The sequence below is a fragment of the Ricinus communis genome, chromosome 7 (genome assembly GCF_019578655.1).
Source record: "Ricinus communis isolate WT05 ecotype wild-type chromosome 7, ASM1957865v1, whole genome shotgun sequence".
Lineage (NCBI taxonomy): Eukaryota > Viridiplantae > Streptophyta > Magnoliopsida > Malpighiales > Euphorbiaceae > Ricinus > Ricinus communis.
In genome coordinates this window covers 22,685,933-22,828,722 of record NC_063262.1, presented here as the reverse complement: position 1 = coordinate 22,828,722, position 142,790 = coordinate 22,685,933, and the positions used below count along the sequence as shown (strand labels likewise).

General features: G+C 29.1%; 13 protein-coding genes, 1 long non-coding RNA gene and 2 other non-coding genes across 25 annotated transcripts; 9 read left to right on the top strand and 7 right to left on the bottom strand.

The window, feature by feature from the left end:
- Positions 1-24,738: 24,738 nt before the first annotated feature.
- Positions 24,739-35,692, top strand: LOC8273557 (histidine kinase 2). Its single transcript, XM_048377413.1, has 14 exons — positions 24,739-26,367; positions 27,595-27,786; positions 28,540-29,034; positions 29,438-29,713; positions 30,518-30,687; positions 30,794-31,006; positions 31,102-31,288; positions 31,417-31,468; positions 31,553-31,782; positions 31,886-31,984; positions 32,267-32,934; positions 33,592-34,098; positions 34,227-34,635; positions 34,954-35,692. The coding sequence occupies exons 1-13, from the start codon at positions 25,978-25,980 to the stop codon at positions 34,474-34,476; spliced, it is 3,729 nt and encodes a 1,242-aa protein (XP_048233370.1). The 5' UTR covers positions 24,739-25,977; the 3' UTR covers positions 34,477-34,635; positions 34,954-35,692.
- Positions 35,693-35,838: 146 nt separating this feature from the next.
- Positions 35,839-37,819, top strand: LOC8273558 (glucan endo-1,3-beta-glucosidase 1). Its single transcript, XM_015726924.3, has 3 exons — positions 35,839-36,393; positions 36,611-36,862; positions 37,570-37,819. Exons 1-3 carry the CDS (start codon positions 36,327-36,329, stop codon positions 37,602-37,604), a joined length of 354 nt encoding a protein of 117 aa, XP_015582410.1. The 5' UTR covers positions 35,839-36,326; the 3' UTR covers positions 37,605-37,819.
- Positions 37,820-37,906: 87 nt separating this feature from the next.
- On the bottom strand, positions 37,907-42,227 carry LOC8273559 (transmembrane protein 256 homolog). The gene is made up of 5 exons (XM_015726925.3): positions 42,022-42,227; positions 41,829-41,899; positions 41,589-41,669; positions 41,409-41,452; positions 37,907-38,168 (listed from the first exon to the last, which is right to left on the bottom strand). Exons 1-5 carry the CDS (start codon positions 42,059-42,061, stop codon positions 38,069-38,071), a joined length of 336 nt encoding a protein of 111 aa, XP_015582411.1. The 5' UTR covers positions 42,062-42,227; the 3' UTR covers positions 37,907-38,068.
- Positions 42,228-60,430: 18,203 nt separating this feature from the next.
- On the top strand, positions 60,431-64,263 carry LOC8284784 (scarecrow-like transcription factor PAT1). 7 transcript variants are annotated; one of them, XM_015728176.3, is made up of 4 exons: positions 60,453-60,583; positions 61,448-61,512; positions 61,978-62,018; positions 62,159-64,263. In XM_015728176.3, exon 4 carries the CDS (start codon positions 62,249-62,251, stop codon positions 63,890-63,892), a length of 1,644 nt encoding a protein of 547 aa, XP_015583662.1. In that variant the 5' UTR covers positions 60,453-60,583; positions 61,448-61,512; positions 61,978-62,018; positions 62,159-62,248; the 3' UTR covers positions 63,893-64,263. The 7 variants fall into 7 exon arrangements, with proteins under 7 accessions (XP_015583660.1, XP_015583657.1, XP_015583661.1 ...); XM_015728174.3 differs by lacking the exon at positions 61,448-61,512 and having other exon boundaries at positions 60,431-60,583; positions 61,978-63,899; positions 64,026-64,263; XM_015728171.3 differs by lacking the exon at positions 61,448-61,512 and having other exon boundaries at positions 60,431-60,583; positions 61,978-63,941; positions 64,026-64,263.
- A 688-nt stretch (positions 64,264-64,951) lies between these two features.
- Positions 64,952-68,179, bottom strand: LOC8284783 (WRKY transcription factor 1). Of its 2 annotated transcripts, none has more exons than XM_048377151.1 (5): positions 67,780-68,179; positions 66,522-67,064; positions 66,279-66,426; positions 66,034-66,192; positions 64,952-65,813 (listed from the first exon to the last, which is right to left on the bottom strand). In XM_048377151.1, exons 1-5 carry the CDS (start codon positions 67,829-67,831, stop codon positions 65,222-65,224), a joined length of 1,494 nt encoding a protein of 497 aa, XP_048233108.1. In that variant the 5' UTR covers positions 67,832-68,179; the 3' UTR covers positions 64,952-65,221. The 2 variants fall into 2 exon arrangements, with proteins under 2 accessions (XP_048233108.1, XP_002533869.1); XM_002533823.4 differs by having other exon boundaries at positions 66,522-67,180; positions 67,780-68,167.
- A 1,866-nt stretch (positions 68,180-70,045) lies between these two features.
- Positions 70,046-72,039, top strand: LOC8284782 (splicing factor ESS-2 homolog). The gene has a single exon (XM_002533822.4). It carries the CDS (start codon positions 70,298-70,300, stop codon positions 71,855-71,857), a length of 1,560 nt encoding a protein of 519 aa, XP_002533868.2. The 5' UTR covers positions 70,046-70,297; the 3' UTR covers positions 71,858-72,039.
- A 5,249-nt stretch (positions 72,040-77,288) lies between these two features.
- On the top strand, positions 77,289-79,868 carry LOC8284781 (probable serine/threonine-protein kinase WNK11). Of its 2 annotated transcripts, none has more exons than XM_015728167.2 (3): positions 77,289-77,441; positions 78,027-78,553; positions 79,208-79,868. In XM_015728167.2, the coding sequence occupies exons 2-3, from the start codon at positions 78,050-78,052 to the stop codon at positions 79,592-79,594; spliced, it is 891 nt and encodes a 296-aa protein (XP_015583653.2). In that variant the 5' UTR covers positions 77,289-77,441; positions 78,027-78,049; the 3' UTR covers positions 79,595-79,868. The 2 variants fall into 2 exon arrangements, with proteins under 2 accessions (XP_015583653.2, XP_048233230.1); XM_048377273.1 differs by lacking the exon at positions 77,289-77,441 and adding an exon at positions 77,514-77,641.
- A 3,968-nt stretch (positions 79,869-83,836) lies between these two features.
- LOC8284780 (BTB/POZ domain-containing protein At5g48130) lies at positions 83,837-86,800 on the top strand. The gene is made up of 4 exons (XM_002533820.4): positions 83,837-84,526; positions 84,621-84,690; positions 84,769-85,920; positions 86,000-86,800. Exons 1-4 carry the CDS (start codon positions 84,432-84,434, stop codon positions 86,702-86,704), a joined length of 2,022 nt encoding a protein of 673 aa, XP_002533866.2. The 5' UTR covers positions 83,837-84,431; the 3' UTR covers positions 86,705-86,800.
- Positions 84,501-86,208, bottom strand: LOC125370610. Its single transcript, XR_007216650.1, has 3 exons — positions 86,115-86,208; positions 85,795-86,005; positions 84,501-85,310 (listed from the first exon to the last, which is right to left on the bottom strand). It is a non-coding gene; the product is annotated as an uncharacterized LOC125370610 (long non-coding RNA).
- Positions 86,801-87,259: 459 nt separating the features above from the next.
- On the bottom strand, positions 87,260-91,480 carry LOC8284779 (protein MAIN-LIKE 2). Of its 2 annotated transcripts, none has more exons than XM_002533819.4 (6): positions 91,331-91,480; positions 90,919-91,025; positions 90,174-90,818; positions 89,877-90,044; positions 89,387-89,776; positions 87,260-89,294 (listed from the first exon to the last, which is right to left on the bottom strand). In XM_002533819.4, exons 2-6 carry the CDS (start codon positions 91,000-91,002, stop codon positions 87,825-87,827), a joined length of 2,757 nt encoding a protein of 918 aa, XP_002533865.2. In that variant the 5' UTR covers positions 91,003-91,025; positions 91,331-91,480; the 3' UTR covers positions 87,260-87,824. The 2 variants fall into 2 exon arrangements, with proteins under 2 accessions (XP_002533865.2, XP_015583655.2); XM_015728169.3 differs by having other exon boundaries at positions 90,919-91,035; positions 91,331-91,478.
- A 4,363-nt stretch (positions 91,481-95,843) lies between these two features.
- On the top strand, positions 95,844-95,950 carry LOC112536952. The gene has a single exon (XR_003080873.1). It is a non-coding gene; the product is annotated as a small nucleolar RNA R71 (small nucleolar RNA).
- Positions 95,951-99,135: 3,185 nt separating this feature from the next.
- LOC8284785 (60S ribosomal protein L2, mitochondrial) lies at positions 99,136-100,482 on the bottom strand. The gene is made up of 2 exons (XM_002533818.4): positions 100,244-100,482; positions 99,136-100,027 (listed from the first exon to the last, which is right to left on the bottom strand). The coding sequence occupies exons 1-2, from the start codon at positions 100,374-100,376 to the stop codon at positions 99,444-99,446; spliced, it is 717 nt and encodes a 238-aa protein (XP_002533864.2). The 5' UTR covers positions 100,377-100,482; the 3' UTR covers positions 99,136-99,443.
- Positions 100,483-102,362: 1,880 nt separating this feature from the next.
- LOC8284786 (thymidine kinase a) lies at positions 102,363-103,794 on the bottom strand. Its single transcript, XM_002533817.4, has 4 exons — positions 103,473-103,794; positions 103,236-103,380; positions 103,036-103,157; positions 102,363-102,847 (listed from the first exon to the last, which is right to left on the bottom strand). Exons 1-4 carry the CDS (start codon positions 103,628-103,630, stop codon positions 102,568-102,570), a joined length of 705 nt encoding a protein of 234 aa, XP_002533863.1. The 5' UTR covers positions 103,631-103,794; the 3' UTR covers positions 102,363-102,567.
- Positions 103,795-127,594: 23,800 nt separating this feature from the next.
- Positions 127,595-133,436, top strand: LOC8275957 (heterogeneous nuclear ribonucleoprotein 1). Its single transcript, XM_002531964.4, has 6 exons — positions 127,595-127,924; positions 128,042-128,165; positions 128,293-128,351; positions 128,447-128,686; positions 129,025-130,225; positions 132,883-133,436. Exons 4-6 carry the CDS (start codon positions 128,465-128,467, stop codon positions 132,894-132,896), a joined length of 1,437 nt encoding a protein of 478 aa, XP_002532010.2. The 5' UTR covers positions 127,595-127,924; positions 128,042-128,165; positions 128,293-128,351; positions 128,447-128,464; the 3' UTR covers positions 132,897-133,436.
- Positions 133,437-135,806: 2,370 nt separating this feature from the next.
- TRNAL-CAG lies at positions 135,807-135,887 on the top strand. Its single transcript has one exon. It is a non-coding gene; the product is annotated as a tRNA-Leu (tRNA).
- Positions 135,888-136,130: 243 nt separating this feature from the next.
- On the bottom strand, positions 136,131-137,612 carry LOC8275955 (cytochrome b561 and DOMON domain-containing protein At2g04850). Its single transcript, XM_002531963.4, has one exon. The coding sequence runs from the start codon at positions 137,463-137,465 to the stop codon at positions 136,266-136,268; it is 1,200 nt and encodes a 399-aa protein (XP_002532009.1). The 5' UTR covers positions 137,466-137,612; the 3' UTR covers positions 136,131-136,265.
- Positions 137,613-142,790: the final 5,178 nt, after the last annotated feature.

Sequence of the window (142,790 nt, the reverse complement as noted above, 5' to 3'; positions counted from 1 at the left end):
TAATATTTCTAAATATTATATTCACTAATAAATTTATTTTAATTATATAATAATTTCTAATTTTAAAAAAAATAGTAATATCAATTATATTGATAGTATTGTATATTTTAAAAATAATTTTATATTATTACACTAATAAAATTTTAAAAAAATTAAAAATATTTAAAAAATAGTTAGTTTGCTATTATTTGTTAAAATATTATAAATCAATATTAAATATTGAATAGTTTACTAAATTATATTTATAGATTTAATTTTATAATCAAAATAATAATAACGGTCCCGCAATGTACGGATAAACGATTAGTTTTAATCTTTTTAAAATAGGATTAGGAGATCCAATATAGAAGGAAAAGAGAAATTCATTTACAATTTGAAGAATGAGGTAGGGAAAAATATTGCACAGAATACTAACAAAATATACAATCACAAGATAATGTTGAAGAAAGAAAAGGAAGTGCATGTTGTGGTGGTGGTGATACATTCTTCTTATATTATGTGGGTGGTGGATGAGGCTACTTGATTGCCCCAATGCCCATCAGCAGCTGCCATTGTATTTTCTGATATCCTGATAGATAATCCAAGAATGAGTTAAGGACCATTGAAAGTTGGAAAAACAAAGGGTTACAGCAGAGAGTCCTGACCTCAGTACCATATTTATTTTAGCTCTTTTTTCTTTCTTCTTTTTATGGATAGTTTCAACAGCATCCTGTTAAGGACAAAACAGAATATATATCAAATCCTTTGGATGTTTGAGACTTATTTTGCTTGACCTGAGAATTGTAGTTTAGTGCTTCTGAGACAGATTTTAAGATCATATTTCAATGCTTCTTCTTTTGTAATTTTTTTGGACTTGAAGCCCAATTCTGATGCTAAAAGCACTGTCTATAGTGTAAGTTTTCTTTTTTTTTTAAAAAAAAAAAAAAGAATTCAAATGAGTTAGATTTTAATTTTTTATTTTTCCATTAGATTTTTAAAATAAGCCACTAAATCTTTTTTTTTTAATATGAAATTAATGGTTAAAAGAACTGATAGTGTATTGGAATATAGATATAATAATTACAAGATTAAAATAATTATGAGATGGAAGCTTATCTCCAGAATTGCTAGTTGATAGTTGCTTTTGTAATTATCTATCAGAACTTTAGTTACCTACCAAGTTTCTTAAGTTATTTATACTTGGAAGAAAGAAGTCTTGAAACAGCCTGACCAAAGAAAAAACAAACAAACAAAACAAAATGAACAAGAGTTAAAAGAAAAAAAGGGTAGCAGAGTTGACACTTGACACTCAAAGAAGGAGGTGAACACAGGGAGTTGTTTGGCAGAAAATGGTTAGGTGCAGAGCTGTGACCCCCACCCCACTCCCTTATATGTTTACACCTTACATGTCACTCTCTCATCTTCCAGTTTCTACACTGGTTTGGTACCCACTCCTTTGCAGTCTGTTGCTCTATTTTCTACTATCTGTCAATTCATGGATTGCAATTTATTGATGGAAAAAAGCCTTTGAAAGGCTAATTACAAAGTAATAAAAAGAGTTAACACCACACTAACATTCAAAATTCATTTACATTAGGCCTCAGCATATAAGTTTTTCACCGCTACGGAATATTTATAGAATTATAATTAGTTTGAGACAGATTCAAGTCATTACTGCAGCACTAGTCTCAAAATTATGTATAAAAATTCAACCGAAATGTGATCCGAGTGCTCTTAAAACTAACTTTTTTCATAAAATTTGAACTCAAATTCTTGAATCACTTGACGAAAGTTGTCCAACCACTAAACTATTACGAGCTAATTAGCCTTTTAACCCATTTAAGACCATTTGTTGTAGGATAAGAAAAGATGAAAACCATCAATTGATTTAAATACAAATACATCCCAATCTTTACAAAAATAAGTAAAATTATCGAAATAGATTGGAGATACATTTACATATTCGTATAAAAATAAAAAGTTATATTTTTAAGAATCAATTTACTCTTGTAATATATCTATAATACATTTCATAAAAAAGAAAACTATCAGAAATCCGAAAATTAAATTGTAAAATTTAACTTATAAGAATTTGGCAACTTCAAAATTTTAAATCAATTTCAAATAATGAAAATGAATGTAAAAGAAAAAGAAGAAGATAACTAATTTAAACATTATATAATCAAGTAAGAAATATTATGCAATTAGAAACAAGAGAAGATTATTAGGTTACTGAAATGTAAAGGACATAGTTGCAGAGCTTTGGTAATGGGATATTAATTCTGTTCCTGAAGATGTAAAGATATAAATTATTAAATTGGAACAAAACAAATGGCATATCAAATTAAAGCACAGAAATTTGTTTTGAGCAAAATTACAACTAATTTTTTGTCCTCTTGCAAATTCTCTTCAACACTCCCATGATAGCAAGGTAAGAGAGCTAACTGATTTATTTCAATAACAGCACTAATTAAGGCCCACACAATTCCTTTCTTCTAGAAATAATTAAAGTCAAATAAAACTATTAAAAAATATTCCATTTGCTATTATTTTTTAAACTTTTATAAATTTATATTTAATATTTAAAACTTTATTAAATTATATCGATCAACTTGATTTTATAATCATAATAACGATGGACGGATAAACGATAAGTTATTAATTAAAATCAAATAAAACTACCCTTTTGAATTATTTATAGTCTCATATAGATCTGCATTATATAATGTAGCCATTCAATTTTTTTAATTTAATATTTAAAATTAATCTAACTAATTTAAAGTGTGTCAGATATGACATTTTATCTCTAGAAGTTATAATGGAGTTTTATATTCAAAACTTAAACTCGAGTCTAGTTAAGCAATATACACTCTTGAATTCTAATTATTTATATTTTAATTGCTAGCTTATGCAATTTTAAGAGTATTGAAAACCAGATTTTATATGTTACCATAAAATGTTAAGAAATGAGCCCAATAATTTTAATATGGCAGCAGTAGTTTTTGTTAATAGTAAAGTTATTATAAAGGAGATGAATTATGATATCTTTCTTTAGCATTATAAAAGGGTAGAGCATTAAACAATTAATTTCATTAAGAAAAGAACAGAATCTTTTCATCTCTTTCTCCTTCTCCACCATATGCTCACATGGCTCGCAATTCACTAATTAATATTTGTATGATAACATTACATTAGGACACCTTTTTATACCTTAATTGACACTTAAAAACAAATGTCCCTTTTTTTTTCTATTTCTATCACACTAAATTTTTTTAATATAAAAATTTACAAAATAAAAGATTTAGACCGTAAAATTGAGTCATAATTTTATTATTTGATCAAATAATCAGTTCAAATTTTAATTTTTCATTTTTATAAATCTCTATAAATTAATTATGATTTTTATAATTATCTACAAAAGCTAGCTTCCTTCATAACTATTTAATTACTTAATTACGAATTCAATAATAATAGTATTTCAAAATCATATATATATATATATTTCTTTTTTTTTCTTAATTAAGAGTATTTCCCCACTTTTAAAATGTAATACCAAGTTCTTTAAATATTATATTGTTTTGTCCAATATAAAAAGTACAACATGTGTTCCCTCTGTTTAGTGACAAAAATGGAGAAGTGGGAAGATTCTTGTTTTAAAGCTTCTTTATGTTGTGCAGACTTGTGGACTCTTCTAACCATTAATATATATATATAATGGTTTTGTAGGAGTTGCAATTGTTGGTTGTATTATTTTATACACCAATCACCAGCTCCAATAATTTGGCAAACAAAGGAAAAGAAAAATGCTATTCCACTATACCAAATTACAATGAAATAAAAGATAAATTAATGAAAAAGGATGAACCCTCAAGTCAAATGGGTCCCTTAGGACCATTGCTTCTGAATCTAAATTGGTCATATTGTCTTCTTTATTTATGAGTCTTGCTATGTTTATATACCCATATCAGCCTTTTCTTGTTTTGTACTTGAAACCATTAATAGAAAACAAAGTATCAAAAATACCCTCATTGATTATTTAGTTATTTACAACCATTTAAACTTCTACTTATTCTTCCATCTTTTTCATATTTGTTGAAGTTGTTATTATCAAATTGAATTGTGGGATGATGGTGAGAGTCAAACGAATGAGAAAAAATTAAAGCCTAATCAATAGATTTAATTTTAGATTCGACCAATACTAAAAGGACTAGAACTAGTCAATTACATGTTTGGATCTTTTATTTTTATAGATTGTTACTATATTTTCACTCGATGAGCCTTTCATAAGTGGGAAATCTCATCTTTTCTTATTAGGAAGATATTATTTGTTTAGCATTTGAAAATTAATAAATAATAAAACTCATAAATTGAGACAACCTCTAAATTATGTAAATAACAATTGACTTGAGATAACATTATTTGTTTTACCATAAGGTTATTTTTAAATTTTCATGATTAAATCATGTTAAACCTAAATTAGAAAAATATAAATATATAAGAAGATATGGTTAGTCCTATGTGAATACATGGATTTCAATCTATAAAAGGCGACAACAATGTAATTCTTTATAATTTATATGCGACACTGCCCCTCCAAACAACAGTAATAATAATAATATAATAATAATAATAACAACAATAACAAAAACAATGCCTCTCTATTGCAATACCATCGGAAGAGTTGACATCTCCTTTCCTTTTCCTTTTCCTTTTGAATAATTAGGATTGCAGGCCTGATTAAATAGGTGTTTTTATTATTTATTTTTTGAACTATTTTAATTCTAAATTTATTTATTTTAGTTTAATTTATCTTTTTTAGAAGAGTAAATTACATTTTCTATATTAAGATAATAAAATCTAATGTAAATAATAAAAAATTAATTTAAAATTAAATCTAATAAATAAATAATTAACTAACAATAATAACATTAAAAAATTTAAATCCTTAATAAATATTAATTATTTTTTTATTTTACTTATTCTTTTTTATTTCTAAAGAAAAATGATTATCACTTTTCATCTAGAAATTGAACTACAATATTAAAGTTATGTTAAAAAGCTCAAAATGATTAAAATGGCCTATTTGACTCTTTTGGTAAAATTTAAGGACTTATTTAAACTTTATTTTAAATAATTACCATTAACCTTTTAAGATTTAACATTTAAAACATTCAAATCTAATTAGTAATATTTATTGATAACTCAAATTTTAGGCCTTCAATAGATAGTAATTTATTTTTTAGTTCATAAAATCATAATTTTTATGTTTACATTTTAATCCTGAACTTATGTTATAAAACCTTGTGTTCTTTCAAATGTATTAAATCACAAACTTTTCAAATATAATTTTCTATGTTACAAGGACTAAGTCTATTAATTTGGAAACTACCAGGGACTCTAAGGGTAATTATCTCTAACTATGTTTATTTTATTTTTCATTTCCATTTTTATTTTTCCTTCGTATAATTCAGTTCTTTCCTAAAAGAAAAAAAAAATGCAAATAGGGTTAGGGGCAAAATGGTAAAAGGGAAGGAACATAAATACTAAACAGTAGTAAGGCGTAGAAGTAGAAGCAGTTGAGTTAAATATTTGTCGGGTAGTTGATGGGTTTGTCTGTCGCCTCCTCATTTGGCTGCTCTCTTTGGGTCCCACATCACGTAGATGACGTGTTGCTATCTCCTGCCTTCTCTTTCCTTTTCTTTTTTATTATTATTTCTTCCTTTATATAATCTTCGATGTGAAACGTGATTTGTCAGTTCCAGCTGTCATCGGGCCCCACTTTTTGCACGACTCTCGAAGAATCTCCCCCGCCGATTTAATAAAACAAAGAGTCGAAGCGGCGATCTAAATCTTTTGGCAAGCAGCTCCGCGCCAAAAACTAACCAGTTGGCTAGGAAATATTCTACTTTTATCATTAAAAAGAGTGCAATTACTATTTTACCCCTCGTGTTTTAACCTTTTATATTATTTGGTCTATCATATTTTAAATATGCTAAAATTCCCCACTAGTTTATCATATTATATTAAATAGCCTTTTCGTTAACTGAAAATTTTAAAATAAAAAGGCAAAAGTAGCCCTGTAAGTTTATAGAACACTCCACTAACCTTTTCTTTTTCCTTGTGTTTCTCTTCAACCGCCATCAATCTTTCGGCGAATTCATAACTTATTTTAATTAACAAATAATTTTCCATTAAACATCTATACTATCGTCTTGACGATTACCACCATCATCAAAAAAACCATCCTTAAAAAATGGATGACAATAACCAAATATTAAGAAGTAAATGAAATTACAAACACCTAAAATACTTATAATTAAAGATGAGCAACAATTGGTTCGGTTTCAATTAAAATCTATATAACTAAATTTTTCTAATTTAATAAACCGAACTGAATTGAAATAATTCAGTTCGGTTCTATAAATCGGTTTAATTTTTTTATTTTTTTGATATTTTTAAATAAATAAATATCAATATTTATAATAATATATTCATATATTATAGCTAAATATGTTAAATTTTCTATAAATAAGTATAATGTTTTAAAAATTTATATAAATTTTGATCGATTCAATTATTATTAAATTTATTAAATAAGTTAAATTGAATCAAGATAATATTTAATTTAGCTATTTTTAAATTAAACATAGACCAAATTTTAAAAATAATCGAGTCAAACTGAATTAAACTAGTCGATTCAATTTATTTTTCAATTATGGTTTGATTTTGCTCACTCCTACCCGTAGTTGCTTGAGCAAATGTAAATCATATGAGAAGTGTGCAAGGATATCATTTTAACTAAGGAGAAATGCAAAATGAGAAAAAAGAAAAAAAATCACCATCATCTCAGCCACAATGAACACCATTTTCTGTAACAACCACTAACACCAATTCCTTTTCTTTTTCCATAAAATACTATCCATTAAAGCGGAAAAAAATTTAAAATTTTGAAAGTCAAATTAAAAAAAATTACCAACTCACGCTTACTATACAATAAAAGTAAAAATCATCCTCTTTAGAAGGTTGTAATCGAACCAAGCCGAGCCGAATATCAATTTCTTTATTCTTGATTCGTTTAATTTTAGCAGAAGCTCGAGCTCGGCTCAAACTTTTATAATAGAACTCGAGCTCGACTCGTATGAAAATAATTAAGCTCACGAATAGCTCGAGTTCGGTTCACTGAAAGCTTGGTTCGATTAATAGTTCGAGCTCGATTCAAATTTGATTTGTTATAAAGGCTCGAGTTCGAGCTTGTTAAGTCAATATTGAGAACAAGCTCATTAAGTACAATTCGAGTTCGAGTTCGAATTCGTTAAGCACAATTTGAGTTCAAGCTTGAGCTCATTAAACATTTTTCAAAAATTATGTTAATCAACATCTAAAATTATAGCAAGAAATGATGACAGTATCAAATATAACAAAATAAAATAATAAAAAAACTAAGTTTGTAATAAAAAGACCATGAGTGCAAAAAAATAAAAATTAAACAAATCATAAATCTGTACGAAAATGCTAAGGATCCCATCCATATCTCATTAAATAGCAATTGGCGTGCAAAACATACACTGCACTCCAATTTAATCAATATTCAACATTGAAAAATATATTAGAAATATGAGAATACTCACTTTATGTATTAATAAAGTCTTTCAGTTAGTGAAAACTCTTGAATATCTGGTTTGACCTTTTAAATGCACATAGAAAATTAAAAAGTTAATAATAAATAATAACTGTATGAAAATTATATATTCAATTTTAAGTGTATAAAGTATTAATATATTCACTTTTACTTTCCTCATGATACCATAAAAAGCACGAAGTCAATTTTCCACACAAATTAATACTTAGACTATATTCACTCCTAAAGGGCACGATATGAATCAATAACCCTTCCAGCGACATTAAAAGTTGATTTAAAAGCCACTATAGTTATTGGAATTGATAGTACATGACAAGCCATCTTTGACAAAATCTTAAACTTCAAATTGTTTATCCTCCACTAAGCTAATGCATCAAATTCGTTATCATCTTCACAAATAACTACTCATTCATCCAGATACACTCCTAATTCAGATTTTACTTGCTCAACAGTATCAACATTCTAGATATAGCTAGTAAATTGTGCTCTCACTTTACTTTTTCTTTTCCACCTATAGTACTTGTAGTACTAGAACTTTATTTATGATTTTCATCTTGAATTCTTTTTCGATAATATTAGTTTTGTGAGCCTCCACATACTCATCGTAAAGCATGCGTAAAGTCTCACGAACAGTGATGATGTGCTCAATTGAATCAGTTGTAGAATATATATCTGAAAAACACCATTCAATCAACTTCATCTTATTCCTTGGATCTAAAACAGCAGCTATGGAGATCAATAAGTTACAATCACCCCAAAATTTATCAAATTTAGCTTTCTTCTTTTTTCATATCTGCCATGTAACAATCACCCATATTTACTTCATTCAATAACTTTTTTATGTTGTAAAGCTCGATAAGAAACAAGTTTGAAGTTGGATATTCCCTACCTTAAATGAGATGGGTGACTTCATTAAACTCTTCAAGAATTAAACAAACGTTAGAAACCTTTTTCTAATCCTCCTCACTAGGAAAAAAATGGTAGGTTAAATCTCTTTGTTGATATCTTGGAAATACATCTTTGAATTCTAAAGCAGCTCATAACATGAAATATGTTGCATTCCACCTTATGCAACAATCTAATACAAAGCTTCTTTGAAGATAATTTCAATTGTTTTATAATTTCACTAAACAGATTAAGACGATACTCGGAACCGACTATGTGCTTCACACTTTCACGTATATTTATTATTATATTTTGAATCTCGGATAATCCATCCTGCATCAAAAGATTCAAGATATGTGCACAACATCTTATGTGAAATAATTTACCACTAAGAGGAAGATTATTTTTATAAGAGAGGTTTTCCATTAACATCTGAACAATTGCATCATTATAACCAGCATTATCAATTAAAATTGTTCACATCTTATTTTCAATCCCCACTCAGTTAAACATTTATGTAGCACATTACAAATGACAACACTGATAAATGGAGTGATGTGACATTACAAAAACTCAAAGTGCGCTTTTATAAATTCCAGTTGGAGTCCACATAGTGACAAGTGACAAGCATATAAGAAAATTTTTGATCCAACTTCTATAAATCTATAGTTATACTAACTCTACTAACATCTTGCAGCTCTACCATTATTTTTTTCTTCTCCTTCTCATAACTAGTAAAATAATCTTTTCTTGTAGTGGCTTGACTAACCTTCTGATAATGTGGAGTGGTAGCCTTCATCAATAAATTGAATATCTCATATTCTGAGAAAAGAAATGGAAGCTCATGAACAATAATCATGTGGGAGAGGATCTCTCTAATCTTTTCATGATCATATTTAAAACTCTACACAGCATTAATGGTCTCTGATTTAGCTATTGTTGTAGAGATAGTAATATTTTCTTTTCCTTTCTCACTAAGTTGCTTCCTTACACAATCCTTACTATATCTAAGAAAATGTGATGTACAACCAGACTTATTAATTGTAAGTCGATGTTTACAATGAACAAATTCTGCATTCACTGTTCCATACGAAAGACTTATTTCTTTAAAATCAACTCATGCTTTGGACGTACCCTTTCTTTTCTTTGGAGCGTATGAATTATCCCCATTATCTTCAATAGTCTCAATGTCAACTTGATTAACATTCTTGCTTTGACCTGCTTCATTGGTATTATTTGTACTCGGTTGAACTCCTCCTAAAACAGGAGAGGTTGCTGAATCTTGTGTTGACATGTGAGGAGTTGACATCTTGATATTTTTCTTCTACCTCCTTTAGCAAAATATAAAATAAATTACAAAAGTTAATAACAATGTTAGGAGCTGAATTTCTAATTTACTCCTGAATAAACAACTTTGTAGATGTAGCAATTTAAACTTGATGATCATTTCCCCCAATTAACCATACAAGAAATATAAGATCACGTATCTCGTGCATACACAAAAATGGATCGTTGAGAAAGTGGAGATGTAAAAGATTGTATCAAGGCACAAGTGATGGCGGAGGTATAACTCAAATGGTTAACATACCTATTTTTTAGAGAAGAGGGATACAAGTTCAAGTGTGTACAGAGAACATGAATGTAATCTGCAATCCATTGCAAACGAATGAGTAGAGAAATATAATTTGTAAATCAGCTTGACCAAGCCACAAGGTGGATAGCTCGTGACAATAAAATTATTGAGTTCGAAATTGAGCTCAAGCTTGGCTCGTTTAAGTTAACAAATGAACTCGAACGAGCTTTTTATCGATCCGAGTCCCAAATAGCTCACGAGAAGTTTGGTGCATTTACATCCCTACTCTTTAGCTTTAAAGGTGTATTAGTTGCTCTATTCAATCAATAAACCATATGGTAGTTTATCTCCTTCATTGACTTCTTTGTAATCAATACATTCCTCAATATAAAGCTTTGATTTTCTTTTCATGCGTATATTAAGAGTATGCAAGAAAAATAGATCAAAAAAAGAGTGGTGATGGAGATGGCAGTAGAGATGGGTAGATGGTAGTGGTGGTTGGTGATGGTCATTAAGGTGGAAGTTGAAAAGAAAAACAAAGGAAAAATATAAAAAGACAAATTTATGTTGGTAGAGAAATAAAATTTTAGGGGCATATTTGGTATTTTAAATTAATTAACGGTAAGTTAAGAAATTATCTAATGGAAGGAGTATTTAATAGAATATGATAAATTATAGGAAAATTTTAATATATTTTTTAAAATGTGAAGGACCAATCAATATAATAAGTACATAGTAATTGCCCTTAAAAAAAATAAGTGAAGGTAAATTTAACTTAAGGATTTATTTAAATGAAAATACATATATGCTATTAAATTAAGATGACATTTAGTAAAATTAAAAAATCAAATACTAAAAAGTTGAATTGTGAATTTTAAATTTAGATATAATAAATATTGAAATTCTTAAGTATTTAACCTGACTATTTTATTTAATAATTATAATCTGTAATTACTAAAATTTATTAACTTGATTGGACATATATAATATTACAATATTAATTTATAGCAGTTAATAATTAAATATATATTTAAAATTATTATTAAAGAATAAGAAATTTAGAATAACAATCATAATAATGAAAATAATATTTTTATAGATATACAAAAGCATAAAAATCAATGAAGTTTTGAGGATATATTAGGGACAAAAACTCAAATTTCTAATGTTTAGTTTATTAGTAATAACTTAAAGATATATTAAGTGTACAAGAATTATTCCCCTGTTTTAAGTAGAAAATTTAAATCAACTAATTTGACATACCATTGTAAGTATTTTTAATTTAAATAAACATTTAAGTTAGATTTATATAATATAGTAAATCATTTTAAAAATAATAAGTGCTGAAATTTTTAATTTCAAGTAAGTTGAATTATTAAATATTTAAAATTATCAATACGTTTATTTTAGAAATTGTACTTGAGCAATAATAATTGCATATTAAATTGATTGTATTCTTTTAAATAAAAAATAGTTATTATTATTATTATTTTTGTTATTATTATAAATTCCTAAAAACATTCTTCTCCAATTCTAATAGTTATAAAGTGGGTAATTATCCTAAATTAGCCAGCATATATATGAAGGTTTTTTCTTTTCCTTTTTAACCATCACCCACACTAATCATTAAGATGAAGACCAAATGCCATCTTACAAGGCACTAAAACAAAAAAGAAAAGAAAATCCAAACAGAGGCCAAAACATGAATAATGTTGTCCTACATAATTTAAATAAAAACAAAAAAAGTTATTATTCTTTTTAGAAAAATTAATAAATTTATGCATAATATATTAAATAAATTGCACCTTAGCACCACTAGGGTTTGATTTCAGTTTTTTGTTTCAAGGAAAATTCTATCCCTACTAAGTGTTCACTTCACGGATTTGCCACGATTGTCCCCTAAAATAGAGTGATGGATTCTTGTAATTTTAGTAAAAACCCAAATTACAAAAAGATCAAACAATATTTTTATTTGCACTTTCTCAACAATTCTCACTCTCTTTTTTCCCTTCTTTTTTTATCTTCCATTTTTATTTTCCAATTATCTATACAATAAAGAATTAAATACTTAATTTGTAGTTCAGGGCTAAATAAATATGATTTTAACTATTTTAATAAATAGATTTATAATTTTTATTTAAGAGCTAAATAGATTTAATTTTTTTAAAAAAAAATTAAACATGTCTATCATACTCATTACTTAAATTAGTTAAATAAAATTAAATCTAAACAAATATTAATTTTTAATGTTCAAAATAAAATCTAAATTTAAATTTTTTAATTTTATATATTTTATCAAAAAAATTAAAATTAATAATTATTGTCTCTATTTCACTGTTACCATCGGCTTTGCCAAACCATCATTAATACATTTACCGTTAATTTTATTATTTTCAGTCAAAATTTAAATCTATTTATTAAAATAGTTAAAATTAGATTTATTTGATAATGAGTCGAGAGAATATTTGATATTTTGTCTATTATCTATCACGATCATGGGACATTCTTGTTTCATATGTGATTAGAATATTAATATAATAAATTCTCTTTTTTTTTTTTTTTTATAGACGATGGTATTACTATACAATGCATCCTAATGTTTAGGACAGCGCAAAGCATAATCACTTAATCAAGTCTTTTATTATTATCATTTATTAGCATTAATTTTTAAGATACTTTCAGAATTTCACTTTTCAATTCTCAAGCAATTTTTTACATTCTTGTAATCTTTTACTTTCATGCCATCAATTTTTCAACTTACTGCTTTCAGACATTCTTGGTTTAATGCAATTTTCAGTTCATTTTTAATTATTCTGATTCTGCCTAATTAACTTTTTGAGTTTAATATCCTTAACTAAAGTTAAAATTAGTACATTAACCCAATTTTTAGAAGCTATTTGCTTTAATTTTTATTAAATATAATTTCTTAATTTATTTATTACAGTGTCATTAGCATTTACTTTTAAATCTACATCCAACTTTTATTAATTCACGAATTGGTATATATTTTAAATTTAGCAAGATTTACATCAGCTTAATTAATAATCTAAAACAGTCTAAATTTCTTTATTATCCATACAGTTATCTATTTTTAAAGTTAGAGAGTTACATGTTGTTTTATATTTATTTCATATAAATAAATATTAATTAAAAATATTTTACCTCTTAACATGCTCGACAGATAGCAATCACACATAAAGAAAATTAAAAAAAAAAATGACAACCAAGATAAATATAGTAAATAATCTAATATGATGGACCTTAATTATCTCAAGAACATCAAAGCTGAGTAGATGCTCTTTATTTATGCATTTTACTGTAATAGGTATGTTCAAAGTTGAACATGATAATGTTTAAGCCATAAGGAGAAACATATAATAAATCTACTATCTTTTTATACTTCTGTAGCTTTCTTTATCTTACAAGGAAATATGATAACAAATAGTTTGAAATTTTCTTTAATTATCACGTTTCTAATCAAAATAAGTCAAATTACCTAATTTAAATAAAAATATAAAATAAGTCTAATTGAATATATACTGCTCATAAATTAGCTTAAAATATATAAAACTCTTAAATAAAAATGCTCTTATATCATAATAAATGGCATTTTAATGATACATCAATACTACTTCATTGCTAATAATTTCTTTTTAAAAAAAAATTCTGTTGTTTTGTTAGTAATCTTAATATAACAAGACTTGAAGTATTTATGATTAGTAAAATAGTATTATTGACATATGTATAATTAATTATTAAAATTATATTAATTAATTATCAATTAATACAATTAATTATTGAATTAGTTAAGTCTTTTCTGTAAATTTAGTCATTCTTCTTTGCACTTTATATATATATATATAATTCCTAATTGAATCTTGAATTTTAGATTTTTCAACAATTTATCCAATTATTTCAAAATATTAAAATAAATAACTATATTTTTAATTTATTTTTAAAAATAATTTTCAATAATAGTCTTTAAAATTTTATAATGAGAAAAATGATGTGACGAGTCAATTATATTTACTAACATAAGAATTAGCGAATTAATAAATTTTTTATTGCATTTAGATGTAAAATATATAAAATAATACGTATAAATGAGATTTTTAATACTTATTTTATTAAGTTTAGAATAAAATATTTTTGCTTATTCATAATTATTATTATTTTAATAAATACAATCAATTTCCTACGTCATCTTTTTTACTGTAAAATTTTAAAAATTATCATTAAAAAATATATTTAAAAATAAATTAAAAGAATGAGTATTTATTTTAGAATTTTAAAATAATCGAATAAAATTATTAAAAAGTGTAAAATTCATAATTTAATTTATAATTACATGTATTAGATATTAGATAAAAAAAAATAAAATATACAAAATCTAATTAATATAATTAAGGTGAAACCTACCAAAAATTTTATATTATCATTTTAACTAGGAAGAAAGTTTAGAAAAAGAAAAAAGAAATGGAAGAGGTTATAATTGTGATACCTAGTACAAAAGTCATGTTTCGGCACAAATTATAACATGGATTTCGGTCCATATAGTTTATGGACTCTGAAATTCATCCAGTGTTATTTAATTTGTAAAAATATTTATATTAATGTCTGACACGCTGACATGCATAATTTTTATAGTTTTGACACGTGTACTTATTATATACACATAAAATTCAAGTTTATCTATAATTTTACAATATTTTTATTAATTTATTTATAATTTTATATCTATATTAATAAAATTTTTAATCTATAAAATACTAATAAGGACTTTAAAAACATTTAATTTATTATTATTTTAAATATTTTAATTACTTATAAAATATTAAAAGATATACTTAATTTTATATATAAATTTAATTTATATATTATTATTTATAATCAAAATAATTACGACGGTCGTATAACAAGTAGATAAAAGACTAGATGAGTTACAATAATTACATGTGGGTATAAGTTCCGAGTAGATAAAGTATCGATAAAATCTCTAATTCGATAAAGTATCGACGTTTGGGAAAGTGGGTATAAGTTCCGAGTAGATGGGTTACAATAATTATTATTGTTGAGTCTTCTTATTGCTAAAATATATTTTGCCTAATATGGCCCATGCAAGGAAGCACTCATTACATGTACTTGCTAATTTCTCTTAAGTGAAAGATAAGGCCAAAAATGGAGAAATTAATGTAAAGCTTCCATTTCTATTGGCATTTATAATTAAAGTCTTTTGGACAGGGATGGTCCTACAGTCTTTGTCATCTAAAATTTCTATGTACATGACAACAAAAATTTATTGACCTTGGCTCATCTTCTAAATATTAACTTTAATTTGTATTATATTTTTGTTTATATTTAGTATTTAATTTTAAATTATATTAATTCTTTTTTATATGATGTAAAATAAAATATTTTTTATAAAATTATTTTATTAATTAGAAAAGCGACCTAAAAATATTAATAATAATTTTGTAGATCAAGATGAGTTATAGGGTATTACATGCTGTTTATCGTATAAAGTTTGTTATTTTATGGATCAGTTATGCATGTACACATGGCTTTTTATGATAGGACTGAGTGTAACTGATCAGCCTATAAATATATGTGCATGTACTCTCGTAATACTCTAAGTTCAATAATAATCAGTTTCTTCTTCTCAAAGCTTTCTTTAGTTTCTTGATTGTTCTTCAGTTTATTTCATATGGTATCAGAGCTTTTTTTTTTGCTCGTTCTTTCCGCATTTCAATCTTAAATTTTTTCTTTGAAACCAGTTCTTATCTGGGTTTTCTGATTCGTTTATAAGAATATAGTTTCTTTTCTTGTTCTTGCTATTCTTTCGATCAAGATTTGATCTTTGTGCAAGTTTTCTTTAATTCTAAAATGGCTACTGCTACTACAATCATTGATCCTTCTCACATTCTTTACTTACATCCCAACGAAAACCCATCTCTAATTCTAGTTTCTCCTGTGCCTGATGATGGTAACTATCACACTTGGGCGAGAGCCATGAGAATGGCTTTGTTATCAAAGAATAAGCTTGCGTTGGCTGATGGTTCTTATGAAATTCCTGATCAATCTGATTCAAAGTTTGCTGCCTGGCAGAGATGTAACACCATGGTGGTATCTTAGCTGTTCAATTTTGTCTCTCATTCAATTCATAAAACTATTATTTGGTTGGATAATGCTTTGGATATTTGGAATGATTTGAGAGAAAGATACTCTCATGGTGATGTGTTTAGACTCTTTGATCTTCAACAAGAATTGTACTCTATAGTTCAAGAAAATAAGTCTGTCAATAAATACTATGGAAGCTTAAAGGTGATCTGGGATGAACTATCCAATTTAAAACCCATACCCACTTGTACTTGTGAACCTCGATGTGGTTGTGGTGTTATGAAAACTGTCAAGAAATATCAAGAAGATGATTACGTTATAAAGTTTGTTAAAGGGCTCAATGAAAATTTCAATGCTTTGAAGACTCGACTTAAAACTATGGTTCCATTACCAGATATTAGTAGGGTTTTTAACCTTGCTCTACAACATGAAAGGGAGTTTAATGCTACTGGAAAAGGAAATCTGACTGATTCAAATGTGTTTCTTGCTAAAAGTTCTTATGTTAGAAATGCTACTGTTAATCAAAATCAGTCTCAAAATGCTTGAAATCAAGGACATAACTTCAATGATAATGCAAATGCTAGTCAGCAGAATCAAAATGGGTTCAAAAGAAGCTATCAATCCAATGTCAATATCAGAAAATATGGAAATCAACAGAATCTGAATCGACCTATCTATACTTTCTGTGGTCTTGATGGTCATACTATTGATTCTTGTTACAAGAAGCATGGTTTCCCACCTGGGTACAAGACTAAAAGATAAAGTTATGCGAATATGATTGAATCAGAATCAATGGAGGGACAAGCAAACGGTAATTATGGAATTCCAACAGTTAATGATGACTCAAATCTCAAATTTACAAGTGAACAATTGTCAAGATTAATGCAAATGCTTCAACAATCATCATCTTCTTTTGATCAGAATTCACAACCTCAAGTTAATGCTCTTACTACAAATTTTATGCCTGATACATCTGACAATTCAGGTATGCATTTCATTTCCTGTTCCTTTGTTTCTGATCCTCATGATGATTTATGGATAATAGATTCTGGTGCTACTGATCATATAGTATGCACTACAAAACATTTCTCTTCTTTCAAAATTGTTAATAGTGTGCATGTTAATCTACCAAATCATCAAAAAGTTCCTATTACACACATTGGTCGTGTTCAATTATCTCCTGTTTTCATTCTTGAAAATGTTTTATATGTTCCTAGTTTTCCATTTAATCTAATTTCTACTAGTCAATTGACTAAAGATGAACACATATGCTTATTTCTTCATTCTAAAAACTGCATTGTTCAGGATCTCAAAACTTTCAAGACGATTGGTTTAGCTAAAGAAAATCAAGGTCTCTATCAACTTGTGATGCCCATAAAGAAATCTGATGACAAAATTTCTGAGAGATGCAATTCTTATGTTCAAACTATTTCTAGTTCAAATTTATGGCATCTTAGAATGGGTCATTTGTCTAATGAAAGATTAAGAATGTTGAAGATTAATAATCCTAGTATTTCAATTCCTACTGAAGATCATTGTCAAATTTGTCATTTTGCTAAGCAAAAGAAATTACCCTTTCCTGTAAGCAACACTATTGTTAGTAATATTTTTGATTTATTGCATGTTGATATTTGGGATCCAATGAAACAAGAATCTCTTGCTGGTTATAGATATTTCTTGACGATTGTTGATGATAAATCAAGATATACATGGATATTTTGTATGAAGTTTAAATCTGAAGTTTCCAATTTAATACAAAATTTCATTACCTTTGTTGAAACTCAATTCAATACTAGGGTAAAATGTATTCGTTCTGATAATGGTAAAGAATTTAATTTAGTAAATTTTTATCAGTCAAAAGGTATCCTGCATCAGACTTCTTGCCCATATACTCCCCAACAAAATAGCACTGTTGAGAGAAAGCATCAACATGTTCTTAATGTAGCAAGAGCTTTAATGTTTCAAGCAAGTCTTCCTCTTAGTTTCTGGTCTGACTGTGTTTTACATGCTGCCTTTCTGATCAATAGAACTCCTTCTCCCGTTATCGATAATCTTACACCTTATAAGGTTTTATATAATCAAGAACCTAACTTAGCAGATATTAAAGTGTTTGGTTGTTTAGCTTATGCTTCAACTATTTCTGAATTAAGAGGAAAGTTTGATCCTAGAGCAATAGCTGCAGTTTTCATTGGTTTTTCTCCTACAACAAAAGGTTTCAGACTTTATAACATGCATACCAAATCTGTCTTTATATCAAGAAATATCTTTTTTCATGAAAACATCTTTCCCTTCTCAAAAGTTAATTTGAAACAAAAATATGTTACTCTTATTCCTATTGTTACTATGAAGAAACATGAGGATTATACTTCTGATAATACTTTAAGTATGCAGGAACAAAACACTGTCATGCCTACTGTAGACAGTAACCCTATCTCAAATTCACAAGAAAACACTTCTCAAACTACTGAACCAAATATCCTACCCAAACCAAACCAAAATTATCAAACCAAATCAGGAAGATCAGTAAAACCTCCTAGTCATCTTCAAAATTATATTTGTACCACTACAAAACAAACACATACATCACCTCATTCTATTGATCATGTCATTTCTTATAATCACTTAAATACCAAACACAAAGCTTTGACAACACCATCACCACAATTACTGAACCAAAGAATTACAATGAAGCAATTAAACATGACTGTTGGAAAGAAGCAATGAAGGCAGAATTAGATGCTTTACAAAGCAACAATACTTGGAGTCTATGTGATTTGCCAGAAGGGAAACAAGCTATTGGCTGCAAATGGGTTTTTAGAATCAAATACCACTCTGATGGAACCATTGAGAGACACAAAGCTCGATTAATTACTAAAGGATACACCCAGCAGCATAGAGTCAACTTTCTTGATACTTTCTCATCAATATCCAAAGTAACAACAATTTGAACCATTTTGGCAGTAGCTGCAGCCAAGAATTTAATACTGGCTCAATTGGATATAAACAATGCCTTTCTTCATGGAGATTTAAACGAAGAAGTGTATCTGACCCTTCCACAAGGCTTTGAATCATCAAGTTCTAATCAAGTCTGTAAGCTTCAGAAGTCTTTGTATGGCTTGAAACAAGCCAGCAGACAATGGAATGCAAAATTGACTGCCTCTTTAATCCATCAACAATACAAGCAAGCAAATTCTGATCCTTCTTTGTTTATAAAAAAGAAAGGTACTTCCTTCACAACACTTTTAATTTATGTAGATGATGTTATAATTGCCAGCAATGATCCTACTGAAGTAGATCAAATCAAAGCTTATCTTCATGATAAGTTCAAAATAAAAGACCTTGGAAATCTGAAATATTTCTTAGGATTTGAAATTGCAAGAAACTCAGAAGGAATAAATATTTCTCAAAGAAAATATTCTCTTGATATCCTACAAGATACTGGATTTACAGAATCAAGATCTGTTGCTACACCTATGCTTGCAAATTAGAAGTTTAATTCAGAAACAGTTATACCTTTGAAAGACAATACTTGGAAGGTTATTATACATATGCACCACAAGGCCAGATATTACTTATGTTGTACACTTTTTAAGCCAGTTTCTTGACAAAGCAACAGATGAGCATCTTCAAGCAGCTCATAGAGTTCTAAGGTATATCAAACAAGCACCAGGGCAAGGCTTATTCTTTTCAGCAAAGTCAGATTACAAAATAAAAACTTTTAGTGATTTCGATTGGGCATCCTGTCCATTCACAAGAAGAAGCACCACAGGATTTTGTGTTTTTTTTGGCAATTCTCTAATTTCATGTTAAAATTAAGATTCTATATTTTCAGTTTAGCATCTGAACTTTAAAAATGTTATGTTCGGATTTTATAATCCTTAATTTATTATTTTTCTATGAATTATCAATTATTTTAATTTGAAAAAATTCATTAACAAAAATAAATTACTTTTTAATTATTAGAAAAATATTCTGAAAATTTATCTTATATTCTTCTACTTAGTCTATTCAACACTTACAATTATAAGAAATATATATTTAGATAAAATATATAGTATATATATTTATAATTTATTGAATTTAAAATGGATGTAAAATATTTGGTGTTTTATCTAAACTCAATTTTTTTTAGTAATTTTGATAATATTTATTTCGTTGAGAGAAAAATATTGCTCGTCCTTATTTCATCACATTTCTTTCCAAAGAAAAAAGAAGTTTATGGCACATATGTATACATTCACTTGATTCCCTCAATTGATAAATCATATATAGTAGATAAATATTTAGTCAAATTGCAAGAATCTGAAATTGTCTTACTTGAAACTAAACCAACCAAATAATATTATTATTAATTTATTGATTTTGATTTTTTTAATTAATATTTCTAAAGCAATAGAACATCATTCTTAACTAGTTTGAGAAAATGAAATTAGATGAATGACTTGAAAACAAAGTGAATTTTGCCAATGTAATCCAAAGATAATATCTTATCATAAATTTGGCTATATTGTGATTAAGATATAAAAAAACAATAGAAAAAAGAAACTAATTGAATAGATCAATTTCCTTTCCCACTCATATTGTCATTTTCTTTACCTATAATAGTTTCACCAATCATAAAAAAATGGGTATTTATTATTTGATAAAATCTATTATTAAGTCAGTTTTATTATATTAAATTCCTAAGTGTTATTTACTTTTGCTAAATTAAGTATTTCTTACACATACATAATAATATATTTTTTTAATTGACCCTTTAATTTTAATTATTTTCATTAAAAACTATTGAACCCTTAACTAAAATAAATATAAAATCACAAAAAATTTGATGAAAAAAAATAATTTAATAAAATAAAATTAAAAAAATAACGACTTAAAAATCGGTCTTGCCTAGATAATTCACCATAATAGATAAAGGTTTCCCCTCACCAAGAACGCAATCACGACAAGTGCAATTATTGTTGAGGGCTCTTGTCATTTTATTTTATTCACGGATGTCCTCATAATTTGATAATGTATAATTATCTTTTTAAACTCATCATTAAAACTAAACTTCATTTAATTAATATAAAGTAAAAAAAGTTAAATCTACACTCTTCTTCTTCTTCTTCTTCTTAATAATAACGATAATAGTTTGTCATAATGGATTTTCTTTCTTCCTATTGGTACGTTCAACCTGCAATTAAATTTTATCGAATTATTATGATACTACGCAACATGACAAATATTACATCCTTCAAATAAAATAAAAAAATGAAAACGATTTTTCCACCTTTGCATAAGAAGAAGAGACAAGCACAATACTGATAAACTTAGACACTATTTTATTAATTTAACTATCTATCACAAACATAAAAAATAATTTTTTAAAAAATAATTTAAAATTATTTTTATTATAAAATATTATTTTTAAAATATGATGTGATTGTTTTTTAATTATTTTTTAATTTCAAAGAAAACAATCGAAATTCTAATTTAAAAAAATTAAAAAAATTATATCTTTAATATTTTCAAACATCAAGAATAAAAATAAACTTAACACCATAAAATTAATAAAAATAAAAAATATGAATATTTTTATTATTTTTTAATTTAAAACTCAAACTTTTTAAAATATAAATTTTTTAATATTAATAAAAGAAAATTAATAATAACAATTACTATATAATTTGTTTTATTACGATATATTCATAAAGTTATAATTATTATTTTTTAAATATTTTATACAATATCATTTTAATATTGAATGAATTGATTATAAAATTAATGATTTTTAAAGCTTTTCGTAAAAGTCAGACTGAGTAACAAATTACCCTGTATTTGTCTTTGTTTTTGTTTTGTGATGCCCTTTACAGCTTGTAATCGTAGTTATGCATGTGGAATTCTTTTTTGGTCAAGAAGGCTCACGTTTAAACTACAACAAAATCAAAATCATAGGTTTATAATAACACATTTATTATGTGATAATTGATAAAATAATTAGTTATGGAGATTTTATTCAATTTAATTGAATATTATTATAGACATACTATGCATAAAATTAACAGGTTCATGACAAAAATAAAGTTTTAGACTTTATACTAAAATTTAAATAAACTCATAATTGATTATCTTTTTTTCTTATTTGGGGTTACATATGATAATTTTTCTTTTCTTTCCTGGAAATTACAATTAGTTGTTGGAGAGGAGATGCTGACATGTCAAGCCAAAATAATACAAATTTTTATTATTTATTTATCATTTTTCCTAATGGAGGATCCAAAGTCCAACTCAGCACCCAATTTTACTTAACCATAATGTCATTTTCATACTTTTTGCATATTCAGCCTAATTATTATGATTTCACATTCAATCTCAGAAGCCCAAGGGTAAGGGGTATTCTGGTAATCTTTTTATCGAAATAAACTAATTATTTATTTTTTTTTAAAATTAATTATTTAATTGATTTCTTTAATCAAATTATTTGATGGATTTGAACCTTTATTTCAATTTCTTTTTTAAAAAATATGTTTCTTTACTTGCCAAGTCATTACGGCATCACTTATTAGAAGATCCATTAAATTTTGGGTTATATAAAGGGATTATTCTTAGACATTCGTAAATTAAATCCATTTATTTAAATATTTATAGTGCATTACATTAAAAAAATGGGTCTACACAAGAATCTTTCTATCTTCAAACTAACTTTATTAAGTCATCAGCTAAATAAAGAATTAATTCTCCCTACTCCTTTATTCCACCTAACTAACTTAATCAAAAGAAAAAGTAATGACTATTGTGTGATTTATAGAAGGACCATTAATAAAATTTAAATTTTAAGCTTTTTGAAGCCTTTAAATGCTTAATTAAACATATTTTTATTTGGTACGTTAAAATTGATAAACATTCAGTTATTATACTATTAAGTCTAATGTTGTAGCTTTTCTTTTTCTAATTTAAATCAATTACCAATTTATTTATATTGATTTTATGCACATTTTAATTAGTTTTTTTTTCTTCTTAAAGTGAGTTCACGAATACAAGCTTACATTTCATTTATACATTTAGAAATCAAATCCTATAAAGTAAAAAAGGAAAAAAAAAAAAAGGGAGCAAACCGTTACTATTTGATCTGATTTTTATAATTAGTGATGTAGTGCTTGTTTGAAATTATTATTGGATGTTAAAAGATATATTGCGTATTTCTAAATTTTATTGATTAATTTTTATGATAAGTACAAAAAAAGTAATATAGTTTTATAGTTTTATAATTTTTAGTATGTGATTTTTTAAATCGTAATAGAATAAGACATCAAACTGTTTAAAAATATTGATATGTAAGAATTCAACTGTCTTTATTCCAATCAATCAATATTATTATGTTATCTGTATTTAATAACATGAGTTTGAAGCTTAATAATTTCAAATTTTGTTATTTGACTATTAAATCACGGTTTCAGAATTTATTGATCTAATAAGATCTTTTTTAACAGTTAAAAAATAACGTTTTTAATTGATAAACTCTAGATCTATCAAATACGAAAGACATGATAATAATGGCTAATCAAAATAAAGATAGCTATTCGAAAGACATGATAATAATGGCTAATTAAAATGAAAATAACTATATCATTAGTAATTGATACTTTTTAACAATAAAATATATTTTTTATTACATTTTTTAGCCATATATCTCTTTTTATCTGAAAGATTATATACTGAAAATTATCAAATGGTAAAATTATATAGTACTAACCGACTTTTAAAATAATTAATTTTACTTATTTTATAAGTATTTGAAAACTTGGAAGAATATAAAATTTTAATTTTTTTTAATAAAACACTAGTTTGGGAAATGCAATCTCAAACGGAAAAGCAAAAATTTAACTATTGAAGCAAAATAATTAAATTAGCATATTATTTATTAAAAGAAAAATTAATAAAATGTTAGTTAAAAACGTAAAGCAAGCCAGAGAATCCTAATGAAAAGAAACCCTATAGAAAAAGAAATAAATAAATAAACAGATAAAGAAATCCCAATTAGGGTCAAACTAATCATGGCTTTGATTAAAGTAATTTAAGTTAATGCGCTTAGCTTTTGAAATAATCCTATGATTAGGCATATATTTTTTTTAAATTTCTTAAAAATGAATGGTGGGTAAGGTATTTAGCCGACATATACTTTCATTACACATCATATATTATTATCCCTAATCTAATCTTCCAAATTAAACTAAACTAAACTTAATCATGCAGAGTGTGCTCATTAAGATTCTCCAACCCCCATGCGCATGTTAGCCTCGCGACATCTTTTTTCTTTTTCTATCAAGATTAATCGCCGATCTTCTTCCGGGTAGGTAGAAATAGGAACCTCACAATAGATAAATATTTTTTCTTTTTTCTTTTTAATAATATAATCTGAAACACTATTGGCTTGCATGGAAGGTGGGAAGCTATGTGAAATACCATCTTTATCCTTCATCTCCTTTTCTTTTTATTAAAATTTAAAAGAAAACAAAAGAAGAAAAGAAAAGGAAATCTATGGCTGGGTGTGTGTTAAAGAATCCGTATAAGCTGCACAGCAGAAGCAGAAAACACATACAAGACAACAGTCTTTAATCACTGAATGGATGAGTCGCTTTCAATACTAATACAAGAGGGAAAAGCAGCAGCAAAAAAATTAATAAAATAGACAAGTACATATTTTTGTAAGAGAAAATAATTTGATAATAAGAGAAAACATAATTATGTGTATACATTATGGAAGCATTATTGTAAATGGTAGAGAAAACTTTTTCTAGCAATAAAGATTCGAGCTTTGCATTAGATAGTACATGGTCAAGAAAACTGTTTTTTTTTTTTTTAAGATTTTCTTTTTTGTAATATTGATTTGAGCTTTGCATAGTAAATGGTAAAAAGAAGTTGTTTTTTTTTTTGTTTTTTAAAAAGAAGGATTTGAGCTCTCCTGTACGTATATAACAAAAAAGCAAAGAAAAAGGTAAAGTTTTGATATAGCATTTGATAATAAAATATTTGTTTAAGGAGAGAATTATAATCTTGGGTTTTGCTTACTTCCCCCACTTAGATGATGAGATAATGATGTACCCAACCTCAAATTTCAAATGCTGCTGGACACCATACTGAACCCACACAGAGTGACTCAGAGAGAGAAAGAGAAAGAGGATAGCCCACCCTTTCGATCATTGATTCCAGTTGGGTTGAAACAGAAACCAACTGGGTATGATTTTTTTTTTTTTTTTTTTTTACTTGGTGATAGGTATTGTTTGTTTGAGAAAAAAGGTCACACCTTGATGCTACTTTTGGCTGCTCCAAAGCTGTAAGAGCTAGAAATAACTAGATATAGAAAACTTCCAATTTTTTCCTTACCTCATTAATGATTCCCTCGCAGCTTCCTAAAATAACAATGGGATTTCTTCAAGTTTCTGTTTTACATGATTAGTTGGTTGTCTTTGTGTTCTTCAAAGGAGGGTTTTCTTTTTTCCCCTTAATGGGATTATCATGCTTTTCGCGGAGGAAGGAGAGAAGGAAACTTAGTATTTAGCTTATAAAGTGGAATACTGAGAAGAGATCAGAGGCGGGTTGGACCACTTTGTTTTCTTGGTTTGGTGCATAATTAGAGCTGTTCTCATGCAATTTCTGCATTATTGTTCGTGGTTTGTTGGTGGGTTATGTTTATAAAGGATTGATTTTTGAGGAGTAATGTGAGGTAGGCTTTTACCAATTCTTTTGCTTCTAAATTTGAATATATTATCCTTGTGGGGTTCTTTTGGAGGTGTGATTTTTGATGAGTTGTGCTGCTGGAACTGGGGTTTTTCTTAATCTTTCAAGAATCTTTGTGAAGATACAAAGGTGGACTTTGGTTAAAATGTCTATGAATTCTAAGCTGTCTGGCTCAAATGGCACCTTACCAGCAAATCTCAAGCTGAAGAAGCAAAAGGATACTCTGCATGGGACGAATTCTGTTAGGAAATGGAGGAGAAAGCTACTATTTCTTTGCTTTTTATGTGTTCTCGCCATAGTCAGCATTTGGTTTCTATCCAATTTTGAAAATGGGGCAATGGAGGGGAAGAATTCGAATTCATGCGAAGAAAAAGCTCAGGTCTTGCTTCAGCATTTCAATGTCAGCAAAAGCCAGCTTCAAGCTTTAGTTTCTTTATTCTCCGAATCAGATCAGGTGTTGTACTGCTCACGTCTATTGTACTAGATATCTTCTATAAGGCACAGAGCTTTTCCTCTTCTAAGTTCTAATTTTTGGTTTCTAAGCTGAATTGATAAAACTGCTCATGATTACAAGTTAGTTAAAATTTTTCTTGAGAAGTTTGCTGAACATAGACAATGAGTACAAATTGCACAGTTTTCTGCAATTTGAACTCTTTTAGGAACTTGGTTTTGTGGCTGCAATATGACATTTTAAAAGGGAAAATGTTTAGAGGTCGGATGGATTACAAATGCAGTTAGAAACAAAGTTGCAAATGGGAAGACGTACTAATTGTTGGTTTTCCTTATTGTTGAACAATAATTTGAATGTCTTAACTCACAACTATCACAGCAACTTTAAAACAGAAATAGGTGTAAGTAAAATTAATGTTCTTCTACAACTCTCATTCTTGGTGTAATTCTGATGGGTTAATGGCTAATAATTTGCTATTGCGTGGCAGCATGCAATTCTTATATGCTTAATATTCCAATAAGGGAAATTATAAATCTTTCTGGACTTGTTTATTTAATTATTTTCTTTTAACATTTTCCTCAAAATCTTGTAGGCACAAAGCTTAAAGTTAGATTAAATTTTTCTTTTTGGCATTACAGTCAGGTGGTACTATGTGCACTGCTAATTTCACTGCCTTGATTCAATTATGGACATGACATCTATAGACTTGCAAACTAGGTTAATTCGTGGAGTTACCATATAGACATGGTAGAATAAAAGTAAACTAAGGGGTTGATCAACCCAAAGAATGAATGTGTTGAGAATGGACCTTTATATGTATTGGCATGTGCACTTAATTTGTTCTTTTATGAGTTAAACTTTATGTTCAGCTACATGGGCTTGGGTAGCATTTATGGTCTTAGTTGCACTGAATAATTAAATTTCAAGCTACAATTGGCTATTTCCAAGTATAGACCATGAATGCACATCATATTAAAGTTCAGTTAATTGGGCGATTAACCATAAATTTAGTAATAGGATATTTTGAGTCGTCACTTGGACATACCCTTCTGCTTAATATATTTTTTCACATTGCCCTTTCAGATGATTATATATACAATTCAAGGGATAGTTTATGGAAGACTTGGATGAGGCTGTCCTCGATACAAGAATAATAAAAACGGATGCTTATTTACAATGTCTTTTTTTCTTTTTGTTTATGTTATTCGCTCACTGACCTGTGTATCATAGATAACATCCCTGGAATGCACCAAAGAATTGGGATCTGGAATGGCAATGGACACTGGCATTGCCTGTGCTCTGAAGGTACTTTGTCAGCCACAAGGCAGATGGACTACTGAAGATGTAGTACCTAATGACCAATGCTCAGCTCAAGATGAGAACTTACCAAGGGAGCTTAAACAATCACTCAGAGTTGAATTGGTAATTTTTTGTTTTTCAACTATATTGCTGATAAAAAAATTGAACATGAATTTCTCTTCCTATGGAGTTTAGGGTTTCACGTTTTCAATTCAGTGCTCTGAATTATGTGCATTTTGTGTAAACTATGCTTATTCACGCAGTATTTCAAACACTGTATGCGCAAACGAAAATAGAAAAGTGTTTCTTCTTTTTCTCTTCTTCTTTAAAGTGGCTGCTTATTGGAGAGACGGTGGACATTTTTTGTACTTTTTACATATGTTAATATTCTGGGCTCCTTTAAGCTTCTAGCGACCTAGAGAATTTCAGGAAGAAATTAGGTGGCTATTACTATTGAGTGTTAATCTTGAGTAATTGAAGCTCAGATAATTCCATGTAGGTGGAACTGACCCACAGTCAAAATATCATGCATGGAGGGGAGTTTCATACTTTGGAAATACATAACAGTACAAAATATTGATGCTAATTGAATAAAATTACCAACCTTACATTCTGCTTAGGCACTCTTGAAAATATTATCAGTACTACTAACATGTTTTCAACTTTTCATTCATGTTATTAATTCTATTTTTAGGTGATGCAATTAAGGTTTCCACATCTCTGCAATACATATGAAGATCTAGATAATGGTGTTTTAGTCTAAAATTCACATGCAAATGGAAGTTTTTTGATTTCACAGGAAAGTAGCAAATTCACATGTTCTGAGTTATGCCATACAAATTCACTTGTCTTTTGGGTTGTTTTAACTTTTCCCAGAACATCTTGCGTACAAGGACAGCGAGGAACCATAAAGAAGATCATTGTAATTTTTTGTCTTTTGGTTTGGTAAAAGCATGCTGGTGGCTGCTTCTTGTAATGATTGTGAGCTACCCCTTGTGTGGTTTTTATTTGAAATTCTGGAAGAAGAAAAAGCTAAGGGTTGTTCATCTGGAGCCAATGCCTCAGCCGCGACAGCAACTGCTGCAGCTGAAACAGCAACAGCTATCCCAGAGTCCTCCTAAAGTTGCTGGGAAGTGGAGGAAGAAGCTTCTCATTGTTTTTGTCCTGCTTGGGATTCTTACATCTATTTGGTTATTTTGGCACTTGAATGTAAAAATCGTCTTGAGAAGGGAGGAGACTCTTACCAACATGTGTGATGAGCGAGCACGTATGTTGCAGGACCAGTTTAATGTGAGTTTGAACCATGTTCACGCCTTAGCTATTCTTGTATCCACTTTTCACCATGGAAAAGATCCTTCTGCCATTGATCAGGTGATATTCTCATCTCTATATTTCTGTTAATCTTGTTATTCTCAACTAAATTAAACCCAGCATTCTATATTAATGCATAGCCTTCTGACTTATTAGACACTGGCTCATTGAGTAAGCTTATAGGCTGATGATAATATTCCTGTTTGTTTTCACCTTGATAAACCCACTATTCGATGTTGATACTTGTGGAAATAATTTGAAAACTGAGTCCTTGCAAATGGCATTATCTATATTACATCTTTTATCACCGTAAAGTCATCCAAAACCATATGGAAACTTGAAATGTACACTAATGCCTGAGAAATGAAATAGCTTTCACTGAAAGAAATAAATAATTACCATTTTTTAGTATGCAGTGCTGGCTGATCTGATGATGTTAATAAAAGCTATCCTTATTTCATAGAAAACATTTGGCGAATATACTGAGAGAACAGCTTTTGAGAGGCCATTGACCAGTGGTGTTGCATATGCTTTGAAAGTTCTACATTCAGAGAGAGAGCAATTTGAGAAGAAGCATGGGTGGACAATAAGGAAAATGGAGACTGAGGATCAGACTCTTGTGCAAGACTGTATTCCAGAAAAGTTGGACCCTGCACCCATTCAAGATGAATATGCACCTGTGATATTTTCTCAAGAAACTGTTGCTCATATTGTCTCGATTGACATGATGTCTGGAAAGGTGCATTTCATGCAGTTCTGTTTTGCTTGTTCAGTTTTTTTTTCAGTCAACAACTTCTTCTCTCTTTGGACCAATAAATTGTATTTTTCTTTTGCTCATTGTGCAGCTCATGTATGTGCTTACTGTAATAATGGAAAAATATGTCATTAGTAGGGATGATTTTTGTTGCCTTAATAACTTGAAATTGTAACTATCGGCTGTTGGTGGTACCACTGTAGAAGAAAAAACTGTTTCCTTCACTGTTTGCCTCCTCATTTCGAGGGAAGAAAGTAAGAGAAACAGTATAATGCTATTTGTGGAATGCCTACTTCTTGCCTCCAATATGTTACAGGCAAAATAAATGATCTCACCAAGCCGAGTGTAGTAATCACTGAGACCATTTTGTGAAGTATTTCTTACCTGCTGAAAATTTGTTATTATGAATATTTGGCACTCTGTTGAAGATCTGGTATGGATATACGGTTCTACACCACTGGAAAAATGCCTTCTTTTGTTCTTTCATTTGCTTTGTAAGTTAAATCATTTTTCCCCTTTTAGCAGAAGGATATAGAAACCCTTTTACATTCAAAATCACGTTCACTTGTCATGCAACTCTAGTTACTTGTCAATGATTTTTATAGATGATAGATGTAATAGTTATGCTGATTGTAATATGTGTTCACTTAGAGATCATTCTGATTCTGTCAAGACAGATAAAAGTTTTGAGTTTGCTGAAAGTATTGATATTTGAAAACACTTCTTCTAAGTGCATGTTCTGATTTCTCTTAGGCTGATGATTCTAACATCTATTACTATCTTTTATAGGAAGACCGTGAGAATATCTTGCGAGCAAGGGCGTCTGGAAAGGGGGTATTAACCTCTCCTTTCAAGCTTTTGAAGTCCAATCACCTGGGAGTTGTACTCACTTTTGCTGTTTATAATGCTGATCTCCCTCTGAATGCCACACCAGAAGAACGAATTGAAGCTACCGTGGGGTAAATCTGCCACCTTGAAAAATTTTGAGTTCTTGTGTGTTTTTGCTTCACAATTTCTTATGGTGAGGAGAATTAACATTTGATCTGCTACACTCTTCTCGTGTAGGTATCTCGGTGCATCTTATGATGTCCCATCACTGGTTGAGAAGCTTCTGCATCAACTTGCTAGTAAGCAAACAATTGTTGTGAATGTTTATGACACCACTAATGCATCTGCTCCAATTCTCATGTATGGGACTGATTATGTTGATACTGGCCTCTTGCACATCAGCAACCTTGACTTTGGGGATCCAATGCGGAGGCATGAAATGCATTGCAGGTTAGTTATAAGAAAATATCAAGGTTTACTTATCAGCACTTAACCTAGTGATAACCTTAATCGTCATAAATTTAATTGTTCTCCTCCTGATACAGCTTCAAGCAAAAACCTACTTTGCCTTGGACAGCAATAAATGCATCGGTAGGGGTCCTAGTCATTACTCTTCTTGTTGGCCATATCTTTTATGCAGCCATAAGCAGAATTGCAAAAGTAGAGGAGGATTATCGTGAGATGATGATGCTCAAAGTTCGTGCTGAAGCCGCAGATGTGGCCAAATCTCAGGTGCTTCTCGTGCTGCTTATGGGGTTTCAACCTACAAATTTGGCAATCTTTGTTTTTCTTCTAATTTTTGCTTCTCCACTGAAAGTTTTAACATGTTCCTGAGACTGAATCTGTTCTTTATCTTGCAGTTTCTTGCTACTGTTTCCCATGAAATCAGGACCCCCATGAATGGTGTTTTAGGTATATAAGATATCTCAATAACAGTCAAATTCTGCTAATACGACAATATTTAGTAACAAAAATCTGTTTACCATCATATTTCAGGTATGCTGCAAATGCTGATGGACACAGATCTTGATGCAAACCAAATGGACTTTGCCCAGACTGCTCATGCTAGTGGGAAAGATTTAATCTCTCTGATAAATGAGGTCCTTGATCAGGCTAAGATAGAGTCGGGCAGGCTAGAACTAGAAGCTGTTTCTTTTGATCTGCGTTCAGTCCTTGATAACATTCTATCACTTTTTTCTGGCAAGTCCAATGAAAAAGGAATTGAGGTAAATATCAAGATGGCCTTTCGTTCTTCTTTGTTCTTTCTTGTTTTGTGTGAATATTGTTTCTCACAAACTCGGTTGATATTGTTGTTTTGGCTGAGGGCAGTTGGCCATTTATGTCTCCAGTCAAGTGCCTGAAGTTGTTATTGGCGACCCTGGGCGGTTCCGGCAGATAATTACAAATCTTGTTGGAAATTCAGTAAAGGTTGGTTTCAGCATGTAATTGTGCTTATATTTTTTTATTGAGAATCTATGCTTATAAGCTATATTGCAACATGTGAATAGTGTTAGGTTGACAGACTACATTATCATATATGAATAGTGTTAGGTTGACAGCTTCATCATTTCCCATTCCTCAAACCTATGCTGGAAACAAGGCCGTCTAAATGGTTGTACTAAAACTTGTGGTCTATGCAGTGTTGCATCTTATATGAAGATTCTGTGGCTGCATGTAGTTTGACTGATATTTTACATGTTTCAATTTCAGTTCACACGCGACAAAGGGCATATATTTGTCTCAGTTCATCTGGCAGATGAAGTAAGAAGCACACTTAATGTTAGGGATGCAGTGCTGAAACAAGGTTTGAACTTAGTTCAAGACATGCAAAACGAGATTGATAATACATTAAGTGGATGTCCTGTGGTTGACAGATGGAAAAGTTGGGCAAACTTTAAAAGGTTGAATAGCAAAGATACAATGGAAGAATCTGAAATGATTAGACTACTTGTTACAGTTGAAGATACAGGAGTGGGAATACCTCTAGATGCACATAGCCGCATTTTTTCACCATTTATGCAGGCAGACAGTTCCACCTCACGTACTTATGGTGGGACTGGAATAGGATTGAGCATCAGCAAATGTCTGGTGGATCTCATGGGTGGTGAGATAGGATTTGTTAGTGAACCTGGCACTGGCAGCACCTTCTCATTCACTGCCTCTTTCAGAAAAGGAGACTTGAGATCTCTGGATACAAAGTGGCAGCCTTATGATCCAACTGGTTTGGAGCTTCAAGGTTGGAGAGCATTGGTGATTGATAAAAGAAGCATTCGAGCTGAGGTCACTAGATATCATCTTCAGAGGTTGGGAATAACTGCGGATATGGCTTCCAGCCTGAAATCTGCATGTTCTTATCAATCTGGAGGACGTCACACCAGGTATACTTTTGAGATGTGAACTTGTACAAAAGGTAGAGATTCACTTGAATTTAAAATACTGAAATGATTCAACCCTCTTACATCTCTTGGTTATCAAAATACCAATTTTATGATCCAATGCCATTCATGTGATCATCACTAGGAAAATTATTATCTTTATCTCTACACTAAGAAAGGTTGGGAAATAGAATCCCAAATGGAAAAAGTTTAAGACTATAAAATGGCCTCAAGACCTGGAGCTTAGGCTAGCAAAGGAGTCTAGACCTATTTGTTTACCTAGGGCCTCAAGAGTAGACCTATATATATGTGAGGGGCCTGGGGCCTGAGCAGGTTGCCATCCATGCGTGGGAAAAGTATAAACCTATAAGGCTATAAAGTGGCCTCAACAATATAATGGATATATAAGTGGAATAGGCTGCCATCCATGCATGGGAGAAGTATAAGAATATGAAATAATATATGTGGAGTATACTGGGCCTTGCTATAATCAAATTGGAATTATGCAAGATAAGTTCCAGCCCATTTTTATATGGTTTCTGCATGCAACATTATTGACTTCTAAAAAAGTAGGATCGTAAAGATAATGTAACCTTGAAACTTTATTATACTACATTACCATTCTGTTTATTATTGCTAATTTGTTAATTGTTTTTACAGTGCTCCAGCAGATTTTGGTCTGGTTCTCATTGACAAAGATGCTTGGCATAATGAAACTGGATTTGCTTTCCGTCAGCTATTGAAAGAGTCCAAACAAAATGGTGGGACAGAAATGATAATAGACCTTCCAAAGATTTTTCTCTTGGCTACCACCATCAACCCTGAAGAACGCCGTGAACTCTTATCAGCTGGTTTAGTTGATAACATAATTATGAAGCCCCTTAGATTAAGTGTCTTATTTTCTTGCTTCCAAGAAGCGATTGGAAGTGGCAAGAAGAGTCAAGTAAATAGGAGGAAACCTTCGACTCTTCAGAATCTACTGAGAGAGAAGAGAATTTTGGTGGTTGATGACAATAAAGTAAACAGGAGAGTAGCAGAAGGAGCTCTAAAGAAATATGGAGCAATTGTTACCTGTGTAGAGAGTGGCAAAGAGGCCTTAGAACTCCTAAAACCACCACACACTTTTGATGCTTGTTTCATGGATCGCCATATGCCAGAATTGGATGGGTAATCTATTTTTCTTTATAGCATCTGAATGAGTTTCCTTATAAATATTTACCTTCTCTTTTACTCTGGGTATTCTTATCCCTACTGTAAGAATTATGAAGTTCATTATCTCTCTGCATTTTGTGCAGCTTTGAAGCTACCCGGCAAATTCGGGCTAGGGAAAGGCAATTTAATGAGCAAATTGCATCTGGGGAAGTATCGATGGAGATGTTTGGAAATGTGGCATATTGGCACACACCAATATTGGCAATGACAGCTGATGTGATTCAGGCAACAAACGAGGAATGCAGGAAGTGCGGGATGGATGATTTTGTATCAAAGCCATTTGAAGAAGAGCAGCTGTACAACGCGGTGGCTCCCTTTTTTGAGTCTGGTTGATATAGTCCATTTAGATGTCAGTTGTTGCCTATCTGTCTTCCAGCCAACTGGTTGATCTGTGCTGAATTTACTTCAACTGGTTGGCTGACTAACAACGTGCCCTATCTCTATGAGGTTGCGGATGGCTCATCACACATGTTTTTCATCATTCCAACTCTGGTAAATTCAGCATTACTCTGACTCATAGTTTTCAAATCAGCAGTTGCATATGAATTTTAATTTTTTCCTTCTTTATGCTTAATTTTCTCTTCTGTGCAACCCTTTACTGCTGTATTCATCGCCTTCCGTATTCATGGGAAAATTATTTTATTGATTATTTGCTTTGTTTTTTTTTTTTTTTTTTTTAAATGTTTCTTTATCAAGTTGACGAGTTTGTCATGAATGAAACTAGCCTGACTATTTCCCTAAACCTTACCCTAATTTATACTTTACAAGCATGTTAGTCTATTTCTAAAAAATGAATTATGCATGTGTCAGGAATGTTTAGCCCTGCAGACTAGTGGCTTCAAGTATGTGTTGACCCAGGAAGCACATTCAAATGCTTGTTGCCAGTTTGTTGTCATCAGTTCCTCACCCAGTGATCAGTTGAAGAAGATAATGACTAGCTCTGAGGCTTTCTGCACAGAGCCCTAAGTTTGTTCTCTCAATTCTTATCTTTTCAATTTATTGGCTTCATTCTTAACAGAGTAGGCAGATGATAAGTTGTTAGATATGATCTTTGTCTGAATGCGGGTGAGATGATGAATTCAATCTTTAATCTTCTGTTGACTTGTGGATCAAATATGTGCCCGAGTTACCTGGGGGTGAAAGAATGAAAGATTAAGCTAATTGGAATCGTATGTCAATTGTGACACTAACATTTATCTTCTTATGAAGAGAAGATTGAAATAAATAAACAAGACAATGTGTGGAAAGCGGGCAGCAGCGGTTCAGCATGTCAAAGGAGTTTCCCATTTGTACAAACTTGAAAATGGGAAGGTGTACCAGTAGTCCCTTCTTAGCTGAAAGGCGTTGTAAATTAAAATGCATTCTTATTGTTTGTATGATTTACAGAAGATAATGGCACAAATATATGCTATTGTTGTTCAGAATGTAATGAAGGTTCAGTTCGTTGTAACAAGAATTTTCTTCATTGTATATAAATTGTAACATACATTATTATTTTACACAAAATAAGTATCAAGTTGCTTAAATAGATTCAGTCCAATCCAAGTGATCTACACTCTTTCTGCCGTTTTAATCTGGAGTTTTGATTAGCAAGTAGTCCTATACACATCACTGGCACCATGAAGCCACTTTGGCTGGAAGTATTTTAGGGCACTCTATTGTTCAGTGCAGTGATAAAATTTTCCTTTGCTGTTTAGTATTGTATGTTAATGAATTTCAAAATCTTAGATATGATCTACAGTTTCTGACTGGAGAAAATGTTGATGGAATATGCCACATTACCTAGCAAAGGCAGGCGCCTATAGAACATGGGTATTTTTGAATGCATGATGGGAAGTGGCCACAAATTGAGACTTCAGGGCTAAGAATTTGCTGCTGTAGATTTAGAACATAATGTAAGTGGTGCCCATATCCTTTCCAATAAAGTTTTACAGGGCATTAGCTTTCCTTTATTAGGATATTAATTAACTTATGTGGAACGCATTAACCTGCTCATCCTGCATGTGCTACCTACTGTAACAATACACACAAGGAGATTCTTACACTACCATTTAGTTTAGTAAAATTTTCAAATCTCGATAGAATTCTTTTCATTATCTTTTTTGTTCTATATATTGCACTAGGCACCAAGCTCTGTTTGGATGCACCATTTCTGACCTCTTCTTCCTCTCTCTCTTTCTAAGATGTCAACCTTTTGGCTAAGGATAATGCTTGCTCTTCTTATCATGTCCATAACTCCTCCAAGATCAGGTAAGCATGCATCTATATTGACATCATATAGAGCACATTTGCTGCTTTCTTTTTTCTTTTCTTTTTTCCCCTGCTTTGGCTGTTGCCACTACATAAAAACCCATCTCTGGGCAACGAATCAAACAATTCGAAGTGCTTTTCTTGCAGATTTTTCATAAACCAGAGTTGTTTGCTGTTTTGACACGTGTTACTATATTTTGATACATTTTAATATTAGATGGGCAGTTGGAGCAATGGTGCATAGCAGATGAGCAGACCCCAGATGGAGAGTTGCAAATGGCATTGGATTGGGCATGTGGGAGAGGTGGTGCAGATTGCAGTATGATTCAAGTGAATAAGCCCTGCTACTTTCCAAATACTGTAAGGGACCATGCTTCTTATGCTTTCAATAGCTACTTTCAGAAATTCAAGCACAAAAGTGGATCTTGCTACTTCAAAGGAGCTGCCATGATTACTGAGCTTGATCCTAGTAAGCTAGCTCTACTAAAACAAAGCTTCCTAACCTCATTATTTCTATTATTTTCTTTATTTCTGTGCTTGTGGTATAAACATTCAGATACTGAGCTTAAAGCCCATTTTTAAGCTTAAGCTGTTTCTAGTGTTGCAGATAACATCATTTATACTGATTATAAATCGTCTCTCGTAGCCCAATCACTGATGCATGAAGTCTGGTAGAGGAGAAGATAATAATAATAATAATAATAGTCACTGATACATGTAAATGATTATCAAATTGAACAAGCAATGCAGAACAAATAAATAAAACGTAAAATCAGACAAGTCCATGTGCCTACAAAAGTATATGCCTAGGAGATTGGCCGAGTAGCAAAGGCCTGCTGACTCTGTTATACTACCAGCAGTGTCAAACTTGCCTCTAATCACGCAGAAAAGTTATTTTGTTTCTTTAGAAAACATATTCTGTTATCATCACATGTGGGCACTTGATCAGGGTACCTTTTAACTACTAACAGCTGTATATTGGTCTACCTTTCTTTGGGGAAAAAAGAAGTTATAGTGATTTCATGGTATGGGATTGCAGACCAATTATAACCCTACACACAGTCCGCAATGGTTATGTAGGCTCATAATTAGATTGTCATTCAATACATAATTTCTTTTGAGAATTTCCCTTTCTTTGTTCCGAGTTTTCTTTGGTTAATGAAATTTTACTTGCAGGTCATAACTCTTGCCACTATGAATTTTTTCCCTGATTCTCAAAGGCGAGCAGAAGAATTAACATCAAGTTTAGCATTTCCCACATGTTTTTGCATGAAATTTTGTTAGATTTCTAGAACTGTAGCAGATCTGGGTTTTCTCACGAGAAGAAGCCAAGAGATTTCACAAACGATTATGAAAGTGTAGCTAATTGCAGAAATTCTTACGTTGGCAAGTGCCTTGTTGATTTCTACTTTCAATTACTTACCTACAAATTTTTTTCAACAACCATCACAATATAATGAATGTTCCTCTGCTCGAGCAATTCTGTGATGAATGATGATAAACAATGCCAACATGAAAACTCACCAGGCCATGCCAGGATCTCTCATCAACTATCAAGAATCATTTCTTTAATTTACACGGCATCAAACAAATTGCAGCAATTGAATCATAAATGCCACAGGCACAACACAGAGAAAGATACAGGCTTCTCTCTCTATTTCAGGAAGTTCCTTCCTCAGAAAAGCAAGCTTGCCCAAGCAGCAATAAATGCAAAGCCACCAAATGGAGCCAAGGTAGCATACTTTCTGTCCTCAAGTAATGCAACAGTATAACACCTACGCAATTCCAGACAAATTTTCAACCTTCAATAAAATGAAAACGCAAGAGATAGATTCATCAAAGCAGAATGATGATTATTAAAAATAAACGAAATTTAGATGAAAGTGAAGCTCCTCCAATCAACGCTTTTAATTGTAAAAGAACAGTGATTAATATATATTACTGCAAACTCTACCCTGTTGGCACAATGCCAATTGCATCTAAGAAAAACCCATGTTAAAGTTCCTGCAATCTTTAGCATAAGGTCCTTTCAACCCGAATACTAGCTGAAAAGAATTTTCAACTGATGAAAGCAAGACCATTGATGCATAACAAAACTGGGCTGAAAAAAATTGCTATATCATCACAATTGGAATAAAGGGATGATTGGTCGCCAGCCTTTTTCAAGGACATCTTATGGAAAGTAATAATTCCAGAAAATCGAGTACAATTTCAACAATTTTTGCAGTATATTGTGTAAAAGAACAAAAAGTATGGAAATATCAGAACTCCAATCATTTCCTCATCAAACAAAGGGAAAGAGAAAGAGCATTTGTAATCTCTCAGATACCACTGTCCTACATGTTAAAAAATGAAACTAGCACATACAATTCAGAGAAACATGTATGGCTCTCATGTGCTTTGCATCGCTGATTACCACCAAATATTCATTTCAAAAGAAGCCTTGCCTTGAGGAAACTTGTTGGGATCCGATGCAGGACTGTTGTGCTAAATATGATACTGAGACAGATATTCGCATCACTTTGACATAAATATACTTGAGGGTGTTTTGCTACTTAAGTATCACATTCATATGTTTGAAAGAGTGAGATAACACACTGTAGCTAAGTAATGTCTTAGTAAGATGAATGGCCTGTATAAGCAATGCCTTGCAGGAATAACACACCTTAGATCATGAACAAGGAAAACAGAATCAGAGGATAGTTTCGGCATATCCAGGAGCAATATCCTAGGATCCCACAGTACATGTATGTCATTCAATTTGAGTATCTCATTTTTGTCAACAAATATATTAGTTATAAGTCATTACTATCTCATTTCTAAGCAAACATGAGAAAGCTGTAATTACGACTGTCATCATTGAAAGCAATTTGTCTTTGTCCCAAAGGAAGTCCTTATTTGACAAGTGAAATATGAATATTAGTAGTCTACAAAGATTCATAATTAGGATGACTCATGCTTGGAATAATTTTCCTAAAGAAGATGGACAGTCAGTGTGTTTACAGTTGTCCCATCAAATCCAAAATATAATGTCTCGGTACCGCCTGTAATTCATTCTTGCAGAAAGAGAGTTTCTGCTGTCTTTCAGTCCTTTTATTACCTTTCCTTTTGTATTGTGCTATGTGCATGAATTGTCTTTGACAAAATTTAAGTGTCATATCACATTTGGTCTCAACTTATATCATTTGTGCCTCACTTCTATCAGGTGTATGCCAATGCCTCGCGCCTAGAATTCAGGAGCCTTTTATGTCTTGATGAGCTTTGTGTTTTCAAAGACTACAATCAACTTATGACACATGAGCTATGACTATCATAAGTTTACCATGCAAATAGCAAGAGACCAAATTAGGAACTAAAGAAATGCCACTAGTTCAAAACTTTTAGCTTAAACAACATATATTCCATATTCTTGAACCACCCACTCAGAACAGATAAATTTGAAACATCACATATGCATTACAGTTGAGCAATGCAGGTTGCATGGGACATCCTTGCAAGGCCTGATACTATATAATCACACTCATTCACCAAGCAAGGAGATCACTTTAACCCTTAAACTGTTGCAGCAAATCCCACATCACTAAATAGTTTAGACACAACCCACAAAAAATAACAAAGAGACAAAATGAAAGCAAGCATAAGTCTATCATAGCATTTGAAATAATGATTCATCAAGATTTGTAAATTTCATTTGAATTCTACACCAGCATGTTTGGACTACAACTTTAACAAAGCATTCCCTTAAGCAACATTGTTAAGATCAATGTGAAAGAATTTATTTGGAACAGTAAATACGAAAAGATGAAGAAAATTATTGACACAAAATTATGTGGTTCCATGTAAGACAATGCTCAGGGGCAAAGGGGAATAAATCCACTAATCAAAGATTGAAGTGATACAAACAGACAAAGACATTAACACTCAAACCTGATCCCAAACCATGAGAAGTCCTCAAAACTTGAATACCTTTGGCTAGTTTGGCCAACTCAGTAACCAACTAAGAGAGCTTTTATTTTGTTGGCTAATTATGGCAACTTAAATTTGACCTGACTTAGCTTAATTGGTGAAACTAAGCATGTGACGGGCCAAAAGGGCCAATAAGAATTCAAGACATAATTATAAGTCTCCACCTTTACTTGAATTCTTCTTTTAGCACCTCATTGCACAAAATTAATAGATGCCAGGGAGTTGTTTGTAAAGTTATTTCTTAGAGTGATATTGTTGTTAAGAAAATTGGTCCTATGAAAAATGAGATTGATACAATTTCCAGTAAGGTCTTCGATTTGGTTGGTTTTGTCATTCTTGAGATGTCCTTACAGGTTTGTCGAAAAAGTGAAGTCTAGTAATTAGTTGTTATTGAGATTAAAGAAGAGAATTCAAGTCAAGATGAAAATTTATTATTCATCCCTTGAAGTTCGTGGCCCAATTATGTGTGAAAGCTAACAAAGAAAAACTTACTTAAGTTGGTTGTACGTTGCCAAAATAAACCGATCAAATTCAGGTCCTTCACAGGAAGGTCTGCAAGTTGGACAGACAGTCCAATTCTGACTTTGATTTGTATAATTGTCCAAACAAGCCAATGGCAGATAGTCCTTCACCGTGAAGAATTCTTTCAGTTTTGGACCAGCACAATATGTCACTTGTGTGCTTTATGTTGTGCAAGTATGCAACCATTTCATCAGCCTTGCTCTCTCATCAAATTTTGGTCATTGTTCATTTTCTTTTTATTTTGTTGTATATATTATTGAGTGAGTTGAGCTCATTGGGTATAATTGGGTTCAAGATTTGAGTATTTTGTATTTATACCTCTTCAATTAATTAAGGGACTTCGCTCATTTACCCATGATGTAGTTTTATGCCAAACCATGTAAATCCGTGTCTTTGTTGATTTCTTTATTTTATCATGTTATCTACGAAACAAGACTTAATTCAAATCTTCCACAAAAATTGCATTTCCATAAAACCTGTTAACAATATAGGCATATAAAGCCAGTAATCAGAAAACAACAACTTACGTCCCAGAGAAAGCAAGAATCCCAGCTGTCAAAAGGCCCCCAAACTGATACACAGAACAAATTACAAACAAACTAATTTTTCACTCGCATTGGAGGAATGTAATCCAGGGAGTTAATTTTCCAAAAAGAACTAAATAATAATAATAAAGCACGAAAAGGGAAGTAAGCAACTAAACTTACAATGTTGGGGCGTTTGGTGATAGGGGCAGCAACAAGAGCAGCAGTATGAACAAGATGATATAGAGATGCAGTTTGCCAAACCTTCACAATCACATAAAGTTCCATTTTGCAACAGATAGACAAATTAGTACCAATTATGTTCCTCTCTTTAATAAAAGCCAAAAGAATTACACGGGAAACAATACAAGAGATAAAGAATTAAGATTTACTATAAGAATTACAAAAGGGTTTAAAAGAAACCTCTTTGTAAGCAGGATTTTGAGGCTTGAAAACATGGGCACCATAAGTACCTAAACCAAGTGCTGCTACTCCTGTTTTATTTTATTTTTTTTCCGGGAAAATTTTTAAACATATTTGTTAAAATTATCCACACCCAGTTAAGATTAATAAATATATAAATTATAATGAAGATTAGGAGAGAAGTGGAAAGTACCAGAAAGAGCAGCTACTTTGTGCCAAGTATAAGCTTCCATGGTCTTCTTTCTTTCTCTTCCTGGATTCTCCAATGAAAACAATCAAAAGGTCAAGCGACTCGAGACCTGAACTTGATTCATCAGTACATATACGACGTGGAATCTGATGGGCCTAAGTTTTCTGTTTCTAAAACGGGCTCTCAAAATTTGTGCGTTAGTTTTGATGGATTATGGACCTTTCCGTTTTATTCAAAGGCCTCATCCAAAGAATAGTGCCACTTATCTCTTCTCTTCTCTCTTTCTTTTTTTCTTTAAATAACCAACGATGATCATGTCATTGCCATTATTATCATCATCACCATCATTATTATTATTATTATTTTTATTTTTATTATTAAAAATAAATAAATAAATATTTTGTTATTTACTACACAATTTTAAATATTTTATCTTTTCTTCAAACAAAAATAGATATGTGCTTATAAATCGTGATTAAAAAAATATCTCACCGTTAAAAAATTTTAATTTGCAATGATTCATTTACATTCTAATAAGTCATCATTATCATATTATTTGTATTTGATAACATAAATTTTGAGCTTAATAACTCCTAATTTCATTATTTGACCGTCAAATCGCGGTTTATAAATTTTTTTTATATATGATAAGATCAAGTTAATAATCAAATAATGAATTAGGAGTTGCTAATTAGCTTTAAAATCATGTTATCAACTATGAAAAACATGATAGTGATAGCTAATCGAAGTAAAAAATGGTTAAATTTTTATAAATTGAAACATTTTAATGGAGATATTTTTTTATCACAGTTCGTTACCATTTATCTCTATTTGTCTAAAAAAAACACATACTTAAAATAAAATATTCTTTTTACTCATCCCTTATTATTATTATGGCATTTTGTTCCCTATTGACTATTATTGGATCATGATTTTTTTGAAATATACAATAAGAGATTGGAGTTTTTTAACATTAGTGTACTCCTAAAATGATATAGATTTCTTTCAAAGGTTTTGATTTTCTTTTCTATCCATATATGGAAGAAATGTTGGTCCAGAGCTACATAATAAAGAACACATATCCATTTTTTATATATTTTCCACTATTAAAATAATAAACTTTTATTTATACTTTTAGTCTAAAATTAATATATAAGTAAATGGTTAATAGAAATAATAGATTTCTTATAACGTTCATTGATGATAAAAAAAAAAAATTAAATTTGAAAACTCTTAATTCTTATAAGTAATAGATTTTCAGTTAGTATAATTGTAAATAAATAGAACAGTTCGCGAACTATTTGAAATTCAGCTCGATAAAGATTCATTCAAATTCGTTTTATTTAACTAAATGAGCTAAGCTCAAGTTAGATTTACGTGCTCAATTAGTAAAGGAGTGAAATCCGAATTTATTAGTGCTTGATTCGTTTAAGCTCGCTAGCTCGTTTATAAGTTTGTAGAGCGAATTTAGGAACTAACTCTTTAAAAAACTCAATAAACTGGCTCATAAGTATACTTATCTATGAGGTCGAGAATCTACTTCCTAGAGTCGGACAATAAGCTCATTAATTTGGTAATATTTCTTATTTTTATTTAATATCTCTTTTAGAATTCTAATATGTTCTTATTTAAAAAACCTATCATTCTGATACATATATATAATTTAACAAATAGAACACAACAAAATAAAGGTAAAATGATCTAAACTATATTGAATTTTACTCCAATTTTCTATAATGCCCTATGCTTCAAAATTAGACAAATTACACCTAAAATGTCTAAAGTTATATCATATTTATTCAAACTGTACAAAATTGACATGGTAATCCTATATGGCAAATCGAGTTGGCCACATCACTTTAAAACTCAACCTAATTTAAAAAAAAAAACTAAATATACCCTAAATCTCTTAAAACAATCGTAAATTCATTGTATTCCAGATCTAATTTTATTTATTTTATTCATGTATAAAGTTTCAGATATTCGAAAGAAAGACAACCGATCACATTGCCATAAAAATTTAGAACTATAAGGTTTCATTTGTCCCATATCTTATATTCTCTTAAATTTGCAATTGTTTCTTTCCTCTTCTTTTTTTACTTCTTTCCATATTGTATTTGCTTCTCTTTTCAAGACTATATCAAGAAAATAAAGAAACTTTTAGTAAAAAAAGAAATGAACTTTCTATATTTAGATCCAAATCTTGCAATCTTTCAAGAATAGGGTTATGATATGCTTCTCCTTTTTGTTCTTACTCATATACTTAGATTTTAAAATTTTAGATCCAACATTCAATTAAATTTTTTTTCATCAGCTCGATTCAAATATGATTGAAACTTAATTTAAATTTCACGGATATGATGAGATTTAACACACACTTTATGTAATTTGTCTTCAATATTCAAAAAAATTATAAAGTTGGAACTCTATTGAATATTCAAAAGATATGCTCTCCTCGACTAGATTGCATCCCTACCGTTTAGTTAGTAAACGGGGATGTTCTTTTTTCAGAAGAAAATAAACGAGGATGTTAAGTTTCGAGTATTGGACATACTAAATAATTGGCATTAAACAATCCAATAGCCACGTACTGCGTTCGTCTTTCTTAGATAGTTGAATTTGGGCCAAGGAGGAACAAAGCCATAAAAACACAATTTTCATTAAAAGGTAAATATCATCTCATCCTACCAAACAAATGAATTTCTTTTTGGTAGATAACGAAATTAGTGGCAAATGAGTCTATGATAATTGTTTTGAGCTATAAGTTTAAATTATAGCTATTTACAAAAAATCAATGTCACTTGACACCGAGTGTAGGCACATTAGCATGTATAAGACATTATAATGCGACTCGAGAACATTTAATGAGATACTAAGAAATTTTTCTAGCTTAATTAATATTTTGAATTCAATCCTTGAATATATAATTACATCAAAATTCTTGAAATAATATTTTACTATCCGTAAAAATTATATGTCGTGCATTCTAAATTAACTATAAATATGTTTGTAATACAATATAAATGTTGACAATGCAGTATATATAATGTTGAAAGGAATAAAGTAATCCATAAACCCAATACAGAAAAAATAATTCTAGCACCAATTAAATCGCACTCGAATTGGTAAGATTCATTATATTAAATTATCAAGTAATCTAAGAATGGCTAAAAGCACAAATTCTTAAATGGACACTTCAAACAAAGTAGTTCTAGAAGTTCAAATTAATAATAATAAAGACACCCAACACCGCACATATGACTATCAATAAATAAATGGCAACACCACGCTTAAGTATCTGCCAATATCAATAAAGTCGAGGAATGAGATCCTTCATTTTTTATTTTTTTTTTAAAGTAGCAATATCATAATATATATATGCTATGGAGATTAGGCTTAAAAATGAAGACCCAAAAGGAGAGATTTTCATTTCTTGAAAATTCAAACTTACTTTATTGGGTGCATCTCATTTCGTTTCATATAAAGTGATTCTTCACACATATATATATATATGTATTTATTTTTATTGAACTAATATTCTTGTGAAACACAAAATTATAATGCAGAATGGATTAATGTAAAACAATTTGCTATGACTTCTCAAAAAGAAATCTAATAGAATAGTTAGATATTCATATACTGATAATTGATTTACCAATTTAAGCTCAAATAAAATCTGATTAATTGATATAATATAGAGACAATTACTAACTAATAATAAATGGAGAGTTTAGTACGTATTATCATGGAGCATTCATCAGCTTCTGAAAATTTAATTTTTTATCTTCTTTTTCATTTTGCTCTATCTACTTTTTAGACTATTTCTTTTTTTTTTTTTTTTTTTCAAAATAAACACCAAGAGTTCAAGAAAAGCATTTTTAAATTGACCCAGAGTCTACTCACTTACCAAATTTTCTCAAGACTAATGTTGTTTATTGTATGATCAATGGTTGAATGTGAAGTGTAAGCATGAACATTCTCGGAATAAATTTGGTTGAAATTAGTGATTAATATTATATAATATTTCTTATAGGAAAAAATCAAAATCAAAATCAAAATGGAATAGTTTACTTGGAGCGTTTACTTTAAGGGTCAAAAACAAAGAACATGAGAAAGAGATATATCGAATCCATACAAAGTATATAATATAAATATATTATATATATGCTTTGTATTTTACTTTATTTTTATATGCAACTTGCTATAAAAGCGTGCTATAGGGATTGATGGAATATAAGAAGAATGAAAGGCTTTGTTATTATTTTTTAAAAATTTAATTTTAATAAAATTCCCGACAATGACTTTTGTATAGTAAGTTGCAATAAAAGATGCTTAAATTTGCTTTGAAGTTGCTCTATTGACAATTGGGATGTTTGATAATGACAATTGCTTACAAGAATCATCCACGTAACATAAAATTATAATTATAATTGTACAACTACATGCTAATGCTATCTCTCTATATTTGATTGCACAACCAGAAGCAGTTGCTGCCATCATTAAGGCCATGGGGATGAATTCCTAACTGTTTCAGTTTCAGAGCTTTTCAGATTACATTTTCTTTCCATCCCTTTTCCTTCCCTAACAAATTAAAGAAAGAAAAAGAAGAGAGATAGAAGGTATGATAATTGAATTTTGATCCAACTGAAAGGCTCGAGCTATTAGGTAAAATTAACTGAGGAAGGATTCAGTTGAAGCCCATTTAATCTTTTATATTATATAGAATCAATGTTGACTTCTTCTATTCTCTAAAAACAAAGGACCAAGACAATATATGGCTTAAATGGAAGTATTCAAATAGTTTACAAGCCTGGTTAATAGCTTACAGAGATGTAAACATAAAATCGACCAAACCTTTTTATATGATCCACATTATATGATTGGCCAAAGAACAATTAAATATTCCAAACTTATATATATATATATAAATAATGAGAAATTCTTACATAAATTTTATCTAGAACGTCAGTTGTAGAGACACTCATTTAGGATAAATGGATCGAGAGTAATAATTAAGATTTTTGGCGCTATAAAAGATTATTACGAAATAGACCATAAACATTGGAAATGCTATCAACTCGAATTATGAACACTTATTATGATCATTAGAGCCCATTGATAAACTTACTGCCAACAAATTATGTTTATATGTTTTGTTGGGCAGACAGAAAAGAATGGTGCACTTGGATGACAATCATAACTAATTATTCTCTTATCTGATGATACAGTCAGTTACAGTGTGTTTCCACATTCCAACAACAGCCTGTGCATGAAGAAGCTAAAGTTTTTTGAACACACTAATAGCGGTTGCCACGCCGGTGATGAATGAAGAAGCTGATACAGGGCCCAAATTTTGAAGAGAAAAAAGCAAAAGATAATGAAAATAATATATACAGAAAGGGGTCGAAAGAGAGACAAGCAAGTGTAGTAAGGGACCCACATGAAACCCTAAATGGAAAACAAAAAGGACGTAGTAGTCTTGACAGCATTGCTTTTTTTTTTCCCAGGTTTTTCACTTTTTTACCATAGAAATAAATAAATAAGGGTAAGAATACAAGTGTAACCCAGGAAGAAGAAAGAAACGATGCAGCATATTCTATAAAAGGCAAGTAACAACATCGATGGAGTCAGTCAATCTCCCAAAAGCCAATACATTTGGTCGGCAAAACGACAGTGAGGTTGCCAGTTCTGTTTGCATGTAATTAAAAGTCAATGTTTCATTATGGCATTTCCTCTTTCCTTTTCTTTCTCTTCTTTTTGTCCATTTCTTTCATTGAATTTCGTAATATTAGTAGTAATTTAGAAAATTTGTTTGCGCCTTAATTCTCATTGCATCTGACATGCGCAGTTTCTTTGTATGGACCAACCCATTGTTGGTAAGTTGCTTCTTTTTCTTTTCTTTTCTTTTTTTTTGGGTTTTGGAGTTGGATGATACTTAAGCCTTGTCGTTTTGCTCTTAATTTTATGGTAAATCGGGAAGGATTTGAATTTTTGGCCGGCAGAGTCTGAAGAATCAATGAATCTGAACTATTTTCTTTTTATGAAGCAAACGTAGAAGGGCAAATTTCACTCAAACTTAGAAATTTTTGAATTTCCAAGAACCAGTTCTTCGGAAATAGATGATATAGAAGAAGCCAAGCTATTAGTATTTGGCCCTTTCAGTGTAAGCATTTTTGGTAGAAATAGGGGCAGGTAAGGTTTTTAAACTTTAAATAGCCATCAATACACTCGTACAATCTTTTATAACTAGGGATTTATTGAATTTATAATATTGAAAAATTTAAAATAATAACGTATTAATATATTCAAGATATATTGAGTTACATAAATTTAGAATCAATAAATTATTATATAAAAACGAATTTATATTCTAGTTAAATATATAATTTTCAGTTCAATAAGCGATTATAAAAGAAATGTATATTACTATAGAAGGTATTTTTATTATTATTCTATATAAAAATTAATTGAATTATTTTTACTTCCTCATATTGTAATTGTTCTTGAAATATCATCTCTAATAATTATTAATTATAAGAGATTGCTATTAAATTTTTATTCATTAAATAATAAGTTTATTGATTATGTTTGTTTCTTAAAAACTTATTAATTAATAAAAATATAAATATTAAATATAAGAGGATCCACTATTTATCCAAGTAAACACCTTTTCAAAAAAGGTGTGGAAAATTGTATATATTATATCCTTCGATAATACCAGAGTTTAAGTGGCAATTAAATTCTATTTTTTGTCCCGGGAGAAATTCACCAAATTATTATAACATTAAGCATTTACTTATGCTTTTATATATATATATGAAGAAAAAAGCATTTACTTATGCTTTAGCAATGGGTTCTTTATTGAGCAGTTTCCAATGATAATTAAGCTTTGCACGGGGCATACATAAAAGACTATGTTCACTAATTAGCATTTGGTAAAAAGGAGTTCATTATAAACATATGCCATGATGATTCTTTTGCAAGTGCCTACTTGATTTTGTTAAGGTAATTATAGGGGATGATCTTTTTTTGGCCTTTTCCCTTTTAACTATTTTATTAGTTTAAACTACCATCCTTAATTATCCTTAAACATATATATATTACTACAAATGATTATAGTGTCATTTTAGACATTAGATATTTTTCAAGGTCTAATTTGTTCATTAAAACTTAATTTTTTGGTAAGATAATTTTTATATTTTATATTAATAAAATTTTAAAAATAATAATTTTAAAAAGTAATTTATTTATTTATTAAAATATTATAATTAATATTAAATATTAAAAATTTCATTAAATTATATTTATTAATTTAATTTTATAATTAAATAATAATAATAACTGTAAAAAATTAATAAAAAATTACTAGTTTGGGCTTTGAGGAAGGTGAATAAAGACGAGGGAGAGTGGGTCATAAGATGCACTCACTCTTTGGAGGGGACAAGGAAACAGCATTATTATTTATTTAATTATTTATCTCATTCGATTATCTAAAAATGTCATATTCTAAGTGGTAACACCTGGGCAATTTGTGCCCGTGTGGATTATTATTTGCAACTTCTTTTATAAAATTATTTAAAAAGTTAAAAAATTTAAATATTTTTAGAATTAAAATAAATATTAAATGATAAATATTTAAATATATATCTTGCCAATATTTATATATATCATTTTATATTAATTCTAAAAATTTAAAAATCAAATTCAAATATTTATAAAATTAAATTAAAATTAAAATTTTATATTATTAAATAATAAATATCTAAATATTTAAATATATATCTTACTAATAATCATATATATCATTGTTATATTAGTTCTAATATATATGATGTAGATAAAATTTAGGAATAACTCATTTTTTTTATATTTTTATTATTTTTAGATTTGAGTTCTTACATCTTTATTTTGTGTTATTGAGTTCAGATTTTTATTTACAGATTTAATTTTTTTTAAGAAAAACAGTCAAGAGCATGTATTATATGCGTTATAATTACACGTAGAAAAAAATTTAAATCTTTTGTGCTAACCTTTTGTATTTCTACTTTTTTGAGATTGAATTTTTATATTTTTATTTTCATAACATGATATCTTTATATATTTTATTTTGGTGGCATTAACCCTGCAAATAATTATTTAAATTCTCAATTTATAAGAATAATAAGAAATTATTTTTAATTTAGATTTAAATTATATATTTTCTATGAATTAATAATAAGCTATTAGTTTAATTAGAATGATACCATTTAATATTAATCTATTTAAATTAAAACTGTAATTTGTTAGATTAAATTAGTTGTATTAATTAAAAAATTCATTAATAGAAAAAGAGATATAAGTTATTATAAAGAGATAATTATAAAAATAGATTCTATATATATATATCTATATATATATATTAATAAGCACTTATTTAATTATAAAAATATTCAATTAGAATTTAGTCAAATAAAATATCTACTAATTAAATATATACACAATAATGATCAAATAAAATATTTTTAATTCATATATATTATGATAGAATTTGATTCAATATAACACATAATTTATAAAAAAATTTATTGTTATATAACTCACAAAGGAACTTTTATTTTTATTTCTTAATAAAGGATATAACTTAGTCAAAATTTTAAATTATTAAACTAATATTTAAATTAATTGGAATAAATATTAAAAATAATATTGTGGTTTCACTATTTGATAGATTGGAGTATGTAGTTTTTTTAGATAAAAGAAAAGGTATATAGTTAAAATTATGATGAAAAGAAATATTTCACCATTAAAATATATCGATTGATAAAGATTTAGCTATTTTCATTCCGATCAGTCGTCATTATCATGTTTATTGTGTTTGATAATATAAATTTAGAATTTAATAATTCAAAATATCATTGTTGGACTATTAAATTAATCTCATTAAATTAATAACTTCTCAAATCGTGATTTAACAGTCAAATAATAGAATTATAAGTTGTTAAACTCTAAAACTCATGTTATCGAACACGAGCAACTTGATAATAATGATTTATCAGAATAAAAATAGTTGAATCTTCACATGTCGAGACTTTTTAATATTGAGATTCATTTATTTATCACGATTTGTAACCATATATCTTTCTTTGTTTAAAAGAAATCATATAATATTTCAAGTTGTCAAATGGTGAAATAATAAATAATTTTAGTGTTAAATAAAAAACTTAAAAAATAATTAAGAATTAATTGGTTAAAAATTAAAATTTAAGAATTTAAAAAATAAAATTAAAAATATAAGGATCAATATCATTTCTTGCACAATAAATTAATATAAATTTAATTTTATAAACTAAAAATATAAAAATACAATATAATGAAATAAAAGTACAAAGATTTAAACTCAATAATAACAAAAATAGATGGAGCTAGACATGAGTTATTCCTAAAATTTACTCAACTTCAAAAGGGCCAAAGTAACAAGGCAGTGGTTTCAAACTGAACTTTTATTTACCAAACAAAATTGATTTAAATAGCAAATTAGCTCCTGAACTATTAAGTGAGGTTCAAATCTACCCAAAGTTAATTCAATGGTGGAATTATCCTTTATTATTGCAAAAGTAGTCTATATGCCTCCTAATCAGCTCCCAGCTTTACGCGTGCATAAAACGCGCACGTCCAGTCGAGTTAAAAGATCTAATAAGTAATAAAAAATAAAATAATCTAGAAGAAAATGCATAGAATCGCGGGCAAGACTTGACATTTCCCTCTCCCTCTCCCTCTCCCTCTCTCCTATTTTCTTTTTCTTTTGAATAAAAAAGGAAAAGAAAATAAAAAATAGGAAAATATATTTACAGTGATTAACCAAACAACACAAATTATTAAAAAAATAAATAAATAAGGACATATTTACAGTGATTAACCAAACAACACAAATCAAAAGTGGTTCTCTTCTGTTTCTCCCTCTAAATTTGAGCTCTAGAGGGACTGAAAGTCAGTAAAAGAAAGAAGCAAAAGGGAGTGGTCTATTTAGATTTTTTTTTTAATATTGGAATGAAACCCGCAAAAGAAGAATCTTTGAAGATAATGAGTTTTAATGGACTATTTGGGCAATCCTCATTGCATATACAATTGTTGACACTGGTTTCTAAGGTATCGGAACCACAAAAGTTGTTGTCTCCTTACTTAGATATAGGTGTAAAAGCAGCTGCAGAAGCGAAGTAAGAGATGGAGGAGGTAGAAGGGATGGAAGCGCCTCCTGCAGCAATTTTGTTTATGGGATTGTTTGGTGTGCAGATGGAGTAGATTTAAAACTCATGGTAATTGGTTCAATTGCTGATTCTCATGGACTGCTCTTGTTGTTTTGTTGCATTATTTTGCTAAGATTATTGAGGTTTTGAAGATTGCTCAGGCGTGTTCTTTTTCCTTACTTTCACGATCGTTGTTTCTTTCTCCAGCAAAGAATCTACGACTACTTGGCGAAAATCCTATAAAAGAAGAGGTTTCAATTACAACTCTAGTTACTTCTTGTTCCTTAATTTCAACTTATATCTTGTCGTTCCTGCAACTACTCGATAAAAATAATTGTAATTTCAAGAAAGGAGGAAAGAAAAGTAACGTAGTTAGGTTTCAATTGGTAAATAAATTTAATTTCTATTTTTTGAATTTTTTATTATTTAATTAAATTAAAATTTTATTTCTTATTATTTTATTATTAAAAGTGTGCGTTCTATGCACGCGTGAAGCTGAGAGCTAATTAGGGGGCATATAAGCTAATTTCTTAATAATAAAGGGTAATTGGGCTAAAGAGTTAATTTTGGTAGATTCGAACCTTGCTTGATAGTTGAGGGGCCAATTTGCTGCATAAATCGAACAAAATCTAATAGTACAATATTTTTATATTTGGGGATAATTACAAAATTCTAGAATTTATGATTTCATGACTCTGCCCTTCAAAAGAAAAATGATTTCGTAACTCTGAAAAGGACAAAAAGAAAAGGCAATTGTTGTTAGCTGAAGTGGAAGGCACTACTCCCCACGTCATCCATTTCGCTTTCTGAGATTCTCCACTACGCATGCCACGTTGCCTCTCTTATCATTTGAGAGGCAACACGTTTACCTAACTCAGCCGGTTACTTTTTCTTCTTTAATTTTCTATAATATTTCTATTAAAATATTATTTTCTTGCATTTTATTTTATCGATTAAAGTCAGTTAAACCAAAAATACTAATTACAAAATTACTTAATTTATATATATATATACCAACCTCTGAAATTTAAATTATTTTTAATATATGTGTTTAATTTTTAATACATGAAATTTTTATTTTGACATGTAAAAATTAAAATTTATGTATAATTTTATAATTTTTTATATTAATTTATTGATTAATAAGTTAGATTCTCAATTAAATACTGAATCTAATTAAAAAAAATATCAATAATAAATTAGTTTTTAGTTGAATAATAATTAATTAGATAATAAATATTTTAAAAAATAATATATTAATTATATTTTAATTACATTGAGTATTAATTTATATATTATCAAAATTAATTAATATAATTTTTATATTAATGAATTTAAAAATATCTAAAAAATAGTGAGTTTATTATTATTTTTTAAAATATTATAAATTACTATTAAAAATAAAAATTCGTTAGATTTTTATAAATTTAATTTTTTATAATTAAAATAATAATAAAATACGTACAATACATAAATAAATAACTAATATATCATACTTTAAGAATATTAAAAAATTATCTCTAATTATAATTTATAATTACTATAACATTATTAGCAAGCAATAAGGTTTTCCTTAAAACTATTTGCAATTTCACAGAATACAATTTGAAGTTATGAGGATGTAAGTTTAATCAAATGATTAGACTTTTTTTATCCCAAAGAAGTTGTTCATCATAAAAAAATTTGATTATATATATTGAAACTGTAAGAATGTTACTAGCATAATATTATTTAGATTTCTTAGGAGCACTAAAAAAAATTATAGGTAGACTTGAAACTCATCTACTATTATTGAAATTCTAGTGAGTAGAAAATGAATATTATAACATATATAAAAGTGCAAAAAGAGAGAAAAATGAATAAATTTATTAAAAGAGTCTTATAATTAGTGTTGTAAAATTGATCAATTTAATTTTTTATTAATTTAATATAAAAAATAATAGATAATAATAATATAAGGATAAAATTTATATAGAAGTAGGACACTGCAAGATTATAAAAATTACTTTTACTAAATTAATAAAAAAGATAATATATAAGCAATATCATAATAAAATTCATATAGAAATAGGATATTACAATATTAAAAATAAAAAACAACTAGAATTCTATTAAGAAAAAAAAAGTAGCAGGAAAATTAAATATCAAATTTAATATGTTGAATACCAAATGTATTTAAATGTAAAAAAGCAAATGTGTATTTATACAAGTGTGTGTGCGCGCAAGAGGGAAAGAAATGAAAAAAAAAAAAAAACTAATATGTCATGTATTAACTAATAGCAAAAGAAATTGATTTCGAAATCAATAAAAAATTTAAGATTTTTGTTCTTAAAAGAAAAAAATTATAAATATTTAATTATTTAAATTTTATAATATAATAATTCTAGACATGTTCAATTAGTCATCGGAGTGGATTTAGATTCTATTATCTTATGAAATTATATTAAATTTCAATATTCATTAAGTTTGGATTTAATAAATATTTTATTATTTGCAAGTCTAATTACAGTTATATAAAAGAAAAGTGTTTCTATTTTAACTTAATGGATTAGAAGTATTTAAATAGAAATTAATTGTCTATTAAGTCTAGCTACTTAAAAAATATTAAATAATCAATTTCAACTATAATTTAATTTATAAATATAGAATTTAATTATCAAGAACAATTGCAGATATAAATATAGAATATAAATTATTTTATAAAAGTTATAATTAAGATAGGACCAGTAAAGTAAATATATATGATAAATCTATATTTTTCTATAAACTATTTAGACTTTTCATATCACTAAAAACTGAATCATTAATATTATTAAAAAAATTAATTAGTTAAGATTAATAAAATCAATATTAAATCTATCTAATAAAATACTATTAAAATTATATTTTAGCTAACATCAAAAACTTTAAGTTTTTAAAAATAAACAGATGTATAGATGTTGACTATTGAAGAAGATAAACATATGAAATGCTTGGAGAAATAAAATTTCAATTTTGGTTAATAATATATCAATTTATTAATGACAAATTATTAGTGTTAGTGTAAAATTAATTTAAATTATGAGAATATTGTGTTCAATTATTTTAAAATTTAAATTTTAACTCAACTAATGTAGTTATAGATATAAATGGCTTAATAATTTTTTAAAAGTAAAATCTAAATGAACCAGTTATAATTTAAGAAATTATGCAATTATATATTAACAGTATTTATTATATTAAATTTATTAACTATTTTATTTTTTATTATAAAAAAATTCAAGTGAATAAAAACCAAATTATATTAAACATATATCCAATAAAAAATTTAATTTTTATGATGCCTCGTAAACTTTAAAAATATTTCATAAGATGATTTAGTATTAAAGATTCGATTACTTAAATAATTTACTTTTAGTGTGTGAAAAAATTAATTAATTTAACTGATTTTATAAATATATAGTATGTAAAAAATCTATAACAACTAATACTGTTTTAAATTTTTTAACTTATTAATAAAATTAAATATTGAATTAGTAAAAGATATATTTCATATTTAGTTAATTTTACTTATTAAAAATTTCTATTATATCTCATATTTAATTAATGATATACTAATTATGACATTTACTTATATAATATTTATTTATACTGTTATATATTTACTATTTAATTAATTAGTAAAATAATCACTTGACGGTTAGTTCAAATAGTATGAACATTTACTTTTAAGAATAAAAAGTTTCATATTTAAATTTTTTTATATATTTCGTATAAATTTTTATCTTTATATCGAGTGTAAATAAATAAATATCTCTATTAGTAATTTATAACATATTGACTTTTTTTTACAGTATTTTTTTATATTCAGAAAAAATAAAAATTACTAAATCAATTAAGATAATACCAATGCAGGTCTATAATTTACAAATAAATTTGATTACGGTAGAATAATAATATACTCTTAACAAAATCGGTTATTTTATAAATAATCTTTAATTGTTTAATTTTCTTAATTATAACCGATACTTCAGGTAACAAGTCACCTAGATGACTGGCTGATATTTAATAAGCAAATCAAATGGTGGATGAGACATGGGTATGCGTCCTTCTCTTGAATGTAAGGTCTTAATTTCTCATCTCTTTATCTTATATAACCTTTTGTTTCGTCCAAAGTATCCTTTAATTTGAACCGAAATTACAACATTAACTTCCATAAGAATTATTGTCCTTAAATCTATATCAAATTGCAATATTTGATTTTTCTTTTCTCATTCGTTCTTTGATATTTAAACAAAAAAGTAATAGTTAATCAATTTTGGACTTTATTTTTATAATGTGTTTTGAAAAAGATATGTAAAGATATTAGCATATAAATAGAACAATTTACACTATTTTTACTTTATTTATCAGAATATTATTTCTATTTTTTTTTGAGAGAAAAACATAAACCTTCTATTGATAATATTTTAAAAATACATTTTAAAAATAAAAATAAAAGTAATAATTACATTCAAAAATATATAAAATGAATGTTTATTTAAAAATAAATAACTGTTTTTAATGTTCTTCAATCATGTTAATGGATAAATAATCATTTTGCTCGATATATATTTGGTCTTTGAATGAGTTTCATTATACAAATATCATCAATAATCTTTCTAATACTTCCGAAAAAGAATATTGAAAAGTTTCCATACACATGAGCAAAATTTCTATAGAAAGATTCCTACATTTTCACTCAAAATGATATAAAAAATAATAAAAATCTAAATATCACAAAAAATAGGTAAACTAAAACAGAAAAATTGAAAGAAAGAAATAATATATATATATATATTCACCATTAGTAGTCTACATAAAAATTAACAAAGAAATAGAATTAAATTTTTAAGATTTATAAAGAATTTAAAGAAGAAAAATAAGAATAAGAAAGAGTAATCGCTTTTATCTATGGGTCCTACTTATTTTATTAGACTTAATTGTAAAAAAAAAAAAAAAACTAAGAAAAGAAATTATAATGCATACTAAAATTTCCAGTAACATACTAAAATAAAGAAATCGTTTCGATGTCTCAATTATTAAAAATAAAGTCATTTTGAAGAAATCGATGCTTACTTGATAATCATTCTTTAATATTTTTAATTAGCCAGAATTTTTATCACTTTTAGCGATTTCAACATTTGTGATTAGCCGTATAAAATAAAATAAAATAAAATGAAAAGCATATTCTAGATTTTTATAATAAATTTAAAGTACAAGCCTATGATCCAAATTGCATGAATTTAATCTCCATTAACCTTTATATAATTATTATCTTTGCACATATTTTCAATTGTGCAAAGAAGTTGAGTTTTAATACAAATAGTAAAAGCTTAAAAATGAAAAATCTCAAGTTTCAATTTTTTTTTTTTATATTAAATGAGTTTTTTTTTCTTAATTTTTTTTCTTATGATGATTCTATTCTATTAGTATTATATAGTCCACACTTTGTTGCTTTTTGCATATTTTTTTAAATAAAAAATTAAATTACAAGTTTTTTTTCATAAACCAAAGATCGTCTGACACTTTTTTTTTTAATGTATTTAAACAAAGAACTTTTAGGTGATATTTAGTTTATGGAATAAAATAGTTGTGAAATAGAATAACTATTTTTTAAATGATTTTTACTTCATTTTTTGCTTTATGATTTTGGGTTAATTATTATTAAAAAACTACAAATAAGTATTACATGTACATATTAAATATGTATAAAATGTACTTTTAAGTTTTTGAGTTTTTTTATTAAACTCTTTAATTTTTATTTTATTTTATTGAGTTTTTTACTTTTATTTTTATGTTTATTGAGGATATAATAATCTTTAATTAAATTAAAAAAAATTAAATAGAATAATTTTTTTTATAAAATATTAATTTTTGTAATGAAACTAAAAATAAAAATTTGATAAAATAAAATAAAATTTTCAACAGCAATATAATAAAATAAAAAGATTAAGAGCTTAACAATGAATTTTACCTAAAATAATAATGTTTACAGAAATTAAATTTTGAAATGGCTATTCTATTATTTAGCCAGTTAAGGAAATAAACATATATTTATTATATTATTATAAAATGCTTTCAGCTCATTTAAAAGTTAGCATGAGAGTTTAGATTTCAATAAAATATATAATTTCTATGAGTCGCTCACTTTTACAGAATGATAGATTTGATTAATGTATTTTAGAATTGCTATTTAGTGTTTAAAAAGTAGGTTTGAAATTTTTTAATTTAATATAATATTATTTTATTTTTATAAATTATTATTATTCAAATTCATTTTTAAGAAATTCATTTGCATTACAAAAGTAATAATTAGAATTTAAAAAATATATAAAATAAAATATGAGATCGGAAATCCAATATTTAGTGCCAAAAAGTAGAAGATTACAAAATTGGCGTCAAGTAATAGATTTGAAGTGGATGCAGCATCAAATTAGAACATAAGACAAAATATTTCCTATTATTGGTTTGGAGATAAAAGAGAAACATAATTTCTTTGTCAAAACCAAAATAAGAAAGACAAATGTAATAAGAAAGAAGCAATGTTTGGAATTTGTATGGTTCCTACGTCAACCTTCAGAAATCCATATACATATATATATATTAATTTTGAAAAATTTAATTTCTTTTTAAAATGTGTGCTTAATTTTTAATATATATAATTATTGTCTTAACATATATACCTACTTTTAATATACGAGATTCAAACTTACGTGTAATTTTATAATTTTTTTATTAATTTATTATTAATAAATTACACTCCTAATTAAACATTATTTCTAATTGTAAGAAATAATATACTAATAAATTAATTTTTAGTCATATAATAATTTATTAATCCTAAAAAATAATAATATCAATTATATTTATTTATATAATACTAGAATTAGTAAATAAATATCTTAAATTTTTATTGCATCAATAAATTTTTTTAAAAATTAAAAATATTTAAAAGATAATTAGTTTCCTATTATTTTCTAAAATATTATAAATTAATATTAAAAATTAAAAAATTTATTACATTGGATTTATAAACTTGATTTTATAATTGAAATGATAATAATGGCCGTGCAATGCATAGGTAAACGAACTAGTATATATTAATTTATGAAACCTAATTTTTTTTTATATGTGTGCTTAATTTTTGACATATAAAATTTTTATTTTAACTCATGAGACTCAAGCTTATAGTAATTTTATAATTTTTTATTAATTTATTAATTAATAAGTTATATTTCTAATTAAATACTGATTCTAATTCTAAAGAGTAATATTATTAATAATAGATTAATTTTTAATTAGATAATAATTAATTTAAAAAATAACATATTAATTATATTTAATATTATATTAATTAAAAATTAGTTTTTAATTAAATAAAAATATTTTTAATATTATATTCAATAATAAATTAATTTTTAATTATATAATAATTTTTAATTTTAAAAAATAATAATATCAATAATATTAATAATATTAATTTATGTATATTAAATAATATTTATAAATTTATTTCTTATTATTAAAATAATAATAATAATGTACAACATATAAACTATTAATTTTATATTATTTCAAAATAATAATAACTCTTCGGACTCTGTAATTTTGTCTTTCTTTTTTCTAACTTAATACCTAATTGTATTTACTATTTGAAAAACTTAAGATTCTTCCCTAAGTCCTTTGTAAAAGAGTCATCTTTATAACAAAAACTAATGAATAAATAAATAGATAATTTTATATTTTAATTATATAAAAAAATAAAAAAATAAAGTTTAAGTTGTGAAATATCTAATTATTTTTCATTATTTCTCTGATTGATGGATAAGTGAAACTTCATTGCTCACAATTTAATTTAGAGTTAAAAGCGTATTAAAATTAAGATTTTAATACTTATTTTCTTAAATCAAAATTCTAATATTTTAGAGATTGTAAAATTCAAATCTCGCTAATTTTAAATTTTCGTATTTATAAAATTAATTAGTCACAAATGTAATTCTAAATCATAATTACCATGTAATAGTGTACTGTTTTAGGAATGGAGGGTATTCTGGTCAATTAAATGGGAACCAGATTCCATTCGACAGCTAACAGCTTGTTTAGTGGTGAAATTGTAGTTTTACCATAAAGGATTATTGCTTAATATTTAATCACTATTATTTTCTTAAAATCAATCTTTAATTTCTTATGCTATAATACTCTGGTCTGCTCTGCTCTTGCTCTGCTTCTTCTTCTCTTTCAAGTCTTGACATGTTTTCTCTCTCTCTCTCTCTCTGTTTCTTTCTCTCTCACGCTCTATTTTGCAGTGAATTACCAAAAAGGTGGGTATGTCAATATGTTATACCAGTGAAATTCTTCTAGCAACGGAGAAAAAAGATCCTATCTTTTTTTTTTTTCTCATTTGGTCTTGAAATTTCTCTGTTTTCAGTAAAATTTAGTCAGTGTTTAAGTTTGTTACTTCTTGAGAGAAAAAAAAAAATCAATTTCCATGGACTACGGAGAAATGAAAGAAATGGGTTGGTGGTGGATCTGTTTCCTAGTTTTGTTTTTCTTTTTTTGTTTTTTTTCCCTTTCTGGGCAAAGAATTGATATTATCGATTGTGTCAATTACAATTTATAATGTGAATTTGAAAGTTTTGTTTTGGTTTCATCCTAAAAATGTACTCTCATTTTGGAATTGGCAGTCTCTTGGTGTATATGCTTATTCATGATAGACTTTGGTGTTTATTTCTAGAAATGAAATTGGTGCACAATTTCTTTTTTACTCTTTATTGTACATGTCTTTTTGTGTATGTGTTTTTTAAACCTGGATTCTTATTGTCTGTGGATAGTAATTGGTTCTCTTGGGATGAGTTGGTGTTTTAAGGAACTAAAATTTTTTCAAGCTCTTATATGATCTGGTTTAGTATACTGAGAATTTATTTTTGTTTTTGGAGTTGGCTTTCATGGTTGCTTTTGATAATGAGGTTGCTTTCTAGCCTTGACTGCCATGATAGATACAGTTTTTTTTTGTGTAATATAAAATAATGTGAAATATGGTGTAGTTATTCTTTAATTCAAAAATTGCAAAAAGAAACAAGAACAAAAGAGAAAAAAATAAAATAAAGAAGCTATATGATGCGGAAAGGAATTTTAAGAGGAAAGAAGAGAATGATACAATGTTTATGTTTGTGTGTATGTTGTAGGAGGCTACGGGAAAGTGCCCATGAGTTTTTGTATGATCCCATTTGTATGAAATAGATTGGATAAGGTACAAACGTTGTTTATTATTATATTATCAAAGAATATTATACACTCAATGCCTTACTTTTGAGCATTTCTATTTACATAACCCAGGAATGGGAGTTGAAAGTTTTAGGTAACAAATTGTATATATGGCATGTGTTATTTATGCAATTTAGGGAGAAAAAGATAAAGAACCTTTGTCTTCTAGGATTCATATTTTGGAACTTTTGCCTAGTTAGGAACATTAGGGGTCTGATCCCTGGATTGTTAAAGTTTTCTATTCTTTTCTTGTACCGAGAAAGTGGATTACTGCGAAATGATTACCCTGATATAAGCTTATATTCTACCATTATTCATGTTCGAAGTTATAGATTTTAGTTTGGGAGAAGAGGAATTTGATTTTTATGTTTTATGACTGAATTTGCTGAAGTATGATTTTCTTTTCCTCTCTTGCTTTCTTAACTTACTATTGCTGATCTTGCTGTTGCAGAATGTGTTGGTAGATCGCAAGTGACTCATCTGGAAATCTTGGTAAATGATCTTGGAGCTGCCACTTTTATTTTGATCTAGTTCTGTTGTTTCTGTAAAGATCATTTAGCTGATTTTTCAGAGAGCATCCTAGAGCCGCCATGAAAACTGAAGCTCACTGATTGTTTGCTGCATTATTGCAGTTAGATTGTAAGTTAAGTTCTGAGAATATTCCTGCTAGAAAAAATTGCTCCTTGTTGCTAAAGCAGCACCGGGCAAACTGATCGTGTTCAATGCAATCATCACAACAATACAGAAGTAGATGCATGTCTAGCAAATTGTACAATCAGCCAATGCAGGAATTTGAGGCCTACTGCATGCCTCAGTTCCAAACTTTGGACCACCAGCTACGCTACAATGGCAGCAGCCAAAGAACACATTTATCCATTCCAAATGCTCGTGATCAGTACTGCACCTTGGAGTCATCTTCAGCAAATGGCAGTTATCCTATTTACAACTCTCCATCAACCGTCAGTCTCTCACCCAATGGAAGTCCTGTGTCACAGCAAGAGTCTCAGTCATACCCACCTGATCTACACCATTCTCCTGACAATAACTATGGCTCTCCAATAAGTGGTTCATGCATAACAGATGATGTCAATGACTTTCGGAGCAAGTTGAGAGAATTAGAAACTGATTTGTTGGGTCCTGATTATGGATTTATGGAGAGCATTGAGAGCAATTTTCAGAATGGGTCAAGCATCAAGTCGCCAGAGATGGATATTTGGAGACAAATGATGGAGGCAATTTCTAGAGGAGACCTAAAACATGTTCTTATTGCTTGTGCAAAAGCAGTGTCAGATAACGATCTGTTAATGGCACAATGGTTGATGGATGAATTGCGACAGATAGTGTCGGTTTCTGGTGAACCAATTCAAAGATTGGGTGCATACATGTTGGAAGGGCTAGTTGCCCGACTTGCCTCCTCAGGGAGCTCCATTTACAAATCTTTGAGATGCAAAGAACCAGCCAGTGCTGATCTGCTATCTTACATGCACATTCTTTATGAGGTCTGTCCCTATTTCAAATTTGGATACATGTCTGCAAATGGTGCCATTGCAGAAGCCATGAAGGATGAAAACAAGGTGCACATCATTGATTTCCAAATTGGTCAGGGGAGTCAATGGGTTACTTTAATCCAGGCATTCGCTGCCAGACCTGGTGGGCCACCCCGCATTCGTATTACAGGCATTGATGACTCTACATCTGCATATGCCCGTGGAGGAGGACCAAATATTGTGGGGAAGAGGCTAGCAAAGCTTGCTGAATCAGTTAAGGTGCCATTTGAGTTTCATGCTGCTGCCATGCCAAATTCTGAAGTTCATATAAAGAACCTCGGTGTTGAGCCTGGGGAGGCTCTAGCCGTGAATTTTGCATTTATGCTCCACCACTTGCCTGATGAAAGTGTCAGCACTCAGAACCATCGGGACAGGCTGCTGAGGCTGGTTAAGAGCCTGTCTCCAAAGGTGGTAACCCTTGTTGAGCAGGAATCAAACACGAATACAGCTGCATTCTTCCCTCGGTTCCTAGAGACACTAAATTATTATACAGCAATGTTTGAATCAATTGATGTAACTCTCTCAAGAGAGCATAAGGAGCGGATCAACGTCGAGCAGCATTGCCTGGCAAGGGATGTTGTTAACATAATAGCATGTGAGGGGACTGAGAGGGTGGAGAGACATGAACTTCTTGGGAAATGGAGGTCACGGTTCAGAATGGCAGGGTTCACACCATACCCTTTAAGTTCCTTGGTAAATTCCACTATCAAAATTCTGCTAGAGAACTATTGCTATAAGTATAGACTCGAAGAGAGAGATGGAGCTCTATATCTTGGTTGGATGAACAGAGATTTGGTGGCATCTTGTGCATGGAAATGAAACCTTGGTATCTATTCACCCTTGTTTTGGAATTGGTCAGGCAGTCGAGGTAGAACCTCGACTATTTTCGGGGTTTTATTCATTTTTTGTCTTATACCCTTTTCATTTGTTTGTTTGTTTTTTGTCTTATTAGGTGCAAGGTAGAGTCCTCTGTCGTGTGATTCTCTTAATATGTGGAAAGATGGCCATCTGCTTTGAGGCCACCATTGCAATGGCTTTGAACCTTCTGCTTTGTCTGGTTTATAGAGAGAACAGACTTTTGGTGCTTTTACATGGTCAGAATAATTCACATTCTTAGAGAATTAAGTGTTGTGTCATCCTCTTGCCGTTCAAATTTCCTAATGAAACGCAGGAATATATTTCTAGCTGAATTGGTCTGAAGATAACCAAGGAAATATAACACGTCAATCCATTTTGTATTCAGCCATGGAATGAAGTATTTGAATCATGAACCTGCGAATTTTGTCTCTCGAATAAGGTATTCATGATAGGATTAATTCGTCGTCATTGGTTTTACATCAGAAAGGCGAACAGGTGATGCTTTGAAAATCATCACTCTCAACAAGTCATATCTAAAAATGTCAGTTTAAAAATTCTATAAGCCTTCCTGTCATATCTACCAACCATAAATGAGAACAGTCAAATGTACATTTGGGCATACGAATTTTGTCCATTTACTCATTTTTAACATCTTAATTTTTTACATAATATAACCTAATGGACATTTTAATTTATTTTTTTACGATACTTAAACATATTTTAATATATAATCTCATTCAATATGTTCGCGTATATAATTTATAAATATTTAAATATTATTAGAAAATAAAATTCAGATATTTGTTATATTAAACCGAAAATTAAAAGTATTTATAAGACTATAAAAATAAAGTTCAAATGTTCATTAAATTAAAATAAAAATTAAAGTGACTAGAAGACCAAATTTCAAGTGTTTAGATATGCATTCTGCAAATAAAAAAGGTGTTTAAATATGCATTCTCCAGTAAAAGAGGTGCACATATGGAATGTGCAATAAATAGTGCACAAATAGAATTTGCATTGCACAAACATTCCCTTGTATATAAGAGGAAGAATATCATATTACAAGCTTGGAATCATCTTTCCAATTAGAAAAAGATATACAAGAATAAACTACCAGAGAACAGGACAAGCAATTGATGGTTAAAACGATCCTGTCAAAAATGAAATTGTTATATACTACTATTAGCTATCTTTAAGAACCTATACATCTGTTAAGCATTATTTGATCAATTGTAATAATTTACATAGCTTAATGTAGTTTCCCATCTACAAATCCATCTATTTAAATTAGCTTTGGACAGGCTCAGCATTTGGTATGTGTTTCTCATTTGGATTACTCTCAGCATTTGGAGTAATGGTACGAACACTACAAGCAGAATAGTTCACTTTTGGTTCAGTTCTTGATTCACCGTCGTGTTGCTCATTTGATCTGCCCTGAGGGACCGAACTGGTATTGACAACTGTATGTTTGTCCATGCCGGCAGTATCACTTCCTTCTGTGGCAATTGATTTGCCATTTTGCAACTGATTTAATTTGTTGTCTTGACCTGAACCTGAAAAGATGACGATTTCGGAGCCACTGACATGACTTCCTTTAAATTTATTTCTTGACTCACTAGGTTGCTCCTTTGAGTTCCTACTTGAACCCAAATTATGAACAACCCCATTGCTTCCCCCTGACTTAGCACCCAGCTCACCGCTATGGACAGCAGTTGTATAAATGTTAACACCAGTTGGATTATGAGTTACTGTCCTCGAAGGAGGCATCTCATGATCGTGTTCTCCTTCATAACTGGTTATAACCACTTTCGAGTCATGAGATGCCCTCTCTACATGTTTTTTAACAGGGCATCCAGGACTTGAGCACCTGTAGTAGCTCCTACATGACACAAGGGTGGAACTGAAGTAAGCGTAGTGCTCAAATATTATATAGCTTCAAATACGAGTTTGCAGTCTCTGCATAAAATCATGTAAGCAGACTTCTCTGGTCATATGGCCATCAACACACATGAGAAGAGGTGTAACACGGGTGTAAACCAAATTTCAAGTGCTTATCTTTGCATAAGTGATGCATTGACAGGTCACCAATTAACATTTACCTTGGATTTGGATTGCCTTTCACTAATTTCTGCCCATATTTCCGCCAACGGTAACCATCATTCACAATATCAACCTCGCTTAGTGTTTGTACTACAAGACGTGGTTCACCACTTGGCTTATCTACAGAAGTAGGTTCAACATTATGGCTGCCTTTCTTCCTGTTTGATAAATGGGAAAATGGAAAGAGGTTAGCTCATCAGTAACCAGCAAAGTTAAAATGCATTTAGTTACTTGACTAACTTACTGCCTTTTTGACTGCAGATCATCATCATTATCAACCTCATCTCTTATCCTAGTTGATTCTGATAGCACACCTTTCACATCCTCGCTTGATGCAACAGTTGAAATCTGAGAGTTACTCTTCGACTTAGGTAGCTGATTTACATGATCTTCTGCATTATGTTAATTCATATTTGATATGAGGTTTAAAAAATATTATCTATAAATAAAGATCCAAAATTGGAGATCAATGACCTTTTTCCCTTACCTTGCTTGCTAGTTGATAAAGGTTGACTAGCTCTGTCTTCAACAACAGATAAAACAAAGCCTACGGCTAGTGGAACATTGTTTGCAGGTTTAGGATGATTATGCGGACCAAAGTAAACTATATCTACAACCTGACCATTATGTGAACGTTCCAATTGCTTTTTAACTTGACAATTTGGATGCGTGCATTTGTAATAGCTCCTTATGAATTCATTTCCTTTAACAAGTTTCTGTCCGTATTTTCGCCAATGATATCCATCTTCTGTTACTTTTTCACGCAGAATACTTCTTTCTTCCGGACCAGATTGCGTGACACTGGAGCTAGTACCAGGGGTTTGTGAGACTTTACCCAGTATTATAGATGAGATGCTTCCTTCTTTATCTAACTGCGATATACGGACCCCAGCTGAAACATCAGGATCCTGCAAAGATTTCTCAAGGGTTACAGAAGTGACCTCCTCTTGATTTTGGGACACATGAATTTCATTATCTGGGCTCTGTCCTTTCTGCAATTTATTAGAAGCAACTTCATCTGTACGTTCCCCTGATGAAACCATTTGAAGTTTGGAAAATACAGCAGAAAAATAAACAGATCAACTTAAAGTGCTTGCAATTGACTTCAAACTTGAATGAATGCTACATTCTGCCGGTTGTTCATACCTGAGGAGACATCCAAGAAGTCAAGTTATGAACCCAAAAAAAGTTATAATTGGAGTTGCCTTGCCAGCTAACAAAAATTCAAACAACATATGGAAAATTAAGCGACCAAGCGATGACTGAAATATTTTAGTTACGAATATGATGCAATTATAAATCCCTAATCGGACAACACTCTAGTTAGATCTCCAGTCTATAAATTTCATCAACTTTGGACTTAAATAAGTGAAATGAAAGCAGCTTATGAGAAATCTAAACAGAAAAATGGAAATCAAAATCACTTCACATGTGCTGTCTCCACTTTCAGATGGTTAAAGAAGATCAGCCAAACAAAAAGGAACAGTTGAATTCCTTTCTTTCTTTTTTTATTTTTCGGTTCTTCACTTTCAGATGGTTAAAATAGTAACAGTTCAGGTAAGCTAGTATTTCTTCACATTTTCTCAGTAACCAAACACCAGCACATGATAACTAAGAACTTCAATTCCCGTATGAATAAACACTAAATTCAAATCAATCAACACATAAAATATCAATCAAGCCACACTTAATTCTCTTAAACAATAAAATTAATAATAAGAAAAAGGAATCAACAATCCATATACCTATTGAAATACCAAAAAGAACCATAAGATGATCAGGTGCTTTCATTTCCATGTGAAACCGGTGGAATTATTTTTATTTTTGACTCTGAATCAGTGCCGTAGATCGCGCCGGTCTCGGGATCCAAACCGGCGAATCGAAGCTTCTAGAAATTTAGACGAGCGTGTGCTGAGTTTTAGTTTTAATGTAAGTTGGCGATTTTAAGGTTAAACACAAAAACAAAAATAATAATTAAAAAATAAAATTTAAGTGAAAGTTTAAAGAAGAAGAGAAAAAAAAAAAGTCTAATCCATAATCAGAGACGAGAAGGAGAGAGAAAGAGAGTGAGGGAAGAGAAGAAGAGCCGCGAGGAAATGATTGGATGCGGCGAGGGAACAGTTTAAAGAATCTGTGCCTACTGTTTTGATCATCTTCCTGTCTTCATATCAGCCGTTCGATTGGGATTTTAACTTGATGAAGTTGTAATCGGTGGTTGAACTTTTCCTTGATTTATCCTTACATAAGCCCTTTTTCTTTTTTAAATTACCAAATTTTAGCATTAAAGCTACTCTGAATAACTTGCATGATTTGGAATTCATTGAATATAAAAACATTGAAAACACAATTTTCTTCTTCTTTCTCGAGAGATGTTAGAGGTTCATATTTTCATTTTATTTTGCTTTTCTTAAAAGCATAAAAAACGATTCAAATATAGTTAAATATTCGTATTCATCGCTACAAAATAAAAAATAAGATTAGCTACGCTTACATGATTAAATTTTATTATAACTAATCAAAATTTTACAAATAGTAATAATTATTTTATTAACATTGATAATTTTTTAGGATATGGATAATTAATATACAGTTTTCTAATATATATATAAATTTTTGAGATTTAAAATTCTTTTAACAAGTGTGCTTAATTATTGACATATAAAATTTAAATTTATATGTATAATTTTTTATTTAATTTATTATTAATAAATTATATTTATAATTAAACACTAATTTTAATATTAAAAATAATATATTAATAGTAAATTAATTTTTAATTAGATAATATTAATTTTATAATTAAATAATAATTAATTTAATTAGATAATAATTATTTTAGAAAAATATATTATTATATTTTAATATTAAATTAATTAATAAATCAATTTTTAATTAGATAATAATTTTAATTATATAAAATAATATTTTAAATATTATATTCATGAATTAATTAATTTTTAATTATATATAATAATTTTCAATTCTAGAAATGATAGTATTAATTTATATCATATTAAAATTAATAAATAAATATTTTAAATATATTTTAAATTATTATACTAATAATTTTTCTTAAAATAAAAATATTTAGTTTGCTATTATTTTTTAAAATATTATAAATCAAATATTAAATATTGAATAATTTATTGAATTGTATCTATAAATTTGATTTTATAATTGAAATAATAATAATGACAGCAATGTACGAGTAAACAAATAGTATATAAAAATTTAAATATTAATTTTTATTAAATAAATATTTTATACTTATTGTATATAATCACTATTTTATATATGAATTTACTTATATAAATCAAATTTATAAATGTATGAATTATTAGAAAGGAATAAAAAAAAATTAATTAAGAATATTTAAAGTAAAATGATTACCACAACTCTAGTTGGTGAATAATAATAACTCATTTAAATTTTAATGTATATTTTATTTTATTCTATTTATATATAAAAACCTTCTTTTCGAAAAAAATAATAATTGAGTAAAAATTTTAAATTATTTTATTATGGTACATATAATGTTCTTAATTTTTTATTGAAGTACTCCGTAATAACTTAATACATCCTTAAAATTTTAAAATATAATTATTATATTCTTAAAGCTATATTTATTTCACTAAGTAATAATTCAAAACTCATTTAATTTTAGGAGCTAAAAATAAAGGTTTTAATTTTTTTAACTCACATTTTTTATATGTCTCATTAATTCATATTTTCTATATATATTTAAATTTTACTATGCATAAATTATAAATTGATAATTTCTTCTTCACTTTAACCAAAAAAATTTAATACTATTATCATTAATTAAAAAATAAATTAACTCTTAAGGTATAATAGTCTTACTTTTTAAATTTTAAAAAATATAATTTGATTTACTTTTAAATTTAAAGGTTAATTGCACTTTGGAAAAACATCTAGATTTATCTGCACCTTTTGCTTTTATTGGAATTCCATAGAATTTACTTATGTCAACCGCCGTTGGATGCAAATCAAAATTTAGCGGTGGATGAGAATTTACCAACGCTAACCAGGACAGAGAAATTCCAATTCTAAATCTGCCACTCATTAATCATTGCCAATACGCCCATCTCTTTATAATCTTTAAAATCGCCACCGCCACTGCCACTGCCACTACCACCAGCAAGTGATCGGAATCCTTAGCAGAATTCAAACCCTAAAATTTATCTTGTTCTCAATACCAGAAATTCAAATTCCCAAAACCCCTAACCCTAATTCTTGTCCACCATGCTTCTATCTCCGGGTCATTCACCACGCCATCTCTCATCTCCCTCTCCAGGTCCATCTACAAATTCCGAAATTGCCCTCCAAACTTCTAACAAATCCACAATCACCACCACACCATCAAACCATAGAAAACGGGCCAGAGTGCTGGACGAGGATACCTACGTTGCCGCAATCGAGAAAATCATCGAACGTGACTTCTTCCCCGATATCTCGAAACTCCGTGACCGTCTCGATTGGCTTGAAGCCGTAAAAACCGGAGATCCAATTCAAATACGAGACGCACAATTGAAGATCATCGAACGCCGTGGCAAAAGAGTAAATAGTTCAAACTCTGATGGCTCTACTCAAACTAGAAATCGAAGTCAAACTCAAACCCCAGGTTCTACTTTTATGCGCAATCTTAATCCTTTTGATGAATTTGATATTATTAATAGTAATAAAACGCCGCGTATGGATATGTTTGGTGATAAAGAGAAGAGTGATAATAATGATGAGGCCGATGATGCTGTTGATGAGTTTTTGAGTTTAGATGAGTTTTTTAGAAGGTATACAAGTGAGGATAATGAGAGCTTTTCGAAGATATTAGAGAAAGTGAATAGGAAAAGAAAGGAGACTTATGGGCATCTATTAGAAGGTGAAAAAGAAGATGTTAAATTGATTGAGGATGTAAAGAGGGATAGAATTACAGATGGATACGGTACGTCTGATCAGCCAGTAAGTACATTAGAAGGGTGGAATTACACTGCCAAGAATTTGTTGATGTATCACCCGGCTGATAGAGGTGAGGTTGCGTTGACTGAAGAGGAGAGGGAGGTTAGATTGAAGGGTTTAACCAAGGAAATCAATAGGTCAAACACACGGTTTCATGGTAAAATGTTAGATTCTAGGCCGAAAGATGATGGTAGTGTTGAAGTGCTTTATACTCCAGTAGTTGGAGGTACGCCTCTTCCTGTATCGGGTAGACATGGGGATAAGGCGAAGAAATATGACTTGGAGGACCTGAGGAGGACTCCGAATAATTTTTATATGGAATCAGGGAAGAAGGCGGAAAATGGATATGCTTTTGTTAGGACACCTTCACCAGCTCCAGGGGTGGATGAATCTCCATTTATTACGTGGGGTGAGATTGAGGGAACGCCACTGAGGTTGGAGAGTGAAGACACGCCAATTGATATTGGTGGTAGTGGTGATGGACCTCATTTTAAAATTCTGAATCCACCTGCACGAGATGTAAAGGCACATACGTTGTCTAGGGAGGCTGCACGTAAATTGAGGGAGAGGTCTAAGATGTTTCAAAAGCCACCATTGCCTTCTCCAGGAAGAGGGGGGAGTGCTAGTCCAAATGTGCGCACACTTTCTCCTGCTGCACAGAAGTTTATGAGGAATGCAATTTCTAAGTCTTCCTCTTCTGTTGACGAATCTCTTCGTGCTAGTTACAGAGGATCAAGCCCTGGAATTGGTACTCCAAAGAGTGTTAGGAGTGTCTCGAGGTTTGGAAGAGATGGAAGCATGGGCTCCAGGTCACCATCTGTGAGAGAGGATTCTAATCCTCCTTGGTAAAAATTTATGTATTTTCATTCTGTATGGTGTTTCAAACTAGCAGGCAATAGTTTCTTTTGGTATATGTTAGCAATGTGCTGAACTTATTGTCATCAACAATGCTTGTACAATCTAATTGGGTTCCCTCTCCTCTATATACAGTTGGTGACTGTAGTTAATATACATCACAGGGATTGCTATTATTTCAAATGATCATTCAACTAATCCATGTATTTTAATCTTTCAGAAATGCCATGTTGGTATATTCTATTAGGTATCAGCCATATAAATTGTCATAGTTAAATTTTAGCTTTTGTTAGGCTGAGCATATTTTAGAACCATTTTTCTGAAACTTGAATTTCACCAGCATAATGATTAACAATGCACGGTTTCAGCCGGGTTCATGGCTGCTGTGTATCTTAAGGTTGTTATTTCAGAATAACCCAAGAGTCAATAATATGTCATATTTCTACCATCTTATGTGAAGTTGGGCTGGATTTTTGCCCTGATTAACCCCTCCTCTTGAGACCATCAGTTTTCTTCAAGTTGTAAGCTATACTATAAAGTAGTTCAAGAGGAAAAGAATTAAGTAGATGTTCTGCTACTTCATATCCATGTCTATTGGTATCAGAAAGGCTGTTTGTGTTTAGGCAGTGTATACACACAAAACGGCAATGGTATGGCCTGCCACCTAGACCTAGTTTAGGCACCTAGGAGGAGGACTGGGAACTTGGATGAGGTATATAATGGGACTGGATCATTTTGCACTGCCTTCTGAGTTCCTTGCAATTGTTACTAATTCTTTCTCTGTTCGTCAATGTTGAGGATCATAGGTTATCCTATTAAAGTTATTTCTTCTTTGACAATGCACAAACCTTTTTTCCAGATTTCTTAAAATTAAGGTAGCATTGCTTTGATATGGTTGCTAGCATTGTCAGTCAGTGATGTTGCAGTACTGCTGCTGCATATTTAGGGGAGACATTCTCATATAATATAGTACTTGATGTGTAGCTCTGAATACTTTTTGAGTTTGAGGCCATTCATCCACAGGCTAATCCCTTTCATGTTCTTCATGCGTTGAGTCAAGTCCTGATGATTATTTATGATCTGTGTTTCTTCGGATTAAGTCCATATTTTTTGTGTGGTTATTATCTAGTTGATCGACTGATACAGGTCACATTACGTGCTTATAATGGAATTCATTTTGGTCAAAGAGTTTGGTTGACAAAAATATAACTCTCAGTTGAGAAAGAAAATAATAAATGGTATTTCCCTTTTTCTTTTTCAAACAGCTGAATTATAGCTGCATTTTCTGAAAAAGTAATATTTCAAGAGGCCAAGCTCTTGTTAATGTTTCTATAATTTTGGCCAGAGGAAGACATTATACTATCTGGTTAGCCATTAACTATGGTAACTGGAAATTATGGAGCTAAAAATTGTTAATCAGTGAAAAATGGGGAATGGATGTATCAGATTTTAGGCTCCTTGTCATGTTCTGCTCATTCATTGGTCAAGATGCATATGTAAATGGATCGGAAACTATTGACTATAGTAAAATATATCAGCAATTTTCAGTTTCTATTGTTGAAGTTTCTTACAAGCCTCTCTTTGTGCTCTATTAGTTGCTTAGGATCGAGGGTCATCTTCTTCTTAACCTCAAGCTTTCTTTCCTGCATTATTATTTTTTGCCATCTTTGATTCTTTTCTTTTCTAATCTTAACTGCGGATGGTTACCATGTTATGCATTTATTGCTGTGAGCAAAGGTTTATATCCCGGCAATTTAAGCAACATGCCATATATATAATATTGCAGATGAAGGAGGGCATTTCACGATCTGCCAGCAGCAGCATCCCTTCAGCTAGACGATATTTACATAGTAGTAGCAGTAGTAGTGAGGTTCAATGTTTTCATCTTTTTTTGATTGGGGCACAAGTGGCATGTGAGCTTTTTCTAAAGAAAGATTGCTGTAATCTGGTTCCATGGCTTTGGACACTGTCACTTGTCGTGAAGTAACGTCGACCTGGGCACGGGCACCATGTGCAGTGCAGCTTCGATTTGCCTGCCATACCCGGAAGGTGCAAATCTTCATCAGGAGTTTAGGCCATTTTTTTAGTTGGATGCTTTGACATTGAAATTGTAGAACCGCAAAGGAAGGGCAGTTAGGTTAGTATGTGATGATGAATTCACAAAAGCTTTCACATTCACGGAAAAGCTAATCTGCTATTTATTAGACTGGCTGCTGTCTGGGGATTTTCTTGCAGAACGCATGTGGCAAGTAAATATGGACTTGACCAGAGTGAAAGTCCCTAATAAGGTGTCAAAAAGCTTAGTAGACCCGGAATCCCACGGAGACCTGCTGGCAAATACCAACTCAGTCATTCCTGACTCATGCATTCTTTACCCATTAACTTCGACTTGTCCTACCACGCATGCCCACTATTTTATTAACACGTTAATAAAATAATACTGCCGCTTAAAGAGTAATATATATATATAAATATTTTATTTTTTTATTTAATAAATAATTCGAATTATTTAAAATTAATAAATATATATTAATATATTATATAATTAAAAATATATACTGAATTTAAATAAAAAAAATTTAAAAAAATTTACGGAGCCTAGAGAAAAAAAAAAAGAAGAAGATAAGGTAAGAAGATAATCTTTTTTTTCTCACTTATTATCCTTTGCTCTCTTAATTGGATGAATAGAAAATAAATTTAGATTTTGCATTTTAGCTTTTCTCCTTTACTTTTATATTATTTACAGTTTTCTTTCAAAATTGGGAAAGTGTAAAATTAAAAATTAAAGTTTCTTTTAACTCTCCATATTTTCATCTCTTCTTTTTATATATATTTTGTAAAGCGCTAATTTTACAACTTTTCTTCACAAAAAATATCAAACTATATATTAAAAAGACATTATAGTCTTAACAGATTATATTATAGAAATAGAATTTGCCTACATTTAATATATTATTATGGATGATATGTTAAAAAATAAGTCTCACTTTCTTGATTCAAAAAATGAGTGCGCTAAAAATAGAATGAATTCATTTAAAAGATTGATTTTTTTAATAAATAGTGTCAAATCTGTTTTTTTTTTAAAATCAATTTAACTACTCTTTTTAAAAAGCACCTTTCAACTAATTTTTTTTTTCTTAAGAAAAGAAATAAAATTCCAAACGGGTTTTATAATCTATATATCTTATAACAAGTTTAATGTATCCCTAGTACTTAGTTAAGTTTTAAGGTAAATATTACTAATATAAACTATATACTTATTGGTAATTATTAAGAGAAGCCATTTTAGTATTTTGGTTCTGCAGCAATTAATATTAAAATGTCATGTTGTGGTGTTTGAATGCATAAAATAAGTAAATGAAGGAACTAAATAAATAAGTAAAGTCTTATATAAAATTCATCATGATGATGCATTTTGCCAAGTATATTCCTATGCAAATAATTTGTCCATGTCAAATTTACACATAGCAATCTATCCAAATAATAATGACATTTTATTATGCAATGTTTATCTAAATAATCATTAACATTCTAACCACATATCAAATCTGAAAATATCAATACATCATTATTTAAAATGAAATACCATTAATTCCTACCAAAAGAGAAAAAAAGAAAAGAAAGTTATGGCATTACTAATTTACTGTCCAAAAAACACTTCTAAAATAAATTAAAAGTAAGTATAAAAAATACTATGCGGGTTGACAAACTTTTAGTATACATTTTTTAGATAAAAAGAGATATATAGTTAAAAAGTATGATAAAAAAATTTACTATTAAAAGTATTAATTGATAAAAATTTATCTATTTTTACTCTGATCGACTATTATTATTATATTTTTCATATTTGACAGTATAAATTTAAAATTTAACAATTTAAAACGTAATTATTTAATTGATCTCGTCATATTAATGACTTTTTAGACTGTAATTTAACAGTTAAATAATGAAATTAAGAGTTGTTAAGCTTCAAATTCATATCATTAAACATATGTAATATGTTAATAATAATTGATCGGAGTGAAAATTAAATTTTTTTTAATAATATTTAAAAGTTATAAAATAATTAAATGACAAGGTGTTCTTTTATATTTATTTCAACAAATTAAGGCACTCCAAAAATCATTTGCCCTTCTAATGTAATTCATTTTCTTTCGCTATTTTCACGATGCCATAAGTAAATAAATAAATAAATAAGGGGAAGAAACGGGATAACGGAACATGCCCACGTTTGTCCACCTGAATAATGGGCACGTGGGCATTTTATCGTCGTAAGCAACCATACCATGATGCTATGCCCATAGTTTTCTCTTTTTAGAATGAGGTCCAAATTTGCCATTCCAACTTTTCAATATGGACCAATTCACTTCTTTTGACTTTTTTTTTTTTTAATTTAAATCAGCGCAGAATTTTACCAAGTTATATCATTTAAGTTTCTTTTTTTCTTATATACCTTAATACTTGGAATTTACTCTCAAGGAAAAGTGTATAAATAGTTTAAAACATTAATAAATGAATTAAAATTGACTGTCTTTCTACTATCATGTCCTCTCCTTTATTAACACCTTTATCACAACCAATCACCCAACATAAATTTATCTTCTCCTCCACCATTTTACATTTGGTTCTAAGCTTTCTTCTCAATATAGGCTTTATAGAGTGAATAGACATGTACATAAAAGTGGTAAAAAACAAAGCGAAATCAAAATCAAAGAGTAAAGCACTAAGAGATTTACCGAACAATAATAATAATAATACTCACGCAAACAATAAAAATAATTGTAAAAGATATCGAAATCTATTAAGATGACTAAAAAATACATCTTAGAAAAGAAAATCGAAAAACAACAAATTGTGTCTACTATGCAACAGTAGAAACAATGAGTAATGAGAAAATGAAAGAAGAAGAAAAAGAAATTGTCTTGATCTTCTCTTGCTTGTCAAATCTAATCTCTCCTCCTTCACTTGTTAAATAATTAATTTCAAAGACATTTGGATTTTAAAAGATTAATAAACAATTCTTGCTATAAGTGAGGATAAAAAGTTATTGATATGAAGGATGCTACTAGTGGTGGTGATGGTAATAATAATATTGGTGAACGCTATTACAACAATTGGTGAGAGTACTGACAGTGGTAGGGTAAGACAATTAAAGTTTATTTAAATATTTTTAAATTATAAAGTAGATTTCTTAAGAATTGTTTTTCTTTCTTAAAAGATTAACCCACTCTTTCAACTAAAGCAGAAATTAAGATAAAAAAACAAAATTCAAGGCTGATTGAACAAAAAAAATCAAAAGGGGTGAATTGATTTTTTCAAAAAGTTTTAAGGGGTGAATTGAACCTTATTCCTTTTTTTTTTATTCTAATATATCAGTTGAGAACAGAACGTTGTCGTATCCAGCAACAGAATACCCCGCGTGAACGGCAACAGAGGGTATAAATATGGATCTCCTCCAATTCCTTGACATGTATACACAGAGCATGGTGGTGTTTGGTTCCTCTACGAAACTCCTTCATTTTCTCCACACTTGTTTCTCTCTCTAGAGACTTTTCCATAAAACCCTCAACTTCTCAAGGTAATCTACCTATACATAAATCTCTCCCTCTCTCTCGCTATATACATTGTATCTGTTTTAGTTTCATGTTTTATACTTGATTAAGATGTTCATGGTTTGTTTTGGCATGATGATTTGAACTGACTTCCTTTGTAACCCTAATGATTGATTCAGTTGCCATATCCAGCTTCAGTTTCAAAATTATGAGCTTTGAAATAGCGGTTATTGTTTAGCTTTTGTATTTTTTTTTTCTTTATTGATTGATTTATATATTTCGTTGAAAAGGAAAAACAATTAGGTTTCTAATTAGTTTTGATTTCTTTTTTGTTTAAAAATAAAATCTGGTTGATCTGTTGTTATTATGACTTTCATAGATGATTGCTTTAATTTCATTTCATGCACTTTTAGCAAATTTAGATTGAAACTAAGTAATGTGTTTATTTTGCAACTTGATTGAACTTATGTCAGGGGAGATTGCAATTGAACATTTAAACCATGTTTTGGCTGATTTTATTTCTGCTGGCTTGAGTTTATTACTTTTTGTGATCATAATCAATAATCTTGAATCATATGGATTACTGATTTGATGTTGATATTCTTTTTAAGGTTCATAATTGTTGTAATTGAAGATGCCAGCTGCGAGACCCAATACATGTGATAGAGAGGGTGAACCATTTGTTGAAGTGGATCCTTCTGGGCGGTTTGGTCGGTATGATGATCTGCTGGGTGCTGGTGCTGTGAAGAAGGTCTATAGAGCATTTGATCAGGAGGAAGGTATAGAGGTGGCTTGGAATCAAGTGCGGTTGAGGAATTTTATTGAAGATCCTGTACTCATCAATAGGCTGCACTCAGAGGTTGATTTGTTGAGAGCCTTAAAGAACAAGTATATCATTGTTTGCTATAGTGTTTGGTTGGACCAAGAGAACATCAAACTCAACTTCATTACTGAAGTGTGTACTTCTGGAAATTTAAGAAATTATCGGAAGAAGCATCGCCATGTCTCCTTGAAAGCTTTGAAGAAGTGGGCAAAACAAGTACTTGAAGGTTTAGTGTATCTTCACACACATGACCCATGTATTATTCATCGAGATCTCAATTGCAGCAACATCTTTGTCAATGGAAACACTGGCCAGGTAGTTTTCTTTCTCTTCTCTTTTAGGCTGTATTTATTTATTCAACAGTTGAAGACAATTAATAGGGGCTATCTGATTCCAATATCTTGCGGAGTCCTACAAATTTAATGTGCCATTTTTAGTGGTTAAGGTGGCAGGGAATTAGGAAATATGGTGTTTCATTTAAAAATGAGCAGACTATGAACATTAAATCATCACATCAGCTTCCAAAATGGGAAATCAATTATATTTCATGCCATAATTGCTATTTCTACACTCTGCTATACCCGTTTTGGAGTTTTTAATTCAGTACATACTCTAGGATCCAGATTTCTTCAACTTTAACACAATTCATATTGCAATTGATATTTTGGAAATTCAACATCATATAGGAAAAGAAATATTTCTGAATCTACAAATTAAAAAGGAAAGAAGAGTAGAAGATATCCACCCTGGTAATTTCTTTTTGTATATAGTTAGAACTTACAACTTTTCACTCGGAATATTTTGGAAATTCAAAATCATGTAGAAAATAAAATTATTTTCAGGATCTACGGAAATTCGAAGGGAAATAAGAGAAGATTACTCGCCCTAGTGTAATTTCTATATATAGTTAATCTGGGACTTTTCAGTCAATTCAACAAATTTTTTTAGAAAATTTTGGTCACCATACAGGTAAAAATTGGTGATCTTGGCTTTGCAACAATAGTGGGGAAGAGTCATGCAGCACATTCAATAATAGGCACACCAGAGTTTATGGCACCAGAACTATACGAGGAAGACTACACTGAATTGGTGGACATATACTCATTTGGAATGTGCTTGCTAGAGATGGTTACAGCGGAGATACCATATAGCGAATGTGACAGTGTTGCCAAGATATATAAGAAGGTGACCAGTGGAATAAAGCCCCAAGCATTGAACCAGGTAGCTGATCCAGAGGTGAAGGCTTTTATTGAGAAGTGCATAGGTGAGCCAAAGGCAAGACCTTCAGCCTGTGATTTGCTGAAGGATCCTTTCTTTTCTCAAGTCAGTGTTGATGAGGCAGAATCAGATGCCTAAAGTTGACCATTTAACATTTCTACTGAAAATTCGATGCCTAAAACTACTACCAAAAATCCCCTTTCAATTACTTTTCTTCCCTAACATCTATCATGTAAATAAATAGCGGTAGTAGGCTGCCTTTTGAAAAGGTCGACTGTCATTCTGCTAAATGAATTTGAGTGCAAATCCATTTCAGCAAGAAATTTCTTTGGTTATTATGTTTCCCGTTGTTGTTCTAAAGGGCCACTTCTATACTATGATCAAATAATGTGGGAGTCTTTTTATGTGCAAATATTGCAAATTATCCAGGTGAATTCAAGTCTCAAAATTTGAAGCTGCTATTAATTTACAAGAAAGGAAGTCAATGATGATCCTTGGAACTTCCTTTTTAATTGAAAGAGAGCAATCAAGGCTTTTTAATTTTTAGGTCTAATTTTCTGTGACTTTTATCTTAGGTCTAATCTTTAGTTAGTCCTTTCCTTTTGATGCAATTTCACGATTTCTCCATTTTTTTTAAAATAATTACAAAAATAATCTTATTTTTTTTTATTTTTTTAAAATTATCCATTGCTGTTTTTAGAAGTATTCATGCTTCACTTCATTATCTTTTCCCTTTTAAAAAAAAATTAATTTATGATATTTTATAAATACCTAATGGATATCATATTTAAATAAATATATATTATTTACTGTTGAACATTTAAATTGAATTTTGTTTTATTTTAAAAAATTTCATTTACCCATAAAATAATATTACTCGACAACGTATACCTTTTGTAGTTAATTTTTTTTTGAGTTTACATTTTATTTTATTTGGAAAATATTGAGATACATAATGTATATTTAATAATATATTATTTTTGGTTAAATATATACCTTTTACTATTATTTACGTAAAAAATATACTAGACATTTTTTTTTTCAATATATACTGAAATATACTTTTTTTTTTCTTACTTTATAGTAATTTATCTAATTTTTCAGATATGATATTCTCAATACATCTCTAAATTCTTAAATTAGAAAAAAATGCCTATATATTTATTTATTCATCATTAATATCAAAAATTAAAATATAACAATGTATAAAAATTAATATGTTTTAAATTTATTATCAAGTATATTCAACTTATACACTTTTTCTTTAAAATATATTCAATATATATCTTTTATTCTAAAAAAAGATAAACTAGACATTTTATAAATAAAATTTTATTTCATGATATCTTTATAAATAAAATTCTATTTTTAGATAATTTTATTTCCTAATTTTTATAAGTATTTCATTTTATATTTTTATTTCGTTCACGAAAAATCCCTTTGCTTTTCCTGTTAAGTATATGAATACATGAGCTCTCCAAAAAAGTAGCTAAAAAGAGTTATTTGCTAAGGTTGGACCTGTGACATCAATTAGACCCACATTATTCATTATGTTAAACACCTAAATTTCTTATCTATGTTAAAACACCTTTCAATTTTTAGTTTATTATATTAGTATTCTCTTCAAATCAATGTAGTTAGAGAATTATTATTTTTTTTTAAATATTATATAATTTAATTCTCAAATTTATTATAGAGTATGAAATCATCTATATATTTCTTAATTTCGATTTTATTACAAATTTGATTGTGATCAAAATAATAACAAAAATGATAGTTTAGTTATTTTACTTAAATTACTTTTATTTTGAGAGATTTTATTTAAATTACTTAAGATTGAATTGTATAGCAATTGAATAGTGTTACTTTAACCATGAGTATTTTAAAATATTGAAATCCTGCTAGGACTAATTTGCGCTAGAAATAAAAATTTAAATCAAGTAAAAGATACTAATTAATCTTTTCTGTTAAATACAAAAAATAAATTCATTCTAGAAATAAAATTTTATTTGAGCTTAATAAAAAATTAATTAAAAATAATAAGTTCAATGATTAGATATTTTTCTTTTATCAATGTAACTTTTGGAGAGAAAGGGAATAGCAGTTAGTAACATAAAAAAAAAAAAAAAAAAACTTGAAAAGAAGTTTTCATCTAATAAGAAAAACACACATAATAATTAGTATAATAATGAACCTAACTTGAGGAGTTAAATAATAATAATAAAAATAAAATCTAATTACATTATCCAATCGGTTAACAATTGCAAATTACAAATTAAGAAGGCATGGTGTTCCAATTCTTACATCTTTTTTTTTTTTTTTTTTCTTTTGGGGAAAAAAAGGAAGTTATATGTATGATGTAGTAATGAGAAGAATTTGGGAAAGATATGGTTAGCATAAAATTATGGTCAGAATGCTTACTTTTAATCACATTAATTAACTCTTAATTAAAATGATCAATCTTCTAAACTGGTTTTCTAATTTTAATAGAATATAAAACACACTACTTTCAGTATTTGGTCCAAAAAGTTTAATTAGTTTGGCCAATATTAGTTTTATGAAGCCAAAATATTGAATAAAATAATTTACTTCTTTTTAATACGAAGTCAAATATTTGACTGAGTGAAGCTCATACCAACTAATTAAACTTAAGCAACCTAAGTAACAAATAAAAGTATTATTTACTATAAAATATAAAATAAATAAGGTAAATTATATCATTAAATTAAAAAATTATGATTATTTTATTGAGATTTTATACACATTATAGATAAACTAAAAAGAAAAGTACTTCTACGGATTTAAAGGAAGTAATAGCTTGAAATCAAAGAAACCCAGCTGTAGGCATTATGGTTGCTGAGAATTTGGTCTCCTACCCAAATGCATAAAACCTGTGAATCCGCACTTACACCCACAAATCTGCCTCTCCATATATAATACATATACAAATCCAAATTGCCAAGGACCCCTTAAAGAATTACATATTCATCTACATCCCTTTCTTCTTCCATTAGAAAACAATAACTTTTAGATGCAACAATTTCACTCGATCGAGTTTATAAAAACCCATATACTCTATGTAAAAAAGTAATTGTAAATGGAGTTTTTTCTTTTTTTTGGCTTTTGCTATTATGGGTACCAGGATACACATAAAATTTAGTTATAGAATTTAACTCTTTTGTTATTTAAATATAAAGCACTGAATTGCAAAAGGTGGTTTTAAGTAGATTTTGGGATTGAGAATTGTGGGGGGTTGGAAAGTAGAAAGCAAAGTGAAAACCCTTCATCCATCCATCCATCCAAAGCAAAAGCAGCACCCCAATTTTAAGAAGCCGTGCCGTCTTGGGAGTTAGCATTAGCATATGTGAATATTATGTATACACATTTATGCTACAAAAGCAAGCAAAACTTCACCCGCACTTCACCTCTTTTACCATTTTTATTTCATTTCACTTTTTCCATTGTCTCTCCTTTTCTACTTTCCCTATACAATTTCCCATTTTTCCATATGGAAATTATATATATATATATATGCTTCAGCACAAAGCCCCAACTTGTTCATTTTTTGCCATCTAAATTGTCTAACTTTCCCTATGCATTTCCCATTCGGAGTGTTTTTCTCTTTTCGTTTTACTTTCTCAATTTCTTTTGAGTAAATTCTTTTAATTATTTTATGCTTGAAAGTTGGATAATTGCATGTGTTTAATTATTTAATAATAATATATATATAATTATATATTAATCATTTATCTAATTAGTGTATAAGGAAAGATAGTTGCTATTAAAGCTTTTCACTTTTCCAATGGCCTTTTTGCCCTCTTATGCCTTGTTATTAGTTGAAATTAAAAATGTGAACATGGAATGTTGTATGCTTTGACATAATCATATGATCATTCTTATAAACGGATTAAAGTTCCGATCTTAATTGAAGTCTGATTTATAATAAAAATATTTATATATATATATATATATTTGTTTTGATGAGTTTTAAATTCTGATGTACTCTCCTAATGCATTAGATCAGATAATTCTTAACCAATTAAAAGTTTATTATTTTCAATATATGATAGAAATTTTACTTCGCTCAAAAGACAATCCAAAAAATGAATTTGTAAGGTAACCATATATGAGAAATAATACACAATAGATCATAGAAAATAGGTAAAATGATAGTATGTTCAATTAATTAGATATATATTTTTTAAATCAAAAAGAGATATTCTAAAAGAAAATGATCAGCAAGCCATACTAATCTTTTTACACTCTTCATAAAAATAAAAATTCACATGGTATAGAGAAAATGATTCATAAAAACAAACAAACGCTAGACCTAAAAGATATCAATCAAATGTCTTGATCTATTGCATCAACGTAAAGAATAACATGATACCACGTATGTTTTAGTTGTTAATGGATGTTGACAGCAAAGAATAAATTGGATAAATCCCAATTGAACCACTGCCTTGAGATAAGAAAATAAAAATATGAAGATTGATGCAAGTTTTGTTTTGTTTTTTTTGTTTTTACATCACACAGGAAGCAGATGAAAAGAGGCTTTGTGAATGTAGTGGCCGAGGCCACTGGAATTCAACCTCTCATCACTCGAGGAACGTTGTTGAAGCCTTAAATTTTGGAGTTTTGAGTTGTTCACTTCACTCGTGTGCATATTGATCTTTGACTAAAATAAACAATTACAAAATAATAATAATAATAATAATAATAATCAATGTATAAAACTAAATGCACGAGTGTTGGTGGATTTAACTGATCAAACCACCTCTTTCTTTCTTTTTATTTTTTGTTTACTTCGATTCTCGAGATGGGTTTCGAGCATTTATGGCCATTGAATGACACAAATGAAAAGAGAAGCATATGTTTGTACTTGCAGTAAAATTAAGTGTGTGATTTGGTTTTCTGTAGTTTCACTACTGGGTAATATCTAAGTTTGTCAGATCATTTTCATGAGCTATTTTTAATGGATGTTGCAAGCTCTAAAGATAGTTCAGTTGCCTCGAGTCCTTTTTCTTCACCCAACATTGGAGCCTTACTAAAGATTAAGATCATTTCATGGTAAGAAACATAAGATTTCCACAGAGGTTCTTGTGATGCTAATGTCTACTGTCTGTCTTTGAACAGCTGACGTTTTTCTTGTGTTCTTTTTCAGGAGTCAAGAGACTGGTTTGCCTGTCACAGTTCGTGTTCGAGTTGGTGACAGAACCTTCAACCTTCACAAGGTAAGATCGATGGTTACACCTACAGAAAGTTAAGATGTAAAGCAGGAACACAGCTAATTCTCTTTCTGTTATTTGCAGAATCCCTTGTCTTCGAAAAGTGGATATTTCAAGAAAAGATTGATCGAGACGACTGAGCTTGAACTGCCACAAGAATTCCCTGGAGGGCCAGAAACCTTTGAGATGATTGCTCTATTCATATATGGCTCATCCACATTGATTGACCCTTTCAATGTAGCAGCCCTGAGATGTGCAGCAGAGTTCCTTGAATTGAAAGAAGAGTACTGCTCCGGCAATCTTTGTGAGCGTTTTGATCTCTATCTGAATCAAGTTGTGTTGCAAAGTTGGGATGATACGCTGATTGTTCTTCAGAGGTGTCAAACACTGCTTCCATGGTCTGAAGAGCTGCTGATTGTTGGCCGCTGCATCGAGTCTCTTGCCTTCATGGCTTGTATGGAGATTCTTGACCCAGAAAGGAGAAGGGACAAACCAGTTGTGACATTGGAGGCCTTGGCGGGCCAAGCTTGGAGTCGCGAAACAGCCAAGGAGATGGTGATCCAGGATCTTTGGATCAAAGATCTAATTGCCCTACCATTTGGATTCTTCAGAAGGATAATAGGATCCTTGAGGAGGCAGGGAATGAAGGAAAAATATGTTAGTCCAGTCATTGTTTTCTATGCAAACAAATGGGTACTATCTAACAAGACACGACAATTCTGGGAGAATTCTGGTGATAGACTTGGCAATGTTGATGCTAACAACAGAGTTTCAACTATACTACAAGGTATTCTTGATTTGTTGCCAACGAGAGAGAAGGCTAGGAGAGTGATTCCTGTTGGATTTTATTTTGCATTGCTTTCTAGGTCCTTTGAAGTTGGGTTGAGAAGTGAAAGCAAGACAAAGTTGCAAGATCAAATTGCATCTCTATTGCACTTGGCGCAAGTAGAAGATTTTCTCATTCCAAAGACTGGGACAGACTCAGTTGCTACTAGCATGGAGTTAGCTACTATGGAAAGCATATTTTCCACTTATGTGACACTTAACATGGATGCAAACAACACTCCTTCACCGAGAAACTCAGCTGTTGCAGAATTATGGGATTCATACCTCTCTCTTATTGCTTCTGATCCAAAAATGGAGCCCAAGAGATTCACGGGACTTGTTGAAACGGTACCGATATCTTGCAGGCAGAGCCATGATCAACTATACCAGGCAATGAGCACCTTTCTGCAGGTGAGTCTCTAAAAACTGGCATTAAGTTTCCAGCTTTCTTTAATTTTCCAGGACAGTAACCTTGTACTTGTTTCTTCAGGCACACCTAGATGTATCCCAAGAAGAAAAGGGGTTAGTCTGCAAATACCTCAACTGCCAAAAATTATCCCAAGAGGCATGCATTGAAGCAGTTCAGAATGAGCTGTTGCCTTTACGTTTGATTGTCCAAGCTCTCTTTGTTCAACAGCTGAATACACACCAAGCCTTCAGAGAATGCTCAGATTCCTTTAGGTTTGCAAACTGTCGAGAGTTCTCTGGAAGCCTCTCAAGTTCAAGGTGTCCAAACTCCAAAAGCCAAAATTTATTTGAGACTACAAGCCCATATAGTGAAGGAGCAGAGCCAGTGAGTAGAACGCTGAGTTTCTTGCTACAAAAAGATGTTGCAGAACAGAGATATGAGTTATCAAGGAAAGAATACGAGTCTACAAGCTTCAGAATTCAGAACCTTGAACAAGAGCTCTTGTCACTGAAGAAGAGCCTTCAATTGCAGAGTTCTATAAAGAGAGCAGAACCAATGCCAGCCAAAGCACAAACCATGAAATTATATGGCATGGAAAACAGATCATTAAGCAAGAAGAGGAACCCACTTGGGCAAGTTACAGGTTGCATCGGTTCTGTGAATTTTGCTTCACAAAGAAGGTATGCTAGTAGGCTACTGAAAGTTCTCCGCCGGATTACCTTGTTCGGAAGTAGAAAACCGAAGAAAAAGCCAAGCACACCTGGCTTGGTAGCCAAAGAAGCATAATAGAAAAATCATAGGCAAAAGATGTATGATAACACTAGTAAATGAAAATTATATTATGCTGAAATGCAATATAGTTACATTAAAATTAGAGCTAAACCCCATGCCTCGTGAGTAAGTGAAGAAAAGGATCATCCAAGAAAGTAGAAATGCATGAAATTCTAGCACGACAAAAGCCATCAGTTACAATTTTGAAGTATATATAGAACCAAGATAAAATGTGTTACTAACTGGAGTTATTCGAGATTTGTGGACATCTTGGCACTACAGGGAGAGAAGACACTGCTAGAAAGATATGAGCACTCATAAACTGTTTCCTACATCCCCAGCACCCAAATTAAACAGATATATCCTCTTCCTTATATATGATCAAAACCACGCAAGTGATCCCATCAGGTAGATATTAACCAAAGGACTGGAGCAGCAAGACACTTCTTCTCTCAATAATTTACTATGCCACTCATACACAATTTATATAAGATAACTACATAAAAGTCGAGCAGTAACCCGTTCATCTCTCTAAGAAAGGGTCAATATGCCACTCAATCACAAAGGAGATACAAATATTAAAACTCAAATATAAGGTTGAGATCAAAATATTTTTCGATATAGTATCAAAAATATGCTACTGCAATGCTAAGACAATATCCTAAAGATGTGAAGCTCCTAATTAGGAATAATTGAATTGCTGCATACAGCAGAGGGAAATCCATATTCTAAGAACTAGCAACAGCTAATCCAAAAGCATGTGAAAGCCAGTTCACGCCCTAATAAAAACCAAAGCAAAGAACTTGAACAATTCCAAGCATAAAGACAATCACTAAACTACTGAATTGACAAGATGTTAAACACTAGGTAGCATCTTTGTAGTATATGCGCCCTCGGATGATACATGAAAGTCGATGTTCGTGAACAAAATATTGTGTCTTTAAGCCACAAGATCCAGATGTTTTAACCTCAAAAGCGATACGATGAAAATCTTCTTCTAATACTGCCAATTATCCCCAGCATTAGCACAATGGTAATGTCAGTCTTGACATATCTGTGATAACAAAATGAAAGTTCTATTTCTTAACCACTCCCCTTGGAATATCATTTGGTGCTGCTTTGGCAGCTGAAACAGCTAATGAGAGAGCTTTGAGCCATTTGCCTCATCAGTTGCATCAGGAGGCAGCAAGTCATTGGCCTCTCTAGTTCTATCAGGAGGTTGCGAGTCCCCCTCGTTAGTGGTATCAGAAAGCTGAGAGTCCTTCTCTTTAGCTACATTCTGAAGCTGCAAGTCCTTCCTGTCTTCAGTTGCATCAGAAAGCTGTGACTCCTTCCCCTTGTTTGTTGCATCCAGAAGCTGCGAATCCTTCCCCTTTTCAGCTGCCTCCTGAAGCTGCAAGTCCATTGGCTCTTTAGTTGAATCAAGAAGTTGCGAGCCCTTCCCCTTTTCAGTAGCAGGAGGAATCTGTGAGCTATTCTCCTCTCTAGTTGAATCAGGAAGCTGTGCACCCTTACCCTCTGTATTTGTATCAGGGAGCAGTTTGACATTCTCTTCTTCAGATGCATCAGGGAGCTGTGAATTCTTGCTGCCAATAGTTGCATCAGGGAGCTGTGAATCCTTGCTGCCAGTAGTTGCATCAGGGAGTTGTGAGCCATTTCCCTCTTCAGTTACATCAGGGAGCCCCTCTTCAGTTACATCAGGGAGCTGTGAGCCATTTCCCTCTTCAGTTACATCAGGGAGCTGTGAGCCATTTCCCTCTTCAATTACATCAAGGAGCTGTGAGCCATTTCCCTCTTCAGTTACATCAGGGAGCTGTGAGTCCCTTGTGTCCAGAGTTGCATCAGGGAGATGCCAGTCCTTAGCCTCTTTGATTGGATCAGAGAGCTGGGAGTCATTTGCTTCCTTAACAGTTGCATCATGCAGTTCTTGGTCATTGACCATGTTTGTTGTCTCACAAGGCTTAGAGCCATGAACCTCATTAGTTGTCTGACAGCGCTGTGACTCATTCGCCTCATTAGTTGGAGTATGAGCCTCAGAATCATCAACCACTTCCATTGTTGCATCACACACTTTTGAATCCTTGATGGCATTGTTAGTTGCATTCTGAAGCTGAGAGTTATTGATGTTATCAGCTGTGTTGCTAAGATGTGTATCATCAGCCTTGCTCACCACAACATGCAGCTCTCCAGTATTGTCCTCATCAGGTGTAAGACACAGCTGTTGCGGATCAACCTCCTCATCTGCCTGATGTAACTGTAATTCACGAGCATCATCCTCTGCCTGACATAACTGTAATTGATCAACCTCAATAACTGCACTGTAAAACTGAGATTGGTCATCCTCACTACCTTCATAATATTCCACTGGGTCATCCTTTCTCCTGCGTTTCATGGAAGCCTTTCTCCTTACTCTTTCCTTTCCCCTAGACCTTTTTCCAAGTTCAATTTGTGGAGCAGCTGATGGTGTGACAGGACTTCCAGCCTGGTCCCTCAAACAGTCCTGTGCAATAAATCTGATCCTTGTAATTGACTCAAATTGTTGTCCATCCAACCCTTTTGTTGAGAACGAATCTGCCAAGTAGGCAATTTCCCTTAAACCAGATATCTGCAACAGTTAAGGAATGAACCATTAGAAAATGTGTTGTATAGAACTGAAAAAAGCAAAAAATATACATTAAAGTTTAAGCATAGCCCTACTGTTCTTTGGAACTCGGATGATAAGGATATAGGTCTCCCTACAACTTTACGAGTAATTCTAGAGTACCATTGCATGTACTCAATTTCATCTACACCATCATCACCATCCACAATATAGAGTCGACGGTCTGACCATTCATTAAGTTCCGATTCCATTTTTCCGGACAAGTCTACCCCGCCATCAACTCCTCTGCTCTTTCTTATCCAACGCACCACATCTTCAGGAATCGGTTGAAGCATGCCATATTGCCTTAAGCAACGATCAGGAAGGTGTCTCTCTGCCTTGTCAAAGCATATAAGCATTGTCTTTGATCTTCCTAAAATCAATGTATCTTTTATGTCTTCTGGTATTACAGTACTGTCCATATATTTGTAAGGAAGCCACTCCACCTGCATAAGAACAACATGGAAAGTACATTAGCAGTTTGTGAACAGTGAAGTAGAAACAAGACATTAGCAACAGGCTGAAGCAGCAACAAGAGGAACCCACATCACTCGGTTTCAGCGAATCCAATGCCTTGCGGTAAAAGACTACATCACGATTTGTTGTTGGCCCACTCTGTTTTCCTTTCCACCTAAGTACAAATGGAAAATGATCATGAATGGGATCCCGATTGAGCTTTGGTCTACCGATATTCAGATGAAAGTAACTCCAACACTGCAAGGAGCAAAAACAAGTCGAGCCAGTATTCTAGTTTAAGGCCATAACCATAGGATTACAATAAAAGCCTAACAGATAAATCTTTCATCTGAAAGAAATTAAAGGAATATATAAGTAAATAAGTACCTGTAGAAGGGTTAAACAACCACAGATGGTACTTTGAGATTTAACACATGCATTTCCAAGCGCTCTGTATAAGAAAGCCAATGCTGCTGCTCCCCAGGCAAAATTCCCAGCTTCTTCAAAATTTTCAAATAGTGGAAGATACATGACAGGAACTTTATTCCCTGTGGTCGTGGAGAATATTGTACTTCCAACGAGGTAGAGAAGATAGGCACGTGTGCATCGCTCAACCTCTTCAGTCGGAGCATTTTCAGGACAATGAGAAAAGTACTCCTTCAACCAACTTAGTTTCACCATCCCACCACTAGCATAGCTTGAATCAGGGGCTTTCCCTAGAAGCCTTTCACATACCAAGCTGCAAGTTGTATGTGTTATGCCGATAACAGGCCTCCCATCAATTGCCAATCCCAACAATAACGCAACATCTTGAAGAGTAACCGTCATTTCACCTACGCCAAAGTGAAATGTATTTGTTTCCCTTCTCCACCTCTCAACTAATGCTGAAATAAGAGGATTATCTAAACTAATAGCAGGAATTTTTCTTAAATATCCAAATCCAGCCTTCTCCACCAACTCTATCTGTTTCGGGGTCAACTTCCATTCACCCAACTTCGATGTATGCTCGTGGCATCTAAGTGCACCACGTTCCTGTAAATGCATTTTCACAGATAATTCTCCTTAAATTAACTACCAAATATTTAAAAGAAAAAATACAAGATAGTTAACTATAATGTGAGTGTAAGCATACCTGGCCATCCCAAACAGCAGCAGATACATGTTTATCTTGATCATACAGTACAGAGCCATCAATTGGCCCAGGATTCGCTTCCATTCACTCCTTATAATTAAACAAAACTGCCACAATCTCAAATTAATACAAGATGGAAGATCAAAATTTAGCTCCATGAATGTAAGTAAATCAAAAAATTATTTTTCAAAAAAAGAAAAGACGATAACACTAAAGAAATTAACCGAATTTACTACATCAGTAAGAGAGTTATTAAATCTCTAGGAAATTGTCAAAACCCTAACTGTATTAAGGAAAAAAAAATTTCGCTTTTGCTGCCGCGAAAAAGGAGAAAGGGCGAAACGACGACGGGCAGAGGATAATAAACATGAAAAGAACGAAGAACGAGGAAGAGAAAGATGAGAAATTTTACCAAGCAAAACGACGCCGGAGGTATGCAAAATGTCTTTCACCGATGAGGGGGAAAGCTCAAAACGACCAATAGACAGTCGTAGCGATACTTTGAGAAACACACCGTTTCTGCAAAGAGCACAACTATTTTTTATTTTTTTTTTCCCCTTTCTTTTTGGTGTTTCTCAATTGTCTAACTGTTTTAAACACGTGTCACCGTTTCAGCATTCTATTCTAGCTAATAAAATCCCACCTTATTTTTATCAAATAATAATTAGGGTAACAAGTAAGATAAAATTAAAAAACAAAAAAGAATATGGACCGTTTTACTTTTTCATCATAAAAAGTGATAAGCAAGATTATAATAAAATAGCAATAATTAATCAAATTAACATCCTGTCTATTTTCAATTAAAATCATGTTTTCAACTTTAAAACATGTTCCATGTACATTTAAATTTCGAGGTCAAATTGAATGGACTTTTCACTTAATTAAGTCTTATACGGTTTTTATTTTATAAAAAATGAAATTATAATAATTTTCAGAATATCTCAATAAGCTCTTAAATTATTATTTTTTATATAAATATGTACTATTTTTATAAAGTTACATAAAGAGAACTTTTTTATTTTTTATTTTTAATTTTTAAGAAAAATAATTTCATAAAAAAGTTGTAAAATTTATAGAACTTATTTATTTTAGAAATGTTTTATTTTTATTTAGATATAATATTTTAAATAAAAATAGTAGATTTAGAATAAATAAAATAAAAATTTTTAATTTTTATTTGAAAACAAACGACTTCATAAACGTGTTTTCAAAAAAATTTCAAATTTAGTTATAATTTTGAAAACATAACAAAATTGTTTTCTACTTTTATTTTAGATAAATAGTACAAGTAAATACAAAATTTTATTTTTTAATTTTTATTTGAAATTAAAAAAAAAAAAACTAAGATAGTATTCTATAAGTAAAAAAGCTCTAGACTTTCAAGATATTTCCTAAAATGACTTAACAACCATACTTTCTCTCCTTAAATTTAAGAAAAGAAAATTTGACTTTTAAGTATATTTTATTATTTTATTTTTTTCATCTTTTTTCTTTAAGAACCATATTTTCTCTTTACTCATTTTTCTCTCTTTTTACTTTATGAATAAAAAATTAACTAGATAATAAAATAAATAATATTATATATATATATATATATATATATGTGTGTGTGTGTATGTATATATATATATAATATTTTGGAGCTTTAATTGTCTATTTTTAAATAATATTAATCAAAGAGGGAATTATGGAGCAAAACACTTAATGATAAGCCTAATAGGACATATTGGTGTCAAGACCTAAAATCGAGAGGTGCAGACTAGCCATTTTCATAAGGCTTAGCCGAAAATTCACCTAACCTGGAAGCATATTAGTCTTTTTATAATTTAGAAATTTAAGTTAAATTAGTTATTTATAGATAATTAAGAATATTGATAAGAATAATTTTTAGAAATGTTATTTAAAAGAGGACTTTCCAAAAGAAATCTCTATAGATTTATATGAGTACTAGTTGTTTACCCATGTGTTGCATAACCATTATTATTATTTTGATTATAAAATTTAGTTGAAGAATATAATTTAATATTTAATATTTGATTTGTAAAATATTAAAAAATAATTACAAACTAACTATTTTTAAATATTCTTAATTTTTTTAAAATTATAAAATTTAATTAATGCAATAATATAAAAATATTTTTAAATGATTTATTAATTAATTTTAATATTATATAAATTATTTAAGATTAAAAATTTAGTACATGATTAAAAAATTTGATTTATTATTGAATATAATATTAAATATATAATTTAAAATATTATTTTCTAGATTAAAATTATTATCTAATTACAAAACTAATTTAATAGTTAATATAATATTTGATGTGTCTAAATTAGTATTTGTAAGTGCACAAACCGTTCTTATAGTAAAGCGGTAAATTCACCTCGAGGTTGATCTCTTAAGGAACTATGATACCACTTATTATAAAGACTAATTATCAACACAAAATACTAAAAGTAAATCTAAACACTCTAAACCAATATTTTATAAACTAAAGTAACCAAATAATAAATAAATATATAATGCAAATGCGTATAATTTAAAACTATATGATGAAAATAGTATTTTACCTAGCCAATTATTTAGTAATGCCCTTGTGTTACTTTAAGCCTAGATTAAATGAATGAGATTGTGATGTGCATTTTCCTTTAATTACTCAAGCTAATTATACAACTAAAGTTTCTTCTACCAACATAAATTGAAGCAAAGATAGTATTATGATACATTCAACCTAAATATTATCATAACAATTATTATTATTAAATCAATATGATAGTTAACTAACAATAATAACTGAAACTAATAAAGATATGAAGGTAAAGAAATCACTCATTAAATAAATAAATAACAAGATCCATACATAAGTAAAAAGCTAAACTAAATACTTATGAAACTAGCCTGACATATTTAATCCAATGATCATGGTATTAAATAAAAAGACATAAAAACAAGACAATAAAAGGTCTCTTGAAATCCAGAATCCTTCAAGTAGGAAGATGATTGATTCTCACTCTCCACTTCTTGAAAAGATTCTTGGATCTTAAAAGAACAATGAAAACTAAAGCTAGAATGCTTGTGAAAGAACTATAGATAAAAGAATAGTGGATTGCAGGTTGGAGATGTAGCAGAGAACCGATAGAAGAAAACTTTCCTCCTCCTTTTGTGTAACTGATCTCCACTACTTCTAGAGATTCCTTTTGTACAGTCTTTTTCCAAGTATAATTAATTCCCTTCTTGGATCTTGATATATTCGGCTAAGCCTGTAAAATTAGTAGTCCACGTGCCTTTAATTCTGGGTCTTGGCAGAAACAACTCTTTTTAATCCCATTTATGAGTATTTAGCTCATATCTTTCCTTTTTAACTATTAACATCTGAAATTAGATAATAAAACTAAAGTGAGGTAATAAGCACATATTTCTACATATTATATATATATATATATATATATATATATATATATATATATATATATATATATATATATATATATATATATAATATAAACCTATCAAATACCCCCACACTTAAACATTTACTTGTCCTTAAGTAAATATTAACCTAAGACTAAAAATTAACCTTTGCAAAAATAATGAAGAATATTTATATTCAGCTTAAAGATATAATTTAAAAGAATCTCATTAATGCAAATACCATGTTAATCCCCAAAAAAAATTGAATCATCAAAATTTTCTTTAAAAGTAAAAACTCAATCATTGTTAACAGAAGATTCAAGCATCAAATCCTTTACACTTGTTTCACAACAAATAGTCTAACTCATCTTTAAAGTATAAAACTATAGTTTATAATCCAAATCATCATAAACTTAATCAAAAAGCAAACCTTCATTCATAATAAGAGATCAATAGGCATTTATTTTTTAATTGTTTTTCAAGCTCTTTTACTTTTCTTTTCTTTTCTTTCTTTTTACCCTTTGGATTTAAACTGGACACTTGAGGAATTTCTTTCTTTCTTGAGATATTATGTCTTTTTATGCAAATACAAACATGAGTAATGAATGCACCTAGTTACTCAATAAAACATACATCAAGATGTTTTGCATACTCATAATCTCAATTGTCTTTTTACACGAAAATCAACATTGGTCATAAAGATTTATAGTTACTGAGCAACTAAAATAAGCGGAGTAGATTATTAAACTTAAAGCTTTTACTTGCCTACCTCATATTTCACAAAATTTGGGCAAGCCAATTTAATAACAAGAAGATAATAATCTAAATCATATACTTCTACTTATATCCAACTCAATGGAAACTGTCTTTTTTTCTTTCCTATCCATCCTCTCATGAGAAGCTATCATAAATAATTGCAGTATTTTTCCCAAACTTAGCTTTCTTTGCTCATTAGATTGAAAAGTTTATGCTTGACCTTGACAGGAAGGACTGGAATTTCTTTAGAATTGAGAATATTAGTTTTGGTAATGAGGTTGATTTGGATTTCTTAATATTTTGGTGGGTTCTGTTCATTGTATCTCTAAGAAAAATCTGAATAATTTCTCCAACCTAGGTTATATATGTAAAGGTCATTCATGGGGCTGCCTAGGTTGGTAAGAATCCATCAAATTTGTCTGGTCATATTTATTTCTTTTATAATTGTCGAAAGATAAACAAATATTAGCATCATAACCATAAATACCACAAATACCATATACCTTATTATTTGGTGTGTTTTTTATTGAAGCAAGTATCTTAACTTAATTAATTCAACCAATTACATAGCCATTTCACTACTACTCTTTTTATTCTCACACTCTTGTGCTGCGAATTAGCTCCTAACATCTCAAAGATATCATATACCTCATTAGCTGTCCTTTCTAACATAGCACCCCCAGCTGCATTATCAATCATATATTGATATTGTTGTGTTAATCCATCATAAAATAATTGGTTGGTTATTAGAAGTGAGTATCCATGGTGTGGGCATTGTAATAAAAGTAATTTGAAGCAATCTCGTGCTTCATGAAAGGACTCGGTATTCTTTTGATAAAAATTAGAAATTTCAGCTCTTAATTTTTTAGTCTTTTGATGCAAGTAAAATTTACTCATAAACTTTTAATAAACTTCATCCCAAGTTCTCAAAGAATTAGAAGGTAATGTCATTAATCAAGCCTTTTGCTCTTTCTTTTAATGAATAAGAGAAATACCTCGTTCTCAATTGATCTTCATTTAATCCAGATAATGGAAAAGTATGAACTATGACATAAAGTTCTCTAATGAATATTAACGCATCCTCACTAAGTATACCATAAAATGAAGAAGGAATATTAAAGTGAATGTTCTTAAATTCACAATTTCTAGATGCATCATCTAGAACTATACATGATGTAATATTACCAATTATAGGCTGTGCAAAATCGTTCATAGTCATTTGCCTTGCAGCTCTTATTTCTTTTGGTGGGTTTATCATGATATCAACTTCTTATTTTGATTCTTCTTCTAGTTTTTTCCTGCTAAGCATACAAAATTAAAAAAAAAAATCAAATCTAAAAACTTAAAAATTAAATCTTAAAACAAAATAAAAATACATAAATAAAACACAAAACAAACAAACAACACAAGACGATTTGACAATCAATCAATATTAATAAAATTTAGACACAATTCCTCGGTAATGACACTAAAAACTTGATGTGTCTAAGTTAGTACTCGCAGTAAATTCACCTCGAAGTCGATCTTTCAAGAAACTATGAGGCCACTTATTATAAAGACTAATTATCAACACAAAACACTAAAAGTAAATCTAAACACTCTACACCAATATTTTAAGAGAATGATATTCATAAACTAAAGTAACCAAACAATAAATAAATATGCAATGCAAATGCTTATGGTTTAAACTATATGATAAAAATAGTATTTAACATAGTTAATTACGTAGTAGTCCCCTTGTTTTACTTTAAGTCTAGATTTAATGAATGAGATGGTTAACTAACAATAATAATTGAAACTAATAGAGATATGAAAGTAAAGAAATTACTCATTAAATAAATAAATAACAAAGTTCATATATAAGTAAAAAGCTAAACTAAACACTTATGAAACTAACTTGACATATTTAATCCAATGGTATATGGTATTAAATAAAAAGATACAAAAATTAAAAATTAAAAGCTTCCTCGAAATCCAGAATCCTTCAAGTAGGAAAATGATTGGTCCTTACTCTCCACTTCTTGAAAAGCTTCTTAGATCTTAAAAGAACAATGAAAACTAAAGCTAAAATGCTTGTGAAAGAACTGTAAAGAAAAGAATGGTAGACAGATGCATGTGGGAGATGTAGCAAAGAACCGATATGAGAAAATTCTCTTCCTCCTTTTATGTAACTGATCTCCACTACTTGTAGAGATTCCTTTTGCAGAGTCATTCTCTAAGTATAAAACTTTAAGAGTTATCTTCCACAACTCTTAACTATCATACCTTAAGTAAATAACTAATAATGGTCCATAATACATAAAAGATTTAATTAATTCTCGCTTTGGGTCTTGATATATTTGGCTAGACCTGTAAAATTAATAGTCCACGGGCCTTTGATTCTAGGTCTTGGCAGGAACAACTCTTTTTAAGGCCATTTATGATTCAAGAATGGAATAAGAAATTGCCATCTATAGCAGTGAAGGAAATACCGATCAAATCAGTAGCTAAGGACTTGCCAAATTATGTAATGAGTGTGTTCCTGCTTCCCATTGATTTTAGTAAAGACACAGAAAGGATGTTGAATAGTTTTTGGTGGGGCTTGAATGGAACAGGGAGAAGAGGAATAAAATGGATGCCATGGGAGTTTGCCTGGTATGTCGCAGAGGAAATGAATCTATTTTCCATTTCCTTATCAATTGTGTCGCTTGCAAGGGAATGTTGGTTTATGATTAACATTCAATACATGCGACCTGTGACTCAATTTGTGGAGTGCTTACTGTTTCTATTTCAAAATCGTAGGGAAGATGAAGATATTTGTAATCTGGTTGTGGTTCTTTGCTGGAGTATATGGCGAAAACGGAATGAAATTGTTTAGAATGGCACATTTAAGAGGGTGATTTAGGCGATGAGTTTGGCAAGAAACTTTCTGAGTCATTGACAAGAAACTAGGAAAAGCAGCAAGGGGTAGCAACAGATCTGGTTTGAACAATTGCGCTTAGCAAATAGCAGAAACCTGCTCATGAATGGCTTAAAGCCAACGGTATCGCAGCTACATGTAGGCAAGAGAAAACCTCCAGGTTGGTTAGGTTATCAGAGGCAGCAATGGTTCTTTTCAAATGGCTAGTTCCTCAAGTGCTGGAGGTATTTATGCAGCAAAGGAGGCAGAGGCATCGAGTGTTAGAGTCTCTCATGAATCATCATGGAGATGGATGCACACCTACTATATCAAGCCTTCGTCTCCATTATGATCAGTAGCTTATGGAGATGGATTTGACTTGATCATAGAAGATTGTAACAACTTGGATCAAATAATTTCAGAATTGAATTCTTTGTAGTTCGTAGATTGTAAAAACTTGTAAAAACTTGGAAAACTGTGAACTACCACTCCAACTGGCCTGGTTGGCCAAGCTCTAGATAGTCTGAAATTTTGTACTCTCCTTTGTGTAACTGAACTTTGTCACCACTAACAATTCTAAAATGGAATATAATGCGTGCTGAAGAAATTAAATATTTATCTGGCAGTGAAAATGCATGGATACAATGAATAAAAAGTAGCAGACAGCAATTCAATTTGAATTAGAGAACTGGAGTCGCAAATATAGAATTGACATTACATCACGAAGCTTTGAGAAAGATAGAGTATATTTCAGAACAAGAGACAACATTTCCTTGACAATAACTAGTTTGGTTTATGTTTTATCGCCATGGTTTGTGTAAAGCAAACTTCATTTGCCAAAGTGAATCAATAGATTCCATGAACTACCATGTAGAGACAAGAAGAGATGCAAGCACAACCCAATTGTTTTAAAATCTTTTCATGCTACATTTATGAGCATATCATGAGATATATTAAAAAGAATACATTAAAGATTGTTGAGATGATACCTAGTAATAACAAAAGATTATAAAATAGCCTGCACAATCTATTTAAGAAAGAACTCTTGTTTCTTGGCCCAAAGAGTCTCCTATTGGAATTTCAAGAGCATCAGCTCAACTCCTAGACATGTAACAACTCACATTTGCAATTTGTTTCAAAAAGTATGTGACCTACAATTCAAGAACTAGTATAACTGAATAGAGAGAAGTAGATTAGAGAATTGATAGTTATTTAAAAAGAACAAAATAAAAATTGTACCTACCCATGATAGCCTCATGAAGTAAAATAAGCTGAGTTCAAAAACTAAATGCAAAACAACAGCAACCAAGGGGCATACATGCTTAGTGCATAATTAATATGTATGGCAGAGCAGATTTAGAAGTTCTTGAATCTTAAACTGATGTAGCAGTTCACAATTAACTCCACCCAGAAGAATTCACCTCAGATGTGTATAGCCCACCTACCAACAAACAAATATCATTTTGATTTGCCATGATGCTAGCGCTCTAGTTCTTGCCACCTGATTCGTTTAGCTAAGTTGCTCTTTGATTTTTGTGGCAACAATAACCCAAATTTTCCAGTCCTCTTCTTCTCTTGATTCCTACCACATTTAGTTGGCTTGCCCCATGGTGTTTGAGACACCCTCCCAAAGGACCCACTACTTTTGCTCCGACCCTCACCACCACCATGAGGATGATCAACTGGGTTCATCGCCACTCCTCGAACAACAGGTCTTCGACCCAACCATCGGCTCTGACCAGCCTTCCTGAGCTTTCGAGTGCTATGACTAGGGTTTGAGACCCTACCAATTGTTGCCCGACATCGGGAATCAATCAATTTTTCAACTCCTGAAGGGAGCTTGACCAAACAGTGTTTTTCTGTGGGCTCTTTCATGATCTTAGCACAAGTACCTGCAGCTCTAACCAATTTTCCACCTTGACCTGGGTTAACTTCAATGTTGTGGATAAATGTACCGATACGCATAGAAGCAAGCGGCATACAAGTCCCTACTTGTGAATTGATATCGAGATGAACCATTTGTTTCATCATCTTCTCTCGAAACGAAGGAGTATCAGCTACATCTACCGTCATATAGGAAACAAAATGTTCATTACGTTGCTGCTAAAAATACATTTTAAGAGAAACAATATGAAGCATTTGAGTTTACAACATTACCATAAACAGATAACACCGCGAAAAAAAAAAAAAAAGGAAGTCCCTAAGAAATGGAATTCTATTTGACAATGAAATTGAAATTAGTATGAAGGAAAGAGAAAGAAAGTGAAGTTTATCATTACCAGTGGAGAAATTGCGGAAAGTATGGCTGGGAACGGAAGAGAGAGAAGAAGAAGAAGAAGAAGAAGAAGGTTCTAGAATTCTAGTGAAAAGAGGCTTAAGTGAAGCAGCCCGAGCTCTCCTCCATAGCGCCATTGATTCCTGTCTGCTGCCTTTGGCGGTTTGGGATCTCTCTCTGCGCCCAGGGTTTAAGAGCTCTCTGCAATTGGAATCTCAGTCGAATGATTTTAGAGGAGAAAAAAAACGACGACGTATTTTATGCTATATGGTCGCGCCCGAGTGGGCTAAATCGAGTCGGGTCTTCATTACCCAAAACTGAAGCCCAGAGGGAATTTGTCACTTCCCAAAGTTCAAACTTTTCCCATTACCTGGGCAAAGGCTTTTTGTTCTTGTTGTCCGTTATTTTGATATAAAATTTTTTTTGTTCTTGAAAAGAAAACAGTCAGAGAAGATTTAATTGATCGAAATAAATTTCTAGATTTATAAAGTTATCAACATTAAAATCTTAAAATAAATAATAATTGATAACTATATATGTTCAAAAAAATATTAAAACCTCTTTAATTTCTAAATATTTTAATTTTTTTTTATCAAATTTTTGAAATTACTATGCTGCATTTGTAATCATAATAAATATGTTGGTAAAATAGTTTTTTGTTATTCTCTCTTTTGTGTTTTTCTATTCTAAATAAAATGAAAAAGGAGTTATTAACTTATTATTGTCATATAAGTTATCAATATCTTTTTTCTTTTCTATTTTAATAGAATTCTATTTTACTAGCTACTAAGCATAATATAATTAAGAGAAAAGCCAAAGGCTATATGAAGAAGGAATCTTTTTTTTATTTATCTTCTTAGTCTTCGACTCAAGAAAAGGAATTTTCCACATTGTGTCAAAATAATGATGATTTCTTATTCTATTTTTCAAATTTTTTTCTAAATTTATTATTTTTATACGTAAGGATTTGATTTTTTTTTTTTTACTTAAAAAGTAAGTAGTGAATATTAAAAAAATATGTTTTTTTGAATAAATAGAACTTTTTCAACAAACTTAATAAAGAAAAAAAACAATTTCAACATTTTGACATATAGAATAACATTCTATTAGTATAAAAATATTGATATTGATAATGGGATTTGATATATATATATATTTAATGCAATCTAGAAGAAAGGAATGGAAAATTTCTCGTATTATAAATTCTTACAATAAATTTGTAATTTATATTTTATTATATGAAATTTTTCATAAATCGTAATTGATTATTACAAATTTATTTATTTACTTATATTTCATACATGCTACATTGTCTTATAATACATACTTTTCACTCAATTATAATTTTAAAATTGGTTAGATTTGAATATAATGTCTAATCCTAAAATTCGAAGGATCAGTTATAATAATTTAAATGCAAATAAATATGTTTTCAGTATACGTAATTATAATATGGATTTGCCATGAATATTATTTATCACTTTTATTGTTAACCTTTGAGTTTGTTGTATTAACATAATACCATATCCCCTTTCAGAAAAGAAACTTTTATACCATATATTGCATGTCGCTATAATACATACTTGTCGAACTCAAAACTAATGGATATTATTTTATTGAGATAACCCACTTGCATCATTGGTATCACAGCATCAATTTTTTAAATAAATAAATAAATAAAATCACCTTTGGTACGTATTTGGAATTACAGCTGAATGTAATATTTCATGATATGGCCTTTAAAAGCTTGAAAATGGCCTTAAGGGAACTCATTAAGGATATCTCTGCTGAACAAAAGGAATAGCCGGCCAAAATCATGATTTGTGGGAGTACATGAATATTCAAATTTGAGGGAAAAAAAAAACAAACAAACACACCCTATATTTGATCGGAAATATGTGTTTTGGAATTGTTTTTCAAATTTAAAAAATTAAATTTAAAATTTTAAAAATGTTTCTTTTATAAATTATTCTTTTTCAAACATATTTTTTTAAAGAAAACATTAATTTACTTACTTTTTATAAAAGTGATTTTTAAAATTTAGAAAATAAAATAAAAACTAAAGATCCAGAAATTTCCAATCTCAAATGCGAAACACACCCGAAGAATCTCAAATATAAAAGTAGTCTGCAAAATTATTTGTTTGAATCTTTATAATGAGAAAATAACACCCAATTTATATATGCTATACACAATGAGAGAAGTACATTGAACAATGTCCAATGAAGACTGCAGAAGATGTAAATGTAGCATGACAGAACACTGTTGATAAATTAGAAACCAAAACCATACACCAAGTTGGCCTGTAAACAAGTGACAAGATTTCTGCTAGACAACATTCGCTATCTCAGCATGCGAGTCAGGCTGAAGTTTGCATGAATCCGCCACCAGGACATTCCGAGCAGCTTCCATGACAACTTGTCCATTGACGTAGTGTCGGCGGCAAACAGGCATATACATATCAGCACCGCCAATTAGTTCTGTCTGTGTCTCTGCTGTCTTCCTTAAGGTAAAGAAAGCGCGCTTGCCACAAAGCTCACATCGCGCAGTCAACTTGGTTACATTATCAGCAAGCGGAATCACATCAAGCACAGAACCAAAGCTCCTCCTACCAATCAATGGGTTTTTTTTTTTTTTTACATCAGTAATTTAATCACTTGATGCATTACTTTTTGTAGAGAAATGCTCTGACAGTTAATCATGGCGGGTACCCACATGCGCCCACTCAATCAGGATTAATAAATTGATCAATACTAACAATTTTAAAATCATGATGAAAAGTTCAAGCACGGGTACCTTAGATAATCTCCATCAAGACCTGCTACAATTACAGTTTTTCCATCATGATCAGCAGCCTTGCTGCAAAAATCATAAAGGTCTTCAAAGAATTGAGCCTCATCAATACCAATAACATCAATCTGTCAGCAACAAAATGCAATCAAAACAAAAGTAAGACCTTTAGGGGGAAGAATTCGAGGATATTTAAATCAGGTTACCCTTTGATAAGCATCATGACCAAGTTTGTCTCGGAAAGAGGATAGATCTGGCAAAGCCCAACAAGGAAATTTCAATCCATCATGTGTAACCACTGAATCTCTAGCATATCTAGTATCCTTGCTTGATTTTATCATTGCTACATTTCTGTAGACAAATTAATCAACTATTAAACTTTGATGATAATTAAATTTTTTTTTCAAACAAACACACAATTTTATCAAAATAATAAAACGGACCTGCCGTTGCTGCCTTCGGAATTGATACGACGGAGAAGAGCAGTGGTTTTTCCAGCAAACATGGGACCCACAATGACATGAACCTCACCGGCTGGCTTATTATGACCATCTCCATCGATTGAGGAGGTCATGGAAATTGAGGATCTGAGAGTGGCCATTGATGGATTATTCACAGAGAGAAAAAGAGCTCGGGTTTCCAAAGAGGGAATTGAATTGGTTGTGGAAAAGAGGGACTTTCATGGTGGAATTAAATAGAATTGAAGGAGCGTCAAAGTGGTATGGTTTTTTGAATGGAATTATTTGAAAAAAAAAAAAAAAAAGAGAGAAAATAAATGGAGGGAAAGGAATATGATTTGAAGAGATTTGGGATTTTGGAGGGAAAGTGTGAAATTAAAAAGTTCAGTAATGGAGGTGGAGGTGCATCATGGATCATGAATTTTGGACTGGGACCCATATCATATGTGCGGTTTCTTTGTTTACTACTTGTGGAGAGCTGTGATTCTATGCCGCAAGTTGTACAAAACTTCTTCATCAAGGGACCCCTAATTAGGTTTGACTTAACAAACTCTTCTGCTTTGTTTTTTTTTTTTTTTATACGTGTGACTTAACCATCTTTAGTTATGGGATACTCTAAGAAAAGAGGCTAATAGACCGTGGACTACAACTTCTTATATTCGTTATAAAAAGAAAAACTCATCTAGTGCAAAGAAAACAACTCGGACTTGAAACCTCTCACTCCTAAAAAAAACTATCTTGTCACCTGATATTATTCTATTTGGTCATAATTTTATATTTAGGAATATAATAAAATTTCGTTATAGTAATACTCTATATGGGGAATAGAAAAATATTATTTGTATCAAGTAGAGACAATAAATGTATCTCAATAATGGCATATTATGTAAATTTATACATGTTTACATTTAAAATAATTAAACTTTGGTGAGAAAATTATAAAATTTTCATTAGAAATATCCATTGTAATTAATGCAATCAATTTAAAGGCTTTGGACCATCTAGAGCTAACTTGTGCCTACATAAACTGTAAAATTTATGCTTGGAATTTTCAAATCCAAGAAAATTGATGAATGGGCAAAATTATTATTGACTCAATAATTTGTATTAAACCTTTTTCAATTTGATTAGATTTTGTCGTCTCGATAATTTTAATCTTTTAAATTAGCCAAATATCAAACAAATATTTAAACTATTATTAAGCAAGAAATACAGATAAATTTTTAATTTCAACCAAAATGCAATTAAATTTTACATTTTTAAAGTATGAAAATAGAAGTTAATTCCATCTATAATATAAATATGAGTTCTAATTAGTTTTAAACGTTAGAAGAAACTGTTTTAATTTTTTTAATTTCTATTTGAATATGAGAAAGTATTAGTTAAAAATCATAAAATAATAATTTCTCTTTTATTTTGATAAATAGAAATTAAAACTATCATTATAGTTATAAAAAGAATTGGCTCTGAGCACATACTTGTTCTATTTTAGAAATGTAATTGAGCTATCGATATTTCTTTTTTTCGGTAATGCCGCTCCACGAGCAGAGCGAATGAACATAAATCCAATCTAATATCATGAATATTCTTCACACGCTACCCTAACTAAAACTAAGCAGATTAGCCTCTTTCGTAAGCCATATAAATTATGGGTTTGAATTAAGTGTATTGATGATGTAAAAAAAGAGGATAAAAACTAACAAAAGGACTAATCAATAACACCCTGCAACAATTGATCATAAGAAATAGAAGGTGCTGTTGCTATAGTGAGACTGAAATTCACGAAGAAGAAGTTGATGCAGTTGTTATTCCAAGGTGGTATCCATGGAGGGCAGCGAATTAAACCTTGAGGATTTGTGACCATTTGGTAACAGATGTTGATGCTTGCTTGTTGTTGGCGGTGGTTATGGCAATTTGATTTTGTTATTTTTTAGATTAAAAAAAGGTAAGGAAGCAAAGATGGAAGAGGAGAAGGAACAGCATTTTACTTTGCAGATTTTCCAGGATAAAGAGTGATACAGACCATAGAGTAAAGTTGTGCCACGTCATTGTTTTCTTGCTGCTAAGACAAAAGTTATCAATAGGTTAAAGCACGTGTTATACACACATGATTCTATCACCGACAAAGGGTTTATCTGTATTCAATTCTAGAAATTAATAAAAATATTATTTTTATTGTGTTAATTTTTATTTTAAAAAATAATATTTTTCTGATTTTTTTTAATTTATATGTGATTATTTTTCAATCCTTTAATTGTTTTCTCAAAAAATAACCATAATTAAAGAAAGAATGAAAATTATATTTTTAAAATTTTAATATAGTAAAAATAAAAAATAAAAAATTATAGATTTAATAAAAATAAATATTTTTATTATTTTTTCAAAGAAATACAGGAAACGCAACGTTGCAAAAACTAAAGTTTGAATCGGCCTATCAAGAAATTTGAACATATGTGTAAAGGTATATTATTTTCTGAAATTTTTGAGGAAATATCTAAGAAAGAAAAATAAAAATAACAAGTTGAAATTTTATTTTAGAAATATGATAGTGTATGTTAAGTATATATTTTTAATAAAATAAGCTATTTAATATTATTGTTATAATTTTTATAATATTTAATTATTTTTAATATATTTAGTATCGATTCATAATATTTATTTACTATATATATAACTAGTATCTAAAATTAATATTTAAAAATTTCTATATATTTTAAATATATGTTTTATATATATTAAATATATATACAAGTTATTATTATTGTCTTTGTTTAGCTAGAAGGCCTTAAAACTAAGGCACTTTTTAGATTAAAAATTTCAAATTAGAGATTTCATAAAATTTATAAGCTTTAGTTAAACTCATTGGTTAACAAGCTAAAAGAGGATCAAAACTTAAGGATTTAACATTTAAATTATCCATTTAAAAAGTAGAAAATTCAAAAAAAAAAAAACTTCATTACCCATAAAATTTAAAATTCATAATTTTAATTAAATTGATGGATTCTAAAATTTCTCCATGTAAATCATGCTTAAAGAAAAAGGATGTAGGTGTGCAATTAAGTTTAGATGGTAAGATGTGTAGCATAATTTAATACACAATTGCAAGGGAAAAGGAAAAAAAGAAGTAATGTCAAAGCTCCCAAGAAGTAATTTAATACACATTCAACGATCTTCTTAAAATCACGATAAATGGACCATACATTGCACTTGATCATATTCTTCTTTTAGATTAGTGTTATACTAATATGCAAATTGCCTTTGTTTTATCTCTCTCTCTCTCTCCATTATCATCTTCATCTCATCCCCCAACTAGTGGCAGCCTGGAGGGCAACCATGCCACCCACTAACCTATATATCCAAAATTAACCGTCTTACTCATTTGAGATTAAATGTAGCAATGGAAATAATTTATAAAGGTAAAGATTCATCCAATAAAAATAGTTAGTTGTAGTTATTTAATATTAATTAGACTTAAATCTAATTTTTATTAATTGAGCTTTACACTCGTTAATTTTTTAAAATTTAATAATAATTTTAATTTTAATTTCCAATATGCATAAATCTTATCCCAATCTCTTTTTTTTTTTTTGGTTCATAAATCTTATCTCAATCCTATTTTTCTTTTTGGTTTATAATGGAGGAAGAAAATTATTAGATTTTAATTTTACATGCCATTAGATTATTACTTATTTATGGAGATGACAAAGTCTTATTCGAATTTGAAAATCCGATTCAATTCATCTGAAATCCGACTCATCCACTCGAAACAGAAATTTCTGAAACCAAAATGATTCAAACCCGAAGCAATCCAAGACCGGAGTGATTTGAAATCCGAGTGACCCAAGCTCGAAATAACTTGAGTCCGAAACAGTAAAAAACTAAAAATAATCTTACTCTGAAATAATCTGAACCCGAGGCCAGCATAATTAAAGATCCAATAATATCTGAATTAATAACTGCCATAATCCAATACAAACTCCGTTATAATCCAAAATATAACTTTATATTAAAATAGAAATAGCATTTTGGTGACATTTAATTATCATGTATAACTAATTTTAATACTAATTTTCTTAATATAATTAGCTTGAATTTTTTATACTTAAAATCAAAAAATAAAATACTAAGAATTGATTCAATAAAATAATTAAAGTTAAGAATCTTATAATTTAATTTAATTTCTATTTAAATTTTTCTTTTAAAAAATAAAGTTATTTTATGTTATATTTATAAGAAAAATAATATTTGAGACTAAAAATAAAATTATACTTTTAAGTAAATAATTAAATTAATAATATTAAATAATTTTTTTATTAGAGTCAAGAAATTTAATTGATAATGAAAAATTAATTAACTAAATTTTTTATGTTGACACCATTTTGAATTTAACATCTTTTAATTCACATAACTTTCGGAAGTAAACTAAATAATTAAATTAATTATTCTTAAAACTAATAAGACTTTCTTTTTATTTTTTATAGTTTTTTTTTTAAAATACAAGGTAAATAAAAATGATAGCTTAATAAAGAGGCAGGCTATACAGATATAAGGCAGAAAATGGTCTACCACAATACATAAATTTAAACTTCAGATCTTCAACTAGAAAATTTTAAAGAAATTAAATATAAAGAAATTTATTGGATAAAAATTGCTGAGATCAAAAAATAAAATGAGATAAATCAATTTGAAAATTAATCAAACTCGATAAATTAATTTGAAACTTGATTCAAAATTCGAGCAACCCGACCTAGATTTTATATGACTCGACTCGAATTGAACTCATAATGATCCAGATCCAAAAAAAAAGTAGAGTCAGAAGATTCAAACCCGAAATCGCCCAAACCCAAAATTACTTGAACTCGAAAAAACCGGACCCGAAATGACCAAATCCAAAATAATCCAAAAATAAAATGAAATAAAGAAATAAAAGGGGGAAAGAAAAATAAAAATATTATGTTCCTCTCACTTATTGAGATAATAAATAAAATCAAAGAAAAAACAAAAGAAATATGTACCCACCAAAACCATTTTCTCTCTAAAACCAAGAAAAATAACTTAAGTTACTATCTTACCCTTATAATAATTTATTAAATATAAAAAATATAAAACTAATAATTTATATTTCAAATACCAACTTTTTTTTCTTTATGTTCCTTCTTTATCTAAACATTTATTTTGTTTCCTCTCTTATCTTCCTTCTTATATTTTCCCAAACATAGGGCTACAATATGAGAACATTAATATGTACGACTTTGGTTAACCAACATAGAACTAGCTTTTAACAGGCGAAATATTAAATGGTGAAATACATATAGTTTGGGTCAAGGGACTAAAATGTGATCTAATGGTCAGAAACTAATATTTAGTCTTAAAATTGGGCTTTGTACCTCCTTCTCTCCTCTAATATAATAGATTAAATAGAGGACATAAAGGGACCCATGGCTCCTCCTAACTTCCTAATTATTTTATTGCACATCTATTTTTATATTTTTTTCAAATAAAAGAATATTTTATTAAAAATAATTAATAAATATAACTTATAAGAAACAAATAAACATAATTATGTTTAAGGAATACATACAAATTTTTTTATAAAAATGAGTTTTTCCTTTAAGCTTTATTAATCATATTGACGGAATAATTATGTATAGCATTTTGACTGCATTTGACGCATAAGCAAAAAATACATTTCACACGGTAGCTATATTGAGCCACAAATCAACTTCATTGTCATTTGACAAGTCTTTAAAAAAATTCATATTTTGAATATTAGAATTAAACTCATTTTAACTCCCATGATAAAAGACAAACAACTCCCATAAAGAAAGACAAACAAACTCCCTTAAAAGAAGACAAAACCAAATACTCATAATATTTAATTAATAGAATTAACAAAATAACTAATAAAAGTAAATATAAAATAAGATCCTAAACAAACTTTTAACGAAATAAATTCATTTTTATTATTGGAAGGATTTGATTTATTTTTAAATGTTGAAATTTTAATGTCATGAGATCTTCTTTTGTGTATTTTTATTTGTTATTTATTTATCCAATAAGAAATTTTGCAATCAAAATCTATAAACTCCGACCAATTCATACAAATAAAATAAAAATATGATTTAATTATTTTATTATAATTAGGTAAAATTACTATAAAAAATAAAAAATGAAGAATTGGAGTTAGCTACCATTGACGGAAAAAAAAGCCGCCAAAATAGCAAAAAGAAATAGAAAAAAAATCTTGAGGCTCGAGTTTTTTTTTGAAAAATAATTAAAGAATTCTGACTTTTGTTGATGTTATTTTGTTTCGGCTTTCTGCAATTATATATGGACATGTTTGGTAAATTCTATGTGTACGAACAATTTACGCATGGGCCAAAGGAGGAAGGACACAAAATGGAAATTATTGTGTGGGCGGATCCAAAAGAAATTGCTGTATGACGTTGGCAGTGTTGTGGGTGCCCAGAATAAACAATGACACCTTATTTTCAAAACAGAAATGGCTGGGCGATATATTATATATAATTTAATTTCTAATAAAAATGACATCTGCTTATTTATATGATTTTAAGAATATATAAATCTCATTTAATTTTTGTATCAAATAATCTTATTTAATTATTTAAAAGACAACTTTAATAATTTTAAATTATAACCTTTTGAGTTTAGCCATCCCTTTTTATTTCTTTTTATTCAATTATGATAAACTATATTAGATTTGTCGGTACTTATAAGAAATTTGCATAAAAATATGCTTTTAATACTATTATTTTATCAAGAACAATAATAACATTTAAAATATTATAATTTTGAGTTTGATTATCTTTTATTACATAGTTGATCGTATAATAGTTATAAAAAAAATTGATGAGTTTATACATTAAAAGTTAAGGAAGCGTTAGAGGATACGTGCCAGGTGATCATTATTTGTAAAAAAAGCAAATATTTGCGCTCATTTCAAACATTATAAATAGGTGGGCATCATTTAAAAATTGAAATTAGATAGAAACTAAAATTGAAATTGAAATTAAAGAAAGAGACATTAGATTAGATTGCTGACTTTATTTATCATTTCATTATTTGATAATAGATAATTGGCGACACATTTTGATGGTAATAACATATGTCAGTGTCGATGATTCTATCGCTTTCAAGAAGTAAAATTTTTAGATTTAAATTTATTTTTCACATTAAATAAGTTATTATTTTTATAATGAATATAAAAAAGATAATATCTCCTAGGTTGTAATCTATCATTTATTAAATTATTCATGAACTAAAAAAGAACCTATGTAAATATTTATATTAAATTATAAATTTTATTTCTTGGGCATTTGAGAAAATAAAATAAAGAAGAAAAGGGTTTCGAAGTCCGGTCCATGTTAAAGATTTTAAAAAGAAATAAAAAGAAAAGAAGAAAATTCAATCCAGAGTTATAAAAGGAGTGGTCATTGATATATGACGTCAAGAAATTTAAAGAGGGAAGGCTTCAATTTTCAAAATATTTGCACTCTCCAACTTCTCTAAACTTCTGAACACTCATGTTCTAAGTTCTGGGGAACCCTCTCCCTTTCAAACTGATCCTCACCAACTTCATCCCACATTATTGTTTCATATTAGGAAACAAAAGAAAAGGAAAATGTTTATGATCAACTCTTTCAAATTCACAATCACAAGGTGCTAGCCAAATCTTTAGAGACCCGGTCTCCTCAATGTACAAAACATAGCAGAAATATCTCGAACGGAGACGGAAAATATGCTGCAATTCTCTTTATAATTTGTAGCAAACATCTGCAACAAAGAGATAGAAAGTTTGCTGCAGAATTCTGCAGCAAAGAGGCAGAAAGAGTGCTGCAGTTTTCTGCCTAATTTGTTGCAAGGATGCGATGTCTTGTATTTGAAAGACAACTTTCTTAGCCAGTTGGTCTGCTACCAAGTTTGCTTCCCTGCGTTCATTTACTACTTGGTTAGTTGCTTTAACTTTAATTGCACGAGTATTAGAAGTTTGAATTGATTTGATTAAGGCGAGATTTGAATGAATGCGTTAGTGTTGAGAGATTCCAATTAATAGAATTAAGTTTACGTCCAACCAGACTAAAAAAATAGAACCAGCCACTTCCTTAGTTAAACCTTTATTTTTATATTATATTTATTATTTTTAATAATGTAAAATTTTTAAAAATTAAATTATAAACAAAAGTCCTATTATTATTATTATTTTTTTGTCATTGTTGCTGCTATTTTATTTAATTATTTTCTTAAAAATAGAAAAAACAGAGAGAACTATAATCTGTTATGTTCTCAGGCAATTGGTTCAATATAAAAAAAAAAAAAAAAAAAACCCTACAAAAGGTACATTTAGTAAAGTTGAAAAAGGTAAATAAATGGTTGGATTCTTTTAAATTATTTAAATGAAGTCCGATTAGTCTTAAGATAAGTTTATTATTCTTAAAAAAGATTTCCAAATGTATACAAGAAGAAGTACTGACTAATTTTCCTTTTTCTTTTTCGCTTTTGGCACAATTATGACTCTTTCCATCCTAAATTAATGTTATATATATCTGACCTATTTTATCTATTAATCATATAAGAGGTAATTGCAATTTGACTCTAAGATTTGTCTATTAATCAGATATCACTTTTTAATATTATATTAAATACCCCTTGTAATTGTTAATAATATACTAGTTCTATCTTCTGTTAATTATTTTATTACTTTTCCTGTTAAATAAAAGCAAAAGAACAAAAATATCTCTAATTGATTGAAACAAAAACAAAGTGGTAATTACTATTTTTGTCTTGCCATATTACACTAATTAGTCCATAGATTCATTCTATTATACTAAATCTCTATGTAGCTTGTAATAAGCTCAGAAAAATCTTGAAATAGCAGAAGCTAACTTGAGAAAGGCGGAAGGCAGGAGACAAATAATTGAGACAAATCTAGCTCTCAGACGCTAGAAAGGCTATCAATGTGATGTCGTAACTATAAATAATTAGTAGAGTAGGTGCGTCCGAATAATAAGCAGAACTTCTGTATAAGCAGAAATTCTGATTATACACCCTTTTTTTTTATTTATTCTGCCAATTGAATAGAATCATAAGTATAATCACATTCTAATACAACAAATTTGTTTTCAATTCAAAAGTCTACATTTTTTTAGTTTTTATATTATAAAATTATCTTTTTATGTATTTTAATATTATTTTTCTAATTTATAATATATATTTTACAAACTTGATAACTACGATTAATATATTTCAATAAAATACTTAATTAATATTTTATAATTTAATTAATTTGATAAATGTGTAAAAGTAATTCAAACAATATAAACAAGTCATAGTTATGCTAATAAGTCTGGAAAACAAAATTTTAAAGTAATTACTAAAATTATTATATATTAGAATTTACAATTCTACTAAGAAGTAATAACTATTTACTTTTAATAATTATTTTAAAAATTTAGATTTCTAAATATATTGATATAACAATTACTAATTTATATTATTTTGAATTATATATATATAAACCTAAATAATTTAATTAAAACAAACTTCAATGGCTAATATATATATTATATAATAAACTAATAATTTAATTGAAGAATGTTCATTACAGTTATTCTATTTGAAGATTTTAATTACATCATAAACCAAAAATATAAATATTTTGATTGAAATATTTCAGTGAAAATAGACTGAAACTAACAAAAAAAATAATTAGAACAGAATAAAATATATTATTACAAATTATAGAAAAAATTTAATACAATATTAGAAATTGGAGAATAAATTATTTTTTATAGCAAATCTTAAGAGAAATAGTAATTATTCATTTTTTATTTAGCAATTGGAGACCCTTTTTATCCTTTTATTTTAACTTGATAAAAAAAGCTAAAAAGAGAAAAATATAACAAAAAATTAATATATATCATTACAAATTTAACATAATATTTAAAAGTGAGGTGTTAATTAATTAATATAGAAAACTTCACGGGACAAATTTGTCAATATCTCATACCTATTTTGTTAGTATGTGACAATCAACTAACTACTATTTAAGAAGAGTAAAAACTAAAAGAAACGTAAATCGGTCGCAAAGAGTTGTAGCATAATTTAATAGACAAATGAAAGATGAAAAAAGTGTTCATGCCAAAGTTCCAAGGCATAGGGACATTCATCAAATAACATGTGCAATATTCTTGAAAGCAAGATTAAAAAAAAAAAAAAAAAGTAAACCTAAAGCAAGAAGATGATTGGGTGATTATTTGATGAAATATTCCTCTTTTTTAGATTAATTTGAATACCAATAAATGCAAATTGCATTTTGTTATTTTCTCTCTCTTTGTTATCATAAAGCCATCCTCAGCTAGTGGCAGGCTGGAGGCCGACCATGTTACCCACTAACCCAATTTACTACATAATCAACTTACCTATACGTCCAAATTTCACATTATACCTCTCTCTCTCTCTCTCTCTCTCTCTCTCTCTCTCTCTCTATATATATATATATATATATATATATATACATATATAAGAGGAATGACCACAATGTCCTTCACTTTCATTGTTCTTTGGTAACGGAGCTTGTTCACATGAGTTAGGGTGGTATTGGCAGTGCAAAAAGTTTTGGCTTAAGGAATGGGAGAATGAAGGGAAATGGGTGTTGCGTTTTAGGCCAGCTAGCTTACGTAGCTCCAGTGGACAGACCAAAGTTCCTTTCTTGTGGTCCACGAAGGACACAGGAGATGCTCAGTTTCTCAGTATATTTTATTTATTATATGAAATGAATTCTTAGTAAGTGAATTTTTAAATTTTAATTTATTTCAATTATATTCTTAAAACTTTAAAAATAAGACAATTATACGCCAACTCAGCCCATTTTATTGTGTAGTGGAATGATACTTAATCAGTTTTAGGTGATAAAATTAATCATTTTAACTCTTTTCAATTTACATTTTTTTGCATGTGAGAGAATATCAGAATACGTATAGAACATGAATTCAATTGAATTTCACTTATTTCATTAATTTAAAACAAATGGACATGCAGAGCTTTAGCTTTTGTGGTTTAGTGCCAGAAGTAGTGTAAAGGAGACATTTCATTTGGAGGTAACTAAAGGGCCCTTCTATTATATGAATGTCCATTAATAGGCACGACTTTGTTCGGAAAGGTGAACGTAGACCTACCTTCAAAAGGTCAAAGCTTCGGTTATGACTATATATATATATATAGTAGTTAAGAAAAAAGACCAATAATATTGACTTCAGGACAGTTGATGTAATTATGGTCCCTGTTCAGGTTTCTGCAATTACGAATTGGCAAGTTTAAGAAATTCTACACGTATGGACAATTTATGCGCCAAAGGAGAAAGGGCGCCAGATGGGTGAAGTCTTGTTGCGTTCGCAGATCTAAAAGATATAAGAATTTGCTGCCTGTCCCATGTTTAATATAAGCATCCACCTTAGTTTCAAGGTTAGAAATGACTCGTGGTTCCGTGTATGTAATTTTCTTTTATTTCTTGTTTAATAAGGTCATATTCCACTTCACGACTAGCTTAAATGTAATAATATTTGTTTTTAAAAGTCTTAAATTTAAATATTTATGTCTAATTAGGCGAATTTTTTTGTAGTGAATGTAAAAAGATAATTATTATATTTTATTTTTATAATAAATATAATATATTATATAACTCAAGATCAAATAGGCTTTCAATAAATAAATAAAAATGTGACAATCAGACGTCATGTCCTGAAACATATAACCCCTGCGTAGCAGTGAGACATACAAATAAGGCCTAATTACAAAGAAAAACTGAACTTTTCGCTTTTTAACTTTTCAAGCTAATTCTTTCAGATTTACTATATTCATTTACTCTCCTAATACGACTTTCAATTCTAATCTCAAAAGCGTCAGTCCCAATCGCGCTGGAATCACTTAATCTCTAACAACATCGCTCCAAAAGCAAAGCACCGCCATACACCACAACTACTTCATTTTACAGATGGTCAGAAACATAGCTACAAGTGTATGATCTGCAACTACAATTCTTTATCGAAAACAATTTAAATAGAGTTTGCTGTAGTGTAATTATCAAGGTTCAAAAGATTTTAATGGCTCTGTTGATTATTAGTTTTAAGTCTTTCTACTGTATATATACTGTAGACCTTGCTCTCATAGGTGATGCTTACGGTGGTGGTGATAGTGGTAGCGACAACCAAAACTAATGGATGCAAAGATTACTAAGCTTTGATGGTGGCTATGGTGAATGGTAGTTATGGTATTTCGAGAGATAAGCTACCTAGCAACTGTTATGAGAATTCTTAAAAATAAATAAATTATTAAGTGTTAATTTTAGTTTTAAAAATGGGTTGAATCTTTGGTTTGAGCTAAGGTTAATGGTAAAAGAATGGTGGTGAGAAGAAAGAAGGTGGTGGTGGGAGGCACGATGGTAACCGGCGAGGAGTAAAAGAACTTTCGATGACTCAAATGCTGACTCATTATATGAATGTATGTATATATATATATATATAACTCTTTGGTGAGACAAAGACAAAAACCACCGTGAGAATCAAATCTCAGCCATTTGAGGATTTTTTCTTTTGAAAAAAATAAAAGTTTGGTGCCATTTTTGTAAAATCTGAAGGAATTAGATAGAAATGTTAAAGAAGTGCAAAATTCAGTTTTTTCTTAAAAAGTAATTAGGCCTAAAAACAATATGCTTTAGAAATTTTTAATTTTAATATAAATAGAATTAAAGTTCTAAATTGAAAAAATTTACAAAATAACAACTTTTAATTTATTTACAATATTTGTTATAATAACCATATGTTTCCTGAAAGTTAAGAATCATGATTTAATGATGCTACCTAAATTTGAATTTAACAAATATTTAATAATAAGAAATAATCTTTGTATATATTTAACCTTTTATATAAATTATAAGTAGATTAAAATTAAACATAAGCTTAAGAATATTTAATTTTTTCCTAAAATAATACTTTTATTTAGCTTTTTCTTAAAGATTGAATGTGCTTGAACATGCGATTTCGATTTAAGATCGATTTAGATTTAATATGTTGTTGTACTTTAACCGATCCTTATCCTTTAAGATTTTGGAAGGCCATTATTTGTTGTCATATGCCGATAGTATCATATTTAATTTTAATGGTTAGATTTGTTATTTTAAATTTCAGTCATTTAATTATATTATTTTAAATAATCGGTAACTTAAAAAACTGATTATACTAACATTACATACAAAATATTAGAGATAATATGAATTTTTATTTATATAATTCAAACATCATCCTAATTTCTTATTTATATAATTAAAGCAATCTGTAGTTATTCAAATGAAAAACATAGAAAAATGAAAAGAAGGGTTTTGAATTAAACAACTTTAGAAGAAAGAAGAAAATTGTTTCTAAATTTATGAAAAAGAAAAAGTTTGACTAAGCATTTTTACATAAATTATAATTCTGGAATCGATTCGTCTTGGATCAATGCTCGAGCAGTTAATGGAGATGGATTGTAAATTTGTTGGCAATATGTCTACTAAAAAAAAGTAATACCAATTTTCTCGGTAGAATAAGAAATTGACTATTGCTTATATTTATATTTTATAAAATCTTTTAAGAGAGATAAAAATGAAATTTAAATGTTAGAAAGTAAAATCCTCCTGCTTTTAACATTTAATCAAATTTTTGAATAGAAAAAAGAATAGATCTGTAAAGTCTCAAATGAAATAACTTATTCGAAAAAAGTCTTATTTTTTAGAAAATTTATTTTATATTAGTACTGTATGACTCCATTCTGCAAGAATTCCACATCATTTTCACTTTATTTCAATTATAAATATAAAAAAAATCACTTAATAATAGCGATATTGATGTTATTAATGAGAACTTACATATTTTTTATATTAAACAAAAATAGAATTTATTTTATAAAAGGTTCAAAAATTTTAAAAAGAAAGTCTGTTATTTTATTATTTATTTTGCCTGTTATTATGGGTAAAAAGTATTTGTGATATGGGTACAACGGATTTCGGGATGATGTTATTGTTGCTGGCAAGAAATGGCAACTTTGAGATAATGATGATAACACTGCCTTTCTAAAATGGTGACCTTCGAGAAGAAATACATTTGCATCCACCACCCAATTTCTTCTTTTCCTACCAGGTTTGTTTTTTATAATATGGTTTAATCACGCTAATTATTATATTTTGATTATAAAATTAAATTTATAGAATATAATTTAATAAATTTTTTAATATTTAATATTAATTTATAATATTTTAAAAAATAATGAATTAATTATTTTTAAATATTTTTAATTTTTTAATTTTAAAATTTTATTAATATAATAATATAAAATTATTTTAAAAATATTAATAGAAAAAAATTAAAAATTAAACATATATATATATATATATAGAGAGAGAGAGAGAGAGATTTAAATCAAATTGTGCTTGCTGTAATTCAATTCAACCCTTGCACAATTTAATTTTCATCCCAACCATTACAACATTGCATTGTTAATTAGATATACAAGACATAATCTCATTCTATTGTTACTTTGCGTTGACATATGATCATCACACAAGAGGATATCAACGACATTTAGATTCTTAAGCATGACCTCGGCACTCATATTGAAATGAAAAAGCTAATTTTCTTATTATGTGATTGGTTAAAATCTATAAAATTTATAGAATCTATTTGCAAATATAAAGTTTATGTGATTTGATTAAAGTGAAAGTTAATTTAAAATTTTATATAAATAAATTTATATAGAATTAGTAATAGTTAAACTAAATTCTAATAAAATCGATAAATTTTTTAAATAAATTCCATATTAGTAAATTAATATATTTATAAAATTAAATATATTTTTTTTATATTCTATCATTTTAATTTTATATTTTTATTATGTAATGAATTTTTTAACATTATGCATGGCAACAAAGAGAAAATAGAAGGGAAGATAATTTAAAGGGAAGAAAAAGGAATTGAAGAAAAAAAAGGAGAAAATTATTATTCTGTTATGTTTGGTTACATAAAAAAATCATTAAAAAGAATAGAGAGAAATTATGTAAAATTTGTTTGGATGAGGGGGAGGGGAATGAAATAATAATTATTAAAAAATACAAAAACCCTTAAATTGATATATAAATATAAAAAAATGTCATTACATAATAAAATACATCCAAATTTTACAAGTTTTAATTAATTATAATATTTAGTTTTAAATAATTTTGTAATGAAATGTACACAAATTTTATCTTTATTTTGATAAAACTATGAGATAATTAACTATAAAAAATGGAAAGTGATTTATGAAAATAATAGCTACAAAATATAAAACCTTCGCATAAAGAAAAGAGACATGTCTTATAAGAAGTATCAGTCTTCTTTATCGTGACAAAAAGAAAGAATGAATAAATATAAAAATATAATGAAACATAATCTAAAATTTATATAAAAAGGTTATTTTTGAATTATTATTAAAAATAAAAAAAATAAAAAAAAAGATTTTATATATATATTTTAATTCTTTCCCATGAGTTGAATATTTTTACACCTCAAATTGGAGTGTGATCAATTTCAACTTCTCCAAAGGGAATAAAGAGGTTCCCTTCAATTCATTTCCCCATCTTAAAAAACTAAATAGCCAAATATAATGATAACTCATTCTCCATCCATTCCCTTTCCTTTGAATTACCTCGCATCCATACATAGTGTAATGGATTTCAATCAAATATATCTCAAATCTATTTTATTCTTATATCATCACTTAAACCAAACTAAATATACTCAATATTAATTCTCACAAATATTCTCTACTGCTACTGCTATATTTTTTTATTATAAAAAAAAATTATTTTATTTGAAAAAAGATAAAGAGAAAAAATAAATAAAAATAATAAAGTTGAAAGAGATATTTTTGTGTTATGGTATGTATTGACTTACTAACATGAAATTTATTTGGAAAATGTATTGACTTATTAATATGGAATCCATTTAGAAATTCTACATATTTTGTTAGAATTTAGTTTAGCTATAACTAATTTCATACAAATTTAATTATGTAGATACTAAATTAATTTTTACTCTATTTAAAAGAAATAAATTTTAAATTTATAAATAAATTCTATTAATATTTTTTTAAAATTTTAACCAACTACTCATACTAATATCTTTTTTAGAATGGACCAAATATATTATAATTGAAAGCCATTTTAATTCCATCATTTTCTTCTCGATACCTTTAAATTAAATTCATTTACATTTAACATTCAAATATTACTGATATTTTTACTAAAACTCATCTTTTTAGCAGATTTCATTATCTAAAACACAAACTCAAAGTTCCCTTGCCACCTGCTGTTTGAGGAGAATATTAGATAATATTTTCCAAGTTTCATGCCAACTTTCCACAAGCATATTTCGAGCTCATCCTCCAAACATTTTTCTAAGCTTATAATCTATATGTATATAGATTTTGAGACATTTTTTTTTATATGGGTACTTATTTTGATATATAGTTTTTTTAAATATATATATTTATTTTTGACATATAGACATTATAATACATAATTTTTATATTTATAATATAATTAATTTATTAATTAGTAAGCTACTTTTCTAAATTAAATAATGGTTTGGACCGTAAAAAATAACATTCTAATTATATGTTTGATATCATATTAACTAATAAATTATTATTTTTTAAAAGTAGATTAGTTTTTTAATTAAATAATAATTTTAATTCTAACATATAACATTAATTATACTTTATTATAGTATTAACTAATAGATTAGTTTTTTTATTAATTATAAAATAATTTCTAATCCTAAAAAATAATAATTATTTATACTTGTAGTATTAATTTCACACGAGATTATAAAAAATCAACTAATAGATATTTTCTGAAATATTTTAATATCTATTGCATTTATAGAATTTTAAAATATTAAAAAGTTTATTGAAAAGACACTTACAAACATATTCTAAGTTATTATTATTTTCTAGAATGTTACATACAATTTTAAAATATTGATAATCAATTGAAGTTAATGTATTTATAAATGCTGAGAAATAAAAAGTTTATATATATATATATATATATATATATATATATATAATTTTAAAATATTGATAATCAATTGAAGTTAATGTATTTATAAATGCTGAGAAATAAAAAGTTTAATATATATATATATATATATATATATATATATGTATGTATGTATATTTATTTATTTATTTATTTTTGGCATATAATTTTTTTTGATGTATATATATATATATATATTTATTTGACACAGAAATACTATATTGATGTGTAATTTTATATTTATTATATAATTGATTTATTAATTAGTAAGTCACTTTTCTAATTGAACAATAATTGTAATTCTATGAAATATCATTTGAATTATAATTTTATTATTATATTAACTAATAAATTAGTTTCATAATTATATAATAAGTTTTAGTGCTAATGAATAGTATATTAATTATATTTTTAAAATTAGTTATAAATATAATTAATAAATTAAAATATAAATATTTTTTAACAGATATATTTATTTTTGACATAAAAAAGAGAGATAACTATAGTTATAGGTGTTTAAAGTTCTTTGTATCAATTAAAATTCTTTTTAAGAGGGAGTTATTAAAGAGAAATAAAAGAGACTCATTAACAAGAACACAAATTCTTTCTTTTGTTGTGTAAGTTCTTATTTTCTATTTTCTAAAAAAGAAATTAGTTTAAGGGATAGTAATCAATCTTTGATTAATAGCCATTCCTCTGTTTTATTTGTGTCTTTAGTTTTTTATTTTAATATTTTTAAATTTCTTAGATCTGATTTAGTTCTTCCATTTCATTATTATGAGGTTTTTTTTTTTTTAATTAAGTATATTATTTTGATTTTTCTTTTGATGATAGTTTAATTGTCTTTTTTTTTTGGAGTTTCTTAGTCTTCCTTCACAGGAGTTTCTTTATCTTTTTCAATGAAAGTTTGGAAAATTTTTGGGTAAGAAATTTGACAATAACTCTTCTTCAATTAGACTGTTACAGCGACAAAAAAGTCATCGCATGGAGCGCATTTAGTGAAGAAATATTTTAAGACTTTGTTAACATGATTGATGATCTTTGTTGCAATTTTTTTATCTTTTCTATTATTGTATTTTGATGTCCCACATTCAGTACTCGCAAAGTGTACGAACTAAATGATAGTACGAGCAAGTTTACCACGAGATTAATCTCACAAGAAACTGTAAAACATATACTTTAAAGACTCATTATCACACAAAACACTATAAATAAATTTAAAAATTTTAAGCTAATATTTTGAAAATAATTTTAAAATTTGTAAAAGAAATTAAACAAATCAGAAAATAAATATGCAAACGAAATATTTAATGTAAACTATATGATAAATAGTATTTAGTCTAGCTTATACTTAGTAATCTTCTTATTTTTCTTTAAGCCCAAATCTAACGAATGAGATGCTGATGTGCCTTTTCTCTAAGTCACTTAAGCTAATGATGCAACCTAAATTCTTATACCAACATATATTAAACTAAAGATGGTATTTCTAATACTCTTAACCTAAAGATTTCATAATAAATATTACTATTAAATTGATATAATAGTCAATCAACAATAATAGATAAAACTAATACATGTATGAAAGTAAATAAATTATTCATTAAACTCATAATATATATAAGGTTCATATATCAGTAAAAAGTTAAACTAAACAGTTATGAGAATTAGCCTGATATATTTAATCCAACGATCTTTGTAATTAAATAGAAAGATATAATAAATATAAAACATAAAATTAAAGCTTCCTCAAAATCTAGAAATTCTTAAACGGATGAAGATGGTTGATCCTCATTCTCCACGTCCTGAAAAACTTCTTTGATCTTTGAAAAAATGATACAAAACTAACTAAGTTTTTATGAAAGATGAACTATAGAAAATTTGCAGAGAGAACAATAATAGATTCTCTCTTTATTTAACTGATCTCCACTACTTTTAAAGATTTTTTTTTTCTGAGTCATTCTCTAAGCACAACACTATTATAGTTATCCTCTTAACTATCCTAAATAAAATAAACAACTTAAATGTAATTATCTTTAATTACATACTAACTAATGAATATCCCCTTGTGGGTCTTGTATATTTCGGCTAGGCCTACAAAAATTAATAGTCCACGTATATTATTTCGAGCTTTTCTTAATAACAGTCCAATTAAAGTCCATTTATGTATATTTGGCTCATATTCTCCTTCTTTGGCCAATATCACTTGAAATTAGACTATAAGGCTAAAATGAGGTAATAAGCACATATTTCCATATATTATGTATATAAAACATACTAATAAATTACTAAAATGCCTTAATTATATATATATAATATTATCCTATCATATTTTTTATTATTCTTATAATATACGATTTTATATCAAGATAAACAAATTTCTTCCTAAGAATGACAACCATAATAATTCTCAATAAAAAATAATAATTTTAACATGTGTATTTATGTATGACACATAACTATTGGATAGATTTTATAACTTTTATGTTTATTGATTTTAAACTTTTATGTTTATTCTATAATTAATTTATCAATTAATAAGTTACTTTTCTAATGATATAATAAGTCAATTTCTAAAAAATAGTATTTTAATTTTATTTTTAATATTATATTAACTAATAATCAGTCTTCTTAAAAAAAAAACTAATAAACTAGTCTCCTAATTATATAATGAACTCTAATTTGAATAAATAACATATTAATTTTTATTTATAATAGTAATTAAAATAATAATGACAACATTAACTTAGAACTTCAAGATGATAATAATTGTATAAATACCCATTGTATATTTATAAAACATACAACACATAGTACAACTCAAAAATATTCTCAACAAACTTATCTATTTATTTGTTATCCTTACAAATAAAATATGACTTCATATACATAAAATAAAAATAAAAGAAATTTGGAAGAAAAAGGAAATACATTCGAAATAAAAACTGTTCTATAGGTAATTGGTAATTTTAAAGATTTTCACATTTTAATTGTCATCTTTTCATAATTTTCTATATTATAGGTCTAATTATGCATAAGCATAATTACCAAATAACTTAAATTTCAATAATTAAATATTACAAAAAACAAATTAATTTTTTCGAGGTCAACTTTTACATGCGAATGCTGTTTTGTTGTTGTTTGATGCAAAGAAAAGGTTCAAAAAGCCAAAAAAGTTTAAAATTAGGAAAAATATTTAAACTTTAGGGTCTAATTATGCTCTGACTTTAGGGTCTAATTGTTATAATCTTTTAACAAGACATGAATGGTTTTACTCTATGAATTCATCTAATATCATTTGTTGCAGTTTTTTTTTTTTTAAATAAATTACTCTAACTTCATTTTACGCTTAAAAATCCATCATAATTATTGAACGATATTTATAATATCATTTGACAATTTAAATACGATGGTCTAAATTATTAATAAATATTCACAATAAATATTTTAACCTGTGTGATAAATATGCATCTGCAATTAAAATAAAGGCATAATTATACATTGATTATTTTAAATTTTAGATTTTTTCTATTTTAATGTTTAAATTTTTTAAATTTAATCAAGTACCTGAATTTACTAATTTATATATATATTATGATATCTCTTAAAGACTTTATAGGTTGAAGTAATAATTTAACTCGTTTTACACATAAAATAACCTAAATATCCTTACTCATCATTACCTATAATTTTTTTTCCTTCTTTTTTGATCATATTTCTAATTTTTATTAAATCTTATTTTAGCACTAAAAGATGTTGAGTTCATTTTTAAATTTTTAAATTTACTCCTCATCATTTTATTTCTAGAAATTATTTAAAAAAAAAATATAATACTGCTATCTCTCCTCTGCGAAAGAATAAATAATTTTTTAAGATGAATATAAAAAAATAAAAGAATAAAAAATAATATTTAGTTTTTTCAATTTTTCATTCAAATAAATAAGGAAAAAAATAATTTTACTATTTCTTTTCTTTTAACTTTTCAAGAGACAAATAAAATATTTTTTAAAGATAATATTGAAAATATATAGAAAAAGAGAAGAAAAAAATGATAATATATTAAAGGAGCGTATTTAAGTTAATTTACTATTTAAAATAAATCACATAAACACTTTAACCTATAAAATCTATTAGAGATACTATATTAAGCATTTTTAGCAGGTTTAAATATTTATTAACAAAAAAAATTTAGACATTAAAACAAAAAAATGAAAAAGATGAAAACACCAAATTTATAATTTTCTCTAAAATAAATTACAAATTTAAAATAACATGTATTATGAGTGCTAAAACTTTAGACTTTTAAACTCATTTCTAATATTAATATTCAACTTTAGTTATATGTTAAAATCAAAATTATCAAATAAGTAATTTGGTTATATAGTAACATGGTCATACAAAATTTATAGAATGAGAAGAATTTAGCTCGATATTTCCATAACGTTACCTAAATTTGAACAACAAATATCTATACTTAAATATATATATTAATTTTTGAAATCTAATTTTTTTGACACGTATACTTAATTTTTGACATATAAAATTTTTATTTTGACATATGTACTTACTTTTGATATATTTGATTCAAAATTATATGTAATTTTATTATTCTTTTATTAATTAACTTATTCATAAGTTATATTCCTAATTAAACATTCACTCTAATCATAAAAAATAACATATTAATTATATTTTAATATTATATTAACTAATAAATTAGTTTTGTAGTTAGATAATAATTCTAATTCTGAAAAATAACATATTAAATTATATTTTAATATTATACTCAATGATAAATTAATTTTTTAATTATATAATAAATTTTTTAGTTTAAAATAAAAATATCAATTGTATTGATATATTAACTTATATAGTATTAAAATTAAGTAATATATAATTTTTATATTATCAAATTAATAAAATTATAAATTTTTTAAAAATTAAGAACATTTAAAAATAATTAGTTTATTATTATTTTTTAATTTTATAAATTAATATTAATACTATATTATTTTTGTTAAATTGTATCTATTAATTTAATTTTATAATCAAAATAATAATAACGGTCATCCAATTCATAGGTACGTGATTAGTTAAAGACTAATTTTTAATAGCAAGACCTTAATTTATGATTATTTTTATGGCATAAGCTTGGCCACGAATTCCCGGAATCACTTGGTGCTCTTAGTCGCCTGAGAGGCAGATATTTACTAAAAAGAAAAAAAAAGAAAGAGTTGTTTCTAATTTTCTCTATATTCCCTAACAATTAGTAACATTATGTTTTCTAATTCTCATATGATAATTTAATCATTTTCTGTAAATTTATTCCAATTATTCATATGACGTATTAACTTTGGATTTTCAATTTAATCAAACATGGATTAATAATTTTTTGTTAAAAATAACTTTTTTTATATTGATAATCATACAACCATTTTGTGCTGTAAAGTCTTATAAATATAAAATCGCATGAGAAGAGTAATAAAAGTAGTTTTTTTTTGTCATATATTTATCCCAAGAACAATATAAGATAAAGATGGTTTTTTTTCTAATAACATTTAATTAAATTCTCAGATTTTAATATTTATATTAGGCCTATTTATATAAAATCTGGAATTGAGCATAAGTCCCTTTAATATACAATGATATTACATTCTATATTAATTGAGAGTTGAAACAACTGAATTTTTATAAATTTTAGTATTAGCTCTTTTTATCAGAATCATTTTTTTTTATAAAGAGTAGAGTTGTGAGGTCAATAAATCGGAAAATAAATAATTTTTTTAAAAATAAATCACGATTTACTCTACAAATTAATTTATTATCAAATACGACCTTAAAAATATATAAATTTAATGTTTTGCCATCATTTGTCTAAATAAAATTTTAAGACCTAATTATTTTTATTTAAAGGTGCATCTGTCACATTAATATGGTACATATTAAGGGTGCATCTCTCACAATGATAGAGTATACACTCAGAAAGACTTTATTATCTGATATGGAGCCCCAAGAATCAAACTAAAAGTTCGAAAATAAATTTAATACTTTGGGGTCAAAACAGAAATCAATTTGATATAATTAGAAGAACATTTGATGAGGCCAAGTGGGGAAGCAATGCCCCAAGTTGTATCAATTGGACTAGAAGAAATCAAGGAAATGCAATCCTTAAGCTATGGTTTTGAAACAACAATAAGAAATAAAAATTCAAATGGGCACTACTTAAGCCATCTCATATCATTCTTTTTTTGCCATATAGTTGAAAGGTGAGAATCTACCCCAAGTTTGACACCACTTTTGCACATTTGTCAAAGGCCTTGATCTCATAGAAACAAAGTTTAGTAGCTAATTGCTAAAACCACATAGACCATTAATAAAACTAATAGCATTAGCATGTATAATCCAAATCAATATTTTTGAGTTTTATAATCATAGTATGAAAGATTACAATAGTATCAATAGTTACCTAAAAAGTCAAATTAATCAAGAGATCACAGCCGTTTATCAAAATTCCAAAGTGTGAATGAACAAATATCTTTATGAACAACTCGTATACTCATATCTCATGCTTTCATGTAGATACAAAAGATGGTATAATGGTATGCTTGACCATATGCTATAATTTTCTCCAATAGGTATATATAAGCAAATGAACTGGAGGACAAGCAATTCTTCTTTTTTATTTTTCAATATTTCTTGCTTTTATCTTATCATTAAAAGAAATAAAAATTAGGTCACAAATTTAAAATTTTCGAGAGAATTTTGACTATTTACAGTCCTCCCACTCAAATAGAGACGAATTGAATAAAATTAAAATAAAGTAAAATAAAACATTTTCCATTTCAATACTATTTACTGCAAAATAAATAAAAACCATGAAATACAAATTCATAATCATATAATTTTGTTTCTTGTTTTAAAATAATAATAAAAAATTTGAAAATCTGCTCCTTCCATTTTCAGTCTCTCCCTATATATTCCTCACACCAGGCTCCACAAAACCTTCTCCTTCCTTTCTCTTTATCTCTCTAACACCAAAACAACAACCAAAAACAGCCCTTTTCTCTCACTAGAATAAAATTGTGTAACTTGCATTTTATTTGGTAATTTGAATTTACATTAGCTGATAAAAGAAATTATTAAATACCAAATTGATTGAAAAGAATAAGAAAAGGAAAAAGGGGGCATATTTGTAGAGGAGGATAAGCTATGCCCTCAATTTTTATTTAACTGTTATTGTCCCTCCTCTCTCAGATCTTAATTTTTTGTTTTTTCTTTTGATGAGATTTGGCATCTGGGTTTTCTCTAATTGGTGAGATTTTGGATTTGGATCTTTGCAGAATTTGTAAATTTTTAATCTTTATTAAATCCTTGATTGAATTTTGTTTCTGGGTACTTTGTTTTTGTTCATTGCTTTTTGGTTTTTCAGGTTTGGTTCATTGCAAGTTGGTTGCCTTGTTGATTGATTGATCGTTGAAGGATCTATTAGCTTTTGTTTTTCATCAAACAAAACACACAAAGTTATTGTTTCTTATATAATTTGGTCAAATAAGGTATTGTTTTAATTCTTCAGTTGATTGTTTATGGGCATTTCTTATTATAAGAGACATAATTTAGATTGGTTACAGTTGTAGAAGATTACTTGATTAACTATTATGTTATCTGTGATTGTGGATCCAGTGTCATTGAATAATACATCTACCAGAGTTGGAAGTGTGCTTTGATTCTTAGAGCACAAGGTGCCTTTTCTATTGGATTGATTATTTTGCATTCAATTGGTCTGCAATTTATGCTTTTGCAATTGATAGATAATTTTTATCCTTTTGGCATGTAGATATTGAAGGAACAAAAAATGCAATCTGATAATGGTAAATTATTTATCGGTGGAATTTCATGGGACACCAATGAAGAGCGACTCAAGGAGTATTTTGGGTCATTTGGGGAGGTGGTGGAGGCTGTAATAATGAAGGATCGAACCACAGGGCGAGCCCGCGGTTTTGGTTTTGTTGTTTTTGCTGATGCAGCTGTTGCAGAGAGAGTCATTATGGAAAAACACAATATTGATGGCAGGATGGTAAGTTTTGTTAATCTTAAAGAAAGTGCTCTATTATGTAAATGTTGTGAAACTATAGAGTATTGTAATGAGCAAAATTGGGAAATCCTTTTCTTAAGGGAGCTCCGAGTCCAATTTATAGTTGCATAATTCATATAATTCTAGTTATTATTTCAACTAGATTCTAAATTGAGCTCAAGATTGCCCCGTCTTAGTTTTCTGTCAATCATTCTTTAGTTGTTATGCTAAATGGCTTTTAAATTTATTATCCTGATGCACTTCAGTAGAATTTCAAGTGTTGGTGACTTGTTATTTCAGTGTTGATTTTTTTTTTCAATCAGTGAGTTGTCTATCCCCAGGTTGAGGCAAAAAAGGCTGTTCCCAGGGATGACCAGAATATTCTGAATAGAAGCACTGGTAGTAGCATTCATGGTTCTCCTGGCCCAGGCCGCACAAGGAAGATTTTTGTTGGAGGTTTAGCATCCACAGTTACCGAGACTGATTTTAGGAAGTATTTTGAGCAGTATGGAACAATTACAGATGTGGTCGTGATGTATGATCACAACACCCAGAGGCCAAGGGGGTTTGGGTTCATTACATATGATTCAGAAGAGGCAGTGGACAAAGTTTTGATGAAGACTTTTCATGAATTGAATGGAAAAATGGTTGAAGTTAAGCGTGCAGTTCCCAAAGAGTTATCTCCTGGTCCCAGTCGCAGCCCACTTGGTGGATATAACTATGGTTTAAGTAGAGTTAATAGTTTCCTTAATGGCTACACTCAGGGGTATACTCCAAGTGCAGTTGGAGGGTATGGACTTAGGATGGATGGTAGGTTCAGTCCAGTTGCTGGAGGCCGAAGTGGGTTTCCTCCATTTGGTTCTGGTTATGGAATGGGTATGAATTTTGAGCCAGCTTTCAGCCCTAGTTATGGAGGGAATGCTAATTTTAGTAGCAATCTCAGTTATGGACGGGGAATGAGCCCTTACTATATTGGTAATACAAATAGATTTGCTAATCCTACAGGATATGATGGAGGTAATGGAGGAAATAGTTCTTTTTTCAGTTCAGTAACTAGGAACTTGTGGGGAAATGGGGGCCTTAATTATAATAGTAGCTCTGCAAGCTCCAATACATACATGGGTTCTGGAAGTGGAAGCATAGGCGGGAATAACTTTGGCAACAGTGCGGTTAATTGGGGTTCTTCGACACTTGCAGCACATGGAGGAGGAAGTAATGCTTCCAACAACAACCTGAATTTTGGGTATGGAGGTGGTGAAAACAGTTTTAGTCTGGGCACAGGGGGATATGGAAGAAACAGTGTCAACAATTTGGCCACAACTTCATCATATGCTGCATCAAATGGTAGTTTTGATGGAACCTTTGGCGACCTTTATGGTGGAGGTTCTGATTATGGGGATCCCACCTGGCGATCGTCGAACTCTGAGCGAGATGGATCTGGCTCCTTTGGTTACGGCCTTGGCAATGCCACTTCCGACGCTTCAGTAAAAAATTCTCCTGGTTATGTTGGTTATAGTGTTAATAAGAGACAGACAAATAGAGGTATGAGCTTCATATCTAGTATATCTGCTTGAATGCTTGCTCTGTTCTTTGAAATATATTTCTGGAATTAGTGGGTAATTGTCATACTGAATCTTCATCGATGCTTGTCATAGTTGTAAGAAGAGATGCTTGAATATTCAAAACCATTAGTGAGATGAGGAATTAATATCTGCTGTCTAAATTTCTTTCTAGTCGTCCAGTGGAATATTTATCATCTACATGTATGCATTTTCAGATAAAACAAATTAGAATTTTTTCTTGCCCTTGGATGATAGAAGAGAGGACCTTCTGTGTTTTGGATAATTTTGAAATTGGGATCTGTTACGGCGTCCCTAATTTGATGTGCTATTGTTTGGGTGCATTTAGTGGACCTTGGTGTCTCTTTTCACCATCACGTTATCTAATTGATTTCTGATCTAAAATGTTGCTTCAACTCATGTAATTCAATATAATTTTCTATCCATATTTGTTAGATTTCCTTGACCAATAATTTTTGATGTTTACATATCAGAAAGAGAATCAGTTTACTAGTCAGTCATATGAAGTATGGACAGTGCATTAATTTAAACTATGGTAGGATATTTGCATGAATTCATGCAAACCTAATGGTCGAGGTTAAAAGTTACAATAAATAGCTGAATGAGCTCAATTCACAGTTCAAAGGGTCGTGAAAAACATTATCTTGTACACCATATAGGCATCAAGTCTCAGTGCATTCTTACCCCTGTTAAAGAAGTTTGTTGGGGATTCTGGGAGCTATACTTCTTTGAATCTAGGTGCAAAGCTGGGAGTGTCTAAGTTCCTTTTTTTTCAGAACATAATGCTAGTTCAGCATTGCTTTTTTCTTCTATATTTTTGGATAGTAGATCCATTTTAAGTTTGACAGAAGGATAATTTTTGCGCACATATAGAAAAGGTGATTGGAAAACAAACCTCGAAGAACTTAATTTTTCTTGTGTTGTTATGCAATGATTAATTTTTTCCCCTTTCTAGCTCATTGTTATAATTTTTCATTGTATATTGCAAGGCCATATTCGTCAGTTAAATTAATGCATAGTCTTTGTTATTTACTCAATACATGTTCTTTTATCTTCCATCTTAGCTTGTCAAGTTAGAGGGTGTCATTCACTTGGTATGTCCTCGAGTGGTTGCCAACATATTCAGTGGAACTGAACATATCCCTGACCCTGCATTGAAGTCGTCTAGTGACTCTACTTAAAAAATAAGCAAAGAATGTGGTTATGGTCTTCACAAATTTGGTTCTACATGGGGCTGGGTGGAGGAACAGATTAATGAAATTAAGTTGAGTTTGTATTGGCTTGTGTGATAGTCTTAAAATGAGTGGGAGTTGATACATATCTCTCACAGCTTTTTTTGTTCCTTTTTTTTTTGCTGTTTTGCATGTGCTTAATTGTACATGAGGTTAAACTTCCCCTGTTCAAAGAAAACTTGTTATTCTTGAATCTTTTCAAAGAATTTTCAGGGTACAAGTAATTTTAACATGGCTATTGTTCTGAACAAGAAACATATTGCTTATTGCGAAAATAGGATTCTGAATTACATTAGAGAAGATTCAAGAAAAAGAAAAAGAAAATAAAAAGAAATTCATTATGAAGGTATTCAATTTATTAATTCTGTGCCAAATCTTAATTCAGATAGGAACAGTGTAACTGCATGCACCTGTATTCTAGGTTGCTTGTACATAGTTGCTAGCTATGATGTTAGATAATCTTCTGTATATTATGGACTTGATTTTTTATTTATCACTTGGATGCTGAGGAATGGGTGCCTCTAATATGCAAGCAGTGAACTAAGTTGGGAAGATTAACGAGTTGCATGGTCCTTGCGATTAGTTATTGTACATTATTATGTACTTCTGGATCCTGTGATTTTTAGTCAGTTGAAAGAGATTTAAATGCTTGGACATAAATTAGTGCTAGCGTTTACTGCTAAATTTAATTTGCACGCATGAAACAGTGAGCCATCAGATGTCATTTACCGCACAATGCTTCAAACTTTGGTTTTATTGCAGTGGCAGATAAGATTGTGTCATTAGTTGCGAGATAAATTAACAACATAATTAGAAAAGGGAGAGTAGGGACAGAGTGCGAAGATCGGTTGGCACCGCAAGTTTCTTGGTCTCAGGAATTTCAAATATGAACTCTTAATCTTAGTTCCTGGATTCTATTCTAACCAATTTTATAGTTAAACACTTCTTAGTTGGACTTTTTATTTGTTATCTGAAATGGAACTTTTACTCCTTCAGCATAGGCTTATATATTATAAGCAAGATATGATGGTACATCTTTTAAGAGTTCAACATCATGTGCAAATTATTCTAGAATACCCATGATTAGCTAAGGAAGTATGATGTGTGCGCTATAAGTTTGTTTTGTGCTGTGTAAATGAGGAAATTCTTCTGAACTTGCATTCCACCAGTATCTCTGCTGATGTCAATTGTTGTCCTTCTTGTGATGTTGATGTTCTCACTTATAAAATTGAATCGAAGAAGTTCGTGTTTTCTGTAGCTATTCCAACAGTTTATGTTTCCTTCACAATTTTATGATATATACCACTTTATTTTTCTTGGCATTTTCATAAACTGATTTAATTGTTTATCTATTGTTTTCTAATGCATCCTTGCTCTTTTGCTTCAGGAATTGCTGCTTAGGAGAATCATTTTGGTTATGAAGATATTGTAGGCGAAGATAATCTGGTGAAGCAGGTGAACTGTGAATTTCGCACATCTCCACAATATATATCAGATAAAGAAAATTGGTTATCTAGAGCTAACTGGAGTGCCTGTTTTGAACAATTAAATTTAGGGATAGAAGTTATAAGGGATTTCATGTTAAGGTTTTGATTTTCAATTTTACCATTTTAGGGTTTTTGGTTTTTTGAGTGAGATGTAAAATCAGCTTGCGGCATATAGTCAGAAATGTATCATGCATCTCTGGTGAGGCGGCGATACAAAAAGTTGTAGACCATTTTTTTTTCTTCCCTCTAGGTTTCATGTCCTATAATATCTGGCCAAGTTGTGGATTCTTGCCAGGTATGCTTTGTTTTTCTCCTTCACCCCCATCATTTGGGTATGTTTTCAGCAGTTTGTATCCGAGGTTCTTGTTGATTTTACTAGTGTGAAAACAATTTAAGGGATACCCATCTAGGGTCTCTCCATGAATAAGTTACCACATACTTTGATTCTTTATTACATGGAAATATGTTATGCAACAATTGCATAAGCTTAATTTGTGGAGATGAAACATTTTAAACACATGCATTTTCACATATTTAGCCAAGTGACCTCTTCTTATTAACTCAACTTGAACCCTATAGTCCATGTTAGAAGCAGGGTTCTCAAGTCATTTATATATATATATATATATATACATACTAGTCTGTTAGACATTGGCATTACTTTAAATACCTTCTGCATTACTTCAAATATCTTCTGGTTCTCTAAGATTTGTAAAGATATTATTATTTGCATAGTATGCCTTCAATATAATGGTTACATATTCTGGAATCTCTTTAGTTCTGCCCAAAACTTAGATCTTACTTGTCTCAGTAGTAAGCTAAGTAGGGAAGTTAAAAACAGAGTCTGATGTCATCGTTGTGATAGGCTTTTTGTTCAGTCTTGAACATAGATCATATAATAAAACACCATTGATTTTCTTTGCCAATGTTTCTCATTCTGTGCAATACAATCGGTAAAGGTTCCGAGTTTGAAACTGACATTTTAGAAAGATAATGCGAAGAAAGAAAGAATATAATATATTGCGGAAAGATAATAGAAATAAAGAATATTATATAGTATCATGTAATTTATTTAGAAGTGAAAAAAAAAATTAAAAATTAAAAATAAAATATAATGTAATAAGATCTTTGCAGCTGCCAAAATATTATTTCAGAAATTTTAAGGTAACTGCATATTTAAAGCCTGAATTAAACTAAAAAATATTTTTACTATTTTATTACACGCTCTTAGATGAAATGCGATATTTTATTAGATGGAATGTGGTATATTTTATTACAAATGTTATGCAACGAATGCTCTCTTATCTTTGGGTGGATGTACGCCTTATCAATAAGATGGCCCTGTCCCAATGGTCCCTTGAAGGTAAGACCATGAGAAGCAATGCCCATAATTTCTGGGGGCGCAAAGGAAGGAAGTTGCCTCCCAAGTTGAACTCAATCAATTCAGAATCCCCATTTATGGTTTAGGGCAGGTTAAAAGGCAGACCATCTTGCCTGCTACACTCTGTTTCTTGCAAATTTACCTTTTTTATTTGGTCCAAAGCCAAAATTAAAGAGCTAATAAAAGTTAGAAGAGTAGAAAGTGGCTTTCGTATTTAAATTGCTGCAAATTGCGAACAGGCGGTCAAATGGAAATGCTAGTTATCATCAATCAATCTTCTGACTTTTACAGGCTGTAAGTTAACACACCAAGCAAATGCGTGATTCATGGAAAAATAATTCCTGAATTTCCACTTTGAATAGCTATTTATTTTTATGCAATCATACCCCTTCAACAAATCAAGCTTTTTCATTCTTTTTTTTCTTTTTCTATATGACATTTCTTTTGGTATGTCGTTTTGACAGTTCATGCTAGCGCACTATCATGCTGTCAGCACTGTGTCTTTCTTCTATTTATCTTAGATATATAATGGGACTGCAGGACTGTATTATCCTGTGACTGCAACAGCTATGGACCAGGGCTCACATCTGAGCAGCACGTCAAACTCAGTGACCAAGTTAACAAATAAATAAGCCATGACGGTTCTTTCTCTTAGCCTTTATTGAAGGTTCTAAATGGCTGCTTCCTCCGCCAAGGCTACGAAGAGTTGCATTTACATAGATGTTGGTCTAAAATTGCCATTTCTACACCCATTTAATTCTTCATTTCACCATATTCATTAACAAGACTAGCTATAGTAACAATTAAATGACTGACATATATAAAATAATAAACGATACATATAAAATAGTTACAAAATTAAAAAATAGATATAAATCACTCATGTTGTGTACCACTCATTCAATAATCGAGTTCAACATAGTAAAAGTAGCTAAGTTTTTTGAGAATTGAAGTTCTACCAAAAATGTTAATCCTTTTTTATTCTCCAACCAGGATATAACAAGTCATGAGATTACAAACTAAATAATAGGAGAATTTTTTTTTTTTTATAAATTTTATCAAACTAAAATTACAATTAATTTTTTTTTCCAAAATTGATAATTTCAATAAATTAAATGGGAGAGTCAACTCATCTAATTATCTAACCTAGTTGGCCTTTAGAGAAAGGCATAATAGGAAAGGCTTCTACTCTACAGCTGAGGAATCACCCAGCCAGTATTATGTTCCCGTTTTACAATACTAAAGCGGACACTGTTACAACAAAGATGTCACTAACCCACAAGGTATCAATTCACAATGAATTCAAAATCCATGTTTGGAGGGTAGGTACCTATTGTGTTATAACTGCAGTTTATATTACATTACTGGAACCCCCCATTATACATATGCTGGTCAAGCATCAGAAAATTATTTCTACTGCTGTTTAATGTTACCAATCACAACGTCAAGATGGCCGAGTTGGTCTAAGGCGCCAGTTTCAGGTACTGGTCCGAAAGGGCATGGGTTCAAATCCCATTCTTGACACAATTTTTTTCTTATTGCCTCAGGGGGTTTCAAATTTTTTTTTAAAACAAAAGGAACTTTGGAGAATTTATTTATTTCTTAAAACATTTAATTGAAGTACCCAAAATATATGCTGACACTGAGAAGTATACAGTTATCAATGTGCATAATAGTAATTAACATCAACATGAAGGTTTTCCAGATAAATAATACAAGATTAGAATAAGAAATCATAAGTTCTGAAGCCATAAACGGCGACCTGTATGAAAATATCAGTCTATAAATCAAAACTAATTCCAAAGGGATGCAAAAATCAAGAACGGCCAATTTCATTAGCCTACAAAATGAACAACCTGGAAGAGACCAATTTTCTCTTCATTGTAATTTGAATTTTTGCGTTCAATTGTGAATTACACTCACTTTATCAGACACACTAATCAATCCTTCTCTTCTCATTTTCTCTTCCTTTGATTTTCTACAGAAAATGACCCAAGAATTCACCTCCAAAGCTATTGAGGCACCCACTAGTGTAGACAAGCACAAACAATATCCCAACTTAGCATAAGACCTGCCTTCACCCAACACTTCAAATCCTTGGAAAACATTAACAACTCCCAGCACTACACATGCATATCCTACAAAATGATGGTAAGATTTCCAATACTTTCTGTACTTATTCGTAGTCTTTGGCCTAAACAATAGTGCTAGTGTTTGTAAAGCACCTAAGCAAAAAACAGCAAACCCCAGTTTCCTGTGGAGGCTATATACAACCCCTGGTGATGATTCTCCAAGCCTGATACCAATTGCAAATCCAACAGTACCTAAAAGGAAAGCAGAAAGTTGTATCCCTGCATGAGCATAAAACCAAGCTGGCCCAAGTGCTTGTATGTGTCTTAAATAGCGAGCAGTGACTGCCCCAGTTGGTAATAATACACCCCATGATATCGCATTAGCGATTCCATGTATTATCTTCAGCATTCTAGTGTTATCTTTATGGGCAGCATTGAAACCAGACAAGACATCAATAGTTGCAATGGAAGATAAGTCGTTAGATGTTGTTGGGTGGATGGTTGGAGAGTAACCTTGGACATACAAGCCACGGTTCCATACAAAGTGGAGTTTGGTTTTGTTTGGTGAAAGTCTTATTGTCGCGTAAATTTGAACTGCTGCACCATTGTGTATGGAGGCCATTTTGCCCCCATAAAGGGTGGCAGAGGAAGACAGAAGGTGGACATCTAAAGGGCGAGATAGAAGTGGTGATTTTTGTAGCTTTACTGTTGGGTCTAATATGTAAGGTAATACAACTAATTGGCCTGAATTGGGGTCTGGAAAGGCGATAAGGGCACGGGTTCCTGCCATCTCTGGGGAGGTAGGATTGATACCCCATCCTACCCAACCTGAAGGCGAAATAAATGCACCAAAGAAAACAAGGTCTAGCGTCGAATTATGCTTATGAAAGGTCCACGCCATGGAGGTCTGTTGGGTAGGAAATGTCATGCATTTTTCAAAGGTTTTAGAAGATGTAACAGTGGTGCAGTGAGCTGAGATTGCATTATGGAAATGGCAAAAGAAAAGGAAGATGAAGAAGAGGAGAAGCATGGTGGTATGAGAGAAGAGAAAGAAGCTGAGAGAGTAAGGGATAGAATAGGCTTGAAAGAGGAGGGAAAGAAAAAAGAAGTTTTGTTAGCATTTATGTGTGGGGGTAACAGTGGTTTCTTTTGTGGAATGAGTGATAGGTCATGGTGGATAGTATCATGAGAATATGGCATTCTTTCTTTTTTAGAGCTTAGCTTTGAAGGAAAGGCAAAATCCTGAAGTGCTAATTTTGGTAGATGTGAGAAATGAAAGTTATAGGATTTAGTTTGTTGAGGTTGTTGAATATGATAGTCTAGTGAAAAGTACAGCCTGATCCTGTGCATATGATGTGAAGAGTGAGGGGTGGGGGGACCCTGTCATTGTGATGCTTAATTGGCTTTGAAGCCAAGCAACACATAGCAAGTGATCCTGATTTGGTAATGGCTATAGAAATTGCTAATAAAAAAAGATGTTATGCTCATTCTAAATCTGTTAACCAACCTCTTTTTTACTCTTTTCTTTTTCTCAAAGCCTCAAACTATACAAAGCAATTACCATCAATATCAAAATAGCTAGAGATAATTTCAGTACATGCGCAAACTTTTGGACTTTTTATAATTTTTTACTATAGTTTTCTTTTTTTGCACCTTCTTTATTTCTTTTTTACGTGATTTCAATTCTTTTCTTTCTTTTTCACAAACTATTGCTCTAATCAATCAGAGGGAGCAGCAAATAAAAGAAAAAGTAATAAAAATATATTGACAAGAAAATTGACAATTAATACTCAAAATTTCTCCTTTTCCTTTATTAGAAAAATTCAAAAAAGCTAATAAAAAGAATTACAATTTTTTACCTGATTTTTTTATTCGAATGATCCTTGTTGGGTTCTTAATCTCATTATAAGGGTTGTTGTCATATTCTTGCCATCCTAAGAAGTATGAAAAATTTTGGTCATAAATATTGCTGGTGACCTTTATCGAGAAGAGTCTCATATTAATTTAGTAAATATTTTCTGAACTATATTTTTTAAAATTAATAATAGATAAAACAAATTGCTTTACAAGCAAGTAGCTAGAAAGAACGTTTTGAGATACATAAAAAGAATCGATTAAAAAGATGACCCAAGTTTGCTGGAATAGTTGTTTTTCATTTGAGAGTCAGGGTGCATCCCTTTTCATGTCAACAAGATGCTCATGTGCTGAAGCTGATCGGCTCTAAATTGGTATTTAGGGGTGCTTTCAGCAAACCTCATGGTAGTTGTGGTAGAGTACCCATTGGTCAGGTGTTTCTATCTCTTCCGATGCAAGGACAACAACAATCATCATCATGCTCACTGCAAAATTCAAGTTTTCTAGTCGCTAAAAGATTATTATCAGCAAGAAATGGTATGTTTTCTCATCTTTTTTTGTGTTCAAATTGACAGTTATATTTGATTGAGTTGTACTTTTTTGTATTTTATTTAAAAAATAAAAGTTTAATATCCTAGATATTATCTCAAACATAAAAGGCTGTATACAAAAACCCTAAAATTGCTCTAGTTTTTGTACGGTGGGATTTTTTCTAATATTTTTCTCCTCTATGTTAGACATATGAACATGAGCTTCAAAAATGTCTGCATCTGTACAATATTTTAAGAATAGTATTACTCATATCCTATAATTGGGCAATTAGGCTACAAAATCAAAGTTAATTATGCATAAGCTTTAAATATGTGATATATAGAAAAATTCAGTTCAAATATGGTAAATTATTACGGTGATGTAGCTAACTATAGTATTGCCGATAAAGATATTTCATAGATTTATTTATTCTAATTCTCCTCTTTAAATTTTAATTTAAATAATTGAAGAAAATGATTAGCATTTCGATTTTTTTAGTTAAGTATTTAGTTTTTGTATGACACATTTACACAAATTACTTGTAGTATACTTACTATATCAATTCAGAGTTATTTCCTCTAAAAATTTAATTTATTGATCAAATTTTCTCAAAATAAAGCACTACTTCTATTGACTTTATCATTATACTCTTTCTTTCTTACTATTTGTTCTCCATATACTAATTTGTGGGATAATTAATTATAAAAAATTTCTATTGTAAATCATTGACAAATCACATAAATTTAAAAATTAATTTGAAGCAATGACTGGTTATGGTTTAATTTCGGAATGCCTTTTAAGCATACAACTCTAATATAGGAAAGTCAAAAACCAACTAACAAGTTAGCTCAAAAAATGTTGCAAAGTCTTAAATATGTCTTTGATATAATTATTTAACCATTTAACCTTTAAAATCATCATATATTTCACCAAAAAGAAACATCATTAAGAAATAGAAATCCATTCATAAGTAAAATAATTTAATCAAAACAAACAAAAACATGAGTTCGAAAATAATTATCTCGATAATATTTATGTTTTATTATCGATGCGTGTTCCTAAAATAAAACCAGTTGATGTTGATATAACAACATTTGGTGACAAAGCAGACAAGAAGACATATAGTATTGCATTATGAATATGAATTTGATATATTTTTAAAACTATTTCATTTCAATTTATAATCAAAATTTTAAAAAGAACTTGCTTGTTAGGTAGTTGAGTGATTAATTCTTGTATTGAAGACTCCTTTGCATGATTGAGTGAGTGTATATAGGATTTTATTGCTACTGTGACCCAGATTGAAAATCTTAAGTTGTGGATTTAACTATAAGTTAAAGAAAATGCTTAGGTTTAATCTTCATGTGAACTTGTACAATATAAAGATTTAGTTTACACTTAAAGTAGATTATTAGTGGATTTGAACTATCAATTGCGGTCGAAGAGAAGATGTAAGTTAATTTATACACTCTTAAAATAACTTTTAAAATTTTCATGAGTTAACTAAAAAACACCAATGATCTAAACCTCTATCCTTCTCTTTCTGTTATTTTTTGATTAATTGAAAACTTGTAGTTAAAAAATTGATATGTTGGCTAACTGAACTAATGATTCAATTTTTAGTTAAATGAATAAAAAGAATTAAAAGATCGTTTTGTTTGTGAGCACAGTCTGGTTGAGCAAAACTGTATTTGCCATTGTACAGTACACACTTTACTCTTTTGTTTATTTTATTTTATTTTATTTTTTCTAAATATAGAGTAACTTACAAAATCCCAATAGAAAAATAAATTTACATTTACACATATTGAAATAAGCTACATTATTTCTTTTTCGTAATAACCAACTAATCATATTAATTATCTTAATATAAATTATAGAGTCATCTCAATTTTATTATATTTTAATATTTTATCTTTATAATTAATGTCAATTGGGGCGCTTCCATAATATATTTTCTGCATGATAGAGAGTGAGTAGTTAAATTATTAGTACACTTTGTAATATTTTATTCAAACCATTAAATTCTTTATTTTTATTATTGTTTATTTATTTGTGAAATTGATCGATATAAATTATGTATAGATATTTAAGAGTATTTTAGAGCTTTAATGATATACTTCTATATATAAAATGGTAAAACTATGTGTTTTTATCTCACTTAAGCTTGATTGCCTATTTTTAGGAATATTAGCAAAAAGAGAAAAATATGGAGCTAAAAGAATCTTAATTGGACATGTTCGTGTCAAGGCCCAAGATTAAGATTCATGGACTGCTAATTATAAGGCCCAAGAAATATTTTAGTCATTTTGTATAATTATTAGGATTTATATTAAGAGTTATTTATGAGATAGTATTTGATGGAGATAAAGATACTTAAAGTCTTATCTATTAGATAGACTTATAGTAGGTATATATCTCTAGGGAGACTTATTTAGAGGATGACTCTTCTATATATATATCTCTATAAAAATCTAATTCTAAGGAGGAAAGTTTTCTTCCATATGTTCTCTATACCTGCCACCATTATTCTCTGCATAATTTTCTACAATTCTTCATAAACATTTTAGTTTGATTTTCATTATTTTTTTAAAGATCTAATGAGCTTTTCAAGAAGTGGAGAGTGATGACCAATATTCTTCATACTTTAAAAAATTCTTGATCTAGAGGGAGTTTTTACTTTATTTTTTTTATCTTTCTATTTAATACCATAATCATTGATTAAATATGTTAGGCTAGTTTTCATAAGTGTTTAGTTTAGTTTTTTTACTTTTATAAGAATTTTGTTATTTATTTATTTAATGAATAATTCCTTTACCTTCATATATTTATTAGTTTCATATATTATTATTGGTTGACCATCATATCAATTTAGTAGTAATATTTGTTATGAAAATTTTTAGGTTAAAAGTATTAGAAAAATCATCTTTACTTTAATCTATGTTGGTATAAGAAACCTAGGTTTATTATTAGCTTGAGTGACTTGGGAAAAAAGACACATCACCGTCTCATTCATTAAATCTAGGTTTAAAGTAAAACAAATGAATTATTAAGTACATGGCTAGACTAAATACTGTTTTTAGCATATAGTTCTAGATCATAAATATTTCCATTTGCATTGCATATTTATTTATTATTTAGTTACTTTACTTTATGAATATTACCCTCTCAACATACTAATTTAGAGTGTTTAGATTTATTTTTACTGTTTTGTATTGATAATTAGTCTTTATAATAAGTTGCCTTATAGTTCCTTGAGAGATCGACCCCGTGGTAAACTTACCCTTACTATAGGAACGGTTCGTTCACTTGCGAGTACTAAAAAAAACACATCAGAAATTATTTTTTTATTAAGCTTATATATATAAATTTCATTTGATTTTTGCAATAAATAAATATATTTCTCAGTTTTTTCTAAATTTATAATTATATTTCATTTTTTCTTATATTTTTCTAATTTTCTAGAATCTCAACCATGTATCTCATTTACAATCTAATTTTTTTTTTCATATTGTGCTTATTAACTACAAATAAATAAAAATATCCAAATCTAGATAAACCAGACGCACTGTAAAATTAGCCTAAATAAGAAGACCAGAACATTTATACAGGTGAAATAACTTTCACATCTATATATATAAATTATGCCAATTTTTTTTTTGAAACTCCACTTGGCAATATTTTATAAAGTAATGTTATGTAGAGTTTTAATAAATAAATATATGTAATTTTAATGTGGTTATAATTTATTATGATATTAAATGTTAATAAAATAAGTGTTTATTAAAATAAAATGATAACTAAATATAATAAAAAATGTATAGTTAATGTAGATGAGGTTGTAAGTATTATTCTTTGACAAGTGTTCTTCTCCTTTTTTATTGCTTTTTTTCTCTTTCCATTGCAATCATGGAATAAGAAAATATCAAAGATCTCTGTGCTCATATGACATTCGAGGAAGAGGAAAATG

Bases quoted from the DNA above. Each gene is read 5' to 3' on its own strand.
- LOC8273557 (XM_048377413.1), top strand. From the start codon at position 25,978: ATGAGTTGTGCTGCTGGAACTGGGGTTTTTCTTAATCTTTCAAGAATC. The intron at 26,368-27,594 runs GTGTTGTACTGC...TGTGTATCATAG, and splicing joins TATTCTCCGAATCAGATCAG to ATAACATCCCTGGAATGCAC. The intron at 29,035-29,437 runs GTGATATTCTCA...CTTATTTCATAG, and splicing joins ATCCTTCTGCCATTGATCAG to AAAACATTTGGCGAATATAC.
- LOC8273558 (XM_015726924.3), top strand. From the start codon at position 36,327: ATGTCAACCTTTTGGCTAAGGATAATGCTTGCTCTTCTTATCATGTCC. The intron at 36,394-36,610 runs GTAAGCATGCAT...TTTTAATATTAG, and splicing joins CATAACTCCTCCAAGATCAG to ATGGGCAGTTGGAGCAATGG. The intron at 36,863-37,569 runs GTAAGCTAGCTC...TTTTACTTGCAG, and splicing joins GATTACTGAGCTTGATCCTA to GTCATAACTCTTGCCACTAT.
- LOC8273559 (XM_015726925.3), bottom strand. From the start codon at position 42,061: ATGGAAGCTTATACTTGGCACAAAGTAGCTGCTCTTTCTG. The intron at 41,900-42,021 runs GTACTTTCCACT...AAAATAAAACAG, and splicing joins CAAAGTAGCTGCTCTTTCTG to GAGTAGCAGCACTTGGTTTA. The intron at 41,670-41,828 runs GTTTCTTTTAAA...GTGATTGTGAAG, and splicing joins AAAATCCTGCTTACAAAGAG to GTTTGGCAAACTGCATCTCT.
- LOC8284784 (XM_015728174.3), top strand. From the start codon at position 62,249: ATGCAATCATCACAACAATACAGAAGTAGATGCATGTCTAGCAAATTG.
- LOC8284783 (XM_048377151.1), bottom strand. From the start codon at position 67,831: ATGGAAATGAAAGCACCTGATCATCTTATGGTTCTTTTTGGTATTTCA. The intron at 66,193-66,278 runs GTAAGTTAGTCA...TTTATCAAACAG, and splicing joins GATCTGCAGTCAAAAAGGCA to GAAGAAAGGCAGCCATAATG. The intron at 65,814-66,033 runs GTAAATGTTAAT...TGTGTCATGTAG, and splicing joins AAAGGCAATCCAAATCCAAG to GAGCTACTACAGGTGCTCAA.
- LOC8284782 (XM_002533822.4), top strand. From the start codon at position 70,298: ATGCTTCTATCTCCGGGTCATTCACCACGCCATCTCTCATCTCCCTCT.
- LOC8284781 (XM_015728167.2), top strand. From the start codon at position 78,050: ATGCCAGCTGCGAGACCCAATACATGTGATAGAGAGGGTGAACCATTT. The intron at 78,554-79,207 runs GTAGTTTTCTTT...GTCACCATACAG, and splicing joins TCAATGGAAACACTGGCCAG to GTAAAAATTGGTGATCTTGG.
- LOC8284780 (XM_002533820.4), top strand. From the start codon at position 84,432: ATGGATGTTGCAAGCTCTAAAGATAGTTCAGTTGCCTCGAGTCCTTTT. The intron at 84,527-84,620 runs GTAAGAAACATA...GTTCTTTTTCAG, and splicing joins AAGATTAAGATCATTTCATG to GAGTCAAGAGACTGGTTTGC. The intron at 84,691-84,768 runs GTAAGATCGATG...TGTTATTTGCAG, and splicing joins GAACCTTCAACCTTCACAAG to AATCCCTTGTCTTCGAAAAG.
- LOC8284779 (XM_002533819.4), bottom strand. From the start codon at position 91,002: ATGGAAGCGAATCCTGGGCCAATTGATGGCTCTGTACTGTATGATCAA. The intron at 90,045-90,173 runs GTACTTATTTAC...TGCTCCTTGCAG, and splicing joins GTTGTTTAACCCTTCTACAG to TGTTGGAGTTACTTTCATCT. The intron at 89,777-89,876 runs GTGGGTTCCTCT...GTTCTTATGCAG, and splicing joins ATTCGCTGAAACCGAGTGAT to GTGGAGTGGCTTCCTTACAA.
- LOC8284785 (XM_002533818.4), bottom strand. From the start codon at position 100,376: ATGGCGCTATGGAGGAGAGCTCGGGCTGCTTCACTTAAGCCTCTTTTC. The intron at 100,028-100,243 runs GTAATGATAAAC...ATATGACGGTAG, and splicing joins TTTCCGCAATTTCTCCACTG to ATGTAGCTGATACTCCTTCG.
- LOC8284786 (XM_002533817.4), bottom strand. From the start codon at position 103,630: ATGGCCACTCTCAGATCCTCAATTTCCATGACCTCCTCAATCGATGGA. The intron at 103,381-103,472 runs GTCCGTTTTATT...ATTTGTCTACAG, and splicing joins TCCGAAGGCAGCAACGGCAG to AAATGTAGCAATGATAAAAT. The intron at 103,158-103,235 runs GTAACCTGATTT...TGTTGCTGACAG, and splicing joins GTCATGATGCTTATCAAAGG to ATTGATGTTATTGGTATTGA.
- LOC8275957 (XM_002531964.4), top strand. From the start codon at position 128,465: ATGCAATCTGATAATGGTAAATTATTTATCGGTGGAATTTCATGGGAC. The intron at 128,687-129,024 runs GTAAGTTTTGTT...GTCTATCCCCAG, and splicing joins ACAATATTGATGGCAGGATG to GTTGAGGCAAAAAAGGCTGT.
- LOC8275955 (XM_002531963.4), bottom strand. From the start codon at position 137,465: ATGCTTCTCCTCTTCTTCATCTTCCTTTTCTTTTGCCATTTCCATAAT.